Source organism: Heterodontus francisci, chromosome 49, assembly GCF_036365525.1.
Source record: "Heterodontus francisci isolate sHetFra1 chromosome 49, sHetFra1.hap1, whole genome shotgun sequence".
Classification (NCBI taxonomy): Eukaryota; Metazoa; Chordata; class Chondrichthyes; order Heterodontiformes; family Heterodontidae; genus Heterodontus; species Heterodontus francisci.
The window spans coordinates 3281362-3425540 of record NC_090419.1 but is presented as its reverse complement, the minus strand read 5'-3'; the positions used below and the strand labels follow the sequence as shown (position 1 = coordinate 3425540).

General features: G+C 46.0%; 2 protein-coding genes across 2 annotated transcripts; both read left to right on the top strand.

The window, feature by feature from the left end:
• Positions 1-55478: 55478 nt before the first annotated feature.
• Positions 55479-92898, top strand: LOC137358237 (probable G-protein coupled receptor 139). The gene is made up of 2 exons (XM_068024127.1): positions 55479-55737; positions 92006-92898. The coding sequence occupies exons 1-2, from the start codon at positions 55494-55496 to the stop codon at positions 92896-92898; spliced, it is 1137 nt and encodes a 378-aa protein (XP_067880228.1). The 5' UTR covers positions 55479-55493.
• A 34210-nt stretch (positions 92899-127108) lies between these two features.
• Positions 127109-128002, top strand: LOC137358338 (probable G-protein coupled receptor 139). The gene has a single exon (XM_068024281.1). The coding sequence runs from the start codon at positions 127109-127111 to the stop codon at positions 128000-128002; it is 894 nt and encodes a 297-aa protein (XP_067880382.1).
• The last annotated feature ends 16177 nt before the right edge of the window (positions 128003-144179 follow it).

The following is a 144179-nucleotide window of genomic DNA, read 5'->3' as shown; positions in this document are numbered from 1 at the left end:
GTGACAGAACCAGTAGGATCCGGCATCACTGAGAGTACTCTGGATGATGCTATGTCCCTGCTTAATTCCCCTTCTTAACTTCCACCTCCCTTCATCTTGCTGTCTGGGATGATGTATAAGATGCAGATAGTGGGACCATGCATCTCCTGCATTCCATCCCACCCGCAATCCCTGAATTCAACCTTTGCCTTCTGATTTTATACTTTCTAATGATAACCCAAATATGTAAGTTTCCCAGGCACAGCAGTTCCAGGAGACAGAGGGAGAGTGAGCAACAGCTCAGCATTGATGATGACGCCCCATCAATTGGTTTGACACTCGCAGTCACCTGCTCAAATTTAGCACTGCATGTACCTTAGAGGCTGGTAAAGAGTCGGAATGTTCACGTGTTCGTTTATTGTATTATAGATTCAGGATTGTTACAGTACAAAAGAAGGCCATGCAGCCTGTCGTGTCTGTACTGGGCACTGCAGAGCAAAGCAGCTAGACCGCTCCAGCCCCTCGATTTTCCCTAGCTATGTGTTTTTTTTCTGTTCAGATAATTTTTCAATTCCACTGTTAAACCCATGATTGAATCCAGCTCCACCAATGTTTAAGGCTTTGCATTCCAGATCCTAATCATTCGCTGCACCTTTGCTTTTTTGCCAATCACCTTAAATCAATGTCCTCTGATTCCCAACCTTTCGGCCAATGGGAACAGTTTCTCCCTATCTGCACTCTCCAGACCTTCATAATTTCAAACACTTCTATCAAATCTCCTCTCGACGTTCTGTTCGTTATGGAGAACAACCTCAGCTTCTCCAATCTATCCTTGCAACTAAAGTCCCTCATCCCTGAACGTTTCTGTAAATATTTTCTGCACCCTGTATACAGCTATCACATCTTTCCTAAAGTGGGGTGTCAGGATTAGACGCAATACTCCAGTTGAGGCTGAACCGCTGTTTTCGACAGGTTTGTCACAACTTCATAGAACTTGTACCATATGCCCCATCCATAAATCCCTGGATCCTGTATGCCGGATTAAAGACGTTCTCTACCTGCCCTGCAATCTTCAACGATATGTGTATCTATACCCGCAGGTCCATCAGCTCCTGCACCCCTTAGGAATTGTTTTCGTTATTTTATTCTGTACCCCCTCGTTCTTCCTACCAAAATGAATCACTTCACACTTCCCATTATTAAATTTCATCTGCTTTCTTCCCACGAATTCCACCAGCCTGTCGACATCCTCCTGAATCCTATCGCTATCCTCCTCACTATTCACAATACTTCCAAGTTTTGTTTCATCTATTAAAGTCATGCCCTACACATCCAATGCCAGGCCATTAAAATAGATCAAGAAAAGCAGTGGTCCTGACACAGACCCCCCGGGAACCACTGGCAACTTCTTCCAGCCCTCGGGAAAACAAAACAGCATTCACCAAGACACTCTGTTTGCTGTTACTCAGCCAATTTCGTATTGCTACAGCTACTGTCCTGTTTAGTCATGGGGTCTAACTTTGCTGACAAAGCTATTGTATGACACTTTATCAAATGCCTTTTTGGAGTCTATGCACAACATATCAACAGCATTACCCTTATCAGCCACTCAGCTCCTGACCTCATTACAGCCTTGGTTCAAACATGGGCAAAAGAGCTGAAATCAGCAGGTGATGTAAAAGTGACTGCCACTTGATATCAAGGCAGCATTTGACTGAGTATGGCATCAAGAAGCCCTAGCAAAATGGAAATCCATGAGAATCATGGAGAAAACACTCCACTGGTTACAGTCAAACCAAGCGCAACGGAAGATGGTTCTGATTGTTGGAGGTCAAGAATCTCAGCTCCAGAACGTCACTTCAGGAGTTCCTTTTGGTAGTGTCCCAGTCCCAACCATCTTCACCTGCTTCATCAAGGACCATGCTTCAATCATAAGGTCAAAAGTGAAGATGTCTATCTATGATCTTATCTTGTCTCTATTTTCCTGCAGTGACGTCCTGGGACTGAGATGATTGACCTCCAACAACCACAACCATCTTCCTTTGTGCTCGGTATGACTCCAACCAGTGGTGAGTTCTCCCCCGATTCCCACTGAGTTTTACTCGGGCTCCTCGATGCCACACTCGGTCAAACGCTGCCTTGATGTTAAGGTCAGTCTCTCTTCCCAGTAGCAGACAGGAGTGAATCATTCCCTTTGACCCGTTGTGTACTGAACACGCTCTGCTTCTTCACAGCCTGATACAGGACTGCACACGGCCGATTCATGTAGCCCATCAAACACTCCCAGAGCAGGTTCAGCACAGCTTAGGAACAGAGTACAGTTCCTTCAACATTCTCTCTCTGTCTTCCTCTCTCTGTCTCTCCCTCCTGCTATCTCTGACACTCGGAGAGAGACAGAGGGAGAGAGGGTTATATATAAAGGCAGAGAGAGGGCTGTAGAAAGGGGCACGGTTGGAGAGAGAGAGCTTGTTGGAGTGGATTGAAAGGGAGAATGTAAGATATATTAATTTGATGTAATCCTTCACTGCTGTGTCATATAAGAGATAGGTACGGAGAAAAAAAAAGCATCGGGAGAGGGAGAAATGTAGATGAAGTTGGGGCCCAGGTGGACAGTTTTGATGATGCAGAAGGAATAGCCTCCATTTTAAACAGCAGGCAAGCTATTCCACTGTGGGAGCCATCACATCCTCATGATATTGGTTGTGGAAATTTTATGCTGGCTTATTGGTTAATTTTTAAATCTGTGTTTGATAGATTCTTGTTAACAAAAGGTATTAAGAGATAAGGGGCAAAGGTGGGATATATGGTGTTAGTTAGATCACAGATCAGCCCTGGTCTCATTGAATGCTGGAACAGGTTAGAGGGGTTAAATTGCCTCCTCCTCTTCCTATGTCAGATGTTAAATATCCTTCTTTCACTCTCAGTTACCCTGTCAGTCTGTGTCTCTCTGTTTCTCTCTTTCTGTCTCTCTCTCTCTCTGTCCGTTTTGGACAGTGTTGAGCGAGATTCACTCTGTATCCACCCCATGATCTTCCTGCCCTGGGACTGTTTGATGGATCAGTGTAGAGGGAGCTTTACTCTGTATATTAATGACTTGACTTGGGTTTACGGGGAAGAATGTCAAAGTTTGTAGATGACACAAATCATTGGAAATGTAGCAGAGAGAGAAGAGAATAGTAGCAGACTTCAGGAGGCTGTTGGCAATCTGGTAATTTGGACAGACACATGGCAGGTTAACTTCAATGCTGAGAAATGTGAAGTGATGGATTTTGGAAGGAAGGCTGTGGGAGAGGCAATTTAAACTAAATGGTACAATGTTAAAATGGGTGAAGGAACAGAGAACCCTTCCACATACAGGAGCTGACAGTGTGTGTGTGTCTCTCTCCATTTCACTCTCTCTCTTTCTCTTTCAATACCGATCCTGACTTTTCTCGGAATCCTTCTTGGTTGAATAGTACCCTGAAATGTTTCAGTCTCACTGTTACAAGATAAGTCTTGGCAGGGCAGCTCGGCAGCATGGTGTACTCCTCCTGTGCAATGTGGGAAGTCAGGGACACTGGCAGTGTCCTGGATGAACACGTGTGCAGGAAGTGTCTCCAGCTGCAGCTACTCGAAATCCTCGTTTCGGATCTGGAGCAGAGGCTGGAGACCCTGTGGGGCATCCGCGAGGCTGAGATCATCGTGAATAGCATGTGCAGGAGGTCGTCACACCGCAGGTAAAGACTGCACAGAAAGAAAGGGAATGTGTGACCACAAGGGAGAGTAGAAGTTTTAGGCAGGTAGTGCAGGGGTCCTCTGGATCCATCTCCCTATATAACAGATTACCTGCTTTGGATGTAGCGAAAGACAGCTTCTCAGGGGAATGCAGCAAGAGCCAGGTATGTGGCACCACAGGTGGCTCAGCTGCACAAGAGGGGAGGAAAAATGGTGGGGGAGCTATTGTGATAGGGAGTTATATTGTAAGGGGTACACATAGGCATTTCTGTAGCCAAAAACGTGACTCCAGGATGGTATGTTGCCTACCTGGTGTTAGGTTCAAGGATGTCACGGAGCAGCTGCAGGACATTCTGAAGGGGGAGGGTGAACAGTCAGAGGTCGTGGTTCATATTGGCCGCAAAAACATAGTTAGAAAGAGGGATGAGGTCCTGTAGCAAGACTTTAGTGAGATAGGTAGCAGATTAAAAAGAAGGACCTCAAAGTTTGTAATCTCTGGATTATTCCCGGTGTCACATGCCAGTGAGTATAGCAATACGGGGATAGAGCAGATGAATGCGTGGCTGAAGGGATCGTGCGTGGATCACTGGATCTGTTTTTTGGCGAAGGTAGCATCTGTACAAGGTGGACGGATTGCACTGAACCAGAACAGGACCAAAATCCTTGCTGGGAGGTTTGCTAGTGCTGCTTGGGGGGAGTGGTGGTGGTGAGGGCCGACTAATTTGACATGGGAATGTGATACAGCGTGAAGCTACTGTAGGGGGTGATGCACAGTCAAAAATAGAAGAGAAACTAAGTCAATCTGGAAGGCAGAGCAAATATAGACCCGTCAAGGCACCTGCAAATAAGACAAGGCTCGATTGCATCTATTTTAATGCAACGGGTCTTACTAGTAAGGCCGATGAATTGATGGCATTGTTTAACACATGGAAATATGATATTTTTGCTATCACATGTTGAGTGAAGGGCAGAACTGGTAGCTCAATACTCCAGGGTATAGAATCTTCTGGTGTGACAGTGGATGGGGTAAAAGAGGAGGTGGTATTGCACTGCTGATCAAGGAGTCAATTACTGCAGTAAGGCGGGATGATATCTTAGAAGGTTCCTCAATGAAGCCATACAGGTAGAACTTAAAAACAAAAAGGGGTAATCAGTTGGCTGGGAGTGGACAACAGGCCACCAATTAGTCAGGGAGCGATAGAGGAGCAGATATGTAGGCAAATCTCAGAGAGGTGTAAAAAATAATAGAGTAATAATAGTCGGGGATTTCAACTGACCAATATCAACTGCGATAGTCTTAGTGCAAAGGGCATAAAGGGGACAGAATTCCTACAGTGCATACAGGACAGCTTTTGAGCCACCACGTAGAAAGTCCTACACGAGAAGGAGCAGTACTGGACCTAATCCTCGGGAATGAAGCCGGAAATTGGTAGAAGTGCCAGTGGGAGAGCCTTTCGGGGATAGTGCCCATATCTCTGCAAGATTTAAGTAGTTATGGAATAGGGCAAAGAGGGACCGGAAATAAAAGTATTGAATTGAGGAAGGCCAATTTCAATATGATAAAACAGGATGTGGCCAAAGTGGACCGGAACAACTACTTGTAGGAAAGTGTACATCAGACCATTGGGATTCATTCAAAGAGGAAATAGTGTGAGTGCAGGGCCAACATGTTCCGGGAAAGGTGAAGGTTAGGACCGGCAAGTCCTGGGAACCTAGGATGTCACGGGATATAGAGGATTGGGTAAGGGAAAAAAAGAGGTTTATGACAGAGTCAGAGCACTGAAAACAACAAACGCACTAGAGGAGTTTAGAAAGTGTAGGAGGTGCTTAAAAAAGTAATTAGGAGAGCAAAGAGTGGAAAAGAAAAAACACTGGTGGGCAAGATGAAGGAAAATCCCAAGGCGTGTTATAAATCTATTAAGGGCAAGAGGATAACCGGGCAAATAGTAAGGCCCATTAGGGACCAATGTGGCAATGTGTGTGTGTAGGCGGAGGGTAGAGGTGAGGTTTTAAATGATTACTTTTGATTTGAGTTTACTATGGAGAAGGGCGATAGTGGTGCAGTGATCAGGAAGGGGGATGGTGATACAGTTGAGAAAATTAGTATTGAAAGGGAGGAAGTATTAGCTGACTTAGTGGGCTTAAAAGTGGTTAAATCCACAGGCCCCAATGAGATGTGTGTGAGGCAAGTGAGGGGATATCAGGGGCTCTTACAAAAATTTTCAAATCCTCTCTGGACACAGCAGAGGTATCAGTGGAATGGTGGACAGCGAAGGTGGTGCCATTATTCACAAAGTGTAGCAGGGATAAACAAAGTAACTACAGGCCTGTGAGTCTAACATCAGTGGTAGGGGAAGTATTGGAAAAAATCTGAGGGACAGGATGAATATCTATTGGAGAGGCAGGAATCTGAGATAGTCAGCATGGCTTTGTCAGCGGAAAATCGTGTCTATTTAACTTGATTGAATTTTTCGAGGATGTGACTAAGTGTGTAGATGAGGATAAAGCAGTTGATGTAGTGTACATGAACTTCAGTAAGGTTTTTGATAAGATCCCACATGGGAGATTGGTTAAGGACGTAAGAGCCCATGGGTTGCAGGGCAATTTGGCAAATTGGATCCAAAATTGGCTTAGTGGTAGGAGGCAGAGCATTGTGGTCGAGGTTTGTTTTTTGCGATTGGAAGCCTAGTGCAGTGGTGTACAGCAGGGATCGGTGCCAGCACCCTTGCTGTTTGTAGTGTACATTAATGATTTAGACGTGAATAATGGAGGTATGATCAGTCAGTTCGCAGATGACATGAAATTCTGTGGTGTCATAAATAGTGAGGAGGAAAGCCTTCGTTTACAGGATGATATAGATGGGCTGGCAAGATGGACGGAGCAGTGGCAAATGGAATTTATCCTGAGAAGTGTGTGGTCATGCATTTTGGAAGGACGAACAAAGCAAGGGAATTTATAATGGATGGTAGGACCGTGGAGGTTACAGAGGGTCAGAGGGACCTTGGTGTACTTGTCCATTGATCACTGAAGGCAGCAGCACAGGTAGATAAGGTGGGCAGGAAAGCATGTGGGATACTTGCTTTTATTAGCCAAGGCATAGAATATAAGATCAGGGAGGTTATGATGGTCTGTATAAAACGCTAGTTAGGCCACAGCTGGAGTACTGTGTACAGTTCTGGGCACCACACTATCGGAAGAATGTGATTGCACTAGAGAGGGTGCAGAGGTGATTCACCAGAATGTTAGCTGTGAAGAAAGACTGGATAGGCTAGGGTTGTTTACCTTAGAACAGAGAAGGCTGAGGGGGGATCGGATTGAAGTATACAAAATTAGGAGGGGTATTGATAGGATATTGATTCCCTTAGCAGAGGAGTCAATGACCAGGGATTAGAGGTTTATGTAAGGTGCAGGAGGCTTAGAGGGGAGTTGAGTTTTTTTTTTCATTCAGGGGATGGTTAGAATCTGGAACACATTTCCTGAAGGGGTGGTAGAGACAGGAACCCTCACAACATTTCGGAAGTATTTAAATGAGCACTTGAAATGTCATAGCATCTAAGGCTACGGGCCAAGTGCTGGAAAATGGGATTAGGATAGATAGGTGCTTGATGGCCTTCACAGACACGATGGGCAGAAGGGCCTGTTTCTGTGCTGTATAAATGTACGACTCTATGACTTTATGATCAACATTCTGACCATCACCATTGACGAGAAGCTGAATTGGAACAGCCACTTAAGTGCTGTGGCTCCAAGAGCAGGTCCAATGCGAGGAATTCTACTGCGAGTAACTAACTTCCTGAAACCCCAAAGCGTGTCTACCATATACAAGCACGTCAGGAATATGATGGCAATTGCCTGGATGGGTGCAGCTCCAACCACACTCAAGAAACTACACCATCCAAGACCAGGTAAGCCACATGATTGTCACCCCATCCACCACCTTGACCATTCACTACCTTCACCATTGACGCACAGCGGCAGCAGTGTGTATAATCTATTGGATACACTACTGCAGCTCGCCAAGGCTCCTTCGACAGCACGTTCTAACCCCGCGATCTCTACCACTTAAAAGGACAAGATGCATGAGAACACCATCACCTGCAAGTTCCTCTCCAAGCCGCACACCATTCTGACTTGGAACTGTATCACTGTTCCTTCACTGTCGCTGGGTCAAAATCCTGGAACTCCCTTCCTTACAGTGCTGTGGGTCCATTTATCCGACATTGCCTGCAGTGGTTCAAGATGGCATCTCGCCACCACCTTCTGAAGGGAAGTTATGGATGGGCAATAAATGCTGGCCCACATGCCATAAACGAATTAAAAGAAACGATTACAGTGTTGAGTACCATGCACAAGTCCTCAGACACTGTAGCAGTCCATGAATGCAAGCCCAATACATGGGCAACATTCAGGTTTGTGCCGATAATGGGCATGTATTGTTCACACCAAACAAGCCAGGAGTGTGATGGAAAACTCTCCAATTACCTGGATGAGTGCAGCTCCAACAGCAATCAGGAAGCTCAAAACCATTCAAGACAAAGCCGTCCACTTGATCGGCATCCCATCCACCACCTTGTACATTCACTCCCATTCAAAACAAAAGGCAACCCCAAATGTTCCAACAGGGTATCCAAAAATCTTGTCCTTGCATGCAACTGTGAAGCAGGTAGCGGGAAGTGATGTAGAATGCATTAGCGACACGAAGGTTAATATATATACTTCGAATCATGTGGCAAGGCTAGAATACATAATGAGTAATTAAAGCAAAATTCAGCAGATGCTGGAAATCTGAAATAAAAACAAGAAATCCTTGAAATACTCAGAATTGATGAAGGGTCACAAATCTGCAACGTTAAATCTGCTTCTCTCTCCACAGATGCTACCATACCTGCTGAGTACTCCTAGCATCTCCTGTATATACTATGTAATGCATAATGAGTACTTTGTATCTGTGCTTATTAAGGAAGAGGAATCTGACAAAATATCGGTCGAAGCTCAGACAGTAGAGGAAATTGATAGGGTAATAATTGAGAAGGGGAGGTACTAGGATGGCTTGTTCTGCTTTGGGTAGATAAATAACCTTTTCAGATTGCTTGAAACCCTGGTTGTTGAAGGAAGGTGAGGTGGAGTCAATGGAAGGGCTTTCCACATTCATCCAATCTTCCCTAGATATGGGGGAGCTGCTAGATGATTGCTAAATATACATGACTTGGATTTTGGAATACTCAGTAGAATTTCAGTATTTGCTGATGATACCAAACTTGGACAGTGGCAGTGAGGAAGATATGCACCGCCTGCAGCAGAACATAAATAGGCTGGAAAAATGGGCAGACAAGCCACAGGTGGATTTTAATTCATATAAGTGTGAGGTGATGCATTTTGTCATAAGCAATAGGAAAGTAACATAGACTTCAAACCACAAACACAAGGGATGTGCAGGAACAGAGGGACCTGGGGATGCATGTGCATCGAACTTTGAAGGTGGTTAGTAAAGCATGGGGTATCTAGGGCTTCATAAATAGGGAAATAATTTTCAGAAGCAAGAAAGTTATAGAGTCGAACAGCATAGAAACAGGCCCTTCGGCCCACCGCATCCATGCCAACCATAATGCCTATCTACTAATCCCATCTGCCTGCATTAATTCCATATCCCTCTATGTCTTGCTCATTCAAGTACCTGTCCAGATGCCTCTTAAATGTTGCTAATGTTCCTGCCTCCACCACCTCCACTTGAAGCTCATTCCAGATACCCACTATACTTTGTGTGAAAAATGTACCCCTTTAAACCTCCTCCTTCTCACCTTACATCTATGCCCTCTAGTTTTAGTCACCCCTACCATGGGAAACAGACTCTGGCTATCTACCCTATCTATGCCTCTCATAATTTTATATACCTCTATCATGTCCCCTCTCAGCCTCCTTCTCTCCAGGGAAAACAGACCCAGCCTATCCAATCTCTCTTTATAACTCAAGTCCTCCAAACCAGGCAACATCCTTGTGAATCTTTTCTGCACGCTCTCTAGCTTAATCACATATTTTCTGTAGTTTTGCGACCAGACAGGACTGCACACAGTACTCCAAATGCGGCTGAACCAACGTATGTCCAACTGTAATATGATGTCCCAACTCTTGTACTCAATGCTTCAGCCGACGAAGGCATGCAAGCCATACACCTTCTTCGCCACCCTGTCTACCTATGTTACCACTTTCAGGAAACTATGTACTTGAACCCCAAGGTCTCTCTGCTCAACAACACTCCCCAGGGCCCTGTCATTCACTGTATATGTCCTGCCCTGGTTTAGCTTCCCAAAATGCATCACTTCGCACTTGTCTGCTTTAAATTCCAATTGCCAATCCCTTGCCCACTTTCCCAGTTGATATATATCCTGTTGTAACCTTAGACAACCTTCTTCACAGTCCACGATACCACCAAATTTGGTATCATCTGCAAGCTTACTAATCATGCCCCCTATATTCAGATCAAAGTCATTAATACATATGACAAACAACAGAGGGCCCAGCACCGATCCCCACATCACACCACTGGTCATCGGCCTCCAATCTGAAAAGCAACCCTCCACTACCAACCTCTGCCTCCTATCACCAAGCCAATTTTGTATCCAATTTGCTGGCTCACCCTGGATCCTATGTATTCGAACCTTTTGGACCAGCCTACCATGCGGGACCTTGTCAAAGGCCGTGCTAAAGTCCATGTAGACAACGTCCATCACCCTGCCCTCGTCAATCCTCTTGGTCACCTCCTCGAAAAGCTCAATTAAAGTCGTGAGATATGATTTCCCACGCACAAAGCCATGCTGACTATCCCTAATCAGACCATGCCTTTCCAGATGCATATAAATCCTGTCTCTCAGATTCCCTTCCAACAACTTTCCAACCACTGATGTAAGGCTCACCGGCCTGTAGTTCCCTCGCTTATCTCTGATGACCTTCTTAAATAAAGAAACAACATTAGCTATCCTCCAGTCTTCTGGTACCTCACCCGTGGCTAATGAGGATGCAAAAATCTCTGCCAGGGCCCCAGCAATCTCCTCTCTTGCTTCCCAGAGCATCTTGGGATACTCCTGGTCAGGCCCTGAGGAATTACCCACCTTAATGTGCTTCAAAACCTCCAATGCCTCCTCCTTTGTAATGCTGATATGCTCCAGGATATCGGTGTTCCCTCCCTTGAACTCGTTAACTTCCATGACCTTCTCCACGGTAAATGCAGACGAGACATATTCATTTAAGACCGCGCCCATTTCCCGTGGATCTACACACAGATTACCACACTGATCCTTAAGGGGACCTACTCTTCCTACCTACCCTTTTATGTTGAAGGTTTTGGCACTGGTCGCACCACAATTAAAATATTGCGTTCAATCTAGTCACCACATTTTAGGAAAGATATGAGGGTCCTGGAGAGAGTACAAAAGACATTTAGCAGAATGATTCGATGGATGGGGTATTTTAGTTACAAGATTTACATTAAAAACCTGAGGTTTGTCTACCTGCAGCAAAGGATATTGAGGGAGATTTGATAGAGAAGTGCAAGATTATGACAGGCATGCATAATTTAGACAAATAAAATCTGTTCCCATTAACTGATGGTACAAGGACAAGGGGAGACAGATTGAAAATCTTGGGCAAGAGATGCACGGGGAATGTGAAGAGGAAATGCTTACGTAGCGAGTGATAATGACTAAGAACTTGCTGCCCACGTGGATGCTGGAAGCGGAGGTGATCAATGACTTGCAAAGAAATTGCAAGGGCTCTTGAAGGGAAGAAAGTTCCGGGGTTAAATGGAATGAGAGTGAGAATGGGACTGACTGGATTTTTCTGTGAAGTGCGGGAATGGACTCGATGGGCCGAATGGCCACGCTCTGTATCTCGATGACCCTATGACTCTAGCACCAGCGCACAGTGTTGGCAGTGTTTGCCATAAACAAAATTAACTGCAGCAACTCAGCTCAACGTCTTCAACAGCATCGTCCAAACCCAGGACTCTACCATCTGGAAGGACAACAGCAACAAACACATGGAAAAAGCACCACCTGCAAGCTTCCTTTGAAGATAGACACCATCCTGACTTGGAAATATACCGCTTTTCCTTCATTGTCGCTGGATCAAAAGCCTGGAACTTCCTCCCTAACAGTTCTGCGGGTGGACTTGCACCAGATAGACTATAGCATTTCAAGAATGCTGCTCACCACTATCTTCTCGAGGGCAACAGAAATGGACAACAAATATTAGCTTTCCGTGCGATGCAGTCATCCCATGAAGGAATAAAACATGCTGCTGTGACTAAGGGAGCACTGCATAGGAGCAATAGACAGGTCTGTGTGCAAGGCGCCCAGGAAAAATCCTCCCTGTCTCAATCTTCCCCTCCTCCTGAGGTGGCCTCCGGGTTCCTGGTGGCAATGCCTGTGGCCTCATAATGGAGATAATATGAAGGGTGCAGTGCAACACCATGAACCTGTAAACCTGCTCCAGTGTGTACTGAAGGGATCCCCAGAGTGGTTCAGACATCAGAAGCATTGCTTCATCACACTGATGGCCTGCTCCACAAAGTTCTTAGTGGCTCCAGTGCTTACGATATGCACGTCTTAATTTCGCCTGCTTGGTTTGTGGCGGTCGTGAGGGGTGGTTGTTGTGAGCCATTTAAAGAGGGGTTATACTTTCTGACTGAGGAACACATTCTGGCTGTCTGTGGAGACGCGAAGACACTAGAAATGGCCTGAAATCTTCCAAAAGAAAGTAGTGTGGCTGCTGCCAGGATAGTGGACATCTCCCAACATGATGTACTTGGCATGATCAGACGCCAACTGTTCATTAATAGAGTGAGAATTCTTTCAGTTCCTGCACTTATCCCGTTGACATGGGGACCCCAGCAGAGCCAGGTACATTATCGGAAATCCTGCTATCCTGACAAAACCACGGGACGTCGCATACTCATTCCCCCTGCTGAGGGAGAACATGATGGCTTCACCTGACCCAGAATATATGTCCTCCATCACATAGCAGATACATCGAAGGGCAGCAAACTAAGAAATGATGGATATTTCGTCGGCTCCTGCGGGAATGAGCCACATGGCTTGAAGTTGAATGAAACTGTGACCTTAACAGCCACTGTCAGTTCTGTCCTCTTCTTGGTGTGAGTTCCGAGGTCGTGTTGCAGAAGGTGGAAAAGGTCTGCTACCAACTCATTATTGAATCAGAGTCGCCACACACTGTGCTTCTGCGTTAGGTGCAGGTAGGAAAAGTGCTCTTGGAAAACGTGGGGCGTGCAGGGCAGAGCCCATCCTCCTTCCTCTTTACAGAGATTTCCCTCTCTGCCGTCTCTGCTCATTTGTTGGTCATTTTTCAGACCCAGAGGCACTGTAACTATGGCTCCCTGATCTCGTTCAGTGCTCAGTCACCAGATCCTCTGGCCTCTCTGCACATCTGCAGCAGCTCACAGCACCACCTCCAGAAAAACATCCACAGATCCTCCAATAACTGTACAATAACACAGATAAGCCAACGGCCCTTCACATTCATTTTGGATGCCCTGACCATTTGAATAATGCTACAGCGGGCTCATTGTACGATCACGGCCCTTTGTTTTTCTCCTCTCAAATATTGAATGCTGACCTAAAGTCTCAAGGATTGTTTTCTCGACGGCATGTTTTACATGAGAAGAATGTTTCACAGTCCAGAGGAGGTTGCGCTGAGGTGGTCGCCCAGCCATTGGTGTATCCAGGAAATCACAACAAAGGCAGTCCATAGACACGGGGGCGGTATGCGCGTGGCTTTGTGGGCACAGGATCTCACTGACGAGATGTATTGATACTGCAAATCTAATCTTGGTTCAATGCACATCAAGGAACAAGCGTATGGGTGCTCACCTTTTTAAAAAGACTCGCAGTTGCCTGTAAGCACAACAGCAAAGCGCATTTAAATAGCATTGTTAGCATAGTGAAACATTAGAAGGCACATCACAGGATGTGCCTGGAGACCATGCTACCTATTGAAACATCTCAAGTTTACTGCTGAAGTCGTCATAACTCTCGAACTCCTGGGTTGTGAAGGTGGCAAGGACGTGCTCTGTGAAATCTAGGCTAGATGGGATTGAGGTTCACAAGGAGGACGTGTTAGCAATTTTGGAAAGTGGGAAAATAGACACGTCCCCTGGGCCAGATGGGATTTATCCTAGGATTCTCTGGGAAGCCAGGGAGGAGATTGCAGAGCCTTTTTCCTTGATCTTTATGTCGTCATTGTCGACAGGAATAGTGCCGGAAGAATGGAGGATAGCAAATGTTGTCCCCTTGTTCAAGAAGGGGAGTAGAGACAGCCCTGGTAATTATAGACCTGTGAGCCTTACTTCGGTTGTGGGTAAAATGTTGGAAAAGGTTATAAGAGATAGGATTTATAATCATCTTGAAAAGAATAAGTTCATTAGCGATAGTCAGCACGGTTTTGTGAAGGGTAGGTCGTGCCTCACAAACCTTGTTGAGTTTTTTGAGAAGGTGACCAAACAGGTGGATGAGGGTAAAGCCGTGGATGTGGTGTATATGGATTTCAGTAAGGCGTTTGATAAGGTTCCCCACGGTAGGCTATTGCAGAAAATACAGAAGTATGGGATTGAAGGTGATTTAGTGCTTTGGATCAGAAATTGGCTAGCTGAAAGAAGACAGAGGGTGGTGGTTGATGGCAAATGTTCATCCTGGAGTTTAGTTACGAGTGGTGTACCGCAAGGATCTGTTTTGGGGCCACTGCTGTTTGTCATTTTTATAAATGACCTGGATGAGGGTGTAGAAGGGTGGGTTAGTAAATTTGAAGATGACACGAAGGTCGGTGGAGTTGTGGATAGTGCCAAAGGATGTTGTAGTTTACAGAGGGACATAGATAGGCTGCAGAGCTGGGCTGAGAGATGGCAAATGGAGTTCAACGTGTGAGGTGATTCACTTTGGAAGGAGTAACAGGAATGCAGAGTACTGGGCTAATAGGAAGATTCTTGGTAGTGTAGATGAGCAGAGAGATATTGGTGTCCAGGTACATAAATCCCTGAAAGGTGCCACCCAGGTTAATAGGGCTGTTAAGAAGGCATATGGTGTGTTAGCTTTTATTAGTCGGGGGATCGAATTTCGGAGCCACGAGGTCATGCTGCAGCTGTACAAAACTCTGGTGCGGCCGCACCTGGAGTATTGTGTGCAGTTCTGGTCACCGCATTATAGGAAGGATGTGGAAGCTTTGGAAAGGGTGCAGAGGAGATTTACTAGGATGTTGCCTGGTATGGAGGGAAGGTCTTACGAGGAAAAGCTGAGGGACTTGAGGTTGTTTTCGTTAGAGAGAAGGAGGAGGAGAGGTGACTTAATAGAGACATATAAGATAATCAGAGGGTTAGATAGGGTGGATAGTGAGAGTCTTATTCCTCGGATGGTGATGGCAAACACGAGGGGACATAGCTTTAAGTTGAGGGGTGATAGATATAGGACGGATGTGAGAGGTAGTTTCTTTACTCAGAGAGTAGTAGGGGCGTGGAACGCCCTGCCTGCAACAGTAGTAGACTCATCAACTTTAAGGGCATTTAAGTGGTCATTGGATAGACATATGGATGAAAATGGAATAGTTTAGGTCAGATGGTTTCACAGGTCAGCGCAACATCGAGGGCCGAAGGTCCTGTACTGCGTTGTAATGTTCTCTGTTCTATGAAGTTCAGGAAGGCTATTAAGGGACCACACGGGAAATATGAGATGAGGTAAGAAATACAGCATGCACTCCATTAAAACGTTACAAAAACGAAAGTGACCGTTTAGATGTTAGGTTGCAGCACATGTACTGCCTGCACACAGCAACTCACAACAGGGACTGGAGCACATGCGATGCCCCAGACAATGGAAATGCTTTCAGAGCAGCTTACAACAGGGACTGGAGAACATGCTGTGCCCCAGACAATGGAAATGTTTTCAGAGCAGCTTACAACAGGGACTGGAGAACATGCAGTGCCCCAGACAATGGAACTGTTTTCAGAGCAGCTTACAACAGGGACTGGAGAACATGCGGTGCCCCAGACAATGGAACTGTTTTCAGAGCAGCTTGCAACAGGGACTGGAGAACATGCGGTGCCCCAGACAATGGAAATGTTTTCAAAGCAACTTACAAAGGCAGAGCAACTTACCTTGGAGCAATCTCCTGTGTCTAATAAAAATGAAGCAAGTCTCCAAAACGCCTAAATAATTCAGAGAAAATGCGAGAAAATGCCCGACGAACCCTCTCCTCCTTCCACTTTCAAAAAGTCGCGCTGAAGCTTTGACGCATGCGTGACTATCCGAAGATTGACGCATGCGCAGAGGCCACCCTGGCGCGTTGACCGAGCAAGACGACGGAACGTGATGTCGTCTCTGCGCATACGCAAGGCGTCCGTGGCAAGCCGGACCGCAGCGCATGCGCAGAGATCAGGAGACCGTGTGCGCATGTGCGTACCGCGTCATCTGCGTATGCGCAAAACGGTTCTGGCAAGCCGGACCGCAGCGCATGCGCAGAGGGCAGGAGACCGTCTGCGCATGTGCGCAGCGCGGCGCATCCTGATGACGTCGGCGCTGACGAAGCGTTGTCATGAATCACTAAGTTAATTTATACTGCCTGTCCTCATTCTTCCAGCCAAGTGTATCCTTCACACTTCGCATTAAAACTAATTGTGAGCTGCTTCATTTCACCAATGTGCCTATGTCCTTCTGAAGCCTACTACTATTCTTCTCGCTGTTTACATTTCCCAGACAAATGTCATCTCCAAATATTGAAATTGTGACATTGATTTTACCTCTATGTCATTAATACGTGACAAAAAGAAATAGTGTCTTAATACATATCCGGGGGAAAACTATTGTATACTACCATTCAGTCTGAACAACAACTGTTCACAACTCCTCTCTGCTTCCTGTTTCTTAGCCAATGTCATGTCCACACTATCACTGCCTCTTTAATTCATGGGGCACAGGTTTCCTAACAAGACAATTAGATGGCACTTGAACATGCAATTTGGATATCCATATAAATAACATCAACTGCACTGCCCTGATCAACCATCCTCAATACTTAATCAAAATATTTGATTAAGTTGATCAGGGATGATTTAGAATTAACATATCCAGGCAGCTTGTCATTTACAAACTCATGTTTAGCTCTTTCTTTCCCCAAGCCGCAAAAGATTTGTCCCAGATAATGGAATCCAAAAGTCTTCCCAACGTTTCGCCGACGTTAGAATGAATGACCTGTAATTACAGGGTTACCCATTTGTCCTTTTTCAGACAGGGTGTGACATTTGTAAACCCCAGTCCTCTGTCACCATTCCCATATCAAAGGAGGATTGAACAATTCTGGCCAGTGCTTCTGGTTTTTCCAGATGTCTTTCCACCAGCAACCCACAGATATCCCATCCTGATCGTGTAAAGCATATTCTTTATTGTCCTTCAAAAAGTATTAGATTGAACGGGGTTAACTGAGTCTGTTTTCTTTCAGTGCTTGGAATTGATGTTAGTCTCCATGGACAGTAGTTGTGAGGGTTTCCTCTGGAGGGGTTTCTTCTATTAATAGTGCATGCCTTTCAATATGCTAAGCTATTAACACCTAGTGTCAGCGGGTGTATCAGCCCCGGTACTAACAGGATCTGAGGCTCCAGAGAGGAGGAGATAATCGATCAGAAACTGAGAACAATGGATTGGAATGTTACAACAATGGATCAGAATCTGAGAACTGGGAATGGAATGTTACAAAAACGGGACAGAATTTGAGAACAATTGATTGAAATGTTATAACAATGGGGAAGAGTTTATCTTCTTAGCTTCAGGAGCTTATTGCAGATTATGATGGGATAACAGTAGCATGGCGAATTTTTTGCGCCCTTTATATGATTCAGTACTTTTACTATCCCATACTCGCTATTCTTGGTGTTCCTGGTAAGTCTGTCTGTTCAGCTATTAATTCTGTAAACCGTGCATTCTAACAGCATTATTGTACTGCCATTTATTCTGCCCTCTTTGCTGTTGCTGTTGTTGTTTATGCTGGTGAGTCTCTGTATCCAGCTATTAACTCTACAAGCTGATTTAATTTACTGTCGCTTATTTTGCTGCTGCTGGTGTCTGTGGCATGTCTCTCTATACAGCTATCACAATGCAGTTCTGCTCTTGTTATTTAAATATCGGTAAACTGGAAGTCATGATTTTCATTCCCCATCACAAACTATTTTCTGAATTCACCAACTCCCTCAACCCCACCAATATTTGAGACTGAACCTTACAGTTCACTACCTCACTGTTCTTTTTGACCCTGAGTTGATTTCAAACGTCAATCCTGTCAAGTGCCAATCCTGTCTACTATCGCCTGAATAATATCAGTTTGTGCTTTAGCCTATCTGCTGCTTAAAACACCATGCATGTGTCTAGCCTTGACTCTCCCAATGCCACCCTGACAAGACCCACTGTTATAAGTCTTCATATTACACAGCCTATTGAAAGTTTTGCTGCCCATATCCTAATTCACATCAAATACAGTTCAGCCATCACCTTCGTGCTCAGTGACATTCATTGTTCCCTGGTCTGATAGCAGTTCAATTGCAATAATCTTATTCTTGTGTACATATCCTTCTATAACCCATTCCTCTAATTCGTCCCATTTCCCTGTCTGTGGTCCATATTCCTGCCAATTATTTCCCTTACAGCATTTAACTAACTGACTGTTGAATGTGATATTTTCCCTCTGTGTCACTCCCTGGCTGGAATTCTGGGATCCGTAGTGCGACTGGTGCCAAGGCTATGAAGCCTAAAAATCTTAAACTGGTGGGGAATCACTGCTGGCCACTTGCAGCATCTCCACATGGTGTTCCATGATGGGCAGGGTGCTTCAGCACTTTTGACATAGGTCTTTGAAACTTGGTCTGTGTATGTCCACTGAATGTCTGTGTTAGTCTCTCTCAGCAGAACATGCATTCAGCAGCCCTGTTACCGCCGCTCAGGACAAAGCCCCAAATCAAAATATATTATTCGGTTCATGGTGGGAGCAACACACTGTCAGTTGGGTCCCAGCACTCCACAGTTCACACCATATTTCTTTACGCTTTCCAAATCGGGGCGAAAAAACAAATTGAAAACTCTAGTGTCCCCGAAACAAATGGATCACACCAGGCATTTTAAATATCAACAAAATCAAGTATTTATATTAAAAAACACGAAAATCTTAAACGCTATGACGATAAACCAATATCTGAAGACCTTATAACTTCTTGCTTAAAAATCTATCTCCTGCATTTGCATACATATACTCAAAATTAACAGTGGTGCAGCTTTTAAAAGAATGAATATTTTAAATGTTTTTTTTCTCAGAAATAAAATAAATAAACAAGTCTTTGTAAATTATGACCCTGACGAATGGACTTCCAATACAATACAGTCAAAGTTCATTTGCCATCTTCCAAGATCCGATGGGAAAAAGGGCCCCTCAAAGACAGGGTTCAACATTTCGGTTGTTGTAGTGTTAAACTGTTCATTTCTTCCAGCGAGGAACACAGAAGATATCAATAATTGGTTTGAAAGGAAAAGATATTTTCTTATATTTTATGGGATGTATTCGGCTTGAAGTTTTGTAGAATTTTGAGAGAAAATAATTCTGCTTATTTCCCCCTTCAGCTTAAATTGTCTCAGAGCTCTCAACTGACTGCTGCTCAGCCAATTCAAAAGTCAAAACTGCAACATTGAATCTCATGTACTCTCTCTCTCTCTCTCTCTCTCTCTCTTTCCCCCCTCCCTTTTCCCTTCTCCCTTTTCCCCCCTCCCTTTCCCCCCTCCCTATTCCCCCTTCCTTTCCCCCCTTTTCCCCCTCCCTTCCCCCTCCCTTACCCCCTCCCTCCCTCCCTTTACCCCCTCTATCCCTCCCTCTCTTTCTCCCCCTCCTCTTTCTGCCCCCTCCTTCTCTATCTCCCCCCTCCTTCTTTTTCTCCCCCTCCTTCCGTTTCTGCCCCCCCCCGACACCATCAACGCTGCTCTCCCCGGCCCCCGCGCTGCTCTCCACGGCCCCCGCCCTGCTCTCCCCGGCCCGGCCCCCGCGATGCTCTCTCACCCCGGCCATTGTATACTGCCACGTGTTCGTCAGGTTTCCTCTGTGTGATTCTTTGAGCAGCGCCATCTATAGTCCTGGCAGCTGCTGCAGTCGCAATCTGTGACTTTTCGTGGCATATGCTGTATTTACGCATGTGCCAAAACAGCGCCACCTACCGTTCGCGTTGTCAACAAATGCGGTCTTCATCTCTGTGATTCTTTGAGCAACGCCATCTTTAGTCCTGGCAGCTGCTGCAGTCGCAAGCTGTGACGTTTTCGTAACTATGCTGTATTTGCGCATGTGCCAAAACAGCGCCACCTACCGATCGCGTTGTCAACAATTGCGGTCTAAATTAAATGAGACAATGTTAACAGTGGTGCAGGCACAGATCCGGCACATGTCCAAAAGTCTTTGAATGTGGGAAGACACGTTGTTCAGCTTGTTAAAATGCAGATCGGATATTTGACTTTAAACATCGAGGCAGTGAATGAGAAAGCAAGAAAACTATGCGACAACTTGATGAAGTATTGATTAGGTCTCAGTTGAAAAGTTGTGACTTATTCTGGACATTAAATGTTGGAAAGGATGTCAAAGCCTTGCAGAGGGTGCAGGGGATATTTACTGGAATGATGCTATGGCTGGGTGATCTCAGTTATGTGGAATATTGAAGAAGCTGGAATTGTTCTCCTTAGAGCAAATACTATAAAGGGGACATTTAATAACCGTGTTCAAAATTACGTGGAGTTTTAACAGAGTAAGGATAAATTATTTCCACTGAGACCAGGGTCGGAAACAGGATTTCAAATACTTGGCAAAAGAACAAGAGAGGATAAAAAGATAACTCTGTTTCTATATACAGCGAGTTCTTACAATCTAGAATGCACTGTCCGAAGACATGAATGAATCAATTCACGAGTAAACTTCGAAGGGGAACTGGATGAATACTGGCGGAGGTGGAGAGATGATTTGCAGATGTATGGGAAAAGAATACGCAGGAGGGACAAAATATAAAGCTCTTTCAAAAATGGCAAAGGCACGATGGACTAAATGAATTGTTTCCATGCTGCGTGATTCTCCGATTCTGTAGTAAAACAAGCCATTGATGCATTATTTCATGGTTACAATTGGTGTCCAGCAGTTTTTAAGCCAGTAGTTCATTGTTACTTGCACTCTGATAAAGGTAACAGCAGAACAGCAAGCACAAAGGGCCGTTGATGCCAATTAAGTTGACGATATGTTTATCAGAGTGTTATCAGAATATGAGAGACTCATCAGTCGGATTGCGGCTGCCTGCAACGAATTTGACCTAAACATCAGCCTCAAGAAAACAAACATCATGGCACAGGACGTCAGAAATGCTCCATCCATCAATATCGGCGACCACGCTCTGGATGTGGTTCAAGAGTTCACCTACCTCGGTTCAGCTACCACCAGTAACCTTTCAATCGATGCAGAAATCAACAAGCGCTGCTATGCCCAGACGAGCCAAGAAAGAACGGCAAAATGGCGCACTGACACAGAGCACAAAAGTCCGTGTGCATCAAGACTGTGTCCTCAGTACCTTGTTCTATAGCAGCGAGGTCTGGGCAACGTATGTCACCCAAGAGTGACGTCTATATTCATTCCATCTTCCCTGCCTTGGAGAATCCTTGGCATCAGGTGACAGGACCGTATCACTAACGCAGAAGTCCTCATGGTGGCCAACAACCCCAGCATACACACCCTACTGAGCCAACGGCGTTTGAGATGGCTTGGCCATGTGAACCGCATGGAAGATGGCAGGATCCCCAAGGATGCATTGTACAGCGAGCTCGTCACTGGCATCAGACCCACCGGCCGCCCATATCTCCGCTTTAAAGACGTCTGCAAACATCACATGAAGTCCTTTGACATTGATCACAAGTTGTGGGAATCAGCTGCCAGTGATTGCCAGAGATGGCAGACAGCCATAAAGGCGGGGCTAAAGTGTGGCGATTCGAAGAGACTTAGCTGTTGGTAGGAAAAAAGACAGAAGCGCAAGGAGAAAGCCAACTGCTTAAGAGCCCCGACAACCAATTTTGTCTGCAGCACCTGTAGAAGCGCCTGTCGCTCCAGATTTGGCCTGTATAGCCACTCCAGGCGCTGTTCCACAAACCACAGACCACCTCCAGACACTTAGACATTGTCTCTCTAGACAAGGAGGCCAAAGAAAAAGAAGATATCCCGCTCTGATCACACCTCAAGCCTGGTTTCAATCAGTCAAATACAAACTCATTGATTTTATTTATATTCTATTCCTTATATATTTGTTCTCAGGATATGGGTGACACTGACAAGACTGGCATAACTTGTCCATCCCTGGTTACCATGATGAAACGTTGGGCCTTCAGCTTGAACCACTGTAGCCGTTTGGTGACGATGCTCCCACAATGCTATACAGATAGTATTTCAGACTTTGGACCCAGTGACCATGAAGGGACGGTGATATATTTCCACATCTAGATGGTGTGTGGCTTGGAAAATGGGAATGTATAGGTGATGGTGTTTTGCATTTGAGTCCAAGCTGATTTCTACATCCTCCCCTGTTTCTGTCCCCTTTGTATGGAAACAAACTGCCAAACTGGGGTTCAAAGTACTTTGCGTAAAATAATAAATATAAGAAGTTAACAATTGCCATTTTGGGGCGCAGTTTCGTCGCTGGAAAATGTTTAATGAGTTGGGCCTGAACACGAGAATAAGAATTTTAAAATTGAGGAATTACCAGACCAGAAGCCAATAGAGCTCAGCAGGAACAGGGCTGAAGGGTGAACGGGACTTACTGTGATGTAGGATATGAGCAGCAGAGTTTTAGATGAGCTGATGAGTATTGAGGGGAAAAGCTGGGAGGCAAACGATAAATAGGTTGTATTAGTCGAGTGTGGAGCTAACAATGGAATGAATGAGAGAATTAGCAGCAGAGGAGCTGAGGCAGAGACAGAGATGGACAACGATTCGGAGGGAGACAGTCTGGGTGATGGCGTTGGAAGATGAGCTCAGAGCCGAATAGGAAGCCGAGGTTGTGAACAGGCTGGTTCAGTCTCAGACACTGGCCAGAGAGTGGGATAGCGTCAGTGCATAGGGCCAGTTAAGGGAGGTCATGATGGTCACTGGTAGTGACTGCTCCCTTCATTATATGGAAACAAATAAGCACGGAAAAATGAAGGAAATGCCCAAGGAGAAAAGACCAAAGCAACAGACAGAAACAGAAAGCGATTTATGATAACAGAACTGGCCAAGACAAATCACTGTCACAGAGTTTAATGCCTAGAAATTCTACGCGTGGGGAATAGCAACCATCTTAATTTAATCTGTTCCCAGGGCAGTTACAGCACGGGTTCGGTACAGAGTAAACCCCCCTCTACACTGTTCCCATCAAACACTCCCAAGACAGGTGCAGCACGGGATTAGATGCAGAGTAAAGCTCCCTCTACACTGTCCTCATGAAACACTCCCAGGGAAGCTAAAGCACGGGGTTAGATACTGAGTAAAGCTCCCTCGACATTGTCCCAGGACAGGTACCTCACTGCGGTTGGCTGCTGACTAATTGGAGGTGCAGAGTGCATCAACGAGGTGAAGCTGACTATTGCTGTGTGCAGACGCTGGAGGCTGCATGCGCTGTGACTGTTGCAAGAGGGAGAGACTGAGATTGAAACAAAAGTTTTCCATCTGTCCTTATTCTGAAAGAAGAAAGCAGGAGGCTAGAAGAACTGACATCTCTTGTGAGTTTGGATTTTGAAGCCCTTTCATTGATTGTTGTGGGGAGGGGGAAAGGAAGAGACTGGAAGACCTTGGGTGGGTTGTTTGTTTGAAAAGGGAGCTCCTGTGTTTAACAGCATTGAATAGGAGCTCCCTCCCCACCCCAACGAGCCAGCCAGAATAGCTGGAGCTGCCCAGGTGAAGAGATATTCTCTGAACTGCTTTAAATCACACCAGAAGCAGAGTGTGTCTGGGCAGCTGCAGCTGTCCCAGGTGAAGACATCGTACCCCCTTCAACCACCAACTGGAAGACCAGAAAAAGGACTGGCTGAATTAACACCGGCAAAGAAACTGATTCCTCCTGACCCTCCTCTCGTTCAACCTCTCTCCGTAGCCATACCCTCCAGTCTGTGACGTTTGGGAAAATTTGTTGCTGTTATTGGTTATTCCTTTCTCTCGATACCTAATTGTATTATTTTTTTCTCTCAACGGTGGGTGTGACTCTGCTACCCCATGGCATCACAGTCCTGTCTGGTAGTGGGGCCTTCCGATGCTGCAGCTGCTCCTGTGGCCCCGTCACAATTTAAAATATTGACATCAAAGCATGGGGTGAAGAGTTACATGCACCCCAATATGTCTATGGAGGCCTTTGTAAATGCAATGGCCGAGGTTATCTGCCCCTCGGCCATTGTTGCAGCCTCCAAAATGTGCAGGAAGGCTGTGTTCTTCCTGAAGAGCGAGCCGGCCGTGTCCCTGGCCCTGAATAAATGGCTCACTGTGGGGCCACTGCGCAGCAGATAATGTTATCAAGTACCCCGTCCCTCATTCCCAGTGAGCTCCTCTTCCCCCACCTGCACCATCTGGGGGAGGTACGGTCTGGGATCATACCAACGCCACTTGGTCTTCAGGACCACAGCCTTCGACGTGTCTCCTTTTTCCGCTGCTGCCAGCTATTTGTGCAGCTGGTGCGGGAGGAGGTCCTGGAGGGCCGTTTCGATGTAGAGTTCCAGGGGACGGCCAACTGCGTCGTCTGTACCTCGGACGGGGTACCGTGCTACGTCTGCAAGGGGCTGGGGTATGTTCTAAGAACTGGTCCAACCTCCTGGCCGCCAATTCCACCTCGGCGGCCCAGTGTGGCGCCACTGCACCTCCTTCCACTCCCCCCACATATCCTACAGACACAACTCAGTTGATTCTGGAGGCTGTGGTTTTCACAACCTCCAGCATGGAGGAGAGTGCCCTTCCGAGTGAAAGGAAAGCACAGAGGAAAAATAAACACAAAGAGACTTGTGCCCTGTACACCGTGACACAACCTGAGCCTGAGCTCTGCCCAATGCCCGCTCCCAGGGAATCCACCTGAACCAGTGCTGGGCTTAGTACCAGAGGAACTAAAAAAAGGAGGGTGCAGAAGCCACTGCGCCCTAGCGGGAAAATGTGGAGATGGCACCCCTCCATGGAGGTAACTCAGGGCCCTGAGATGCAGGGCCCATCTGTTAGAAGGGAACTGTATGCTGGTTCAAGTCCCCACGTTCCCTCTGCCAACACCAACATCAAGGCATCAAAGCAAAAGCAAAATACTGCAGATGCTGAAAATCTGAAATAAAAACAAGAAATGTTTGAACCACCCAGCAGGTCTGGCAGCATCTGTGTTCCTAAGAAGGGTCACTGACCCGAAACGTTCACTCTGCTTCTCTTTCCACAGATGCTGCCAAATGTGCTCAGTGGTTCCAGCATTTCTTATTTTAATTTCAATGCAGCAAAGCCTGGGCAGGTGCTCCCTATTCCTCAGGATGGCGATGAGGGGGAGGCTCCTTCACATGCAGCCCCTGCTGTGGGAAGAAGTGGAGCCCTACTTGTGGTGCGGCAGCCTGGAAACGCTCCTGGAGAAAACTCCCATTCTTCCACTGCGTCGTGTGCCCTGGCTGGAGAGGAGAGCGAGGCCCTAAAGGGGCAGCACTCCCAGGCAGAATCCACTCCTAACGAGAAGACACCCGACCCAGTTATAATTGAAAATGCTGCCCCATCTGCTGGACCTGTTGGTGCTGGCAGCGCGGGAGATCGCCTTCTTTCTCCACCTCCGTTCTCGGCTCTGGCTGGATTTCCAGAGTCAGGAACTACCATCTCCCCTGGACCGCTCATTGGCCTGGGGACGGAGGTGGTGGGTAGTGCTGAACCGCTGGTACTCAAAGGCTCCAGTTCCATTCTCGAACCCAGAGAGGACTCCTCCGCCATTGATCCTGACGGTGGGATCGCGACGGAGGCGGGACCAGCTGTTGCGGCCAGGACGTCCGACCCACAGTGCGGTGGGTGTGTCGGCCGCTGGCAGTGCCGACCCGGAGGAGGATGGGGACTCATTCTGCAAAGGGAGGACAATCTTGATTCCATCACCAGTGAGGTGCAAAGGTCCCTCGTGCCTCCCGACGAGTCTCCTCTCATTCCCATGGCAGAACTCCGGGATTTCCTCATGGCTTGCAGGGGTTGCCACAATAAAGTTCAGCTGGCCCTCGGCCATTGGTCGAATCTGGCGCTGATCATCCAGTCCGTCCATGCTGCCCTCAAGAAAGCGGGCAAGGGCGTGTGGGTAAAACTGTATAAGAGGTGCCAATTTAATACTTTCCTCGATGGGTTGCTGGGGTAGGAGAAGGCCAGGTGCACTTCGGCTCCGTCCTCACAGTGAGGTGCTGGTGATGGTTTCTATGTACATTTGACATGAATATAACCATAGGCAGCCTCAACATCAACGGCAGCAGGGGATCTCACCGCAGATTTCACAGTCTCTCAGTCCTCAGAGAAGGGAGATACGCGGTGAGCTTTCTGCAGGAAACCCACAGCGTTCTGGGAGACGAAGCCATCTGGCTCCTGGAGTGGCAGGCTGCGGTCTACATGAGACACATCACCCCTATTTCTAGTGGGGTGGCTATCTTGTTGGCCCCTACTTTTCAGCCGGAGATCTTGGGGGTCAAGGAGCTCGTGCCGGGCCACTTGCTCCACATCGCCGTCCACCTGGGTAGCGTAACGTTACACCTTGTGAACGTTCATGCACCCAGGTCCAGCGTGTTGCGAGGGCGCTTCTTTAAATAAGTGTCCGCTCTCTTGAGCTCCATTGGTGATGGTGAGTGCATCTTCCTCGGGGGGGATTTTAACTGTACCCTCGAGGTGGGGATCACTGCGGTCCCCAGCTGAGCCAAGCAACTGTGCAGAAGTTGAGGGGACTGATCAGCTCCCTCAAATTGTTGGACGTCAGCTGGAATCTCCATCCCGACTCCAGCACCTTCACATGGAAGTCTGGAGGAGGAGGGTCCCAAATCGACCACCTCTACTTTTCACGGGCATACGCCACCCGCTTCTCGGCGGGCTCCATGTGGCTGGTGCCATTCTCGGACCACAACCTGGTGTGGGTGGAGTTCACTCCGCTCTGCACGTGGGCGGGCTCCGCGTATTGCCACTTTAACCACTGGCCGCTGGACGACGAGCGATTCCGGGACTCATTCCGTCTATTCTGGGCCAACTGGAGATGGAAGCAGGGGGCTTACCCACCTTGAGGCTATGGTGCGATGTGGCCACGTTTCATATCCGTGTATTCTGTCAGGAGTATGCGAAGGGGTCGACCAGGCGGCGGGAAGCCAAGATTGGGCGCCTAGAGAGGGAGTGGCTCGACTTGGAGTCTCGCCTCTGTCATGCCGTCGCAGACCCGGCCCTGTGGCAGGCGTACAAAGAGCGTACATGAGGTCGCGGATCCAGATCCTGGAGGATTTACACCACGCCTCACCCTTCTTCTACTCGCTGGAAAAATGGTGGGGGTTCTGCAAGCAGCTCACTGATCTGCTGGCTGATGACAGATCCTCCATCACAGAACCGGAGGGAATGGGCTTACTGGTCATGTTCTTATTGCAGTGCGTTGCTGTCTCCGGATCCATCCATCGAGGACGTGCGCAGGGATTCGTGGGACGACCTGCCACAGGTCATCCCGAAGGGTGCCGCAGAATTGGAGGCTCTGCACACGTTGGCAGAGCAGACAGGTGCCCTCTGCCAGCTCTCAAGGGGCAAATTTCCGGGATTGGACGGGTTGACCCTGGAGTTCCTCAGGGCATTCTGGACGTCCTGGTTGATGATTACGCACGGATCCTGAGGGAAAGCCTGGCGACAGGGGAGATGCCCCTCTTGTGGCACATGGTGATCATCATCCTGCTCCTGAAGAGGGATGATATCCGCCTGCTTAAAATTGGGCATCCGGTCTCCTTCCTCAGTACGGATTGTAAGATCTTACCCGGGCTATGACTACCCGCCTGGGCTCCCTGCTGGCCCACATGATCCACCCCAACCGGTCCGACATGGTCGCGGGCCGGTCCATCCAGGACCATATCCACCTGGTCCGGGACCTGATGCATCTTTCCCAGAGGACTTGTCTATCTGTCGCCTTTCTCTGTCTTGACCAGGAGAAGGCGTTCGTCAGGGTGGATCACAAATACCTTTTCTGGACTCTGCACGCTTTCAGACTCAGTCCGCATTTTGAGGCCTGGGTCCGACTTTTATCTGCCGTAGCAGTGTCTGGTCAAAGTTAATGGGTCCTTGACGGCGCTCTTCGCTTTTGGAGAGGATTGCGTTTGGGATGCCCATGTCCGGCCAATTGTATACCATCCTCGTGGAGCCGTTCCTGTGACTGCTTGGCAGGACGTTGGCGGGATTGGCTCTGCGCGAGCCGGTCATATGGGTCATCCTCTCGCCTTGTGCCAATGACGTGCTCCTCGATGACTTGCGGATGATGCGCATCTGCCAGCAGACCTTTTCTGCCGCGTCCTTCGTGAGGATCAATTGGGAGAAATGTTCTGATCTCCTGGTAGGTCAGTGGCGGGTGGACTCCCTGCCAGAGGAGTTGATGCCTTTTGCGTTGAACACCACGCACCTCCTCTATTCTGAGGGTGCACCTTAGTCCGACTGTGGAAACCTGGCTGGCAAACTTTGGGCAAAGGTCACAACTCGGCTGGGGCGTTGGCCAGGACTGCTCCAAGTGCTTTCAAACAGGGTCCGAGTGCTGGTCAAAAAACCAATTGGTGGCCTCGATGCTGTGGCACCGGTTGGTCTCTTTGGCCCTGACCCCTGCATCCGCCACCAAGATCCTGAAGAAACTCGCCGATTTCTTCTGGGGCAAGATAAAACACTGGGTCTCTGCCACGGTCCTGAGTCTCCTGATCGAGGAGGGCGGCCAGTCGTTCGCGTGTATCCGCACCCAAGCTGCGACTCTCCGCCTTCGGACCCTGCAGAGATACCTATACATCGAACGTCCTCCCAGATGCTGTGCGCTGGTGCCGCATTCTTTCCACCAGTGTCACTGCCTTCAAGACATTAGTGGAGACCATTAGCCATGCCTCTCTGAGGGAGTTGCCTGTCTTTTACCAGGCTCTATTCAGAGTCTGGAACATGGTCGCCTCCAGTCAGGGCCCTCCCCTGCAGACAGATGAGAGCGTCTTGGCTGTCCGGGCGACTGGCTCTGGGGATGGACCAGGAGGCGGAGAAGTAGCCGAAGCCCCCGGGTCACCCCTCACTGCGGGGGATGAGAGAACTTCAGAGTGCTCCTCACCCCCGGCTGAGCCAACCCCAGCTCGGCCGGAACTGCTCATCAGACCCATCCTCGAAACCGTCCTCAGAGCCAGTCCCGCACAACCCAAGCCGTCTCTCAGAAATGCTCTCTGTGTCATTCCAATCGGCGTGGAGGGGTTTCCTGTACGGGCTGCTCCTGCAGACTCTTTCCTGCCTCGCCTTCGTCAGTCAGCCGACACGCACTGGTCATCCGTCTTGACATCTGGCAGCGAGGGGAAACCCCGATGTAAGTGTCTCTATGCAGGAGATCTCCGCCTTTACATCAGGGACCTGGAGTGGAGGGTGTTGAACAGGGCTGTACCGCGCAAAAGACTTTTAAGCAGATTCACGAACTCCTAGGCCGTCTGTAAATTCTATGGCCTGGACGAGTCCATGTTCCACATATATATGGAGCGTGCAAGGTTGAAGCCCCTCTTTGAGTATTTGAAGGAGCTGCAGCTCAGGTTTTGGCTGCACTTCCATCCCACGCTCCTGATCTTTGGCCAGCCGGTGAGGAGGGGCTTGGGCTGGGAGGAGGATCTCCTCGTCTGTCTGCTCCTGGCCGTCGGGGGTGTTGCATCCTCCCTGATTGCCTGCCGCTCTTCCGTGGTTACGTTCGCACCCAGTGTCCCTGGAGGATGATTATGCGGTGTCCGCTGGTCTGCTTGAGGCCTTCTGTGACCGGTGGGCACCACAGGGACTGGAGTGCATCATCGACGCTGAGAATGGCATTTAATTTGGGTTTTTTGGTTCATCTGTTGTTAATAAAGTTACTTTAAAAATATGTATACAAAGGGGACGTGAGGAATAAAGGACCCCTCGACAAAATAAAACGCGGTTAGATACAGACTAAAGATCCCTCTGCACTGTCCAAATTAAACACTCCCAGGACAAGTAGAGCACTGGGGTTGGCTGCTGCCTAATTGGAGGTGCTGAGTGATTAACGAGGTTCAGATGAAAAAAACGGGGTTACATGCAGCATAAACCTCCATCCACACAGTCCCCAAAAGACATTCCAAGGATTGGTACGGCACGGATTAGATGAAGCATACACATTCCTCGACACTGTACCATCAAACACACCCAGCAAAAACGGGTTAGCTAACGACTAAATTTCCCTCCACATTGATCCCTTCAACACTTCCAGGGCGTAAAGCACAGCTGAGATACGGACTAAATCCCCCTCTACATTGTCCCTATCAAACACTCCAGGGCAACTAAAGCATGGATTAGACACAGTATAAAGCTCCCTCGACAATCGGGAAAAAAAGGTTAGATAGAGAGCAAAGTTCTCTCTACACTGTCCCAACAAACGCTTCCAGGACAGGTACAGCACTGGGGTTGGCAAGGCAGGAGTTCAGGAGCATTGTGAGGGCAATGGCTCTGCTTCATGCCCTCAGTATCTGGCTCGCAGGTCCTGTATAGAGTAGCTCTGTGCTGGGCTAGTTAACATTAACCTGACATGCAGATTGGTACACCTCCTTGCTATATCGTTTGTTCAGTGTGTGGGCCGTTCTCCATCCCTGTGCTGACGTGTGCAAATCCCAGTGAGTAACAGCAGGTGTTCCCGACTGAGACTGAAGAGCTCCTGTGGGAATGACTGTTCATACAGAGAGAGGATAGTTTGAAGCAAAGGTCTGTGGTACAATCATGGAGATTTGGCAGTTTCCATATTGCACCTGTTTTATGGCTCACATCCTGTATTTGGCAAAATGGAAGGCTGGGAAGCTTAAGAAATGTTCGCTCGGAGTCTAGGCAGATTTAACAAAGAGCCCTGGAGTAGTTGGGGAGGGCTGAAATTGGGTTCACTATCTGTCAAGCTGTAACACGTTCAAAATCTGAGAATCAGGGTTCTACAATTAAACAGTTTTGTCACAATGGTTTTTGATGAGAAACTGTGGCTGTTTTGTGAGAACCAGTGAATGTTTGAGAAAAGTAGCAAATAACATTGTCTTAACTTGTGTTTCCAGGCAGGTCGCCTGCTTTTACAAGAATAAACTCAACCCAACCATCAAAAAAAAACAACTGGGGTTGGCACTTTCACAATTGGGACCACTGACTTCCAGGTGCACAACGATTCTCAGCTGATTGCTGATTGTGCACAGTGTGCTGAGGCTGGAGGCTGGAGAATGGAAGCTGTGCAAGTGCAACTGCTGCAGGGAGACAGAGAATGAGACTGAAAGGAAGATTTTTTTCCACTTATTCCTTAAACAAAGGAAAGGAACAGGAAGATGAAGGAACTGAAAGCACTTCTATGAGTGTGTTTAGCATTGCAGTCTTTTCGTATTTGATTGTTGGAGGGGGGAACGAGAGGAAGGAAGAATAACTAAGGTGGGGCTGCTTTTTTATTCATTCATGAGATGTGGGCGTCGTTGGCATTTATTGTCCATCCCCAATTGCCCTTGTGAAGGTGCTGGTGAGGGGTGAGCTGTCTTCTTCAACCACTGCAGTCCAGGTGCGTTAGGTACACACACAGTGCTGTTAGGAATGGAACACCAAGATTTTGACCCACTGATGGTGAAATAAAGGCCGATAAAGTTCCAAGTCAGGATGGTGTGTGACTTGAAGGGTAACTTGTAGGTGGTGGTGTTCCCATGCATTTTATGCCCTTGTCCTTCTAGTTTGTAGAGTTCGTGGGATTGTAAGATGCTGTCTAAGGAGCATTGGTGCGTTGCTGTTGTGCATCTTGTGGATGGTACACACTGCTGCCATTCAAGTGGGCTCATGTACCCTGGATGGTGTCGAGTTTCTTGCGTGTTGTTGGAGCTGCACCCATCCAGGCAAGTGCAGAGTATTCCATCACATCCTGCCTTGTGCCTTGTAAGTGGTGGGCAGGCTTTGGGTAGTCAGGAGGTTATTTACCCGCCATAGCATTCCAAGCCTATGACCTGCTCTTGTAGCCATGGTATTTATATGGCTACTGCAGTTCAGTTTCTATTCAATGGTAACCCTTAGGATTTTGATAGTGGGGGATTCAGCGATGGTAATGCCATTGAATGTCAAGTGGAGATGGTTGGAGTCATAGAGTTATACAGCATAGAAACAGGCCTTTCAGCCCATAGTGTCTGTGCTGGTCATACAGCACCCAACTATTCTAAGCCCATATTTCTGCACTTGGCCCGTAGTCTGTATGCTGTGGCGTTTCAAGTGATCAACTAAATACTTCTTAAATGTTGTCAGAGTTTCTGCCTCCACCATCCCTTCAGGCAGTGCTTTCCAGATTCCATCCACTCTCTGGGTGAAAAAATGTGTCCTCAAATTTCCTCTAAAGCGTCTGCCCCTATGGCCTTGGTTCTTGACCCCTCTGCTAAAGAAAAAAAGTTTCTTCCTCTCTCACCTATCAGTGCCCCTCATAATCCTGTACACCTCAATCATGTCCCCCCTCAGCCTTCTCTGCTCCAAGTAAAACAACCCTAACCTAAGCAGTCTCTCTTCATCGCTGAAATGCTCCAGCCCAGGCAACATCCTGTTGAATCTCCTCTGCACCCTTTCCAGTGCAATCACATCCTTCCTATAGTGTGGTGACCAGAACTGCACACAGTACTCCAGTTGTGGCCTAACTAGCGCTTTATATAGCTTTATCCCTGGTCACAGGCTTCCAATCGCAAAAGCAGCCCTCGACCATTACCTTCTGTCTCCAGCCACTAAGCCAATTTTGGATCCAATTTGCCAAATTGCCCTGGATCCCATGAGCTCTTACAATGTTAACCAATCTCCCATGCGGGACCTTATCTAAAGCCTTACTGAGGTCCATATAGACTACCGCAACTGCTTTACCCTCATGTACACATCCAGTCACCTTCTCGAAAAATTAAATCAAGTTTGTTAGACACCATCTCCCCCGAACAAAACCATGCTAACTATTCCTGATTAATCCCTGTCTCTCCAACTGGAGATTAAGCCTGTCCCTTAGAATGTTTTCCAATATTTTACCAACCACTGATGTGAGACTCACCAGCCTGTAATTACCTCGTTTATCCCTTTTACCCTTCTTGAATAATGGTACCACATTCGCTATCTTGCAGTCCTCTGGTACCTCTCCTGTGGCCAGAGAGAATTTGAACATGTGTGTCAATGCCCCTGCCATCTCCTCCCTTGTCTCACACAACAGTCTGGGATACATCTCATCTGGGCCTGAGGATTTATCCACTTTTAAGCCCGCCAGAGCAGCTAATATTTCCTCCCATTTCAATGCTGATATGGCCAAGCATATCACAATCCCCCTCCCTGATCTCTACACCTACATTGTAATTCTGCATAGTGAACACAAATGAAAAATAATAATTTAAAACCTCACCTATGTCCTCCTGCTCCACAGAAAGATTGCCCCGTTGGTCCTTAATGGGCCCTACTCTTTCCCTGGTTATCCTCTTGCCATTAATATACTTATAAAATGCCTTGGGATTTTCCTTTATCTTGCCCACCAATGTTTTCTCATATCCCCTCTTCGCTCTCCTAATTACCTTTTTAACTGCCACTCTACACTTTCCATACTCAAGTATTGCCTCCGCTGTTTTCAGCGCTTGGGATCTGCAGTAAGCCTCCTTTTTTTTTACCTGATCCAATCCTCTATATCTCTTGACATCCAGGGTTCCCTGGACTTGTTGATCCCACCCTTCACCTTAACGGGTACATGTTGGCTCTGAAGTCTCACAATGTCCTCTTTGACTGACTCCCACTGATGTGAGTTCTACTTTCCTACAAGTAACTGCTCCCAGTCCACTTTGGCCAGATTTTATTTTATCATATTTAAATCGGCCTTCCTCCAGTTAAGAACCTTTATTTCCGGTCCGTATTTGTCCTTTTCCATAAGTCGCTCAAATCTTACAGAGTTATAGTCACTATCCCAGAAATGCTGCCCCACTGACACTTCTACCACTTGACAGGCTTCATTCCCTGTGATTAGGTCCAGTACTGCCCCTTCTCTTGTCGAACTTTCTGCATACTGACTCACATACAGCTCTCCTGTATGCATTTTAAGAATTCCACCCCTTTTAAGTCTTTTGCACGAAGACTATCCCAATTGATATTGGGGGAGTTGAAATCCCGTACTATTATTACCCTGTTATTTTAAGACTTCACAGAAATGTGCCTACATATCTGCTCCTCTATCTCTTCCTGACTGTTTGGAGGCCTATAGTAGACACACCGCCAAGTGATTGCCCCCTTTCTGTTTTTACATTTTACCCAAATGGCCTCATTTGAGGAACCTTCTAAGATGTTCTTCCTCCTTACTGCAGTAATTAATTCCTTGATCAACAGTGCATTGCTACCTCCTCTTTTTCCACTCCCCTGTCGCGCCTGATGATTCTATTCCCTGTAATATTGAACTGCCAGTTCTGTCCCTCCCTCAAGGATGTCTTTTTAATAGTAATATTATCACAATACCATGTGCAAATCAAAGCCCTCAATTCAGCTGCCTTACTAGTAAGACTCCTTGCATTGAAATAGATGCAATCCAAACTTGCATTTTTCCTTTGTGCCTTAAAAGGTCTATATTTGCTCTGCTTTCCAGGCAGACACACTTTCTGTTCCATATTACCCCATACCGTAACTCCACTCTGCATCCCATCCCCCTGCCAAATTAGTTTAAACTAAAACACCCGCCCCCCCACCCAACCCAATCCCAAACAGAACAACATATCTCTCAGCAAGGATGCTTGTCCCATTCTGGTTCAGGTGCAACCCGCCCAACATGTACATGTCCAACCTTTGCCAGAAACAAACCCAGTAATCCAGGAAGCTAATGACCTCCATCCTGAACCATCTCCTCAGACAAGCATTCATCTGTTCGATCCTGCTATTTCTAAACTAACGAGCACGTGGCACTCGGAGTAATCCAGAGATGACAACCTTTGCGGTCATGCTTTTTCATCTGCTACCTAACTCCCTAAATTCTGGTCGCAGGACCTCATCTCTCTTTCTACCTATGTCGTTGGTACAAGTGTGCACCACGACTTCTGGCTGCTCACCCTTCCCCTTCCACATGCCTTGCAGACACTCCGTGACATCCTTGACACTAGCACCAGGGAGGCAACATCCCATCCTGGAGTCACGTTTGCGGCCATAGAATCCCCTTTTGCTCTGGCTCTTCCACTACTTTTTCTCTCCTGCTGCCAGCAGAGCCATCCTTGGTGCCACGGAGCTGGCTGTTGCTGCTTTAACCTGGGAGCTCATCCCCCACATGCAACACGCCCCTCCCCAGCATCCAAAGCGATATATCTGTTTGAGAGGGGGATGGCCACAGGGAAGTCCTGTATTATCTGCCTGCACATATTACTTCGCCTTTTGGTCACCCATCCGTTTTCTGTCTGTGCTGCCATTACCTGCGGTGTGACCACCTCTCTTAACATGCTATTCACAACGTCCTCAGCATCATTGATGCTCCACAGTGAATCCACCCGCAGCTCTACCTCCGTAATGCTGGCCGTCAATAGCTGCAGTTGGATACACTTCCTGCACTCAAGATTTTCAGGGCCACTGGAAGCATCCCTGAATTCCCACATAGCACAGTTGGTGCATATCACGGGTGCGAGCTCTCCTGCCATGACTTATATTTAAATTACTTTAGTTACTCCCTTTAAAAAATGCTAATTACACTCGGGGTCTTTTTCGACACCAAGCACTACCGAGTGCAATCTAAATTCCTTAATAAATTACACTAATTTAAGTAGTACTACTCACCTTATCACTTGAGTTTCTTTTGTAAATTAAGCAATTCAGATGCACGAACAGTTGTTACTTACCCAACCAATCACCTTGCAGAATTCCCGTGATGTCACTGTAAGTTTTTTTTCCCCTCTTTTCGAGTCTCAGCGCGCACTGAGAGACACAGGAAGTCAGTAATTCCATCTACCGCTGGGTCGGATGTTACCTTCCACCCTGCCACTCCAGGAGCCTGGTAGCTTCATCTCTGAAATCGGTGTGGATTTCCTGCAGAAAGCACACTGCCTACCTCCCTTCCCTGAGGACTGAGAGATTGTAAATTTGCGGAGAGACACGCTGCTGCGGTTGATGTTGAAGCTGGCGATGTTGATGGTTATCTTCATTCCAAAAGTACACTGAAACCCGTCACCAACACCTTAATGTGAGCAGGGAATGGAAAAACACCTTGCATTCCACTTCTCCAGCAACCCAGAGAGGAATGCATTTGAAATGGTGCCTCACCACCGGTTTCACTTCTGCAAACTTGCCCCTCTTTTTGAGTGTGGCTCGGATGGATGAGATGACCAGCCTCAAATTCGACAACAGGTCATGGGCCAGCTGGCCTTTTTGCAGCAATCCCTGCAAGCTGCAAGGAGGTTCTGGAGTGCTGCAGTGGGGATGAGGGTTGACTCAGAAGGAGGCACGAGGGAGTCCACTGTCTGATTCAATGGATTCAATATCATCCTCCGTGACCCACACCGTGTTCCATCCCCCTCTGGATCATCACCATCAACAGCCGCCACACACATCACATACTATGGGGCAGGCGTCTCAGCTGCATCAGCTGATCCCACCTCCATCGCGACACCACCCACAGGATCGAATGCTGAGGAGTCCTCCCTAGGTTCCTGCAGGGAAACTGAGCCTATGAGTGCCAGCAGTTCAGGACATCGCACCACCTCCGTCCCCAGGCCAGTGAGAGGCCCAAAGGAGATGGTAGCACCTGACTCCAGAAATCCACCCAGAGCGAGGCCCAGAGGTAGGAAAGGACGGCATGTCCCGCCCCACCTGTGACCACAGGCCCAGCACTGTTCACCTTGCTTGAAATGCCTTTTGGATTGGATACATTCTAGGTGGCATTAAATGGCGGCAGACTGAATTGACCGTTTCTAGTCCAGCCTCCACCTCCACCCAGGACATCCGATCAAGCGGCAGAAAGAATTACTTCTCCTGGTGGGTCTGCAGGCGGCCCCACCACAAGTGAGTCTGTTTTGTCCTCCCAGGAGATACCGCAATTATGAGTGCTAACCCTCCCCTTCGTCATGAATGATCGGCGCATCTTGCTCAGGGCATGAGGCACTGACAGTGCCGCTGGTGGCGAGAGATTAGGGACCCACGGCAGGAGACAGACCATGTTTGTCGAGGACCTCATAAGAGGAGGGATGCCTCCTCTTAATCCGGGAGGATCTCAAGAGGACTAAAGGGCAGGACATTCTTTACCATGACTCATTGTTCAGTGACCCCCAGAGGTCCACTGGCAAGAATGCTCCGCCCACGGTAAGCCGCCCACTCAGGGCAAGGGACACCGCCTGCCCAATCTTCAGGAAGAAAAAAACACTGCTTCCCGTGCATCTTCAAAGTTGCAACAATGGCCGAGGGGCCGACTACCTTAACCATTGCCTTTATGCAGGCGTCTACAAACAACATAGGGTGGGGATAGCTCTCTATTCCATGGCTGGCAGTAAGTAATTTAAAAGGTGATGGAGTCACATGGACATCCACAGATGCTGCAGCCGCATAGATGTTCGAGTGCTCCGCCACTGATGCTGATGGGTTCTCCCTGGGCTTAAGAGCTAAACATCTGAAGTAGGTCTGCAGATTTCAAAAAACTGTCTATCAGAAAATAAATAAATATATAAATATGGCTAGTTATGGGACAGGCAGTGGAGAGAATGAAAAAGAGAAAGATAAGTTGTGAGCAATGACTTGCTTTTCGAAGGTGGTGCACACAGCACACTTAAAACAGTCTTTGCCAGCACTCCTGACCCCGTGGTCTTCTTGTTGGGGGAGGCATCTTCACCTGGGTCAGATGAAAGGTGGCGAGGCACTAGCTGTCTCTTTCTGTCTCTTTATTCAGGTAGCTTCAGCTGACCTAGGATGGGCAATTGAGTTTGATGGGGGCTTCATTGTGTGCTTATTGCTGCAGCACAGATCACTGCAGAATTGGCAGCTCCATTCCCTGTTGCTCTGGTCCCTTGTTTCTCCCTCAACAGTCCAAAAGCAAAGAAAAAGTGTTGGTGTTCAGCACCCACCTCCAAACAAGAACTTGTTTCAAATAGTCTCTTTTTTCACTGCGAAGGTTGTTGTTATACAAACCCTCCTTCTGCTTAGTTGTAGCTCATCTCCCTCTGCTCAGTGCAGCTCCTCTCTCCACCTCTGCATCCTCCAGCTACCACCAGCACTGTCAGCTGAGGCTCGTGGCTGAAATCAGCAATCAGCATCTCCAATCAAGCAGTAGCCAACCCCGTTTCTTCTTTCCATTTTTCTTCTTTTCCTCACACCGTTTTTCTTTTTTAGAGGGACCTTTACTCTGTATTTAACACTGTGGTGTACCTGATCTGGGAGTGTTTGTTGGGGACAGTGTAGAGGGCGCTTTACTCTGTACCTAACCTGGTGCTGTACTTGTCCTGGAAGTGTTTGATGGAACAATGAAGAGGAGCATTACTCTGTATCTAATCCCTTTTTTCTGATGGCAGCCCAGGCCTCTTTTACATATTATTTGTTGAGGAAGCCTTCATTCCTCAGGCCGCCTTTATATTCATTTTAAACAAATAACTTGGGTGGCGCAGTGGTTAGCACTGTAGCATCACAGCTCCAGCGACTGGGGGACGGCCTGTGCGGAGCTTGCAAGTTCTTCCTGTGAATTCCACCGTATGCTCCGGTTTCATCCCACAGCCAAAGACTTGCAGGCTGATAGATAAATTGGCCATTGTAAATTGCTATATTGTAAGTAGGTGGTAGGAGGGTGGGGGGATGTGGTAGGGAATATGGGATAAATGTCGGATTAGTATAAGTGGGTGGTTGTTGGTCGGAACAGACTCGGTGGGTTGAAGGGCCTGTTTCAGTACTGTATCTAAAAATAATATTACAAATAAACTTTGCAAGAAGATCAGTAAAGCAAAAAAAACTCCAATTAAAATGCCTTTTATGGCATTGATGGTGCACTCCAGCCCTGCGGAGCCAACTGGTCATGAAAGGACTCAAGCAAACAGGCGGACACTGTATGCTCCTTCTCCAGGGGCACCCAGGCACGATCGCAACCCAGGAGGTGGGGCTGGCAATCAGGGCAGGCGGACCGCCCGTCTGACCGCAGCCTGGATGTGTGAATTGCCACTTTGGCCAGGCCCTGGAGCAGACCAATGCGGAGATCCTCCTCCCCACCCACCCGCCTTTGCACTGGCGTCCCAAAGATCAGGAGTGTGGAACTGAAGTGCAAACGAAATGTGAAGAGCAGCCACTTTAAATACTCAAAGAGCAGCTGCAACCTCACACATTCCATATATACATGGAACACGGACTTGTCCAGGCCACGTAATTTACTTGCGGCCTGGGAGTCCATGCATCTGCTCAACAGTCGATTGCACAGGGATGCCCTGTGCAGCACCCTCCACCTCACATCCCCGATGTAAAAGACGAGGACTCCCGCATAGAGAGACCACCACCAGGGCCACCCCTCATCGCCAGATGGCAACGTGAACCGCCACATCATGTCCAGACGATAGATGCAAGCAAGGAGTGGAGATTGTGCAGGAGCAGCCCGTACAGAAAAACCCTCCGCGTGGTGTGCAATGGCAAGGAGGGATTTTCAGACAGTTGGCTTTGGTTGTGCGGGTCCTCCTCCCGAAGAGCGTCCCATGGTCAGGGTCAGGGTCAGATGAGCAGTTACAGCCGAGCGAAGGTCAGTTAGGCCAGGAGCGCAGAGTACTCCAAGGCCCCTTGTCACCCGCAGTGAGGGGCGTCCCTGGAGCTTCGGCTACTCCTCCAGCATCGATCCGACCCTGGGGTCAGCCGCAGGACAACCGAGACGCTCTCCTGTGATGATGCAGGAGGGCCCTGACTGAAGGCGACCATCTACCAGACATTGAATAGCTCCCGGAAAAAGACAGGCAACTCCCTGAGAGAGTCATATCTCATGTCCTCCATCAGGAGCTGCGTGCCGTCTTGAAGGCAGTGGCCCTGTTGGAGAAGATATGTCACCAGCGCACACCATCTCGGAGGATGCTTGATGTGCACATATCTCTGCAGGGTCCGAAGGTCGCAGTTGCAGCCTCGTTTTGGATGCACACCAGTGATTGGCCGCCCTCCTCAATTGGGAGACTCAGGACAAAAGCAGAGACCCAGTATTTCCTTTTGCCCCAGTCCAGCGCCCTAGCCGAGTGATGAGTTTCACCTTGGAACCCCAAGTGTACAGTTACATCCCACCTCTCACCCTCCCGAGGATGAGGCACTCAACGCTATCCATAGACCTCAAGAGAGCAGACAATTGTTTCAAAAAGCGAGCTTGCAACGCGCCAAGCCTGGACATGTACACATTCACAAAGTGGAGCTCATGCTACCTTGGCAAATGGCAAGGTGAAGCAAACGGTCCGATAGAAGCTCCTAAACCCTGAGGATCTGCAGCTGAAAAGTCGGGGCCAATAAGATAGCCACCCCACTAGAAATAGGGGTCAGATGACTCATGTAGACTCCACCGTGCCATTCCATGGGACAGGTGGCTCTGTCTCATGGTATGGTGTGGGTTTCCTGCAGAAAGCCAAATGCATATCTCCATTTTATGAGGACTGAGAGAGTGTGAGATTCCCTGCTGCCGTTGGTGTTGAGGCTGGCTATGGTTCTCTTCATGTGAAAAGTACTTAGAAACGGGTCACCAATACTTAATGGTGAGGAGGGAGCAGAAGAGCACGTTGCCTTCTACTCCCCAGCAGCCGATTGAGGAACACTTTAAATCGGTGCCTCTCAACAATTTCACACCCGTGCCCTTCCCTGACTTCTTGAGGGAGGTAAGGACGGAATGGATGATCAGCGCCAAACTCCACCACTGGCCGAGGGCCAGTTGAACTTTATTGTGGCAACCCCTGCAGGCCACAAGGAGGTCCCGGAGTTTCGCTGTTGGGATGAGAGGACACTCCATGGGAGGCACGAGGGAATCTACAACCTCACTAGCGATGGATTCAATGTTATCCTCTTTGCCCCACTCCGAGTCCCCATCCTGCTCCGGGTCGTCAACGTCAGCGGCGAACACACCCAGCACAGACTATGGGGCAGACATCCCAGCCACACTAGCTGGTCCCACCTCCGTCATGATCCCACCCCAGGAACGAAGCCGAAGGAGTACCTATTGGATTCAGTTATTGGGCTGGAGCCCTTGGTCGCCAGCGGTTCAGACCACCGCCCCACCCCCCCGCTCAACCTCCACTTCAGTCCCAGGCCCAGTGAGCGACCCTGGAGAGATGGAAGTTCCAGACTCTGGAAAACTAGCCACAGCCAGAACCAGAGGCAGAGAGAGGAGGCCTTCCCCGTTCTGCCAGAGCCTGCAGACCAAGCAGATGGGGGAATTATGGAAATTGGTCTCTGGGTCGGGCACATCCCGGGTGGCAGCATCAAGCTTCTGGGAGCATTGAACCTCACAGGTCTCGCGCCCACCCAGGACTCCTGACCCATCGGCCAAAGGAATTATTTCACTCATGGGATCCACAGGCTCCCCGACCGTGGGCGGGCCCCCTCCTCGAGAGTACCCACAGCTATAGGGGTATCTCCCCTCCCGCACTCCATTCCGAGGAGCGGAGGGTTTCTTCCCAGAGCTTTTAGCTCTCAAATTGATGGTGGCGGGGTGAGCTCGAGGACCCGAACCTGGAAATGCACCCTACAACTCATGTCCCTCTTCAGAGGCGGCAAGTCTCCTCTTCTAATTTCGGGAGGGGCGAGGACGCTCAGAGACCTTCATCCCACAGAAGCCTCTGCTTCTCCCTCCGTGCCCCACTTCCCAGATTTCCTTGGCCCAAGCTAAGCCGCAGGGCAGGTGAACTCCCCTATTTCAGCCTCAAGGTCAAGCACAGTCTCAGGTCTTTTCTCTGCACCAGGGGACGTGCCTTCAGGTGTTTTGGTGTGTGCAGCACCTTCCTTCCACTCGGATGGGTCTGTACAGCCTCTGAAACTGCTTGAGTGATCTAGGTGGAGCGACGTCACCCTGGGCCACCAAGATGGAGTTGGCAGCTGGGAGGTTGGGTCAGTTCTTATGAACGTGCACCACCCCTTTGCAGTCCCAGCACCGCGCCCCATATGAGGTCCAGAAGACGCGGAAGACCACCCCAGCACTCCACATTGAAGTGCCCCTCCAAGACCTGCTCGCGCTCCAGTTGCATAAATACATCTGGGTGGACGGTGCACACATGACGGAGGCTCTTCTCATGACGACCGAGCTGATCTGGTCTGATCCCCGACCTCATCTACCCCAGATCGCGCAGATGTGGAAGGAGGAACTCACTGGGAATGAAAGCCAGGACGTTTGCTGGCATGATCCGCTGCCCAGTGGCCCACAGAGGCTCCAGCGGTAGGAAGGTCCCCCCAACAGTTAGCCCCTCACTCAGGGACAGGGACACCGTCTGCTCGGTCTTCAGGAAAAAACGCTGCCTTCCCATACATTTTTGAGGCTGCAACAATGGGGAAGGAAGTCGAGAACTTCGGCCATTTCCTTGACGCATGTCATATTTGGGTGGGTGTAACTCTTCACCCCATGCTTTCTTATTAAAAGCTTGAAAGGCGATGGGATAACCGGAAGAGCTGCAGCAGCTTCTGCCGCAGCACAGGAAGGCACCGCCACAGGAGTTAACTGAGAAGCCTTGGGGTAGAAGAGTTACATCCACAGTGTGTTGAGAGAGCGAGGGGAAAAACAATTATCAAATATAGCAATAACTTGATCATGTAAGCAGTCAGAGGCAAAGGGGAAGAGGCTGAGGGAGAGGAAGGCCAGGAGAAAATAATGGTTGCAGCTGCAAAATTAGAGAGCAGTCATAACGCCTGTACTCTGGTTGGAGAGGGCTGATGTCTTCACCTGGAAGAGCTGAAGCTATCCAGGCACACACTTTTCCAGATATTATCAAGCAACAATGAAGAATCTTCACCTGGGAAGCTTCCACTGTCACAGGACACAGTGTGGGGAAGGAGCTCCAGATTCGATGGTAACAACTTAGAAGCCTCCTATTGAAACAGGCAACACCTGGACAATATCCAGGCTTGGGCTGTTAAGTGGCAAGTAACACTCGCGACATACATGTGCCAGACAATCAACTCCTCTGGCAGGGATTCCACCCGCCACTGACCCACCAGGAGATTAGAACATTTCTCCCAATTGATCCTCGTGGAGGACGCTGCAGAAAAAGTCTGCTGCAGTCGCGCATCCTCCGCAAGTCAACGAGGAACATCTCATCGGCATAAGCCAAGAGGATGACCCGCATGGCCGGCTCGCGCAGAGCTGATCCCGCCGTGTCCGAAAGCGCGCAGAGTCCCGAAAAGGTATTTGTGATCCACCCTGACGAACGCCTTCCCCTGATCGAGGGAGAGTAAGGCGACAGATAGACCAGCCCTCTGGGAAAGATGGATCAGGTTCCGGACAAGGTGGATGTTGTCCTGGATGGATCGGCACGCGACCATGTAGGACCGGTTGAGGTGGATCATGTGGGCCAGCAGGGAGCCAGGGCGGGTAGACATAGCCCAGGCAAAGATCTTACAATCCGTGCTGAGGAAGGAGACCGGACTCCAGTTTTCAAGCAGGCTGATATCACCCCTATTCGGCAGCAGGACGATGATCACCCTGTGCCACAAGAGGGGTATCTCCCCGGTCGCCAGTCTTTCCCCCAGGACAGGCGCATAATCATCACCCAGGACATCCGACGGAATGACAGAGGCGGGATTCCAAGCCGAGTTCCTCCCTCTCTAGGCGCCCAATCCTGGCTTCTCGCCGCTTGGTCGACCCCTTCGCGTACTGCTGACAGAATACACGGATGTGAGACGTGCCCACATTCCACCATAGCCTTAAGGAGGGGAAGCCCCCACTTCCTTCTCCAGTCGGCCGAGAATAGACAGAACGAGTCCCGGAACCGCTCGTCGTCCAGCAGCCAGTGGTTAAAGAGCCAATACGCGGACCCCGCCCACGTGCAGAGTGGAGTGAACTCCGCCCACACCAGGCGGTGGTCCGAGCATGGCACCATCCACATGGAGGCCGCCGAGACGCGGAAGAAGTACGCCTGTGAAAAGTAGAGGCGGTCGATTTGGGACCCTCCTCCTCCAGTCCTCCATGTGAAGGCGCTGGAGTCGGGATGGAGATTCCACCACACGTCCACCAAGTTGAGGGAGCTGATCAGTGCCTTCAACTTCTCCACAGTTGCTTGGCCACACTGGGGACCGAAGCAATACCCCACCTCGAGGGTACTGTTAAAATCCCCGCCGAAGTTGATGCACTCGCCGCTATCGATGGAGCTCAAGACAGCGGACACTTCTTCAAAGAAGCGTGCTTGCAAAACGCTGGACCTGGGTGTATATGCGTTCACAAGGTGGAACGGCACGATACCCAGGTGAACGGCAAGGTGGAGCAAGTGACCCGGCATTGGCTCCTTTCACCCCATGATCTCTCGCTGAAAAGTCGGGACCAACAAGATAGCCAGACCACTAGAAATAGGGGTGATGTGACTCATGTAGACGCCACTCTGCCACTCCAGGAGCCAGGTGGCTTTGTCTCCCAGAACGGTGTGGTTTTCCTGCAGAAAACTCACCGCATATCTCAAACCCCTGAGGACAGATAGATTGTGAAATCTGCGGTGAGATCCCCTGCTGCCATTGATGCTGAGGCTGGCTATGGTTATCTTCATGTCAAAGGTACTTAATAACCATCACCAACACCTCACTGTGAGGACGGAGCAGAAGTGCACCTGGCCTTCATCTACCCCAGCAACCCATCGAGGAACGCATTAAATTGGCGCCTCTCAACCAGTTTCATGCCCGAGCCCTTGCCCGCTTTCTTGAGGGAAGCATGGACGGACTGGATGATCAGCGCTAGATTCGAACAATGGCTGAGGGCCAGCTGAGGGCCAGCTCTGTTCAGTAAGAAAAGAGAAGATGGTAAAAGAGGAGGGGTGTGGCATTGTTAATCAAGGAGAGTATTACAGCGGCAGAAAGGACGTTTGAGGACTCGTCTACTGAGGTAGTATGGGCCGAGGTTAGAAACAGGAGAGGAGAGGTCACCCTGTTGGGAGTCTTCTATAGACCTCCGAATAGTTCCAGAGATGTAGAGGAAAGGATAGCGAAGATGATTCTCGACATGGGCGAGAGTAACAGGGAAGTTGTTATGGGGGACTTTAACTTTCCAAATATTGACTGGAAATACTATAGTTCGAGTACTTTAGATGGGTCAGTTTTTGTCCAGTGTGTGCAGGAGGGTTTTCTGACACAGTTTGTAGACAGGCCAACCAGGGGCGATGCCACATTGGATTTGGTACTGGGTAATGAACCCGGCCAGGTGTTAGATTTAGATGTATGTAAGCACTTTGGTGATCCTGATCACAATTCGGTTAGGTTTACCTTAGCGATGGGCAGGGACAGGTATATACCGCAAGGCAAGAATTATAGCTGGGGGAAAGGTAATGTTGATGCGATTAGGCAAGATTTAGGATGCGTAGGATGGGGAAGGAAACTGCAGGGGATGGGCACAATCGAAATGTGGAGCTTACTCAAGGAGCAGCTACTGCGTGTCCTTGATAAGTATGTACCTGTCAGGCAGGGAGGAAGTTGTCGAGCGAGGGAGCCGTGGTTTACTAAAGAAGTTGAAGCGCTTGTCAAAAGGAAGAAGAAGGCTTCTGTTAGGATGAGACGTGAAGGCTCAGTTAGGGCGCTTGAGAGTTACAAGCTAGCCAGGAAGGATCTAAAGGGAGAGCTAAGAAGAGCAAGGAGAGGACACGAGATGTCAATGACGGATAGGATCAAGGAAAACCCTAAGGCTTTCTATAGGTATATCAGGAATAAAAGAATGACTAGAGTTATATTAGGGCCAATCAAGGATAGTAGTGGGAAGTTGTGTGTGGAATCAGAGGAGATAGGGGAAGCGTTAAATGAATATTTTTCGTCAGTATTTACAGTAGAGAAAGAAAATGTTGTCGAGGAGAATACTGAGATTCAGGCTACTAGGCTAGATGGGATTGAGGTTCACAAGGAGGAGGTGTTAGCAATTTTGGAAAGTGTGAAAATAGATAAGTCCCCTGGGCCAGATGGGATTTATCCTAGGATTCTCTGGGAAGCCGGGGAGGAGATTGCAGAGCCTTTGTCCTTGATCTTTATGTTGTCATTGTCGACAGGAATAGTGCCGGAGGACTGGAGGATAGCAAATGTTGTCCCCTTGTTCAAGAAGGGGAGTAGAGACAGCCCTGGTAATTATAGACCTGCGAGCCTTACTTCGGTTGTGGGTAAAATGTTGGAAAAGGTTATAAGAGATAGGATTTATAATCAACTTGAAAAGAATAAGTTCATTAGCGATAGTCAGCACGGTTTTGTGAAGGGTAGGTCGTGCCTCACAAACCATATTGAGTTTTTCGAGAAGGTGACCAAACAGGTGGATGAGGGTACAGCAGTGGATGTGGTGTATATGGATTTCAGTAAGGCGTTTGATAAGGTTCCCCACGGTAGGCTATTGCAGAAAATACGGAAGTATGGGGTTGAAGGTGATTTAGAGCTTTGGATCAGAAATTGGCTAGCTGAAAGAAGACAGAGGGTGGTGGTTGATGACAAATGTTCATCCTGGAGTTTAGTTACTAGTGGTGTACCGCAAGGATCTGTTTTGGGGCCACTGCTGTTTGTCATTTTTATACATGACCTGGATGAGGGCGTAGAAGGGTGGGTTAGTAAATTTGCGGATGACACGAAGGTCGGTGGAGTTGTGGATAGTGCCCAAGGATGTTGTAGGGGACAGAGAGACATAGATAGGCTGCAGAGCTGGGCTGAGAGATGGCAAATGGAGTTTCATGCGGAAAAGTGTGAGGTGATTCACTTTGGAAGGAGGAACAGGAATGCAGAGTACTTTGCTAATTGGAAGATTCTTGGTAGTGCAGATGAACAGAGAGATTTTGGTGTCCAGGTACATAAATCCCTGAAAGTTGCTACCCAGGTTAATAGGGCTGTTAAGAAGGCATATGGTGTGTTAGTTTTTATTAGTAGGGGGATCGAGTTTCGGAGCCACGAGGTCATGCTGCATCTGTACAAAACTCTGGTGCAGCCACACCTGGAGTATTGCGTGCAGTTCTGGTCACTGCATTATAGGAAGGATGTGGAAGCTTTGGAAAGGGTGCAGAGGAGATTTCCTAGGATGTTGCCTGGTATGGAAGGAAGGTCTTACGAGGAAAGGCTGAGGGACTTGAGGTTGTTTTCGTTGGAGAGAAGGAGGAGGAGAGGTGACTTAATAGAGACATATAAGATAATCAGAGGGTTAGTTAGGGTGGATAGTGAGAGTCTTTTTCCTCGGATGGTGATGGCAAACACGAGGGGACATAGCTTTAAGTTGAGGGGTGATAGATATAGGACAGATGTTAAGGTAGTTTCTTTACTCAGAGAGTAGTAGGGGCGTGGAACGCCCTGCCTGCAAAAGTAGTAGACTCTCCAACTTTAAGGGCATTTAAGTGGTCATTGGATAGACATATGGATGAAAATGGAGTCGTGTAGGTCAGATGGTTTCACAGGTCGGCGCAACATCGAGGGCCGAAGGGCCTGTACTGCGCTGTAATGTTCTAATTCTAATTCTAATTCTAATTCTAAACCCTTGGTGTTTATTTTTCATCCATGCTTTCTTTCTTTTCGGAAGGGCACTCTGCTCCCTGCTGCAGGCTGTGAAAACCACTGCCTCCAGAACCGACTGAGTGGTGTCTGTAGGAAGTTTGGGGGGAGTGGAAGGAGGTGCAGTGGCGCCACACTGGGCCGGAGAGGTGGAGTTGGCTGACGGAAGGTTGGGCCAGCTCTTATGAACATGACCCAGCCCCTTGCAGACGTTGCACCGCACCCCGTCCGAGGTACAGAAGACGCAGCAGGGCGTCCCCTGGAACTCTGCATCGAAACGGCCCTCCAAGACCTCCTCCCGCACCAACTGCATAAATATCTGCCGACGGCGGATGGAGTAGACATGTCGAAGGCTGTGATCCCGAAGTGGCATTGGGGTGATCCCCGACCGTACCTCCCCCAGATGGTGCAGGTGGGGGAGGAGGAGCTCACTGGGAATGAGGGACGGGATATTTGATAACATTATCTACTGCGCAGTGGCCCCCAAAGGATCCACCGGCAGGAACATCCCACCCACAGTGCGACCTTTATTCAGATCCAGGGACACCGCTGGCTCGGACTTCAGGAAGAACACAGCATTCCCGCACATATTTGAGGCTGCCACAATGGCCAAGGGGCCGATAACATCGGCCATTGCATTTACACAGGCCTCTAAAGACATATTGAGGTGCGTTTAACTCTTCACCCCATGCTTTGATGTCACTATTTTAAATGGTGACGGGGCCACAGGAGCAGCTGCTGCAGCTGCTGCAGCATAGGAAGGCACCACCAGACAGGACTGTGAAGCCATGGGGTTGTAGAGTCGCACCCACCGTTGAGAGAAAAAAATAATAAAAATAGATATCGAGAGAAAGGAATAACAAGTAACAGCAACAAATTTTCCCAAAAGTCACAGACTGGAGGGTATGGCTAGGGAGAGAGGCTGAACGAGAGGAGGGTCATGAGGAATCAGTTTCTTTGCCAGTGTTAATTCAGGCTGTCCTTTTGCTGGTCTTCCAGTTGGTGGTGGGAGGGGGTACGATGTCTTCACCTGGGACAGCTGCAGTTGCCCAGGCACACTCTGCTTCTGGTGTGGTTTGAAGCAGTTCAGAGAAAGTCTCTTCACCTGGGCAGCTCCAGCTATTCAGGCTAACTCGTTGGGGTGGGGACGGAGCTCCTATTCAATGCTGTTAAACACAGGAGCTCCCTTTTCAAACAAACAACCCACCCAAGGTCTTCCAGTCTCTTCCTTTCCCCCTCCCCACAACAATCAATGAAAGGGCTTCAAAATCCAAATGCACAAGCGATGTCACTTCTTCGAGCCTCCTGCTTTCCTCTTTCAGAATAAAGACAGATGGAAAACCTTTGTTTCAATCTCAGTCTCTCCCTCTTGCAGCAGTCACAGCGTCTGCAGCCTCCAGCCTCTGCACACAACAACAGTCAGGTGCACCTCGTTGTTGCACGCAGCACCTCCAATTAGCCAGCAGCCAACCACTGTGCTGTACCTGTCCTGGGAGTTGAGTTTAGCTTAGTTTCGAGACACAGCACTGAAACAGGCCCTTCGGCCCACCGAGTCTGTGCCGACCATCAACCACCCATTTATACTAATCCGACACTAATTCCATATTCCTACCCACCCTATATTTCCCTAACACGTACCCATACCAGGGGCAATTTATAATGGCCAATTAACCTATCAACCTGCAAATCTTTGGCATGTGGGAGGAAACCGGATCACCCAGAGGAAACCCACGCAGACACAAGGAGAACTTGCAAACTCCACACAGGCAGTACCCAGAATTGAACCCGGGTCGCTGGAGCTGTGAGGCTGCGATGCTAACCACTGCGCCACCATGCCGCCCTGTTTGATGGGACATTGTCGGGTGAGCGTTGCTCAGTATCTAACACCGTGCTTCAGCTTTCCTGGGCGTGTTTCATGGGGACAGTGTAGAGGGTGGTTTACTCTGTACCAATCCCGTGCTGTAACTGCCCTGGGAACAAATTTAACTAAGATGGCTGCAATTCCCCATGCGTAGAATTTCTAGGCATTAAAATCTGTGACAGTGGTTTGTCTTGGCCAGTTCTGTTATTATAAAACACTTTCTGTTTCCGTCTGTCGCTTTGGTCTTTTTCCTTGGGTATTTTCTTCATTTTTCATTGCTTATTTGCTTCCATATAATGAAGGGAGCAGTCACTACCATTTGTCATCATGACCTCCCTTAACTGGCCCAATGCACTGACTCCATCCCACTCTCCGGCCAGTGTCTGAGAGTGAACCAGCCTGTTCAAAACCTAGGCTTCCTATTCGGCTCTGAGCTCATCTTCCAACGCCATCACCCAGACTGCCTCCCTCGGATTCTGTGTCGATCTCTGTCTCTGCCTCAGCTCCTCTGCTGCTTATTCTCTCATTCATTCCATTGTTAGCTCCACACACGACTAATACAACCTACTTATCTATTGCCTCCCAGCTTGTCCCCTCCATAATCATCAGCTCATCTAAAACTCTGCTGCTCACATCCTGCATCACAGTAAGTCCCGTTCACCCTTCAGCCCTGTTCCTCCTGAGCTTTTTTGGCTTCTGGTCTGGTAATTCCTCAATTTTAAAATTCTTATCCTCGTGTTCAGGCCCAACTCATTAAACATTTTCCAGTGACGAAACTGCGTCCCAAAATGGCAATTGTTAAGTTGTTTATGTTTATTATTTTACCCAAAGTACTTTTAACCCCAGCTTGGCAGTTTGTTTCCATACAAATGGCACAAAGGGAACATAAGACATAGTGGAGGAGGTAGAAATCAGCTTGGACTCTCATGCAAAACATCATCACCTATACATTCCCATTTTCCAAGTTACACACCATCGAGATGTGGAAATATATCACCGTTCCTTCATGGTGACTGGGTCAAAAGTCAGAAATACTATCTGTATAGTATTGTGGGAGCATCTTCACTAAACGACTGCAGTGGTTCAAGTTGAAGGCCCAACATTTCATCATGGAAACCAGGGATAGAACAGTTATGCCAGTCTTGTCAGTGTCACCCATATCCTGAGAACAAATATATATGGAGTACAATATAAATAAAATCAATGAGTTTGTATTTGACTGATTGTAACCAGGCTTGGACTGTGATAAGAGCGGGACATTTTTTTGGCCTCCTAGTCTCGAAAGACAATGGGTAGGCGCCTGGAGGCAGTCAGTGGTTTGTGGAACAGCGCCTGGAGTGGCTATGCAGGCCAATTCTGGAGTGACAGGCTCTTCCACAGGTGCTGCAGATAAAATTGGTTGACGGGGCTGTTAAGCAGTTCGCTCTCTCCTTGCGCTTCTGTCTTTTTTCCTGCCAACAGCTAAGTCTGTTCGACTCGCCACACTTTGGCCCCGCCTTTCTGATGAACACTGGCAACTGACTCCCACGACTTGTTATCAATGTCGCAGGACTTCATGTCACGTTTTCAGGCGTCTTTAAAGCGGAGGCATGGACGGCCGGTGGGTCGATAACAGTGACGAGCTCGCTGTACAATGTGTCCTTGAGGCTCCTGCCATCTTCCATCCAGCTCACATGGCCAAAACATCTCAAACGTCGTTGGCTCAGTAGGGTGTATATGCTGGGTTTGTTGGCCCCCTCGAGGACTTCTGCATTGGAGATACGGACCTGCCACCTGATGCCAAGGATTCTCCGAGGCAGCGAAGATGGAATGAATTGAGACCTCGCTCTTGGGTGACATACGTTCTCCAGACCTCGCTGTCATAGAGCGAGGTACTGAGGACACAGGCTTGATACACACGGACTTTTGTGTTCCATGTCAAAGTGCGCCATTTTCCCGTACTCTCTTGGCTTGTCTGGATGTAGCAGTGGACACCTTTTCCATGTGCATGTTGATTTCTGCATCAAGAGACAGGTTACTGGTGATAGTTGAGCCTATGTAGGTGAACTCTTGAACCACTTCCAGAGCGTGGTCGCCGATATTGATGGATGGAGCATTTCTGACGTCCTGTGTCATGATGTTTGTTTTCTTGAGGCTGATGATTAGGCCAAATTCGTTGCAGGCAGCCGCAATTCTGTCGACGAGTCTGTCATACTCCGACAACGTACTCTGATAAACATTCCGTCAACTTAGTTGGCCTCAATGGCCCTTTGTGTTTGATGTTCTGCTGTTACCTTTATTCGAGTGCAAGTAACAATGAGGCACTGGCTGAAAAACTGCCGGACACCAATTGTAAACATGAAATAATGAATCAATGGCTTGTTTTACTACAGAATCGGAGAATCACGCAGCATGGAAACAATTCATTTAGTCTATCTTGCCTTTTCCATTTTTTAAAGAGCTTTATCTTTTGTCCTTATTGCCTATTCTTTTCCCATACGTCTGCAAATCATCTCTCGACCTCCGCCAGTATTCATCAAGTTCCCTTTTGCAACTTACTAGTGAATTGATTCATTCATGTCTTCAGACGGTGCATTCCAGATTGTAATAACTCGCTGTATATAAAAAAAGTTATCTTTTTATTCCCTCTTTTCCTTTTGCCAAGTATTTGAAATCCTGTTTCCGACCCTGGTTCCAGTGGAAATAGTTTATCCTTACTCTCTTAACATTCCACATCATTTTGAACGCGGATATTAAATGTCCCCTTGACAGGATTTGCTCTAAGGAGTGCAATCCCAGCTTCTTCAATCTTCCACAAAGCTGAAATCACCCAGCCATACCATTATTCCAGTAAATTTCCCCTGTACCCTCTCCAAGGCTTTGACATCCTTTCTAACATGTAATGTCCAGAATAACTCAGAACTGTTCAGCTGAGACCTAATCAATACTTCATCAAGTTGTCGCGTAGTTTTCTTACGTTTTCATTCACTGCCTCTATGTATAAAACCAAATATCCTACATGCATTTTAACAAGCTTAGCAACGTGTCTTCTCACATTCAAAGACTTGTGTACATGTGCCTGCACCTCTGTTAACATTGTATCATTTAATTCTGTTGCCTCTCCTCATTCTTCCTGCCAAGTGTATCCTTCACACTTCTTCGCATTAAAAGTCATTGTGTGCCGCTTCATTTCACCAATGTGCCGATGTCCTTCTGAAGCCTTCTACTATTCTCCTCGCTGTTTACATTTCCCAGACAAATGTCATCTCCAAATATTGAAATTGTGACATTGATGTATACCTCTATGTCATTAATACGTGACAAAAAGAAATAGTACCTTAATACATATCCGGGGGGAAACCATTGTATACTACCATTCAGTCTGAACAACAACTGTTCACAACTTCTCTCTGCTTTCTGTTGCTTAGCCAATGTCATGTCCACACGATCACTGCCTCTTTAATTCATGTGGCACAGGTTTCCTAACAAGACAATTAGATGGCACTTGAACATGCAATTTGGATGTCCATATAAATAACATCAACTGCACTGCCCTCATCAACCATCCTGTGTTAGGATGAGACGTGAAGGCTCAGTTAGGGCGCTTGAGAGTTACAAGCTAGCCAGGAAGGATCTAAAGGGAGAGCTAAGAAGAGCGAGGAGAGGACATGAGAAGTCATTGGCAGATAGGATCAAGGAAAACCCTAAGGCTTTCTATAGGTATATCAGGAATAAAAGAATGACTAGAGTTAGATTAGGGCCAATCAAGGATAGTAGTGGGAAGTTGCGTGTGGAATCAGAGGAGATGGGGAAGCGTTAAATGAATATTTTCCGTCAGTATTTACAGTGGAGAAAGAAAATGCTGTCGAGGAGAATACTGAGATACAGACTACTAGGCTAGATGGGATTGAGGTTCACAAGGAGGAGGTGTTAGCAATTTTGGAAAGTGTGAAAATAGATAAGTCCCCTGAGCCAGATGGGATTTATCCTAGGATTCTCTGGGAAGCCAGGGAGGAGATTGCAGAGCCTTTGTCCTTGATCTTTATGTTTTCCTTGTCGACAGGAATAGTGCTGGAAGACTGGAGGATAGCAAATGTTGTCCCCTTGTTCAAGAAGGGGAGTAGAGACAGCCCTGGTAATTATAGACCTGTGAGCCTTACTTCGGTTGTGGGTAAAATGTTGGAAAAGGTTATTGGAGACAGGATTTATAATCATCTTGAAAAGAATAAGTTCATTAGCGATAGTCAGCACGGTTTTGTGAAGGGTAGGCCATGCCTCACAAACCTTATTGAGTTTTTTGAGAAGGTGACCAAACAGGTGGATGAGGGTAAAGCCGTGGATGTGGTGTATATGGATTTCAGTAAGGCGTTTGAAAAGGTTCCCCACGGTAGGCTATTGCAGAAAATACGGAAGTATGGGATTGAAGGTGAATTAGTGCTTTGGATCAGAAATTGGCTAGCTGAAAGAAGACAGAGGTTGATGGCAAATGTTCATCCTGGAGTTTAGTTACTAGTGGTGTACCGCAAGGATCTGTTTTGGGGCCACTGCTCTTTGTCATTTTTATAAAAGATCTGGATGAGGGTGTAGAAGGGTGAGTTATCAAATTTGCGGATGACACGAAGGTCGGTGGAGTTGTGGATAGTGCCGAAGGATGTTGTAGGTTACAGAGGGACATGGATAGGCTGCAAAGCTGAGCTGAGTGATGGCAAATGGAGTTTAATGCGGAAAAGTGTGAGGTGATTCACTTTGGAAGGAGTAACAGGAATGCAGAGTACTGGGCTAATGGGAAGATTCTTGGTAGTGTAGATGAGCAGAGGGATCTTGGTGTCCTTAAATCCCTGAAAGTTGCCACCCAGGTTAATAGGGCTGTTAAGAAGGCATATGGTGTGTTAGCTTTTATTAGTAGGGGGATCGAGTTTCGGAGCCACGAGGTCATGCTGCAGCTGTACAAAACTCTGGTGCAGCCGCATCTGGAGTATTGCGTGCAGTTCTGGTCACCGCATTATAGGAAAGATGTGGAAGCTTTGGAAAGGGTGCAGATGAGATTTACTAAGATGTTGCGTGGTATGGAGGGAAGGTCTTACGAGGAAAGGCTGAGGGACTTGAGGTTGTTTTCGTTAGAGAGAAGGAGGAGGAGAGTTGACTTAATAGAGACATATAAGATTATCAGAGGGTTAGATAGGGTGGATCGTGAGAGTCTTTTTCCTCGGATGGTGATGGCAAACACGAGGGGACATAGCTTTAAGTTGAGGGGTGATAGATATAGGACAGATGTCAGAGGTAGTTTCTTTACTCAGAGAGTAGTAGGGGCGTGGAACGCCCTGCCTGCAACAGTCATACACTCGCCAACTTTAAGGTAATTTAAGTGGTCATTGGATAGACATATGGATGAAAATGGAATAGTGTAGGTCAGATGATTTCACAGGTCGGCGCAACATCGAGGGCCGAAGGGCCTGTACTGCGCTGTAATGTTCTATGTTCTATGTTCTATGATCAGGGATGATTTAGAATTAACATATCCAGGCAGCTTGTCATTTCCAAACTCATGTTTTGCTTTTTTTCCCCCAAGCCACAAAAAATTTGTCCCAGATTATAGAATCGAAACATCGCTCGAACGTTTCACCGACGTTAGAATGAATGACCTGTAAATTACAGGGTTACCCATTTGTCCTTTTTCAGACAGGGTGTGACATTTGTAAACCCCAGTACACTGTCACCATTGCCGTATCAAAGTAGGATTGAACAATTCTGGCCAGTGCTTCTGATTTTTCAACATATCTTTCCACCAGCAACCCACAGACATCCCATCCTGATCGAGTAAAGCATATTCTTTATTGTCCTTCAAAAAGTGTTGGATCGAAATGGGTTAACTGAGCCTGTTTTCTTTCAGTGCTTGGAATTGGTGTTAGTCTCCATGGACTGTAGATGTGAGGGTTTCCTCTGGAGGGTTTTCTTCTTCTATTAATAGTGCACATCCTTCAAAATGCTAAGCTATTAACACCTAGTGTCAGCGGGAGTATCAGCCCCGGCACTAACAGGGATCTGCGGCTCCAGAGAGAAGGAGATGATCGATCAGAAACTGAGAACAATGGATTGGAATGTTACAACAATGGATCAGAATCTGAGAGCAATAGATTGGAATGTTACAAAAACGGGTCAGAATTTGAGAACAATTGATTGGGAGGTTGTAACAATGGGGAAGGGTTTATCTTCTTCGTTTCAGGCACTTATTGCAGATTATGATTTGATAACAGTAGCATGGCGAATTTATTGCGCTCTTTATGTGATTCAATACTTTTACTATCCAATACTCGCTATTCTTGGTGTTCCTGGTAAGTCTGGCTGTTCAGCGATTAATGCTGTAAACCGTGCATTCTAACAGCATTATTGTGCTGCCATTTATTCTGCCCTCTTTGCTGTTGCTATTGTTGTTTGTGCTGGTTAGTCTCTGTACCCAGCTATTAACTCTACAAACTGATTTGATTTACTTTCGCTTATTTTTGCTGCTGCTGGTGTCTGTGGTATGTATGCTGTCACATGTGCAGACCAAGATTCAATGCAGTACTGCTTTTGATGTTTAAAAATCGGCAAAATGGAAGCCATGATTTTCGTTCCCCATCACAACAAAGAACAAAGAACAAAGAAAATTACAGCACAGGAACAGGCCCTTCGGCCCTCCAAGCCAGCGCCGATCCAGATCCTCTACATAACCCTGTCGCCTATTTTCAAAGGGTCTGTATCTCTTTGCTTCCTGCCCATTCATGCATCTGTCTAGATACATCTTAAAAGATGCTATCATGCCCGCGTCTACCACCTCCGCTGGCAACGCGTTCCAGACACCCACCACCCTCTGTGTAAAGAACTTTCCACGCATATCCCCCCTAAACTTTTCCCCTCTCACTTTGAACTCGTGACCCCTTGTAATTGAATCCCCCACTCTGGGAAAAAGCTTCTTGCTATCCACCCTGTCTTTTCCTCTCATGATTTTGTACGCCTCAATCAGGTCCTCCCTCAACCTCCGTCTTTCTAATGACAATAATCAGAATCTACTCAACCTCTCTTCATAGCTAGCGCCCTCCATTCCAGGAAACATCCTGGTGAACCTCCTCTGCACCCTCTCCAAAGCATCTATATCCTTTTGGTAATGTGGCGACCAGAACTGCGCGCCGTATTCCAAATGTGGCCGAACCAAAGTATTATACAACTGTAACATGACCTGCCAACTCTTGTACTCAATACCCCGTCCGATGAAGGAAAATATGCCGTATGCCTTCTTGACCACTCTATTGACCTGCATTGCCACCTTCAGGGAACAATGGATCTGAACACCCAAATCTCTCTGTACATCAATTTTCCCAGGACTTTTCCATTTATTGTATAGTTCACTCTTGAATTGGATCTTCCAAAATGCATCACCTCGCACGTGCCCTGATTGAACTGCATCTGCCATTTCTCTGCCCAACTCTCCAATCTATCCATATTCTGCTGTATTCTCTGACAGTCCCCTTCACTATCTGCTACTCCACCAATCTTAGTGTCGTCTGCAAACTTGCTAATCAGCCCACCTATACTTTCCTCCAAATCATTTATGTATATCACAAACAACAGTGGTCCCAGCACGGATCCCTGTGGAACACCACTGGTCACACGTCTCCATTTTGAGAAACTCCCTTCCACTTCTACTCTCTGTCTCCTGTTGCCCAGCCAGTTCTTTATCCATCTAGCTAGTACACCCTGGACCCCATGCGTCTTCACTTTCTCCATCAACCTACCATGGGGATCCTTATCAAACGCCTTACTGAAGTCCATGTATATGACATCTACAGCCCTTCCCTCATCAATCAACTTTGTCACTTCCTCAAAGAATTCTATTAAGTTGGTAAGACATGACCTTCCCTGCACAAAACCATGTTGCCTATCACTGATAAGCCCATTTTCTTCCAAATGGGAATAGATCCTATCCCTCAGTATCTTCTCCAGCAGCTTCCCTACCACTGACATCAGGCTCACCGGTCTATAATTACCTGGATTATCCCAGCTACCCTTCTTAAACAAGGGGACAACATTAGCAATTCTCCAGTCCTCCGGGACCTCACCCATGTTTAAGGATGCTGCAAAGATATCTGTTAAGACCCCAGCTATTTCCTCTCTCGCTTCCCACAGTAACCTGGGATAGGTCCCATCCGGACCTGGGGACTTGTTCACCTTAATGCCTTTTAGAATATCCAACACTTCCTCCCTCCTTATGCCGACATGACCTAGAGTAATCAAACATCTATCCCTAACCTCAACATCCGTCATGTCCCTCTCCTCGGTGAATACCGATGCAAAGTACTCGTTTAGAATCTCACCCATTTTCTCTGACTCCACGCATAATTTTCCTCCTTTTTCCTTGAGTGGGCCAATCCTTTCTCTGGTTACCCTCTTGCTCCTTATATATGAATAAAAGGCTTTGGGAGTTTCCTTAAGCCTGTTTGCTAAAGATATTTCATGACCCATTTTAGACCTCTTAATTCCTCGATTCAGATTGGTCCTACATTCCCCATATTCTTCCAAAGCTTCGTCTTTCTTCAGCCGCCTAGACCTTATGTATGCTTCCTTTTTCCTCTTAGCTAATTTCAGAATTTCACCTGTCATTCATGGTTCCCTAATCTTGCCATGTCTGTCCCTCATTTTCACAGGAACATTTCTCTCCTGCACACTAATCAACCTCTCTTTAAAAGCCTCCCAATATCAAATGTGGATTTATCTTCAAACAGCTGCTCCCAATCTACATTCCCCAGCTCCTGCCGAATTTTGGTATAGTTGGCCTTCCCCCATTTAGCACTCTTCCTTTAGGACAAGTCACGTCTTTGTCCATGAGTATTCTAAAACTTATGGAATTGTGATCACTATTCCCAAATAGTCCCCTACTGAAACTTTAAACAAGATTCCCCCGAGATTAACAGTGAAATCTTGCAGAACTCCAGTCACTGGTGGGCTCTGGTAGTTGATATATGAGATGGTTGTGGTTGTTGGAGGTCAATCATCTGAGCTCCCGGACATCACTGCAGGAGTTCCTCAGGGTAGTGTCCTAGGCCCAAACATCTTCAGCTGCTTCATCAATGACCTTCCTTCAATCATGAGTTCAAAAGGTGGGATGTTCACTGAGGATTGAACAATGTTCTGCACCATTTGCAACTCCTCAGATACTGAAGCAGTCCATGCAGAAATGCAGCAAAACTTGGACAATATGCAGGCTTGGGCTGATAAGTGGCAAGTAACATTCGCGCCACACAATTGCCAGGCATTGACCATCTCCAACAAGAGAGAATCCAACCAACTCCCCTTGACATTCAATGGCATTTTGATTGCTTGAGTCCCCACTATCAGCATCCTGGGAGTTACCATTGACCAGAAACTGAACTGGAGTAGCCATATAAATGCCATGGCGACAAGGGCAGGTCAGAGGCTAGGAATCCTGAGCGAGTAACTCACCTCCTAACTCCCCAAAGCCTGTCCACCATCTACAAGGCACAAGTCAGGAGTGTGATGGAATACTCTCCGCTTGCCTGGATGGGTGCAGCTCCAACAACACTCAAGAAGCTCTACACCATCCAGGACAAAGCAGACCGCTTGATTGGCACCCCATCCACAAACATTCACCCCCTCCACCACAGACACACAGTGGCAGCAGTGTGTACCATCCACAAGATGCACTGCAGCAATGCACCAAGGCTCCTTAGTCAGCACTTTCCAAACCCGCCACCTCAACCAACTGGAAGGACAAGGGCAGCAAATGCATGGGAACACCATCACCTGCAAGTTCCCCTCCAAGTCACGCACAATCCTGACTTGGAACTATATCGCCGTTCATTCACTGTCGCTGGGTCAAAATCCTGGAACTCCCCTCCTAACAGCACTGTGGGTATACCTAACCCACATGGACTGGTTTTTTTCAGGTTTGCACTTGCTGATGTTCAATATTCAGTGTATTCACACCTAATCTGTACTAATGCTTTGTCTTTCAACACACCATTAACATATTGTTTGCCTTTGCTCCGTGACCTTTTGGTCAGCTATGATGCCTGGTCCAATGTGCACCTTCTCTTTTGTTATCTCTTGCCCCACCCCCACCTCACTTGCTTACAACCTGTGACTTTTCTAATATTTGTCAGTTCCGAAGAAGGGTCACTGACCCGAAACGTTAACTCTGCTTCTCTTTCCACAGATGCTGCCAGACCTGCTGAGTGACTCCAGCATTTCTTGTTTTTGTTCCACATGGACTGCAGCAGTTCATGAAGGCAGCTCACCACCACCGTCTCAACGGCAATTAGAAATGGGCAATAAATGCTGACCTAGCCAGCAACATCCCCATCACAGGAGTCAATAATAAAAAAACACAAACATACATACAGACACACTCTGAGACACAACCAGATACACACAAACACAGAAGTACACACACTCAAGACACAGAAACTGAGGCACAGATGCACCAAGATATACAAACAAACACAGTCACAGTCTCAGAGAACCACACACTGTGAGATACAAACAAACAGATACACATGGGCACATAGAAAGACACAGAGACATGGACACACACTCAGTGACACATACTCACAGAGACTGAGACACATAAACACACAAGCACAGAGGCACTCAGAGACACCGAAACTGATAATCAATCACACTGATACACAAAGACACAGAAACACACAAACTCATATATACATACACACTGCGATAAAACACACAGAAACACACCATGAGAGACAAGCAGGCAGGTATATATAACATATAAGTAAACAAACATGCACAGACACACACACACACATACACACACAAACAGACATAAACAAGCAGGTATACACTGACACATAGTGGAACACACACAAACACACACACTGAAACGCAAGGAGATACACAAAGACACGTACAAATAAGCAGACATACTTGGAGACACACACACTGAGACACAATCAAACAGAAAAACACATACACAAGCACGTTCAGGTCGAGGGTTTGGAAGGTGCTGTCTGAGGAGCCTTGGTGCGTTGCTGCAGTGCATCTTGCAGATGGTACACACTGCTGCCACTGTGCGTCACTGTGGAGGGAGGGAATGTTTGTGAATGGGGTGCCAATCAAGCAGGCTGCTTTGCCCTGGATGGTGTCCAGCTTCTTGGGTGTTGTTGGAGCTGCACCCATCCAGGCAAGTGGAGAGTATTCCATCACACACCTAACTTGTTCTTTGTAGATGGTGGACAGGCTTTGGGAAGTCACGTGGTGAGTTACTCGCTCAGGATTCCTAGCCTCTCACCTGCTCTTGTAGCCACGTTATTTATATGTCTGCCCCAGTTCAGTTTCTGGTCAATGGCCGCCCCTAGGATGTTGATAGTAGGGGATTCAGCGATGGTAATGTGATTGAATGTCAAGGGGAGATGGTTAGATTCTCTCTTGTTGGAGATGGTTATTGCCTGGCACTTGTGTGGCGCGAATGTTACTTGCCACTTATCAGCACAAGCCTGGATATTGTCCAGGTCTTGCTGCATATCTACACAGAGTTCTTCAGTGTCTGAAGAGTCATGAATGGTGCTGAACATTGTGCAATCATCAGCGAACATCCCCACTTCTGACCTTATGATTGAAGTAAGGTCATTGATGAAGCAGCTGAAGATGTTTGGGCCTAGGACACTACCCTGAGGAACTCCTGCAGTGATGTCCTGGAGCTCAGATGATTGACCTCCAGCAACCACAACCATCTTCCTTTGCGTCGGGTATGACTCCAGCCGATGGAGGGTTTTCCAATGATTCCCACTGACCTCAGTTTTGCTAGAGCTCCTTGATGCCATACTCGGTCAAATGCTGCCTTGATTTCAAGGGCAGTCACTCGAAGCTCACCTCTTGAGTTCAGCTCTTTTGTTCATTTTTGAATCAAGGCTGTGATGAGGTCAGGAGTTGAGTTGCCCTGGCATAACCCTAACTGAGCTTCTGAGCAGGCTATTGCTAAGCAAGTGCCGCGTGATCGCAGTGTTGATGACACCTTCCATCACTTTACTGATGATTGAGATGGGGCGGTAACTGGTCGGGTGGGACTTATCCTGCTTTTTGTGTACAGGACATACCTGGGCAATTTTCCACATTGCAGGGTAGATGCCACTGTTATACCTGCACTGAAACAGCTTAGCTTGGGGCGTGGCAAGTTCTGGACCACAGGTCTTCAGTACTATTGCCGGAATATTGTCAGGGCCCATAGCCTTTTCAGTATCCAGTGCCTTCAGTCGTTTCTTGATATCACGAGGAAAGAATCGAATTGGCTGAAGTCTGGCATCTGTGATGCAGAGGACTTTAGGAGGAGGCTGAGATGGATCATCAATTCGGCACTTCTGGCTGAAGATTGTTGCAAATGCTTCAGCCTTGTCTTTTGCACGAAAGTGCTTCGCTCCCACTTCATTGAGGATGGGGATATTTGTGGAGCCACCGCCTGCAGTTAATTGTTTAATTGTCCACCACAATTCACGGCTGGATGTGGCAGGACTGCAGAGCTTAGATACATACTCAGAGTTACTGCTTACAGACACAGGAACTGAGACACAAACAAACAGATACACTCAGACATACAAACACAAACGTACATACACACATATACCCAGCAACAGAGACACAAACAAACAGATACACACAGACACATAAACACAAACTCATACACACGCAGAGACACACACCCCGACACCCAAATAAGCAGATATATAAAGATGCATAAGGAACAAGGAACAAAGAACAGTACAGCACAGGAACAGGCCATTCGGCCCTCCAAGTCTATGCCGATTTTGATGCCTGCCTAAACTAACACCTTCTGCACTTCAGGGCCCATATCCCTCTATTCCCTTCCTATTCATGTATTTGTCAAGATGTCTCTTCAAGGTCGCTAACGTATCTGCTTCCACCACCTCCCCTGGCAGCAAGTTCCAGGCACTCACCACCCTCTGTGTAAAACACTTGCCTCGTACATCCCCTCTAAACTTTGCCCCTCTCACCTTAAACCTATGTCCCCTGGTAACTGACTCTTCCACCCTGGTAAAAAGCTTCTAGACTATCCACTCTGTCCATGCCGCTCATAACTTTGTAAACCTCTATCATGTCGCCACTCCACCTCCGTCATTCCAGTGAAACCAATCCGAGTTTTCCCACCCTCTCCTCATAGCTAATGCCCTCCAGACCAGGCAACATCCTGGTAAACCTCCTCTGTCCCCTATCCAAAGCCTCCACGTCCTTCTGGTAGTGTGGCGACCAGAATTGCACGCAATATTCTAAGTGTGGCCTAACTAAGGTTCTGTACAGCTGCAGCATGACTTACCTATTTTTATACTCTATGCCCCGACCGATGAAGGCAAGCATGCCGTATGCCTTCTTGACTACCTTATCCACCTGCGTTGCCACTTTCAGTGACCTGTGGACCTGTACGCCCAGATCTCTCTGCCTGTCAATACTCCTAAGGGTTCTGCCATTTACTGTAAAGCTCCCATCTGCATTAGACCTTCCAAAATGCATTACCTCACATTTGTCCAGATTAAACTCCATCTGCCATTTCTCTGCCCAAGTCTCCAACCGATCTATATCCTGCTGTATCCTCTGAAAATCCTTATCATTATCCGCAACTCCACCAACCTTTGTGTCGTCCACAAACTTACTAATCAGACCAGCTACATTTTCCTCCAAATCATTTATATATACTACAAACAGCACTCAGTTACACACTCAGAAAGAGCTACAAAAGAGCGTGAAAACACATGTGTTAGTTCATATGTGTTCTAAAACATGTGCACAGAACCAGACACAGTAACGCACATTGACACACAGAAAGCCCACACACACACACAGATGTACATACACACATATACTTCTCTAAATGTTGTGGTGAAGCAGAGATATGTACGAGTCCAAGTGCAGGAATCACTAAAACTTAGTAGGCAGATGCAAAACGTAATGAAGAATATTATTAGGATGTTGGCCTTTATCTGGAGGGCTGGATTACAAAGGGAAGTGAGTGGTGCTTCAGCTGTACAAAGCTCTGGTTAGACTCCATCTGGAGTATTGCTATCGGGTTTGGGTCATCCATCTCAGAAAGGATGTATTGTCCTTGAAGTGAGTGCAGCCCAGAACGATACCAGAATAATACTGGAGATAAAAGGGTTAAATTCTAAGGACAGGAAGCATAGACCAGATAAACATTCACTTCCGTAGAATACATTAAGAGGTGATATAATTATGGTGTTTAAGATCACAGAATCACAGAATATTACTGCACTGAGGGAGGCCATTCAGCCTTTCAAGGTTCTGCCAGCTGTTTCAAAGAGCAATTATGTTTGTTGGACTGTTCCAATCTTCCCCATCTCCCAGCAATATTTCCTCCTTCACAGATTTATACAATTCCCTTTTGAAATCTACATTTAAATCTTTTTCCACCACCAGACCATCAAGTAGTACATTGGAGATGCTAACAATTCATTCACTAAAACTTTTGTTCTCATGTTCCCACTGGGTATTCTGACAGTCACCTTAAACCTGTGTCATCTGCTCATTGATCCTCCAGTCATTGGAAACAGTTTCTTTTTAGTGAATCTGTCTGAATCTATTACTTCTGTCACAACTCTGTCATTACCTATGAATTGCTCTTGTTCATTCTTCAGTGACTCTGCTCCCATTCTGATATGCATGTTGTTATTTATCTCTCTGTAAAATACTTCACTATTTCTTTTCATATTACTTGACAATTTAAATTTGCAGCTCCTCTTTGACTTCATTTATTTTGGTTTCCTTCCTCATTTCTTTGATTTTACTTTCTCGCATCCTCACATTTATTGTCAATGGACTTTCATTTTAGTTTCAATTTGTGCTTCTTCATTTATTCATCCATGGTGTCTCATTATTGGGCAGTCTGTTCTTTTTTAGCAGAATAAATATCTTCTGAAGTCCATTCATCACTTTTTGAAATATTTCCCACTGCTGTTCTATTTGCTTGTTCATCAATATTCTGTTCCAATTTACTTTTCTACATTGCAGACTTACCATTCAAAATAAGCTTTTCTAATTTATTATTTTTGGCTTTTCTTCTTTAATTCTTTCTCAATCATTGCCTTAAAATTTGTTATGTTGTGATTGATATTGCCTCGATTGTCATCAAAGTTTTGATTTCACATCAGCTCTGGTTTATTTTCAATGACTGGATCCATCACCACTGCCTTGATGAATCTCCTATCTACTGGGTACGAATTCCATCCTAAACACATTGTAAATATTCCTTTCCCTTTGCCCCATTCCCTACCTCTTCTTTCCAGATTATTAGTTGTGGTTGAAATCTCCCATGATTAATACACGATGAATTTGATTCACTTCATATTTTCCTCTAATTCCCATCCACTATTAGCTGGCCTGTAGAATGGCCATTTTCATATGATTTAACTTGGCTACGATCCACATTCCTCTGAGACATTTGTATCCAATATGGAAAATACACTCAGCAGATCAGCAGCTATTGCTTGCCAATTATTCAAATGTTCAAGATGAATTTGAAAGTTGTCCAAACAGCTTCTGTGACAGAGATAGACTGTCAAAAATAAGGAAAAACAAGTCCCGGAAGACTTACAAAGTCTTACTTACAAAGCACATCTTCTTTGGCCTCCTTATCTCATGAGACAATGGATACGTGCCTGGAGGTGGTCAGTGGTTTGTGAAGCAGCGCCTGGAGTGGCTATAAAGGCCAATTCTAGAGTGACAGGCTCTTCCACAGGTGCTGCAGAAAACTTTGTTTGCCGGGGCTGTTGCACAGTTGGCTCTCCCCTTGCGCTTCTGTCTTTTTCCCTGGCAACTGCTAAGTTGCTTCGACTCACCACAGTTTAGCTCCACCTTTATGGCTGCTCGCCATAAACAAGTCCCAGAAGACTTACAAAGTAAAGCACATCACAGGCATAAGAACATAAGAAATAAGAAGAGGAGTAGATCATTCGGCCCTTTGGTTCTGCTCTGTCATTCGATATGATAATGTTTGATCTATTATCATAACTCCACCTTCCTACACTATCCCCATCTGCCTTATTATCCAAGAAATTATCAATGTCATTCCTGAATATATTCAACAGCTGAGCATTCACTATCCTCTTGGTAGAGAATTCCAAAGATTCATTCCCCTTTAAGTGAAGACATTTCCCCTCATCTTAGTCCTAAATGGCCAACCCTTATTCCTAGTCTGTGTTCTCTAGTTCTAGATTTCCCAACCAGCATGTAGACATAAGCCAGCAGATATTCCAAGTGAAATGAAATGTCAGAAAATGTGTTCAGGAATGTGGCTGGGTGAGATGGGGGCACAGATTTGCAGCAGAGGTCAAAACTAAAAGTAATCTTGCTTCCAGATTAACAGAAAAATCTTATAGAACTCGAAGTCACTGATGAAGCTTGACATATCCAGAGTAGCTCAATTGAAAACTGGGAGTGTGGAAGTTCAGTTCAGCTCATACATTGTGTTCAGTGGTATTGCTGGGCTGTGTGAAAGTGATTGTGTTGGGACATAAATTACACAGCAAATCTCTTGACTCAGATAGAAGGCACAGGGAGAGAGAGAGAGGCAGAGAAACAGCAGCAAAGAGGAAACATACAGAGGGAAATAAGTGAGACAGACTGAGAGAGAGACGTGGAGTGAGAGGTTTACAGTGCGTCGGGGAAAAGAGAGAATGAGGCAGAGAGTGTGAGTATAATTATGTCATGTTCAGTTACCTAGTTAAAAACTGAGGCTCAGTGATTTTCCATTATTTCTGCTAGTTTACTGCCATTACCTAACTTTACCTTATGCATCCCTTAGTGAGCCTGTCCCGATCCTGATTTTACTTTTGTTATTTGTGTCTGTAGAAAACTTTACTAATTTCTTTTTATTATTCCCTGAAAATTTCATTTCCTCGGTCCTCTTTGCCTTCTTTTTTCACTTTGTTCCTAACTTCTTCCAATTCATTTTTGTTGCCTTATTCTGTCTTGTAAATGGAATTAACGTTTACCTTTTACTTTCATTTCAATTTTGTCCTTATCAAATTATCCGCCTATGGTGTTTTATCATTGACTGGTTAGTTCTTGTTATTTAGCAGAATATATTTATCCTGAAATCTATTGATCATTTTTTGAAATATTTCACACTGCTCTTCTATCTCTTCGCATGTCAATATTTTTTCAGCATTCCTTTACTAGTTCCATTCTCATTCCCTAAAAATCAGCTTTTTCCCCAATCTATTAACATTGGCTTTCCCTTACTTACATATTTTTCAAACATTATCTTCAATCTTCTAATCTGATCACTATTTCCAAGATTTTCACCTAAGACTACCTTTCCTAACAGCTAGGCTTCATTTCTAACGTTAGATCCTATATAGGTCCTTTCTTCCTGGGCTTCCTCCGTACTGGGGAGGAAAGGAGATCTGATTGGCCATTAAATATTCCATTCCCTTTTCCCCTTCATCCATGTCGTCTTTCCAGTTTATGTGGAGGTAGTTAAAATTCCCCTGATTTTTATGCTATGCATTTATGGAATTTCAAAGATTTGTTTGCATGTTTTCCCTCAACTTCTCTTCCACCATTAGGTGGTCTATAGGAGAATCTTATTGGAATAATTTGAACCTGGCTGTGATCCCTGTTCTCCAGAGGCATCTGTGTCCTGGATGGATATAAGCTCAGCACAGCTGTGACAATTACTTGTCAATTATTCAAATGTTTCAGATGAATTTAGAAATTGACCAAATGTCTTCAGTTCCAGAGACAGACTAACAAAACAAATGAAAAACAGAAGCAGAATGAAGGCATAGAGAATGTACAGATAAAGAAGAGAGTAGATATGTCATTGGAAGATGAAATGTAATAAAATGAGTTGAAGAATGGGGCTGCGTGAGATGTGGAGTCAGAGATGAGATTAGAAACACAAACAGGATTCGCCCGAGATTATCAGTGAAATCTTGCAGGATTCCAGTCAGTGTTAGGGTCTGGTGGTGGTTGTGTAAGATGGTTGTGGTTGTTGGAGGTCAAACATCTGAGCTCCAGGACATCACTGCAGGAGTTCCTCAGGGTAGTGTCCTAGGCCCAAACATCTTCAGCTGCTTCATCAATGACCTTCCTTCAATCATGAGGTCAAAAGGTGGGATGTTCACTGAGGATTGAACAATGTTCAGCACCATTCACAACTCCTCAGATACTGAAGCAGTCCGTGCAGAAATGCAGCAAGACTTGGACAATATGCAGGCTTGTGCTGTTATGTGGCAAGTAACATTCGCGCCAGACAAGTGCCAGGCAATGACCATCTCCAACAAGAGAGAATCTAACCATCTTCCCTTAACATTCAATGGCATTCCTATCGCTGAATCCCCCACTATCAACATCCTATGTATGGGCTGCCATTGACCAGAAACTGAACTGGAGTAGCCATATAAATAACGTGGCTACAAGAGCAGGTTAGAGGCTAGGAATCCTGCGATGAGTAACTCACCTCCTGACTCCCCAAAGCCTCTCCACCATCTACAAGGCACAGGTCAGGGGTGTGATGGAATACTCTCCACTTGCCTGGATGGGTGCAGCTCCAACAACACTCAAGTTTGACACCATCCAGGCTAAAGCAGCCTGCTTGATTAGCACCACATCGAGGAACATTCCCTCCCTCCATCACCGATGCACGGTGGCAGCAGTGTGTACCATCTACTAGATGCACTGTATCAATGCACCAAGGCTCCTGAGACAGCACCTTCCAAACCCTCGACCTCTAACAACTGGAAGGATTGGAGGACAGCGAATGTGGTACTATTATTCAAGATGGGTAGCAGGGATAAACCAGGTAATTACAGGCTGGTTTTTCTAACATCAGTAGTAGAGAAACTATTGGAAAAAGTTCTGAGGGACAGGATTTATCTCCACTTGGAGAGGCAGGAATTAATCAGGGATAGTCAGCATGGCTTTGTCAAGGAGAGATCGTGTCTAACTAACATGATTGATTTTTTTTGTCGATGTGAATAGGTGTGTACATGAGGGTAAAGCAGTTGATGTAGTATACATGGACTTCAGTAAGGCTTTTGATAAGGTCCCACATGGGAGATTGGTTAAGAAGGTAAGAGCCAATGGGATCCAATGCAATTTGGCAAATTGGATCCAAAATTGGCTCAGTGGCAGGAGGCATAAGGTGATGGTTGAGGGTTGTTTTTGCAGGTGGAAGCCTCTCACCAGTGGTGTAACACAGGGTTCGGTCCTGGGACTCTTGCTGTTTGTCGTGTACATTAATGATTTAGACATGAATACAGGAGGTATGATCAGTAAATTCACAGATGGCATGAAAATCGGTGCTGTTGTAAATAGTGAGGAGGAAAACCTTAGATTGCAGGACGATAAACATGGGCTGATAAGATGGGTGGAGTTGTGTCAAATGGAATTTAATCCTGAGAAGTGTGAGGTGATGCATTTTGGGAGGACTAACAAGGCAAGGGAATATGCAATGGATGGTAGGACCCTAGGATGTACAAAAGGTCAGAGGGACCTTGGTGTACATGCCCATAGATCACTGAAGGCAGCAGCACAGCTAGATAAGGTGGTTAGGAAGGCATCTGAGATACTTGCCTTTATTAGCCAAGGCATAGAATATAAGAGCAGGGAGTTTATGATGGAGCTGGAAAAAACGCTATGATACAGGATGAGTAGAGCGCCCCATGTCTGTGTATCACATACTCAGGGGATGAGTAGACCGCCCCCTGTCTCTGTATCACAGACTCAGGGAATGAGCAGACTGCCCCTTGTCTCTGCATCACAAACTCAGGGGATGAGTAGACCGCCCCCTGTCTTTGTATCACAGACTCAGGGTATGTGTTGACTGACCCTGTCTCTGTATCACAGACTCAGAGGATGAGCTAACCGCCGTTGTCTCTGTATCTTATACTCAGGGGATGAGTAGACCGCACCCTGTCTCTGTATAACAGATTCAGGGGATGAGTAGACCGCTCCTGTCTCTGTATCACAGACTCAGGGGATGAGTAAACTGGCCCTGTCTCTGTATCACCGACTCAAGGGATGAGTAAACCGCCCTTGTCTCTGTATTTCATACACAGAGGATGAGTAGACCGCACGCTGCCTCTGTGTCTCATACTCAGGGGATGAGCAGACCACACCCTGTCTCTGTATCGCACACTCAGGGGATGATTAGACAACCCCCGGTCTGTGTATCACAGACTCAGGGGATGGGAACCGGACTTGTAATCCAGGGACCAGTGGGTCCACTCAGAAAGACAAAGAGTGTAGTGAGGTATTGGGGAAGGTAGCACTGTCACAGAGGACAGATGGGCACGGAGAAGGGTTAAAGTGCGTATACTTCAACGCAAGAAGCATCAGGAATAAGGTGAGTGAATTGAAGGCGTGGATGGGCACTTGGGACTACGATGTTGTGGCCATCACTGAAACGTGGATAGGTGAGGGGGAGGAATGGTTTTTGGAGGTACCTGGTTATAGATGTTTTCATAAGATTAGGAATGGTGGTAAAAGAGGTGGGGGGGTGGCATTGTTAGTTAGAAATAGTGTAACAACTGCTGAAAGAATTTTCGAGGAGGATCTGCCGACTGAGGCACTGTGGGTTGAGGTCAGGAACAGGAAAGGAGCAGTCACCTTGATGGGAGTTTTCTATAGGCCCCCCAATAGCAGCAGGGAGGTGGAAGAGCAGATTGGGAAACAGATTTTGGAAAGGAGCAGAAGTCACAGGGTAGTAATTATGGGGGATTTCAACTTCCCAAATATTGATTGGCAACTCTTTAGATCGAATAGTTTGGATGGGGTAGTGTTTGTGCAGTATGTCCAGGAAGCTTTTCTGACTCAGTATGTAGACTGCCCGACCAGAGGGGAGGCAATATTGGATTTGGTACTAGGTAATGAACCAGGGCAAGTGATAGAGCTGTTGGTGGGCGAGCACTTTGGAGATAGTGATCACAATTCTGTAGCATTCACTGTGGTAATGGAGAAGGATAGGTATGTGCAACAGGGCAAGGTTTACAATTGGGGGAAGGGTAGATATGATGCTGTCAGGCAGGAACTGAGGAGCATAAGTTGGGAGCATATGCTGGCAGGGAAGGGCACGGTCGAAATGTGGAACTTTTTCAAGGAGCAGATAGTAGGGGCCATTGATAAGCATGTCCCTGTCAGACAGGGAAGGGATGGTCATGTGAGGGAACCGTGGTTGACAAGAGAGGTTGAGAGTCTTGTTAGGAAGAAGAAGGAGGCGTATATAAAGTTGAGGAAAAAGGGCACAGGCATAGCTCTGGAGGGATACAAGATGGCCAGGAAGGATCTGAAGAAAGGGATTAGGAGAGCTAAGAGAGGGCATGAAAAATGCTTGGCGGGTAGGATAAAAGAAAACCCCAAGGCCTTTTACGCGTATGTCAGAAATATGAGGATGACTAGGGGGACCGTAGGTCCGGTCAAGGACAATAGCGGGAGACTGTGTGTTGAGCCGGAAGAGATAAGTGAGGTTTTGAATGAGTACTTCTCTTCGGTATTTACGAATGAGAAGGGGTGTATTACTGAAGAGGACGGTGTGAAACAGACTGGTAAGCTCGAGGAAGTGCTCGTTAGGAGGGAAGATGTGTTGGGGTTTTTGAATAACTTGAAGATAGACAAGTCTCCCGGGCCTGACGGGGTATATCCAAGGATGTTATGGGAAGCAAGGGATGAAATTGCAGAGCCGCTGGCAATGATCTTTTCATCTTCTCTGCTGACGGGGGTGGTACCAGGTGATTGGAGGGTGGCAAATGTTGTGCCCCTGTTCAAGAAAGGGAATAGGAACAACCCTGGGAATTACAGGCCAGTTAGTCTTACTTCGGTGGTAGGCAAGTTGATGGAAAAGGTGCTGAGGGATAGGATTTATGAGCATCTGGAAAGACACTGCTTGATTCGGGACAGTCAGCACGGTTTTGTGAGGGGTAGGTCTTGCCTCACAAGCCTGATTGAATTCTTTGAGCAGGTGACCAAGCAAGTGGATGAGGGTAAACCAGTGGATGTGGTGTACATGGATTTTAGTAAGGCATTTGATAAGGTCCCCCATGGTAGACTTATGGAGAAAGTCAGGAGGCATGGGATAGTGGGGAATGTGGCCAGTTGGATTAAGAATTGGCTAACTGATAGAAGGCAGAGAGTGGTCTTAGATGGTAAATACTCAGCCTGGAGCCCAGTTACCAGTGGCGTGCCACAGGGATCAGTTCTGGGTCCTCTCCTGTTTGTGATTTTTGTTAACGACTTGGATGAGGAAGTCGAAGGGTGGGTCAGTAAATTTGCAGATGATACAAAGGTTGGTGGAGTTGTGGATACCGAGGAGGGCTATTGTCGTCTGCAAAGGGACTTGGATAGGTTGCAGTGCTGGGCTGAAAAGTGGCAGATGGAGTTTAACCCTGAAAAGTGTGAGGTCGTCCATTTTGGAAGGACAAACATGAATGCAAAATACTGGGTTAACGGTAGGGTTCTTGGGCATGTGGAGGAGCAGAGAGACCTTGGGGTCTATGTGCATAGATCATTGAAAGTTGCAACTCAAGTGGATAGGGCTGTGAAGAAGGCATATGGGGTGTTAGCGTTCATTAGCAGAGGGATTGAATTTAAGAGCCGTGAGGTGATGATGCAGCTGTACAGGACCTTGGTAAGGCCTCATTTGGAGTACTGTGTGCAGTTCTGGTCGCCTCATTTTAGGAAGGATGTGGAAGCCTTGGAGAGGGTGCAGAGGAGATTTACCAGGATGTTGCCTGGAATGGAGAATAAGTCTTACGAGGAAAGGCTGAACATTCTAGGCCTCTTCTCATTAGAAAGGAGAAGGATGAGGGGCGACATGATAGAGGTTTATAAGATGATCAGGGGAATAGATAGGGTAGACAGTCAGAAACTTTTTCCCCGGGTGGAGCAAAGCGTTACAAGGGGTCATAAATTTAAGGTGAAGGGTGGGAGATATAAGGGGGATGTCAGGGGAAGGTTCTTTACCCAGAGAGTGGTCGAGGCATGGAATGCCTTGCCCGGGGAAGTTGTTGAGTCAGAAACTTTAGGGACTTTCAAAAGGCTTTTGGATAGGTATATGGATAAAGGAGAATGATGGGGTATAGATTAAATTGTCCTTGACAGAGGACAAAGGATCGGCACAACATTGTGGGCCGAAGGGCCTGTTCTGTGCTGTATGTTCTATGTTCTATGTTCTATGTAAATAAACCGCCCTTGTCTCTGTATCTCATACTCAGGGGATGAGTATATCGCCCCCTGTCTCTGTATCCCCGAATCAGGGGATGAGTATACCGCCCCAGGTCTGTGTATCACAGACTCAGGGGAAGAGTAGACCGCCCCCTCTCTCAGTATCACCGACTCAGGGGATGAGTAGACCGCCCCATGTCTCTGTATCAGTGACTCAGGGTATGAGAAGACCGCACCCTGCCTCTGTATCACCGACTCAGGGGATGAGTAGACCGCGCCATGTCTCTGTATCACCGACTCAGGGGATGAGTAGACCGCCCTCTGGCTCTGTCTTGCAGACTCAGGTGATGAGTAGACCACTCCCTGTGTCCGTATCGTACACTCTGGGGATGAGTAGACCGCCCCCTGTCTCTGTATCACATACTCGGGGGATGAGTAGACCACCAGGGGATGAGTCATATACTTATCGAGATACAGAGCATGGCCATTCGGCCCATCGAGTCCATTCCCGCTCTTCGCAGATAAACCCAGACAGTCCCATTCCGACTCTCAACCCATGGAGCCCCGAAACTTTCTTCCCTCGAAGAGCCCATGCAATTTCTTTGCAAGTCATTGATCACCTCTGCTTCCAACATCCACGTGGGCAGCAACTTCTAAGTCATTATCACTCGCTACGTAAGCATTTCTTCTTCACATTCCCATTGCACCTCTTGCCCAATATTTTCAATCAGTCTCCCCTTGTCCTTGTACCATCATTTAATGGGAACAGTTTTTATTTGTCTACATTATGCATGCCTGTCATAATCTTGCACATCTCCATCAAATCTTCCTCAATATTATTTGCTGCAGGGAGACAAACCCCAGGTTTTTAATGTAAATCTTGTAACTAAAATCCCCACCCTCGAATCATTCGGCTAAACGTCTTCTGCACCCTCTCCAGGACCCGCATATCTATTCTAAAATGTGGTGACTAGATTGGACGCAATATTTTCGTTGTGGCCCAACCAGTGCAAAAACCTTCATAAAAGGGTAGGTAGGGACAGTAGGTCCGTTTAAGGATCAGTGTGGTAATCTATGTGTGGAGCCACGGGAAATGGTTGTGGTCTGAAATGAACATGTCTGCCTGTATTTAACGTGGAGAAGGTCATGGAAGCTAGTGAGTTCAAGGGAGGGAACACCGATATCTGGCAGCATATCAGCATTACAAAGGAGGAGGAGGTGTTGAAGGTTTTGAAGTACATTAATGTGGGGAATTCCCCAGGGCCTGACCAGGTGTATCCTAGGATGCTCTGGGAAGCAAGAGAGGAGATTGCTGTGGCCCTTGCAGAGATTTTTGTATCATTGTTAGGCACGGGTGAGGTACCAGAAGACTGGAGGATAGCTAATGTTCTACCTTTATTTAAGAAGGGCAACAGAGATATGCCAGGGAACTATAGGCCAGTGAGCCTTACATCAGTGGTGGGAAAGTTATTGCAAGGGAATCTGAGAGACAGGATTTATATGCATTTGGAAAGGCATTGTCAGATTATGTATAGTCAGCGTGGCTCTGTGCGTGGGAACTCATGTCTCACGAATTTGATTGAGTTTTCGAGGAGGTGACCAAGAGGATTGACGAGGACAGGGCGATGGACCTTGTCTACATGAACTTTAGCAAGGCTATTGAAAAGGTCCCGCATGGTAGGCTGGTCCAGAAGGTTCGAACACATGAGATCCAGGGTGTGCAAGCAAATTGGATACAAAATTGGCTTGGTGATAGGAGGCAGAGGGTGGTAGTGGAGGGTTGCTTTTCAGATTGGAGGCCGGTGACCAGTGGTGTGCTGCAAGGATCGGTGCTTGGCCCTTTGTTGTTTGTCATATATATTAATGACTTTGATGTGAATATAGAGTCAATGATTAGCAAGTTTGCAGATGACATCAAAATTGGTGGTATAGTGGACGGAGAAGAAGGTTGTCTAACGTTACAACAGGATATAGATTAACTGGGAAAGTGGGCAAGGGATTAGCAAATGGAATTTAATACAGTCAAGTGTGAAGTAATGCATTTTGGGAAGCTAAACCAGGGCAGGACATATACAGAGAATGACAGGTCCTGTGGAGTGTTGTTGAGCAGACAGACTTTGGGGTGCAAGTACATAGTTCCCTGAAAGTGGCAACACGTTAGACAGGGTGGCAAAGAAGGCGTATGGCATGCTTGCCTTCATCGGCTGAGGCACTGAGTACAAGAGTTGCGACGTCATGTTACAGTTGTACATAACGTTGGTTCGGCCGCATTTGGAGTACTGTGTGCAGTTCTGGTCGCTGAACTACAGGAAATGTGTGATTAAACCAGAGAGGGTGCAGAAAAGATTCACAAGGATGTTGCCTGGTTTGGAGGGCTTGAGTTATAAAGAGAGATTGGACAGGCTGGGTCTGTTTTCCCTGGAGTGAAGGAGGCTGAGAGGGGGCATGATCGAGGTATATAAAATTATGAGAGGCATTGATAGGCCAGAGTCTGTTTCCCATGGTAGGGGTGACTAAAACTAGATGGCATAGATGTAAGGTGAGATGGAGGAGGTTTAAAGGGGATCAAAGGGGTAAATTTTTCACACAAATAATAGTGGGTACCTGAATGAGCTTCCAGAGGAGGTGGTGGAGGCAGGAACTGTAGCAACATTTCAGAGGCTTCTGAACAGGTACTTGAATGAGCAATGCATAGAGGGATATGGAATTAATGCAGGCAGGTAGGATTAGTATGGATAAGCATTCAGGTTGCCATTTATACGGTGGGCCGAAGGGACTGTTTCTATCCTGTATGACTCCATAACTTTCTTGCTTTTGAAAACTATTTCCCTATTTATGAAGCCCTATATGCCCCATGCTTTACTAACCACTCTATTTTTTAACGCCTTCAAAGTTCGATGCACGTGCATCCCCAGGTCCCTCTGTTCCTGCACATTCTTTAGAACTGTGCTTTGAAGTCTCTGTTAACTTCCTATCGTTTAAAACGGAATGCATCACCTCACACTTATCTGAATTAAAATTCACTGGTCGCTTGCCTGCCCATTTTGCCAACTTATCTATGTTCTGCGGCAGGTGGTGCATATCTTTCTCATTGTCACTGTCCAAGTTTGGTATCATCAGCAAATATTGAAATGCTACTGAGTAGGCCAACATCCAAGTCATTATATCCCGCAGAAGGAAAACAAAATACACAGTGGACCGAACACTGACCCTTGGCGAACATCACTGTCTACCAACGTGCATTCATTAAAGCCACCATTTACCGCCCTTAAGCCAATTTCAATCCAATTGGATAAATAACCCTCCGATTCCACGAGCCTGAATTATGTTAACCAGACTTTTACGTGGTATCTCAACAAATCATCAAATGCTTTCTTCGTGTCCATATGAACAACGTCCATCGCATTCCCTTCATCAACCTTCTCTGTTACTGCATGATCTGCCCTTTAAAAATCCATGAAGGTTATTGTTAATTCGCTCAAGCCTCAAGAAGTGCCTATTGATTGTTTCCCTGACTTGTTTCTAAAACCATACACTTCACGCATGTTAAACCAACTGCTCTCTAGTTTTTAGGACTATCCTTACACCCTTTCATAATTTGCCCCTCTCCAGTCATCCTGCAACTCCCCCATATCTAGGGAATATTGGATGATTGTGGAAAGCCCTTCCATTATCTCCACCTCACCTTCCTTTAACAACCTGGGTTTCAAGCAATCAGGAAAGTTTACTAATCTACCCTAAGCACAACCAGCCGAAATGGTACCTTCCCCTCTCATTTATTACCCTATCAATTGCCTCTATTCTCTCTGCTTCGACCGATACTTTGCCAGACTCCTCTTCCTTAATAAAGACAAATACAAAGTACTGATTCTGTATTACATCATATATACCAGAAATGTTGGACATACTCAGCAGGTCTGGTGGCATCTGTGGAGAGAGAAGCAGTGTTAATATTTCAGATCCGTGACCCTTCATCAGTTCTGAGTTTTTGCAGCATTTCTTGCTTTTTTTTCAGATTTCCAGGATCTCCATTATTTTGCTTTTATTACTCATTATGTATTCCAGCCTTGCCACATGCCTCCAAATATAATTCTTACCCTTCGTGTCGCTAATACGTTCTACATCACTTCCCACTACCTGCTTCATATTTGTATGCAGTACAAGATTGGTGGAATCCCTATTGGAATACTTTGGGTTACCTTTTGTTTTGAATGGGAGTGAATGTACAAGGTGGTGCCGATCAAGTGGGTGGCTTTGTCTTGAATGGTTTCGCGATTCCTGATTGCTGTTGGAGCTGTACTCAGGCAGGTAAGTGGAAAGTATTCCATCACACTCCTGACTTGTTTGGTGCGAAGAATACATGCCCATTATCAGCACAAGCCAGAATGCTGCCCATGTCTTGGGGCATGCGGTCATGGACTGCTACAGTGTCTGAGGATTTGCATATGGTACTGAACACTGTCATCGTTTCTGTTAATTCATGTATGGCATGTGGGCCAGCATTTATTTACCATCCCTAATTTCCTTGAGAAGTTGGTGGCAAGATGCCTTCTTGAACCACTGCAGGCAATGTCGTGTAAGTGGACCCACAGCGCTGTAAGAAAGGGAGTTCCAGCATTTTGACCCAGCGACAGTGAAAGAACAGTGATATAATTCCAATTCAGAATGGTGTGTGGCTTGGAGAGGAAATTGCAGGTGCTGGTGGTGTTCTCATGTATCTGCTGCCCTTGCCCTTTTAGGTGGTAGAGATCGCGGGTTTAGAACGTGCTGTCGAAGGAGCCTTGGCGAGCTGCTGCAGTGCATCCCGTAGAAGATACACACTGCTGCCACTGTGCGTCAGTGGTGAAGGTAGTGAAGGTTCATGGTGGTGGATGGGGTGACAATCCTGCGGCTTGCTTTGTCCTGGATGTTGTCGAGTTTCTTGAGTGTCGTCGGAGCTGCACCGGTCCAGGCAAGTGGAGTATATGACGTCACATTCCTGAAGTGTGCTTGTAGTTGGTGGACAGGCTTTGGGGTGTCAGGATGTTAGTTACTCGCAGTAGAATTCCTAGCACTGGACCTGCTCTTGGAGCCATAGCATTTAATTGGCTGTTCGAATTCAGATTCTGGTCAATAGTGATGCCCAGGATGCTGATCAAAGAGTCATAGAGCTATACAGCAGAGAAGCAAGCCCTTCAGCACATCGCTTCTGTGCCCACCATCAAGCATTGATCCATCCAAATCCCATTTTCCAGCACTTGGCCCTTAGCCTTGTATGCTATGGCATTTCAAATGTTCATCTAAATACTTCCTAAATGCTGTGAAGGTTCTTGCCTCAACCATCCCTTCAGGCAATGTGTTCCAGATTCTAACCATCCTCTGGGTGAAAAAAAACCTCAAATCCTCTCTAAGCCTCTTGCACCTGACCATAAACATATGATCCATGGTTATTGACTCCTCTCATGGAAAATGGTTCGTCCTATCAATGCCCCTCCTAATTTTGTAAACCTCAATCCGGTCCCCTCTCACCCTTCTCTGTTTTAACGAAAGCAACACTCGCCTATCCAGTCTCTCTTCACAGCTGAAATTCTCCAGTCCAGGCAACATCCTGGGGAATCTCCGCTGTACCCTCTCCAGTGCAATCACATCCTTACTATAGCGTGGAGAGCGGGACTGTACACACTACTCTAGCGAGGCCTAACTAGCATTTTATACAGCTCCATCATAATCTCCCTGCTCTTATATTCTATGCCTCCACCAATAAAGGCAAGTTTCCCAGATGCCTTCCTAACCACCTTATCTACCTGTGCTGCCGACTTCAGTGATCTATGGAAAAGTACAACAAGGACCCTCTGACCCTCTGTACTTCTTAGGGTCCTCCCATCCATTGTATATTCCCTTGCCTTGTTATTCCTCCCAAAATGCATCACCTCATACTTCTCAGGATTAAATTCCACTTGCCACAGCTCTGCCCATCTTACCAGCCCATCCATATCATCCTGTAATCTAAAGCTTTCTTCCTCACTATTTATGACACCACCAAATGTTGTGTCATCTGCGAACTTACTGATCATACCTCCATTATTCACGTATAAATCATGAATATACGCTACAAGCAGCAAGGGTGCCAGCACCGATCCCTGTGGTACTCCACTGGTCACAGGCTTCCAAACACAAAATACACTCTCGACAATCACACTCTGCCTCCTAGCACAGAGACAATTTTGGATCCAAATTGCCAAATTGCCCTGGAACCCGTGGGCTCTTACCTCCTTAACCAATCTCTCATGCGGGACCTTATCAAAAGTCTTATTGAAGTCCATCTCGACTAAATCAACTGCTTTACCTTCATATACACAACTAGTTACATCCTCGAAAAATTCAATCAAGTTAATTAGACACGATCTCCCTCTGACAGAGCCATGCTGACTATCCCTGATGAATTCCTGCCTCTCCGATGGACATTAATCCTTCCCCTCAGAATTTTTTCCAATGGTTTCCCTACCACTGATGTTAGACTCACTGGCCTGCAATTACCTTGTTTATCCCTGCAACCCTTTTTGAATACTGGTACCACATTCGCTGTCTTCCATTCACTCTGGTACCTCTGCTGTGGGCAGAGAGGATTTGAAAATTGTTGTTAGAGCCCTTGCTATCCCCTCCCTTGCCTCACATGACAGCCTGGGATACATCTGATCTGGGCCTGTGGATTTATCCACTTTTAAGCCCGCTAAGACAGCTAATGATTCCTCTCTTTCAATGATAATTTGTTCAACTGTATCACCATCCCCTTCCCTTGTCTCTACAACTACAACGCCCTTCTCCATCGTGAACTCAAATGAAAAGCAATCATTTAATACCTCAGCTATGCCCTCCGGCTCCACACACATTTCCATTTTGGTCCCTAATAGGCCTTACTGTTTCCCTGGTTACCTTCTTGCCCTTAATAGACTTATAACACGCCTTGGGATTTTCCTGTATTTTGGCCGCCAGAGATTTTTCAAGTCACCTCGTTGCTTTCCTAATTACTTTTTTAAGTACCCCCTTACACTTTCTAAAATCCTCTAGTGCCTCCGCTGTTTTCAGTGCTCTGAATCTGCCATAAACCTCTTTTTTCCCCTTATCCAATCCTCTATATCCCTTGACATCCTGGGTTCCATGGACTCATTGGTCCTACCCTTCACCTTTACCAGAACATGTTTGCCCTGAACTCTCACTATTTCCTTTTTGAATGAATCCCTCTGGCCTGATGTAGACTTCACTACAAGTAGCTGCTCCCAGTCCACCTTGACCAGATCCTGTTTTATCACATTGAAATCGACCTTCCTCAATTCAATACGTTTATTTCCGGTCCCTCTTTGTTCTATTCCACAACTATTTAAATCTTGCAGAAATATGGGTACTATCACCGAAATGTTCCCCCACTGGCACTACTACCAATTGTCCAGTTCATTCCCTAGGATTAGGTCCAGTACTGCCCCTTCTCATGTAGGACTACAGCTGTCCTGTATGCACTGTAGGAATTCTGCCCCCTTTATTTTTTTTGCACTAAGACTATCGCAGTTGATATTGGTAAGTTGAAATCCCCAACTATTATTGGCGGATTGTTTTTTACACCTCTCTGAGATTTGCCATCACATCTGCTCCCCGATCTCTCCCTGACTATTTGGAGGCCTGTTGTATACTACCAGCCAACTGATTAACCCCTTTTTGGTTTTATGTTCTGGACATATGGCCTTTTTTGAGGAATCTTCATCCCTCCTTACTGTCGTAATTGACTCCTTGATCAACAGTGCAATGCCACCTCCTCTTTTACTCCCTCCCCTGCCATACCTGAAGATTCTATACCCTGGAATATTGAGCTGCCAGTCCTGCCCTTCGCTCAACCATGTCTCTGTGACAGCAATAATATATTTACATGTGTTTATCAATGCCATCAATTCATCTGCCTTACTAGTAAGACCACTTGCGTTAAAATAGATACAATCCAGCCTTGTATTATTTGCTTGTGCCTTAAAAGGTCTATATTTTCTCTGCCTTCCAGATTGACTTAGTGTATCTCCTAATTTTGACTGTGCATCACCCGGCACAGTAGCTACACGCTGCATCCCATTTCCCTGTCAAATTAGTTTCACCCCTCCACCCCACACCCCCGCCCCCCACGCGACCGCGCCCCTGAACAGCACGAGCAAACTTCCCAGCAAGGATGTCGGTCCTGTTCCAGTTCAGTGCAATCCGTCCAACTTGTACAGATCCCACCTTCGCCAAAAACAGACCCAGTGGTCCAGGAACCCAAAGCCCTCCCTCCTGCACCATCTCTTCAGCCACGCATTCATCTGCTCTATCCCTGCATTCCTCTACTCACTAGCACGTGACACTGGGAATAATCCAGAGATTACAAACTTTGAGGTCCTGCTTTTTAATCTGCTTCCTCGCTCCATAAATTCCTGTTGTAGGACCTCATCCCTCTTTCTACCTATGATTTTGGTGCCAATGTGAACCATGACTTCTGACTGTTCACCCTCCCCTTCAGAATGGCCTGCAGCTGCTCCGTGACATCCTGGACCTAGTACCAGGGAAGTCACTTACCATCCTGGACTCACGTTTGCGGCCACAGAAACGCCTATCTGTAACCATTACGATATAATCCCCTATCACTATAGCTCTCCCACGATTGTTCCTCCCCTCCTGTGCAGCTGAGCCACCCGTGGTGCCACAGACCTGGCTCTTGGCACATTCCCCTGAGAAGCTATATTCCACACTTGTATCCAAAGTGGAAAATCTGTTAGATCGGGAAATGGGCCCAGGGGTTTCATGCACTACCTGCCTTGTACTTCTACTCTGCCTTGCAGTCACCCATTACTTTTCTGCTTGAGCAGTCTTTCCCTCCGGTGTGGCCACCTCCATGAGGATCTCAGCCTTGCGGATGCTCCAATGTTTCCAGCCGCTGCTCCAGATCTGAAACGCGGATTTTAAGTAGCTGCAGCTGGAGACACTTCCTGTACAAGTGTTACCCTGGACTCTGGAAGAGTCCCTGACTTTCCACATTGCACAGGAGGAGTACTCCATGCTGCCAAGCTGCCCTGCCATGACTTATCCATAATTTACTCACTTAAATTACCCAACAAATTGATTATATACACGAGGGACCTTGATTCCCTAAATATCAAACTCCTCAATACTGAAGTAGTCCGTGTAGAAATGCAGCAAGACTTGGATAGTATCCAGGCTTGGTCTGATAAGTGGCAAGTAACATTCGCGCCACACAAGTGTCAGGCAATGACCATCTCCAACAGAGAGAATCTAGCCATCTGCCCTTGACATTCAATGGCATTACCATCGTTGAATCCCCTACTTTCAACATCCTAGGGGCTACCATTGACCAGAAACTTAACTGGAGTAGCCCATATAAACACCGTGGCTACAGGAACAGGTGAGAGGCTCGGAGTCCTGCGGCGAGTAACTCACCTCCTGACTCCCCTAAGAATGTCCACCATCGACAAGGCACAAGTCAGGAATGTGATGGAATACTCTGCACTTGCCTGGATGGTTGCAGCCCCAACAACACACAAGAAGCTTGACACCATCCAGGACAAAGCAACATGCTTTATTGGCACCCCATCTACAAACATTCACTCCCTCCACCACCGATGCACATTGGCAGATACGTGTACCATCAACAAGATGCACTGCAGCAACGCACCAAGGCTCCTTAGACAGTAACTTCCAAACCCGCAAACTCTGCCAAATAGAAGGACAAGGGCAGCAAATTCATGGGAACACCACCACCTGCAAGTTACCCTCCAAGTCACACACCATCCTGAGGTGGAACGACATCGCCGTTCCTTCACTGTCACTGGGCCAAAACCCTGTAACCCCCTTCCTAACAGCACTGTGGGTGTACCTACCCCACAAGACTGCAGCAGTTCAAGAAGGCACCTCACCAGCAACTTCTCAAGGGCAATTTGGGATGGGCAATAAATGCTGGCCAGGCCAGCGACGCCCACCTCCGATGCATGCATAAAAATACTATACTAAAAAACTGTAGCTCTTTCACTTAATTTGTTTACTTACGCAGCTATTTCAAGTTATTCCCTAACAGCAGTTACTCACCAACTAACCAACTTGCAGCTTCCCTGTGATGTCACTTTTGACTTTTTTTCAAAACTCAGGTGCGCATGGACTGCTGTCCTCTCCCAGAAGGTAAGTGAATGCCCGCAGCCTCGTGCTGAATTTATCTACTCTCGTTCTCGGCTTTCCCAAACAGGTCCGATTGCTCTCCACCCCTGAAGTTATGTCTCCTTTACTGAAGGTCAGATGATATGTAGACATCTTCTCTTTTGACCTTATGATTGAAGCATGGTGCTTGATGAAGCAAGTGTAGATAGTTGCGTCTCGGACACTACCACAAGGAACTCCTGAAGTGATGTCCTGCAGCTGAGATTGTTGACCTCCAACAATCACAACCATCTTCCTTTGCGTTAGGTATGACTCCAACCAGCAGAGAGTTTTCCGCTCACCTGTAGAGTTCAGCTCTTTTGCCCATGTTTGAACCAAGGCTATAATGAGGTCAGGAGCTGAGTGGCTGATAAGGGTAATGATGTTGAAGTGGTGTACATAGACTCCCAAAAGGCATTTGATAAAGTGTCACACAACAGGTTTGTCAGCAAAGGGAGAGCCCATGAATAAACAGGACAGTTGCTGTATCAATTGGAAATTGGCTGAGCAACAACACAGTGTAGTGGTGAATGTTTTTTTGTTTTCCCTAGGGCTGGAGGAAGTAGCCAGTGGGTTCCCCGGGTGTTGGTATCAGCACCAGTGCTTTTCTTGATCTATATGAATGGCCTGGCCTTGGATGTGTAGGGCATGATTTTGATCGACGACACAAAAGGTGGAAGTATTGTGAATTATGAGGATAGCGATTAGCTTCAGGCGGACGTCGACAGGCTGGGAGAATGGGTGGTAAGAAAGCAGCTGCAATTTAATAATGGGAAGTGTGAAGTGATTCATTTTGGTAGGAAGAACGAGGAGGTACAGTATAAAATACTGAATACAATTCTACAGGGGTGCAGGAGCTGAGGGACCTGCGGGTATATGTGCTCATTTTGTTGATAGTTGCAGGGCAGAGAAAGCCTTTAATAAGGCCTACACGATCCAAGGATTTATGAAGAGGGTCATATAGTACAAGATCTATGAAGCTGTGACAAACCTGTATAAAATATGGTTCCGTCTCAACTGGAGTATTGCGTCTAATCCTGGCACCACAATTTAGGAAAGATGTGAAAGCTGTAGACAGGGTGCAGAAAATATTTTCAGACACGTTGCAGGATGAGGGACTTCAGTTGACTGGGTCGATTGGAGAAGCTGAGGTTGTTCTCCATACAGACGAGAACGTCGAGAGGAGATTTGATAGAAGTGTTTAAAATTATGAAGGGTCTGGAGAGTGTAGCTCGGGATAAGCTGTTCCCATTGGCCGACAGTTCCATAAGCAAAGGACATTGACTTAAGGTGATTGGCAAAGAAGCAAAGGTGCAGCGAATGGTTAGGATTTGGAATGCAAAGCCTTAGACATTGGTGGAGGCGGATTCAACCGTGTGATTTACAGTGGAATTGGAAAATTATCTGAACAGAAAAAAAACACATAGCTAGGGAAAGTCCAGGGGCTGGAGGGGACTAGCCGAATTGCTCTGCAGTGTCCAGAACAGACACGACAGGCTGCATGGCCTTCTTTTGTACTGTAACAATCCTGGCTCTATGATACTATAAACGAACATGTGAACATTCCGACTCTTTACCAGCCTCTAAGGTACATGCAGTGCAAGCTTTGAGCAGATGACTGCGCCTGTCAGACCAAGTGATGGTGCGACATTATCAATGCTGTGCTGTTGCTCTCTCTCTCTCTCTGTCTATCTGCTGGAGCTGCCGTGCCTGGGAAGCTGACAGTTTTGGATTATCATTGGAAAGTATGAAATCAGAAGGCGAGGGTTGAATTCAGGGATTGTTGCTGGGATGGAAAGCAGGAGATCCATGGTCCCACCACCGGTAGCTTGCACATCATCCCAGACAGCACTGATGAGGGGGAGGTGGAAGTTAAGAAGGGGCATAAGGCAGACACATAGCATCATCCTGAATGCTCTCGGTGATGCCGGATGCTACGGGTTCAGTCATAGCTGGTGTCATGATGTGGAGAACCGTCTCCTCCATCAGTCTCTGGGGATGAAGGTATGCCTGGCCCCCATCAGTTTAGTGCTGCTCCCTGAGATTATAGGCAACATATCCTGCAATAGCGCGGTCATAATCTCAGTGATTGTATTTCACTGTGTTTGGGTGATGTTCCTGCCATACCTGAATAGCTGGTGGTATGTGGAGGCAGCGAGAGATAGTTATGAGACGGCTATCAGTGATGAGGTGGAGCATGTGAATGTTAGGTGTGGGTCCTGATTGTTTGAGATTGCTGATGGGTGAGTAATGGGGGTGTAGTGAACATTGAGCAGTGTGATAAGTTGGTAATGATGGGGGTAGGAGATGCCATATGGAGATGAATTCACTGATATTGACATGGAGAAGGACGATGTAGGTGTCGAGGTCAGGGAGGGGGTTTGTGATATAACTGAGTATATTAACATTGAAAGAGAGGAAGCATTAGCTGGTTTACCGGGTTTTAAAGCGGATAAATCCCCAGGCCCAGATGAATGTACCCAGGCTGTTATGTGAGGCATGGGAGGAGATAGCAGGGGCTTTGACACAAATGTTCAAATACTCCCTGGCCACAGGAGAGGTACCAGAGGACTGGAGGACAGCGAATGTGGTAGCAATATTTAAGAAGGATAGCAGGGATAAGCCATTTAATTACAGGCTGGTGAGTTTAACATCAGTGGTAGGAAAAATTTTGGGACAAATTCTGAGGGACAGGATTAATCTCCACTTGGAGAGAAACGGATAAATCAGGGATAGTCAATACGGCTTTGGATTTTTTGAGGCGGTGACGAAATGTGTAGATGAGGGTAAAGCAGCGAATGTAGTCTTTCTGGACTTCAGTAAAACCTTTGAAAAGATCCCGCATGGGAGAATGGTTAAGAAGGTAAGAGCCCGTGGGATTCAGGGCCATTTGACAGATTGGATCCAACATTGGCTTTGTGGTAGGAGGCAGAGGATAACGGTCGAGTGTTGTATTTGCGAGTGGAAGCCTGTGACCAGTGGTGTAACGGAGGGATCGGTGCTGGGACCCCTGCTGTTTGTAGTGTACATTAATGATTTGGATGTGAATATCGTAGGTATGATCAGTAAGTTCGCGGATGACACGAAAATTGGTGGCATTGTAAAAAGTGAGGAGGAAAGCCTGAGATTACAGAACGATATAGATGGGCTGGTAAGGTGGGCGGAGCTGTGGCAAATGGAGTTTCATCCTGAGAAGTGTGAGGTGATGCATTTCTGCAGGGCTAACACAGCAAGGGAACATACAATGTTTGGCAGGACCCTAGGAAGTACAGAGGGTCAGACAGTCCTTCGTGTACTTGTACATAGATCACTGAAGACAGTAGCACAGATAGATAAGGTGGTTAGGAAGACATATTGGGATACTTGCCTTTATTATTCAAGGCATAGAATATGAGAGCAGGGAGGTTATGATGGAGCTGGATAAAACACTAGTTAGGCCACAGTTGGAGAGCTGTGTACAGTTCTGGGCACCACATTATAGGAAGGATGTGATTGCTCTGGAGAGGATGCAGACATGATTCACCAGGATGTTGCCTGGGTTGAAGCATTTCAGCCATGAAGAGAGACTGAAAAGGCTTGGGCTGTTTTCCTTAGAGCAGAGAAGGCTGAGGGGAGATATGATTGAGGTGCACAAAATTATGAGGGGCATTGATAGACTAGATAGGAAGAAACTTTCTTTCCCCTTAGCAGAGGGGTCAATAACAAGGGGGCATAGATTTAAGGTAATGTGCAGAATGCTTATAGGGGATTTGAGGGAAAATGTTTTCACCCAGAGGGTGGTTGGAAATGGAGCACGCTGCCTGAAGAGGTGGTAGAGGCAGGAAACCACACAATATTTAAGAAGTATTTAGATGAGCACTTGAGATGCCATAGCATGCAAGACTAATGCCCAAGTGCTGGAAAATGGGATGAGAATAGTTAGGTGCTTGATGACCAGCACAGGCACGATGGACCAAATGGCCTGTTTCTGTGCTGTATAACTCTATTTCCCTATGACCCGTGTGAGCTCATTTAATTTCTTCTGGCACTGCTGCCATGTCCTCGGATCCAGGCATCCTGCATTGACCTCCCTCGTCCCCAGCTCCCATTCCTTTCAGTGGTTTTTTTCTTGAGGTTCTGCACTCCCTCTCGACGGAAACATGGCCTCTGTCCTCCTCCTGGCCTCCATGATAAAGGCTTCAGCACCAACTCCATGTGCCCTAGCATTAGGTGATTAAAATTCAGATTTTCCATGTATGATCTGCTGGGACGTGCCCTACCTTTTAATGTAGGTTTAGCATACATTTCCCACTTTTATTCTCTGTATATACATTTAAAAAGCATAGGATCTCATTATTTCCTGCTTTGTTAACCTGTTTGGAGACCTTCAAATATTTAAGCACAAATAAGCCCCTTGTCTCTGTCCTTGTACTCGCTTTAAAGTTGTATCTGTTAGCTTGTATTATCCCTCCACATATAGCCTTCTAAAATGCATTACCTCACACAAATGCTGTGTCAGTTAACAATTCTGAAGATTGAAGCTGTTGTTTTCAGTTCCAGCACCAAAGTCCATTTACTGTCTACTGATTCCAACCCTCTCCCTTTCAACTGTGTGAGACTAAACCAGACAGTTCACAGCTTTGGTGTCATATTTGAACCTGAGAAGAGATTCCAACCACATATAAGCACCTTCATTAATAAAGCATATGTTCACCTCTGTAACATGATTCGACTTCGACCCTTTCTCAGCTCCTCTGCTCAAAACCTTCATAACAGCCTTCTTAACCTCTAGACTTGACTATTCCAATGCCTGTCTGATGATATCCCACATTCTACTCACTGCAAACCTTAGATTAGATTTTTTAGATTAGAGATACAGCACTGAAACAGGCCCTTCGGCCCACCGAGTCTGTGCCGAACATCAACCACCCATTTATACTAATCCTACACTAATCCCATATTCCTACCAAACATCCCCACCTGTCCCTATATTTCCCTACCACCTACCTACACTAGTGACAATTTATAATGGCCAATTTACCTATCAACCTGCAAGTCGTTTGGCTTGTGGGAGGAAACCGGAGCACCCGGAGAAAACCCACGCAGACACAGGGAGAACTTGCAAACTCCACACAGGCAGTACCCGGAATCGAACCCGGGTCCCTGGAGCTGTGAGGCTGCGGTGCTAACCACTGCGCCACTGTGCCGCCCTAGGTCGTTCAAAACTCTGCTGCTGATGTGTCAACTCACAGGAACTCCCGTTCACGTATAACTCTTGTGCTCGCATGACCATCATTGTCTTTCGATTAACAAGGCTCTTGATTTTAAAGCTTTCTTTCTTGTTTTCAAATTCCTTCATGGTCTCTTCTGCTGATCTGGATTTTATGTGCACCCCTGAGTCATGGTCGGAAGGGAGGGGAGGGGGAGGTGCAAATAGAATCATGTTGAGTGATGGGGCAGCTGGCCCATCACCAACCCACCACAAAACAATGTTGCCTGGGGCAGGATCGGGCGATTGAGGCCCTAAAGTGGCCCATTCGCGGTCGTTTAAGCGCTTCTTCCCACCACTGCTGGGATCTAACCAGCAGCAGGGGTACCTATGCGATTTGAGGAGGATGCCTTGTATAATGGGGCGCCCTTTCGGTGGGCTTGGGCTCCCTCCTCTGTGGGCAATCTATGGCCCATGGAGTGCCCTGTCCAGGAAACAATGAAACTCCCAGGAATCCCTCCCCCCTGGGCTTCACGACCAATCTCCAATTGCCCTCACTGGGGCCGTCCAGATTGCCTCTGACGACATCCCTTCATCATAAAACCAAGAAGTGCTGGGAACACTCATTAGGTCTGGCAGCATCTATGGAATGAGCAGCAAAGTTAATGTTTCAGGTTAGTGACTTTTCATCAGAACTGGCAAAGGTTAGAAGTTTATTTATTTATTTAGAGATACAGCACCGAGTCTGTGCCGACCATTAACCACCCATTTATACTAATCCTACACTGATCCCATATTTCTACCACATCCTCACCTGTCCCTACATTCTCCGACCACCTACCTATACTAAGGGCAATTTATAATGGCCAATTTACCTATCAAGTCTTTTGTTGGTGGAAGGAAACCGGAGCACTCGGCGAAAACCCATGCTGATTTGCAAACTCCACACAGGCAGTACCCAGAATTGAACCCGTGTCGCTGGAGCTGTGAGGCTGCGGTGCTAACCACTGCGCCACTGTCCCGCCCTAATGTAATAGGTTTTAAGCAAATCAAGTGGAGGTGGGGCAAAAGAGAACAAATCAGAAGGTATTGATCGCACAAAGGGTCACAGAGAATAACTAACATGGAAGTCATTGGGCAAAAGCAAATACAAAGAGTGTGTTAATGGTGTGGTGAAAGACAAAGCGTTAGTACAGAGAGGGTGTTAAATGGCAGAATAATGAAAGCTCTAGCCACATGCAAGAATATGAGGGAAAAAAAGTGGGCAGGCACATGGCAATAAAATATTGTAATGATGGAACAAACTAAAATAAAATGAAATAAAAAAAATTCAAAGTAATACTAAAATAGAAAGGGTTCTATGCATGCTCTGAAAGTATTGAACTGAACGTTCAGTCTGGCATGCTGTCGTGTGCCTAATCAGTCAATGAGGTGCTGTTCCTTCAGGTTGTGTTGATGTTCACTGGAACACTTCAGCAATCCCAGGGCACAGATGTGAGCATGAGAGCAGGGAGGTGGTGTGTTGAAATGGCAATCAACAGGAAGCTCGGGGTCGTGATTTCGGACTGAGTAGAGGTGCTCCGCAAAGTAGTTGCCCAATCTGTGTTTGCTCTCTCCAATGCAGAGGAGACCACATTGTGAGCAGCGAATACAGTACCCTAACATCTTCTGGGATACAGGATCAGAGGCGAAGGGACCCAATCGCATTGTGCCTAATGCGACCTTCCTCCCCAAAGTGAAGAGAGCCCCCTTTAGGTGGAATTACACGAGCAGTTAGTGGGAGCCCCGCCACTTGTGCAGGCCATCCAGTGAAACAAGGTCGTCTCTTGCAGGCTTGGGGCCTCCTCCACGGGTAATCTGTGCCCCCTCAGCAGCAAAGGCAGCACCTCTGGTAAACATCCTGCACTCAACACGCAGCCTCGTCCATCTGCTGGGAACTACTGGACTGCCACCGGTGACCCTGCAACACCTACATGGGGTCTGGGACTCTAAAGCTGCTCCTGCTCCCAGGCCTCGTGCGATAGCAGCAGTGCCCCCCGCTTCCTTATTTGCCCAGGCGAAGCTGCTATACTTACTTTGGCTATGAGTCTCTAGTTGTGGCCCTGGTACCCGGACAACTGAGGTACTGACAATGGTCCCCAGACGCTGACTGATCATTCATACCCAAACACATTTAATTGGGCTCCAACCTCCTGTAATGGTCCGTGCCCAAGGACTGGTTTATTACCATCAGTGCCCTTCTAGTCCCTCACAGATCCCAGAGGACACCACCCCACACTTACCTGGAATCTGGAGCTCCTGCAATGCTTACAGGCCTAGTTAGTATCGGCATTAACCCGTGCTCTGTGGCAGGCCCCAGCGAACCTGCCACATTTAACTGGGATGTGGGGCTCCAGCAATGCATCTGGTCCCAGACTTGGTGTAGTACCAACAGTGGCTCCTCCTCCCTGAATGGCCCCGTGATCCCCCAAACTTACCTTGGGTCTAGGACTCCAGTGATGGCCCTGGTTCCAGGAATGAAGTTCTTCCGGGAGAGGCTCCACTCCCAAGCAGGCCCCAGTGACTAGAAAAATCTTATCTGGTGTTCAGGGTATCCAAGAATGGGCCTGAACCCAGTGCTGGTGTAGTACTGGGGGTGGCCTCCACTGCCTCAATGACCCTCATGAAAGGTCACAGACCTGAAACGTTCACTCTGCTTCTCTCCACACAGATGCTTCCTGAGCTGTTGAGTAATTCCAGGGTTTACTATTTTTTTAATCTTTATATTTGGCTTCCAATTGAGGGAGGAGTGAGGAGATAGTCCTTATTTCTCATTATTGTATATATTGTTTTCGAAACCTGATAATAACAATCAGTTCCCCACATTTTTTTTTCAAATTAAAACAAAATGCCGTTTGCTTCGGACATTGTAAGGCTTGTAGTTTAAGAGAACATTTTTACTTTATTTTTCGTTGTATGTCAGCATTTGGTGGTTTTAGCTGTATTGTTGCCATGCCAATCTGATATAAAACAGGCTGGCTGATGCCCATGAACCACCCCATCACCAAGATAAACAAAATAAATGGCTTTCCCATTACCCCACCAAAAAAAACCGTACATTTAATATGTGACCTCCCCTACAGCTGCACAACGTGCAGAGGTCACACATTCCCCTCCCCACAATACACATGTAGAGTTAACTCGCCACCCCCCAACCCGCCCCCGCACTATAATAAAAATACTAAATTGCCCCCTCACTACCTCGATGGTGCCAGCTTTCCCTGGACGGGAAACAGAAGGCGTATCAGTGCCAGCCGCCACGCGCAAGGTCACAGACAGTTGGCAAGTTCGCAGTGAAAGGAACATTCATTTATTCATATCCTTTATTGCAATATTTAAAGTTGGGACCCACCGCTGAGTGGGGTTTGGATCGGCCATGGAGCCTCACTGCCACCAAGAAGATTGAGACTAGCAATGCTGGCATTGAACTCATCAATATTCTGCCCAGTGTTTCAGCCCACTGACCCTTGGTCTGAAATGTGAGAGATGAAAGTTTGAACAGATTTAAAGGAGTTGGGGGCATTATGATCAGCATTGACCTTAACAATTTCACAATCAGACTTTTGACATTTAAACTCTCCTGGCTTCTACCATATCACAGATCTTCCTGTTTGTTCTTTCAGGTCTAATTATTTCACTGCATCACTGAATACAGCAACATATTTGTCATTCTCAATAAGTCCTCAAAGTAACAGGGGTGTGGGGCTCCAGCAATGCATATGGTCCCAGGCGTACCTGGGAGTGGAGCCTCTCCTGGAAGTACTCCATCCCTGGAACCAGGGCCATCACTGGAGTCCTGGACACAAGGTAAGTTTTGGGGGTCAGCGGGCCAGTCAGGGAGGCGGAGCCACTGCTGGTACTACACTGAGTCTGGGACCAGATGTATTGCTGGAGCCCCACACCCAGTTAAGTTGAGTCCTTGTAACTTTGCTCCAAGCCTGATGTCTGACTTCCCTGTTTATTTCCCTTCCTCACAGCTAACTTGCTGACGATTGGGATCCTGTGTCGAAGAAAGTGTGGCCTCTCCAAATGTGTCACTCGCTACCTGGTGGCCATGGCAGTGGCGGATCTACTGGTCATTATCCTTGACCTGATATTGAGGCACATTCCCATTCGTTATCGGGCACAATTTCTGTTCCTGTTGTCCGTCCCCATATGTAATATCCATGCTGTTCTACTTTACGCAGCCACAGACTGTTCTGTCTGGTTCACTGTCACTTTCACCTTTGATCGATTTGTGGCCATTTGTTGCCAGAAGCTGAAAAGTAAATATTGCACCGAGAAAACGGCGGTTGTGGTTCTGGGAACAGTGACTGCGCTGAGCTGTCTGAAGAACATCTTTTGGTTTTTTATGTTAACAACTCGCTATCAGCTGTTCAACCAATCTACGTTTTGTTACATAACAATGGCTGGTCTGACCAAGTGGTTCTGGGGAGCAATCGAGTTCCTCAATCATAGTCTAACGGTGCTTGTTCCCTTTGTGGTGATTCTGTTGCTCAATGCAATGACCGTCAGGCACATTTTAGTGAGCAACAGAGGTCGCAGGAGACTCCGGGTTCAGAGCAATGGGGAGAATCACAGAGACCCAGAGATGGAGAGCCGAAGGAAATCCATCATTTTACTGTTAGTTATCTCAGCCAATTTCATCCTGTTATGGACAACGTTGATGGTGTATTGGCTGTGGAACCGGATGTTTTGGTTGGGGTATCGGTCTGTCCCTGGTCTTGTGCGGGAAGCGGGCTTTATGCTGCAGCTCCTGGGTTGCTGCACAAACACTGCGATTTATGCTGTTACCCAGACTCAGTTTCGGGAGCAGGTGAAGAATGTGCTGAAATATCCATTTACTCGAATTGTTAAATTAATTCAATGATGTGAGGGATTGAATCATTGACCCATCCCAACGCTCTTGGGGGCGGGATCTGTCGCTCTGGTGGCACAGCAGGGTCTGAGCCTGTCGCTATGTTGACGGGGGAGTTGGGCGAGGGCTAAATGGGGTTGAGGTCTGTCACTATGTTGACAGAGCGGGGGCGTTGCCTGTTGCTATTGTTTTGGAGTGGGAGCTGGGCCTGTATGGATGGTGACAGGGCGAGGCCAGACCTGATCACCACGGTCACGTAGAGTGGTGGCGAGGACTGTTCCATATTTTGACGTGAGAGTTGGGGCATACAGACATGCAAACATCCGGACATACGAATTCGGAGAAGGAGTAGGTGACTCCACCCTTCGAGCCTGCTCCTCCATTCAATAGGTTCATGACTGAACTGATTACTCCACATTTCTGCCTAACCCCGATAACCTTCCACACCTGGGGCGGGGCCTAATTTACATGGGGAGGGGCTGACGGGGCGTGGCCTGTTCCTCATGGTGATGGCCAGGAGTGGGGAGTTCAGGCCTGATCCACATGGTGATGGGCAGTGTGGACAAGGCCTGTCGCCTTGAAGCAAGGAGTTGGCTGTTCCAAAGGTGACGCTGCAATGACAGGTTGCAGTGCCTGACGTCCACCGGCCCCGCTCACTGCTTCGCCGATTGGAAGATAGAGGGCTCGAGAGGAAAGCATCACCAGTGGCCCCGCTCTCCGGCGCTCTCTGTGGCAACCAGGGCAACAAGTACCGGAAGAGAAAAATGGTGTGAAGCTTCAGCCTGAATATTTCAAAATAATGTGTGACCCTGTTGAACCCTGTATGATCCTTAATAATCCTTTTCACACATTAAATGCTTTTAGATCATTTGTAATACATTATAACTCTTCCAAATCATCTATAATTATTTGGAACCCTTTATAGTTCTTAGCAATATTTTATAACCCTGTATAATGTTTTATAATCTCTCATAAACCTTCATAAAACTTCCTAATATTTCGAACATTTATAATAATCTATAAGTCTCTATAATTCTTCATAATGCTTAATAATCCTTTCTACTTCTTTATAATGGTTTCCAATTCATTATAATTATTTATGATACTTTATAACCCTCTATAATGCTTTGCAATTCTTTATAAACCTTCATGATCCTTAAAAACCTTCATAACACATTATAACCGGTTATAATACTTCCAAATCCTACAAGGCACGTTATATCTCTTTTCAATCTTTATATCCCTTTATGAGCCTTATAATCAGTTATTATCCTTTATAGCACTTTAAAATGAACAGTAAGACTTGATAATCCTTTTAACTGCTTTATAATACTTTCTAATCTCTTGTGAACTCACAGGACAACGTTCTTGCTTGCAGTGTGTCCTTGCTGAACTGCACTTGTGATGCTGCCTGCAGTGTCAGCATTATGGTAGAGGTCACATGACCAGGAGGCACAGTAGTACAATATTGCATTTCTATCCCAAACAGTCCAGTTTTCATACAGAAATAACAACAGTGAATTGCACAAATTATTATTTACACTGTGAGTTGCCCACTTCACCCATTACGCACACAACCGCTCCAATGCATTAACAGATCCTTATTCCCGTGACACTCTGCACATGCATCGCTCGCAGAGGGCTGAATTGCATATTCCTGCTGCCAAAACCGGCGGCGGGCAAAAACAGGCGGCGCATCGCTGAGCCGCCATGATCCTAATTCCGATGGTTCATTTAAATAGCTGGGACGGGTTGCCCCCACCCCACAGCCCGACAACGTGGAGGGGGCCGGCTGTCCATCCCTGGCAATGGTATCAGCAGCTTGTGTGCAGGAGCTGACGTTATTTTTAATGGGCTTTGAGCCCTGCTGTCTCATTTCAAGTTCTAAAGGTGCAGTTATTAAAACAAAAATGCATTTATTTAGCCCCTCTCTCAGCCCCAATAACCATAAACTTAATTTGTCAGTCACTCCTGTTAATACTTCTGGCTTCTGTCGTATGTTTGCTATTGGAAGCGTAGTTTGGCTGCAGCATGATCTTTGTACCGGACTACTTTCCATGCCTTCAGTAGGTGTGTTTCTCCACTCAAGTATTGGCTGGTAAACATCTATGCCGGGTTTGCTCGCTTTCCTTATGATTCCTTTGGCGATTTTCATGGTTGCCTCAGCCTCTTCATTTGATGGGGGATAGTGAAGGGATGATATATGGTGTTGAATTTTCCAATCCTTTATGAAGCAGTGGAATTATTCACTCGTGAACTGAGAGCCATTGTCATTCATCACAATGTCTGGAACGCCAGAGCAACTGAAGTCTGCTTTCAGGCAGTCAACAATCTCACCGACAGTCTTTGAAGTCAGCTGGTTTATCCTCCCAGTAGTCAGAATAGTTGTCAATGGTGACAATATATTCAGTACCTGTGGGAGTAAAGAGGCCTACTCCCATCTACACCCATAGTCCGTCTGGGATGACATGTGTCATCAGCGGTTCTTTGGCTTGCTTAGCTTGGTACACGTTACATGCACTGCACAGGCTGATGTGTTTCTTGTTTTCATTTCTCATGTTTGACCAGTCGAGCACTTCTATTGCCTTCCTCACACTTGACAAAATTCCTTGCTGGTTTGCATGGATGCGCTTTAGCTGCTCTCCTCTCAACTCCTGAGGAATAATGAATTTATTTCCTTTGTAAAAGATGCCATCTTAGCCTGTCAAGTCATCTCTCTGTCTGCCCAATAAGCTGTTGTAACCACAGGAGTGTCTTTGATCCTTTCAGGCCATCTTTTCCTCACTACTTCTTTCAAAGCATGGACAGCTGCATCTTGTTGGGTTGTTCATTTGATTTGAGTAAGGAGCTTGTCAACCAGATTCAATGTCTCTGCTCTTGCAGAGCATGTAACGCTGAAGCTTCACGTTGGATCTGGAAGATTTCACACTCTGTTGTAGCATCCTCTACTTTCTTCATTGGGAGTGCTGCTCTCGGCAGCATGTCAGTGATGTGCATTTGCTTCCCTTGCTTGTATTTCACGTCCAGATGATATCTCTGTAACCGAATAACATACTTTGAAGATGCTTTGGAGCAGATAGTAGTGGCTTAAGGAAAACACGTTGAAGTGGCTTGTGGTCAAAATCGACTGTTACTGTATCTCTTCAAAGTAGGTATTGATAAATTTTTCACAAGCAAAGACAATGGCCAAGCAGTGCTTCTCGATCTGAGCACAGCGTCGTTCCTTCTTCGTTTATGCCCTGGATGCAAATGCAACCAATTGTTCTGACAGCGTTAAGTTTGCCCCAAGTCCTATCTCGCTGGTATCAGAATGCAGGGTTAATTCATCACCTACATCATAGTATTTCAACAGTGGCATTCCCATCACTAGTTTCCTGATTTTAGTGAATGTTGCTTCTTGCCCTGTGACCCAATATGTGGGCAAAGATGTTGTGTTTGCCCTCACAGGAGAAGACTCAAGTTCCATACCATAAATCGACCTTAACCGAGGGACAAAAGAGGGTGAGGAAATTAAGGAAATTGATAGCTGCTGAGAAAAAGTATTGGAGAAACCTGGGGGACAAAATCTGACAAGTCCCCAAGACCGGATGCCCTACACACTACAGTTCTAAAGAAATAGTAGATGTCTTGTCTATGGTTTTCCAGAATCCCTTAGACTCAGGACTGGATCCGTCATATTGGAAATTGGCAAATGTTATAACGCGTGTTAAGAAAAGAAGTACAGAGAAAACAGGGAACCACATGCCAGTTAGCCAAACATCAGTCATTGGGAAGATGCTGGAAACTATTCTTAAACAAATATTAACATTTCATTTGGAAAAACAAAGAATGTTGAGAACAAGTCAGCTTGCTTTTACTAACGGGAGATCCAGTTTGGCACATTTATTAGAATTTTTTGAGGATGTAAATAGTATGCCACAGGGCCGGGTCCACGATGGCCTGTCTGAGATGGGACTCCAGGTCGAGCATCCAATCTCGGCTTCCTGCCTATTGGTCGATCCCGTTGCATACTCCTGACAGAAGACACGGATGTGAATATAAAGAACAAAGAACAGTACAGCACAGGAACAGGCCATTCGGCCCTCCAAGCCTGCGCCGATCTTGATGCCTGCCTAAACTAACACCTTCTGCACTTCAGGGGCCCATATCCCTCTATTCCCTTCCGATTCATGTATTTGTCAAGGTGTCTCTTCAACGTCGCTATCGTATCTGCTTCTACCACCTCCCCCGGCCGCAAGTTCCAGGCACTCACCACCCTCTGTGTAAAGAAATTGCCTCGCACATCCCCTCTAAACATTGCCCCTCGCACCTTAAACCTATGTCCCCTAGTAACTGACTCTTCCACCCTCGGAGAAAGCTTCTGACAATCCACTCTGTCCATGCCGCTCATAACTTTGTAAACCTCTATCATGTCGCCCCTCCATCTCCGTCGTTCCGGTGTAAACAATCCGAGTTTTTCCAACCTCTCCTCATAGCTAATGCCCTCCAGACCAGGCAACATCCTGGTAAACCTCCTCTTTACCCTCTCCATAGCCTCCACGTCCTTCTGGTAGTGTGGCGACCAGAATTTCACGCAATATTCCAAGTGTGGCCTAACTAAGGTTCTGTACAGCTGCAACATGATTTGCCAATTTTTATACTCTATGCCTCGGCCGATGAAGGCAAGCATGCCGTATGCTTTCTTGACTACCTTATCCACCGGCGTTGCCACTTTCAGTGACCTGTGGACCTGTATGCCCAGATTTCTCTGCCTGTCAATACTCCTGAGGGTTCTGCCATTTACTGTATACCTCCCACCTGCATTAGACCTTCCAAAGTGAATTACATCACATTTGTCCAGATTAAACTCCTTCTGCCATTTCTCCGCCCAAGTCTCCACCGATCTATATCCTGTTGTATCCTCTGACAATCCTCATCATTATCCACAACTCCACCAACCTTTGTGTTATCCGCAAACTTACTAATCACAGAAGCTACATTTTCCTGCAAATCATTTATATATACTACAAACAGCAAAGGTCCCAGCACTGATCCCTGCAGAACACCACTAGTCACATCCCTCCATTCAGAAAAGTACCCTAACACTACTGACCTCTGTCTTCTTTGACCAATTTCATCCCTAATTTCCCCCCAACAGTGAACCCCTTATTCAGGGCCAGGGACACCTTCCTCTCGGTCTTGAGGAAAAACACTGCCTTCCCACACATTTTTGAGGGTGGAACAATGGGGATGGTAGCTGACAACCTCGGCCAGTGCCTTTACGCATGTCATATTTGGGTGGGTGTCAATCTTCACCCTATGCTGTCTTGTTAAAAGCTTAAAAGGCGCTAGATTAACAGGAACGGCTGCAGCAGCTGCTGCAGCATAGGAAGGCCCCGCCACGGAGGGAACTGAGAAGCCTTGGAGTAGAAGAGTTACACCCACCATGTGTTGAGAGTGAGAGAGGAAAAGCAATTATCAAATATAGCAATAACTTGATAGGATAAGCAGTCAGAGGCTGAGGCGAAGAGGCTGAGGGAGAGGAAGGCAAGGAGGAAATAGTATTTTACAGCTGCAAAATTACAGAGCAGTCTTCATGCCTGTCCTCTGGTTGGAGGGGGCTGATGTCTTCACCTGGAAGAGCTGAAGTTCCCCAGGCACACACTTTTCCAGATATCATGAAGCAACAATGAAGACTCTTCCCCTGGGCAGCTTCCACTGTCACACACCACAGGGTGGGGAAGGAGCTCCCGATTCGATGCTAACAACTCAGAAGCCCCATATTGAAACAGGCAAGAGCTGGATAATATCCAGGCTTAGGCTGATAAGTGGCAAGTAACATTCGCGCCATACAAGTGCCAGACAATGACCATCTCCAACAAGAAAGAATCCACTTGACATTAAATGGCATTACCATCGCCGAATCCCATACTATTAACACCGTAGGGGCTACCATTGACCAGAAACTGAACTGGAGTAGCCTTATAAATATACTGGCTGCAAGAGCAAGTCATAGGCTTGGAATGCTGTGGCGAGTAACTCACCTCCTCACTCCCCAAAGTTAGCCCAACATCTACAATGCACAAGTCGGGATGTGAAAGAATACTCTACTCTTGCCTGGATGGGTGCCACTCCAACAACACTCAAGAAGCTCGACACGATCCAGGATAAAGGAGCCCACTTGATTGGCACCCCAGCCACAAACATTCACTTCCTCCACCACCGTCGCACAGGGGCAGCAGTGTGCACCATCTACAAAATGCACAGCAGCAACGCACCAATCCTCCTTAGTCAGCAACTTCCAATCCTGCGATCTCCACCAACTAGAAGGACAAGGGCAGCAAATGCATGGGAACATCACCACCTGCAAGTTCCCTTTCAAGTCACACACCATCCTGACTGGGACCCATATCGGCCACTCCTTCACTGTCGCAGGGTCAAAATGCTGGCGTTCCTTCTTAACAGCACTGTGGGTGTACCTAACTCACATGGACTGCAGCGTTAAAGAAGGCAGCTGACCACCACCTTGTCAAGGGTACATAGTGTTGGGCAATAAATGCTGGCCTACTAGCGACGCCCACATCCCATGAATGAATAAAAAAACAGCCCGACGTTAGTTATTCTTCCTTTTTCTCGTTCCCCCCTCCAACAATTAAATACGAAAGGACTGCAATGCTGAAACAAACTCATGGAAGAGCTTTCAGTTCCTTCATCTTCCTGCTCCTTTTCCTTGTTTACAGAATAAATGGAAAACATCTTCCTTTCAGTCTCGTTCTCTCTCCCCCTGCAGCAGTTGTACTTGCACAACCTCCAGTCTCCCGCCTCAGCACACTGTCCACAATCAGAAATCAGCCGAAAATCCTTGTGCACCCGGAAGTCAGTGGTCCAAATTGGGCAAGAGCCAACACCAGTGCTTTACCTGTCCTGGGAGCGTTTGATGCAACAGTGTAGACGGAACTTTACTCCGTATCTAACCTTTTTTTTCTCTTTCGAGGAAGTGTTGCACTGTGTTTAATCCATGCTCTAGTGGCCCTGGAGAGTTTGATAGGGACTGTGTCGAGGGTGATTTAGTCCGGATCGAAGCAGTGCTTTACGTCCTGTAAGTGTTGACGGAATCAATTTGGAGGCAGATTTAGTCGTTATCTAACCGTTTTTACTGGGTGTGTTTGATGGTACAATGTAGAGGGAGGTTGACGCTGTATCTAACCCGTGCTGTACCTGCATGGGAACGTTTTATGGGGACTCTGCAGAAGGAGGTTTATGCTGTGTCTATCCCGGTGCTGAAACTGCCCGAGGACTCTTTGATGGGGACAGTGTAGAGGGACGTTTACTCTGTATCTAGCCCGTGATTTACTTGTCCTGGGAGTGTTTGATGGGGACAGTGCAGAGGGAGGTTTACTCTGTACCTAACCCGTGCTGTAGCTGCCCTGGGAGCATATTAAACGAAGCTGATTGCTATTCCCCAAGCGTGAATTTCTAGGCATTAAACTCTGAGACAGTGTTTGTGTTGGTCAGTTCTGCTTTCATAAAATCCGTTCTGTTTCTGTCTGTCGCTTTGGTCCTTTTTCCATGAGTATTTCCTTCATTTTTCAGTGCTTATTTTTTCCATTTAATGAAGGGAGCAGTCACTACCAGTTGCCATCATGATCTCCCTTAACTGGCCCTTGCACTGACTCCATCCCACTCCCTGGCTGATATCTGGACTGAACCAGCCTGTTTACAACCTAGGCTTCCTATTCGGCTCTGAGCTCAGCTTCCAACGCCATCACCCAGACTTCCTCCCTCCGAATCTTTGTCCATCTCTGCCTCTGCCTCAGCTCCTCTGCTGCTAATTCTTTCATTCATTCCATTGTTAGCTCCACACTCGACTAATACAACCTACTTATCTTTTGCCTCCCAGCTGGTCCCCTCCATAATCTTCAGCTCATCTAAAACTCTGCTGCTCACGTCTTACATCACAGGAAGTCCTGTTCACACATCAACCCTGTTCCTGCTGACCTATATTGGCTTCTGGTCTGGTAATGCCTCAAATTCAAAACTCGTATTCTCGTGTTCAGGCCCAACTCATTAAACATTTTCCAGTAGCGAAACTGCATCTTAAAAATGGCAATTGTTAACATGTTTATGTTTATTATTTTGCCCTAAGAAACTTTAACCCCCAGTGTGGCAGTTTGTTTGCATACAAATTCACAAAGGGGACAGAAGAGACAGGGGAGGAGGTAGAAATCTGCTTGGACTGTAATGCAAAACACTATCACCTCTACATTCCCATTTTCCAAGTTACACACTATCTAGATATGGAAATAGATCACCATTCCTGCATCGTCACTGGGTCAAAAGTCTGAGATCCAAACTGTACAGTATTGTGGTAGCATCTTCACCACACGACTGCAGTGGTTCACGATGAAGACCCAACATTTCATCATGGTAACCAGGGATGGACAAGTAATGCCAGTCTTGTCAGTGTCACTCATATCCTGAGAACAAGGAGCAGACAATCCAGGTTCCACAAATTGTGGTTGATGAACTGGGCTGCAACCATTCCATTTTCTGTCTTTTGGGGATTTTGCGCTGGTTAAGATAATTGAAACTGGCCTGAGGCAAAGCACAAACCGACAGACGAGAATCAGAGTGAAAGCGAGGGAGAGAGAGAGAATTGGCCATTAGAAGGAAATCCATCAATGGCAGATCAAATCACAAAAATGATGCTATCGGATCATACCCATTAGGAATGGGGTGCACCGGCGGGCACAGTCCTAGAGCCATTTACGGCATAGAAGGAAGACATTCGGCCCATCGAGTCTATGCCAGCTCTCCATGGAGCAATCCAGTCAGTCCCACTCCCCTGGTTAATAACTGCAGCACTCCAAGTCTCTTTCGTTTAAGCGCCCATCCAATTTCTTTAGAAAACTTCGATTGTGTCCACTTCTACCACGCTCAAGTGCAGCGAGTTCCAGGTTATTATCACTCACTGGGTAAAAAAAAGTTATTCTCACATCCTCTGCATTTTTTGCTCAAAGCCTTCACTTTGCGTTTGCTAGGTCTTATACCATTAGTTAATAGGAACAGCTTTTCCTTGTCTAACGTATCGAAGAATATCATAACCTTGTACACCTCTATCAATTCTCCCTCAATCTCCTTTGCTCCAAGGAGAACAAAGAAAAGTTTTCCAACCTAACCTTGCAGCTAGCAATCCCCTCATCTGGAACCATTCTGGTAAATCTCCTCCGCACCCTCTCAGGGATCTTCATATCCTTCCGAAAGTGTGATGACCAGAAATGCATACACTAATCCAATTGGGGCATAACCAGATTGTTATAAAGTTTCAACATAACTTCCCTGACTGTTGCACAATGCATCTATTTACGAAGTCAACAATGCCATATGTTTGGCTACCACTCCCTCAGTATGTCCTTCAACTTTCAAAGTTCGATGTACAAGCATCCCCAGGTCTCTCTGTTTGTGCACACGTTTTGGAACCGTGCCATTCGGTCTATATTGCCTCTCCCTATTCCTTCTGCCAAAATGCATGACCGCTTACTTGTATTAAATTCCATCTGCCACCTGACTTTCCATTTTTCTAGCACATCTATGTCCTGTTGTAGGCTGTTCATATCATCCTCACTGTTTGCCACACCACCAAGGTTTGTGCCATCGACACATTTCGAGATTCTGTACTCCAAGATGTAAGACTTATATATGGCAAAAAAATTGCTCCTCGCACTGACCCTTGGTGAAAACTATTATCTACCATCCACCAGACTGCAGAAAAAAACAACCATTTAGCATGGCTCGCTGTTTTCTGTCTTTTATATATTTTTTATCCAATTGGACTATAATTCCGGTGGGCATAGTCCGAGAGCCATTTACGGCATAGAATGTAGACATTCAGCCCATCGAGTCTCTGCCAGCTCTCCATGGAGCAATCCAGTCCGTCCACTCCCCTGGTTGATAACCGTAGCCTGCAAGTCTATTTTGTTCAAGTGCCCATCCAATTTCCTTAGAAATCTTTATTTGTTTCCATTTCTTCCACACTCATGTGCAGCGAGTTCCAGGTTATTATCACTCACTGGGTAAAAAAAAAAGTTCTTTCTCACATCCCCCTGCATTTCTTGCTCGAAGCTTTCACTTTGCACTCGCTCGCTCTTCTACATTTACTTAATAGGAACAGCTTTTCCTTGTCGAATTTATCTAAGAATATCATAACCTTGTACACCTCTATCAATTCTCCCCTCAATCTCCTTTGCTCCAAGGAGAACAAAGAAAAGTTTTCCAACCTAACCTTGCAGCTGGGAGCCCCCTTCTCTGGAACCATTCTGGTAAATCTCCTTTGCACCGTCTCAGGGACCATCATATCCTTCCGAATGTGTGATGACCAGAAATGCATGCAATAATCCAATTGGGGCATAAACAGATTGTTCGACAGTTTCAGCATATCTTCCCTGACTCTTTGCTCAATACATCTATTTACGAAGCTGACAATGCCATATGTTTTGCTACCACTCTCTCAATATGTCCTGCAGTTTTCAAAGTTCGATGTACAAGCATCCCCAGGTCTCTCTGTTCCTGCACACGTTTTGGAACCGTGCCATTCGGTCTATATTGCCTCTCCCTATTCCTTCTGTCAAAATGCATGACCTCACACTTGTATTAATTCCCATCTGCCACTTGTCATTCCATTATGCTAACCCATCTATGTCCTGTTGTAGGCTGTTCATATCATCCTCACTGTTTGCCACACCTCCAAGGTTTGTGCCATTGATAAATTTCGAGATTCTGCATTCCAAGATGTAAGACTTAAATATAGCAAAAAAAAAAAATGCTCCGAGCACTGACCCTGGGAGAAAATTACTATCTACCATCCGCCAGTCTGCAAAAAAAAACCAACCATTTAGCATGGCTCGCTGTTTTCTGTCCTTTAGATAATTTTGTGTCCCGTTGAACATTGGTTCTCCTATTCTATGAGCCTCAATTTTGTTAAGCAGCTTATTATGTGTTACATTATCAAACTCATTCTTAAAGTCCATGTCAATAACATTCATTGCATTTCCTTCCTCAACCTTACCTGTTAAACATCACACAATTCAATCAAATTTGTCAAGCATGATCTGCCTTTTACAAATCCGTGCTGGCTATCACAAATTAACTGAAACCTCTCCAAGTGCTAGTTGATTTTTCCCTGAGTCTTATTTCTAAACTTTTATCCACCACTGATGTTAGGCCACCTGCCTACAGTTGCCAGAAATGTCCTTGCACCCGTTTTTGAATAAGGGATTCACTTTGCCACTCTCTAATCCTCTGTCACTTCCCTCATATCTGGGAAGATTGCACGATTATGACACGCCCTTCTGCAATGTCTACCCCCACTTCGTTTAGTAACCTGTCATGCAGTCCATCTGGATCAGGTGACTTATCTACCCCTATCACAGCCAGCCTTTTCAGCACCTGCCTCTCTCAAATTTTACCATATGCATTGGCTCAACTCTCCGCTTCTATTGATATTTTGTTAGATTCATCTTCCTTAGTAAACACTGATACAATATACTCATTATCTATTCTAGCCTTTATGTTACTGGAAACGCTACTTTCATCCTCCAATTCTGCTGAACACAAAGTATCCTTCAAGTGTGTCACCTGGAATTCTGCGCTTTCCAGTCGCTGCCCTGCATGCTTCGTGATGAACCCAGAGCACTCTCTCAATCTGAGTAATACACCTAAATTCACAATCATAAAGCACAGGAGGTCATTCAGACCGTTGTCCTTGTGCTGGCTCTTTAAGAGTGATCCACTTAGTCTCACACTCCACCGATCTTCCTCCATAGCTCTGTACATTCATTCCATTCAAGTATTTATCCAATTCTCCTTTAAAAGTTACTCTTGAATTTTCTTCCAGCACCTTTTCAGGCAGTGCATTCCAGATCACAACAACTCACTATGTAAAAACATTTCTCATTGCCCCCTCTGGTGCCATAGTCAATTATAATAAACCTTTGTCAATTGGTTACAGACCCTCCTGCCACTGGAAACATTTATGCATATTGACTCTATCAAAAAATTGTGTGACTTTGAAAGACTTGATTAAATATACTCTTCAGCTTCTGTGCTCTAAGGAAAACAATCCCAACTTCTCTTGTTTCTCCAAATTAACAGAACTCCCTCATACCTGTGGCTATTCTGAGAAATAACCTCTTGCACCCTGTCTAATACCTTGACATCTTTCTGAAACTGCGGTGCCCAGAACTGGAGAAAATATTCCATTTGGGATCTAATCAGCATTTTATAAAGGTTTAGTGCAATGTCCATGTATTGTCGGCTGTGCCTCTCTGTATAGATCCCAGGATCCAGTATATGTTTTAATCAGCCCTCTCAAATTGCCCCGCCAGAATGTCTTGTGAACAAGCATCCCCTGTTTCGGATTTATTGGCAGTACCAGCATTGAGGGAGTGCTTCACAGTGGGATGGGCAGCTCTGAGGGAGGGCGAGACTGTCAGAGGAGCAGTACTGATGGAGCACTGCAATGTCGGATGATCAGCACTGAGGGAGGGCTGTAACAGTCGGAGGAGCAGCATTGAGGGAGCACTGCACTGTCCGAGGATCTGTACTGAGGGAGTGCTGAGACAATCAGAGGAGCAGCACTGAGGGAGTGCTACGGTGCTAATGGGGCAGTACTAAGGGAGCACTGCAATGTCGAAAGGTCAATACTAAGGTAATGCGGCACAATCGGATGGGCAGTACTGAGGCAGTGCTCCACTGTTGGAGGAGCATTACTGAGGGAATGCTGTCCTGTCTAAGAGGCGCTTTGAGGATGCACTGCAATGTTGGACGTGCTGATTGTTTGGATGACAGGTTATGCCTAGGTCCCGTTTGCCCACTTAGGTGGAGATAAATTCTTCCAGGACCCCGTCTCCTGCTGAGAGAGCCTCTGCTACGTTAAAACAATCAGCTATTGCCCAGTTACCACCTTCCCCACCACAACTGCCATCTAATGGCGGAAAGGCCCGAGGATGCCAAATGGACTCCTCCTGTTCCTGCATAACAGGCTCGAGGAGCTGAATGACCTCCTCCTGTCCCTGTGTAACATCCTCTCGTGGGATTAATGGCCTCCTGCTGTTCCTGTTCATCAGATTCAAGAGGGTTTAATGGCCTCTTCCTTTTCCTGCGTTTTCTCTGATTGGTCAGTCATGGCGATGGACAGTGAATCTCTCTGTCTGATTAAAACTGTCCTTGTATGTTGTCTCGTCCTCACTCTCCCATCCCCAGGAATAGTTGAAGACTCTCGCCAATAAGACAGTGAATGACTCCTCAGAGTTTCATCGCTTGCCATTCCAATTCTCCATTCATCGCAGTGAGATCCTGCAGCTCAAGGCCCAGATGGATGATGGACACAAACTGCTCTTCCCCTTCTGAACCACAATGGAGTGAAGGACCTCGCTAAAACAAAATGAGAGCGAGGGATGGCTCTAAGGGTGTTGGAAAGAACACCCTCATTGCTGGGAGAATGCAGCTTCGAATTTTCATTAGTTGATAAAACCTCTGTTTGTAACTTGACAGGCTCTCTGAATTATGTAGTTATGGCATTTTGTAGAATTTCATGTAATGTTGAATTGGAGCTCAGTGACAGTAACTCTCCGAGTAAGATTTTTAGTGGGAATATCAGTTAGTGCAAAATCATACTGAGTGTGGATCGCTAACCAGAATGGAACACCTGACTGCAGTGACCATGTATTCCTGACAGTATCTGGCTCTGTAGTATTGTATTGAGTTAAGTTCACTAACGATAGTGGGACACAAGATCCCAGTGGTCATGTATTATTTGGAGTATCTGTCACTGTTAAGCTGAACTGAGAGTGGGTCACTAGCCGGAGTGGAACACCTGATCCCAGTTATCATGTTCCACTGGGAGTATCTGTCTCCGTGGAGTTGTGTGGATATAATGGTAGAACATGGTTCTATTTCGAAATCATTTATTCAGGTAAACTAAAAGCAACATACTACGGAAATCTGAAATAAAAACAGCTGGAAATACGCAGCATGTCTGGCAACATCTGGGGAGAGAGAAACAGATTGACCTTTCAGGTCTCTGACGTTTCGTCAGAACTGGAAATGGTTAGAAATGTAGTTGTGTTTGTGCGAGTGAAGGTGGAGGGGGAAGAAAAACAAAAGGGAAGGTGTGTGATAGGGTGGACGGAAGGAGAGATTAAATGACGAATATGTCATGGGATGAAAGGCAAATGGATTAGGAATAGACATACTAAAAGGCAAAGCATTTGTCCAGAGAATGGTAACGGTAGAATTTGCAGATGCATTACATGGTCTAAAACAAATAAACTTTCCTCTAAGACACAAAAGCCAAACAGGAAAGATAAATTAACCGTGGCTAGTAAAAGTTAAAGGTTGCCTCGATCAAGATACGTGGCTTATCAGGCTGTCAGAAAAATGGGTAAACCCGAGGATAGTGAGCAATTTAGAATCCATCAAATGATGACCAAGAAATTGATAAGAAAAGGGAAAATATAATATGAATGCAACATAGCAAGAAACATAAAGGTGGATGGTAAAAGTATATTTCGGTATGTGAAAAGGAAAAGATGAGCAAGGACAGACCTATTGCAGGTGGAGACAGGAGAATTGTTAGTGGAGAATAGGGAATGGGCAGGCAAAATAAACAATTACTTTGTATCTGTCTTCATGGAGGAAGAAACAGAAAATGTCCCAGAATACTAGGAAACCAAGGGACTTTCAAAAATGAGGAACTGAAAGAAATTAGTATTAATGAAGAGTTAGCACTCGAAGGGTTAACCGGAGTGAAGGTTGAGAAATCTACGGGATCAGATGAGCCACACCCCAGAGTGTTGATGGAGGTGGCGAAAAGAGAGGGAATGCATTGGCGGTTATCTTTCAATATTCTATCGATTCTGGAAAGGTCCCTTCGGACTGTAAAGTAGCAAATATAACCGCACTATTGAAGAAAGGAGGCAGAGAGAAAACGGGTAACGACAGACCTGTGAGTTTGACGTTGGTAGTATGGAAAATGGTAGAATCTATTCTAAAGCATCTGACAACTGGACACTTAATAAATCATGATATGATTTTAAAGAGTCAAAATGAATTTATGGAGGGAGATCATGTTTGAGAAAGCTGTTGGAGTTTTTTAGGATTTTACTTGCAGCATAGATAAAGGAGAACCAGTGGATGTGGTGTATTTGAATTTTCAGAAGGTATTTGATACTGTCCCACACAGGAGGTTAGTAAACAAAATTAGAACACATGGGATTAGGGTCAATATACTGCAACGAATGTGGAATTGGTTAAAATACAGAATAAACTGGCCGTTCTCAGGGTGGCAGCTTGTTGCTAATGGGATACCACAGGAATCAGTGCTGGGGCCGCAGCCATTCACAATCTATGTAAATGATTTGGATATGGCAACCGAATGTAATATTTCCAAATTTGCTGATCGCACAAAACTAGGTGGGAATTTGAGTTGTGAGGAGGATGCAAGGAGGCTTCAAGGGACTTTCATAGACAAAGGGAATGGGCAAGAACATGGCAGATCGAATGTAATGTGAATAAATGTGATGTTATTTTCTTTGGTAGAAAAACACAGAAAAAAACAGACTATTTCTTAAATGATTAGAGATTGGGAAATGTTGATGTCCAAGGCGACCTGGGTGTCCTTTTTCATAAATCACTAAAACCTTGCATGCAGCTGCAGCAAACAATTAGGAAGGCAAATAGTATGTTCAGCTTAATCAAAGGGGGTTTTAGGTAGAGAAGTAAACAAGGCTTGCTGCAATTGTATAGAGCCTTTGTGAGACCACTTCTGGTGTATTGTGTCGTTTTTATCTCCTCATCTGAGGAACAATATACTTGCCATGGAGGGAACTGAGCCTGTATTCTCTCGAGTTTCGAAGAATGAGATGTGATCTCATTGAAACTTAAAAAAATCTTAAACGGCGTGCCAAAAGTAGATGCAGATTCGATATTTCGCCTGGCTGGTGGGTGTAGACCAAGGGGGCATAGTCTCAGAATAAGGAGTAAGCCATTTAAGACTGAGGAGGAAGTTCGTCACTCAGCGGTTGGTGAATCTTTGGAATTCTCTACCCTAGAGGACTGTGGAAGCTCAATCATTGAGGATGCTCAAGACAGAAATCTACAGATATCCAGATGCAAATGACATCCAGGGATGTGGGGATAGCACGGGAAAGTAGAATATCAGCCAAATTTAATCGAATGGCGAAGCAGGCTCCAAGGGCTGAATGGCCTACTCTTGCTTCTATGTTCCCATTTTCCTATGTTCATATCATGAACAGTTCTGTCTGAAAGCACAACCATGAAAAAACGGAGTTTGAGACACCCATTAAACTGCACCGAAAGAAACGGATGTTAGTTAATTCCTGACATTACATAGCATTGTCACAGCATTCTAATTCCCTGTCGAATGAATTTCGTGCTCTGAGTACAGTTACTGTAAACACTACATTTACTTTACTGCTGAGTATCGCCTTCCCCCCAGATGGGTCATAAAAATCTGTGTGTCAGGAGTGATGAATTTTTTTGTCTTGCTATTACAGAGGAAGAAACTTGGACTGTGTTTATTGAAACAACCTATTCTCGAACTGCTTAAGATTTGATGGATATATTGTTACATATGATTCAGAGTCTCTACACGTGTAACCTGTACCACTGACTGTTCTGAGCTCAGTGAGGAGTGTCCCTGTGAGAAGAGTCACAGAGAACTGAGGAGTATACATATCTAGTTTTCATAATGCGAAGATCAGACAGAGGGAAATAAATGATAGCATTAATAAATGGTGAACAATGAAATAAATAGTGCACTTCTCTCAGTTCTGGAATCATTCTGGTTAAAATAAGTGCATATTCTCCAGTACATCAATATCGTTTTTGCAACATGGAGACCAGAACTCTACATAGTACGCTAAGTGTTGTGTAACCAAGGTTCTGTATTAGTTTAATATCAGCTCTGCTTTTTCAATTCCATTTCATTCGAAGAGAAATCCAGTTCAATAAACAGAAAGTCCTGGAAATACTCAATAAGTCTGGCAGCATCTGTGGAGTGAGAAAAAGAGTTAACTTTTTAGGTCTGTGACCTTTCACGTTTGCTCTTTTAAATTTTAATTTGAACTCTTTATCTCTGATTACCTGTTCTTCTCTACCCTATTCAGGCACTTATGTTCTAAGGTGCATTTCAGAACCTGATTCTTCTGACCAAAAGTCCTCACATATAATTATATTGAAATTAATTTGCTGTCTAATTGTCCATTCTGAACGTTTATAAACAACCTTTTTCAATTAATTCGCTACTTTGTTGCATTCTTCCTCTTTATTAACTATATTCTCAGTGTGGATTTGTCAGCAAAGTTGCAAATTATGCTTCATTTTTTATGTAACTGGTGAACGATACTGTTCCCAGCGTTGGTCAATGTGGAACACCACTTGCAGCCTTCCACCAGTATGACATAACACCTTTTACCTCATACACACTGTTTTATGTGTCTGCAGCTGGCTTGCTGTCCATTCTTCAGCTTCTCTCCTCCAGTCCACCAGTCCTCTGCTGCCTCCTACAGCCAAGGACAATTGACATTTTCTGTCTGGTGACTCAGCTGTTTCCACCATTCCTTCACTGAGCAACTGTCATGCATCCCATGTGGATTGGGTAAATATTTTACTTTATTGAGTGACAAAAGGCAAGGCAAGGGACGAGATTTCAGGGGCTCTGACAGAAATTTTCAGATCCTCTCTGTTCACTGGAGTGGTACAAGAGGTTTGATAAGGTTCCCCATGGTAGGCACATTCAGAAAGTAAGGAGGCATGGGATTCAGGGAAAGTTGGCTGTCTGGATACAAAATTGGCTGGCCCATAGAAGTCAGAGGGTGGTAGTAGATGGAAAGTATTCAGCATGGAGCTCGGTGACCAGTGGTGTTCCACAAGGATCTGTTCTGGGACCTCTGCTCTTTGTGATTTTTATAAATGACTTCGATGAGGAAGTGGAAGGCTGGGTTAGCAAGTTTGCCGATGACACGAAGATTGCTGGAGTTGTGGATAGTGTGGAAGGCTGTTGTAGGTTGCAACGGGACATTGACAGGATGCAGAGCTGGGCTGAGAAGTGGCAGATGGAGTTCAACCTGGAAAAGTGTGAAGTGATTCATTTTGGAAGGTCGAATTTGAATGCAGAATACAGGCTTAAAGACAGGATTCTTTGTACTGTGAAGGAACAGAGGGGTCCATGTCCATAGATCGCTCAAAGTTGCCACCCAAGTTGATAGGGCTGTTAAGAAGGCGTATGGTGTGTTGGCTTTCATTAACAGGGGGATTGAGTATAAGAGCCACGAGGTTATGCTGCAGCTCTATAAGGCCCTGGTTCGACCACACTTGGAATATTGTGTTCCGTTCTGGTCGCCTCATTGTAGGAAGGATGTGGAAGCTTTAGAGATGGTGCAGAGGAATTTACCAGGATGCTGCCTGGACTGGAGGGCATGTCTTATGAAGAAAGATTGAGGGAGCTAGGGCTTTTCTCATTGGAGCAAAGAAGGATGAGAGGTGACTTGCTGGAGGGGTCCAAGATGATGAGAGGCATAGATAGAGTGGATAGCCAGAGACTTTTTCCCAGGTTGGAAAGGGTTATCACCAGGGGGCATAATTTTAAGGTGATTGGAGGAAGATTTCGGGGGGATGTCAGAGGTAGGTTCTTTACACAGAGAGTGTTGGGTGTGTGGAATGCGCTTCCAGCGGTGGTAGTAGAAGCAGATACATTAGGGGCATTTATGCTACTCTTGGATAGGTATATGGATGATGGTAGAATGAAGGGTAGGTAGTTAGTTTGATCTTAGAGTAGGTTAAAGGTTCGGTACAACATCGTGGGATAAATCAGGTAATTAAAGACCGGTGAGTCTAACATCAGTGGTTGGGAAACTACTGGAAAAAGCTCTGAGGGACAGAATTAATCTCCACTTGGACAGGGAAGGATTAATCAGGGATAGTCAGCATGGATTTGTCAGGGGATATCTTGTCTAACTAACTTGATTGAATTTTTAGAGGACGTGACGAGATGTGTAGGTGAGGGCAAAGCAGTTGCTGTAGTCGAAATGGACTTCAGTAAGGCGTTTGATAAGGTCTCACATGGGAGATTGGTTAAGAAGATAAGAGCTCATGGTATCCAGAGCAACTTGGTAAATTCGATCTAAAATAGGTTTAGTGGCAGAAAGCAGAGGGTTATTGTCGAGGGTTGTCTTTACGAGTGGAAGACTGTGGCCAGTGGTGCACCATAGGGATCGGTGCTGGATCCCTTGCTGTTTGTAGTGTACATTAATGATTTATGCTTGAACACAGGTGGTATAATCAATATGTTCACAGATGACAAGAAAATTGGTGGTGCTGTAAATAGTGAGGAGGAAAGCCTTAGATGCAACACGATATAGATTGGCTGGTAAAATGGGTGGAGCAGTGGCAAATAGAATATAATCCTGAGAAGTGTGAGGTGATGCAGTGTGGGAGGACTACCATGTCAAGAGAATATGCAATGGGTAATAGGACCCTAGGAAGTACAGAGGGTCAGTGGGACCTTGGTATTCTTGTCCTTAGATCAATGAAGGCAGCAGCACAGGTAGATAAGGTGATTAGGAAAGCATATGGTATACGTGCCTCTATTAGCCCAGGCATAGAATATATGAGCAGGGAGGTTATGAGGGAGTTGTATAAAACGCTAGTTAGGCCACAGCTGGGGTACTTTGTTCATTTCTTGGCCCCACACCATAGGAAAGATGTGATTGCACTGGAGAGGGTGCAGATGAGATTCTCCAGGATGTTGCCTGGGCTGGAGAATTTCAGCTATGTAGAGAGACTGAAAAGGCTCGGGTTGTTTTCCTTGAAGCACAGTAGGCTGAGGGGAGATATGATATAATTTAAGTAGCTATATGCTTGATGGCCAGCACTGACACGATGGGTTGACCAGCCTCTTTCTGTGCTGTATATCTCTACAACTCAATGAAAATGTGTTGCATTGAAAGAGATTAACTGAACTTGTTTGTTCAGTGACTGTAATTAATATCTGTCTCCATTGTCACTAATTGTGTCACTGGGGGGATTCCATGTTCCATTAATAAAGGACTCTTTGCAATGTGTTATCCCATTGTGTCAACGTTAGCATCATCCCCGGTGATAACAGGGTTCAGTGGCTACAGAGAGAGGGAGAGGATAGGTCAGGATCTGAGAAGAATATATTGGATTATTGCGACAATGGGCCAGGATCTGGGAACAATGGACTGGAATGCGACAACAATGGACCCGAATCTGGGAGCAGAAGTCTGGAAAGTTACAACAGTTGATCAGAATCTGAGAATGGAAGATTGGAATGCGGCAGCAATGAGCAGAAGTATAACCAATTGGTTTTATTTTCTTTCTGCACATTATCATTGGCTAACATTAGAATTCCAGATCAAATATGCACTTGTGATTATTCAACACATTTACTATCTCATCCTTGCTATGATTGGTGTCCCTGGTAAGTCTCTCAGTCCAGTTATTATATCTATAAACCATGATTCATTCTGTTACAAATCTTTGTTGTTTCAATATTGAGGAAATGGAAGCCATTTCTTTGATTCCTGGTACAAAGTCAACATGCTAACCAAAGACTCAATCCCCCTCACTTGACAATATCTGAGGCTGGAGCAGCTGTTTGCAACCTGGGCAATCATTTTGATCCTAAGCTGACTTGAAATCACATATTATCGCCACTATCAATACTGACTCCTACCACCTGCAAAATATCGCAATCTACCTCAGCCCATCCGTTGTATAAACCCTTATCATTGCTTTTCTTAAATCCAGATTCGCCTATTCCAAAACTATACTGGTGAGACTCACAGGTACAACCTCTCTTACACTACAGGAGATTCAAATCACTAATAGTAAATCACACCAAACAACATGCACCCATCCACATGTTCTCAGCGAAATGCATTGGTTCCTGGTCTAGCAGCACCTCAGTTTTCCTATTCCCATCCTTGTGTTTGAACCCCTCCATGTCCTCGCCCCTCCTATTACTCCTAAAACCTCTGTCCATTTCCCATATCCCTGTGAGTTGTTCCTTTTCAGTATTTATCGCAAATCTCTTTTGAAAGATTACTTCTTTTCATCTGTATCTCTCCATGGCCATGATTCTGGGCTTCACAGAAGGATGAATCTATTTTGCTGGTGCTGCAAATATTATAAAACACAATATGGTGCAGGACAAGCTGCCAGCCACACCTGGCATATCCCGTGTGGTTATCCATGTTGGGCAGGGTGCTCTCACAACCTTGACGCACTTCTTTGAAATTTAGTCTGTCTCTGCATGTTCCAGGCATCCAGCTTATAAGAATTAGAATTAGAACATTAAAGCACAGTACAGGCCCTTCAGCCCTCGATGTTGCACCGACCTGTGAAACCATCTGTCCTACACTATTCCATTTTCATCCATATGTCTATCCAATGACCACTTAAATGCCCTTATAGGTGAGGAGCTATTGACTTTCCTCTGCTAATGCCAAGTTATTTAAGGTGCTGCAGATTTTTTTCTGGAGGTTGAGTTTGTGAGCTGCTGCATACATTTAGGGAGGGCTGAGGAAGTGTTGACCCAACTCTGGATGAAATAGGGAGACTGCATTAACAGCGCATATTGATCTACAAGAAATGGAGCGGAAGCTGCAGAAAAGGAAAGCTCTGTGAAGATGAAGGTGTTGGCGGAATCTGCGCTGGACAACCCGAGATTTTCAAGAGCACGTTTCCTACCAACACCTAACACAACATTTGGACGCGTGGTAACTCCGATTCAACAAGGAGGTGGTCACAGAGATGTGCAGCCTCCATCAACATAGTCTGGAGTCTCACACCAAAGCCAAGACAGAGCTGTCAGTGGCCATTAAGACCATTCTCTGCATAGACATCTTTCCAGGCGGTGGGGGAGCAACATGTCCAACACCTCCCAATGTGTGTACATTGATGCATTCGGGAGATGACAGAGGGCATCCAGGCCAGGTGAGTAGAAAACATCGTTTTATCCCTCACAGAGAATACAGGATCAGAAATCCCATGGTTTTGCCAAAGCAGTGGAGTTCCAGATGGTTCATGTGGCTCTGCGGAATCCAATGTCAAAGAGGAGTGGTAAAGGAAATGAACAACTCTTTTCGATTAATGTGCACTTGATTTGTGACTGTGCAAACGTTGCTGAAAGTTGCTGAATGTTCACTATCCTGGCAGTAGCTACAGCAGCTTCAATCTGAGGCAGTCAGCCATTCTCACCATCTTTGCACCTCCAGTTGCTTATCGAGGGAGAATGCTATGCTGTCATTGAGTGATAGTATATTTTACTGCACAAAAGCAGACTTGTCAGCCCATCGACTCCATGCCGGCTCTCCACGGAGCTAATCAGTCTGTCCCCACTGCCCCATTCAATTCCTATAGCCCTGCAGGTCTATTTACTTCAAGTGGCCAACCAATTTCCTTTTGAAGTCATTAATTGTTTTATTGTTTTGGCAGCAATACGTTACTAGACAAGCTTGAGTTCAATGGTAAATAAATTGTGGATGTTTTATTGTGAAGTAGCTCTAAGGACAACAACTCTGGAATAATAACAGAAAATGCTGAAACGACTCGACAGGGCTGGCAGCATCTGTGGAGAAAGAAACAGGAAAATGTGTTTTAGATCAGTGAAATTCGCTGGAACTTGGACTGTTTTTAAACTCGGCATGGGAAAGGAGGGATTGCAGGATTTTGATCAATACTGAGTTCAGCAATTTCAGTTCAGCATAACCCCTTTCCAATTTAATCTCTTCCGCCTTCCAGCCAGTAAGAACCATTCAGTTTTTTTTTACGTATACCCATTTAAATGCACCATTGGGCACAGGAACACATCTGTAACTCTCAATATGTATTCAGTCAAAAATGTTAACTTTGCTCCCAGCCTGATGTATAATTTCTCGGTTTGTTTCACTTCCTCACAGTTAACTTGATGACGATTGTGATCCTGTCTCGGGGAAAGTGCGGGCTCTCCAAATGTGTCACTCGCTACTTAGTGGCCATGGCAGTGGCGGATCTACTTGTCATTATCATCGACCTTATATTGAGGCACATTCCCATTGTTTATCCAAGACAGTTTCAATTCCTGTTGGCCGTACGCATGTGTAATATCCATGCTGTCCTGCTTCATGCAGCTACAGACTGTTCTGTTTGGTTTACGGTCACCTTCACCTTTGATCGATTTGTGGCCATTTGCTGCCAGAAGCTGAAAAGTAAATATTGCACCGAGAAAACGGCGGCTGTGGTTCTGGGAACTGTGAATGTGCTGAGCTGCTTAAAGAACATTTTCTGGTATTTTATGTTGACAGGTTGGTACTCGAAGGCGAACAGACCCTGGTTTTATTATGCAAATATGTATGTTTATTTCTCTCATGTCTGGGCAGCAATCGATTTCCTCCATCACATTCTAACCCCTTGTGTCCCATTTGTGGTGATTCTGCTGCTCAATGCTTTCACCATCCGACACATTTTTGTGAGCAGCAGAGGTCGCAGGAGGCTCCGAGCCCACAGCAGAAGGGAGTGTCGCAGAGACCCAGAGCTGGAGAATCGAAGGAAATCCATAATTTTGCTGCTCGTTATCTCGGCCAATTTCATACTCTTATGGGCTGTGTTAATGGTGAATACGATGTGGCAAAGAATACAGGATTTGGAGCCGGTGGCTCCATCAGTATCCGTTTATCTGATACAATTGAGCTTCATGCTGCAGCTCCTGAGTTGCTGCACAAACACAGCGATTTATGCACTGACCCAGACTCAGTTCAGAGAGCAGTTGAAGAATGTGCTGACATATCCCTTTTCTCAAATTGTTCTATTAATTAAATAAATAAATGACTGGTTATTTCCAGCAGCTTATCATTTTCTTTCACACTTCCACCAACCATTGCCAGAGTCTGCTGCCATGGTGCCAGATCGAGGGTGGAGGCTACCGCTGTAGTGCCAGAGCTAGGGGCGGGGCACGTTACTTTGGTGACAGAGCAGGGTCATGTTCTTCCACCAAGGTGATGGAGCAGTTGCGGTTTGTGTCACTATGATGAGAGTGCTGGGAGTGCCCTGTTCACCTTGTTGAAGAAGCAGTTTGGCCTGTCCCCCATGGTGACGTCTCAGGGTGGGCAGGGCCTGTTCCCTAGTGTGACGGATAATTCGGAGCTGTGGGAAGTCGCTATAGTGATGAGGGACTTGTCGCAGGGCCCATTCTCCATGGATACAGCCGGGGGAGGGCGGGGTTGGGGGCGGTGAGGCCTGCTCGGCATGGTTATGATGGAGTGGCGGCAGAGCCTGTTCTATTAGTGAGTGGGGTGTGGTGGTAGGGCTTCTTTCCCATGGTGGAAATTGAGTGGGGAGGGGACCTGTTACCCATGGTGGCCGGGGGAATGAAGCTTTGCGGAGTTCCCCGTGGTGACTGGGATTTACCGAGGCCTGTTGCCCTGCTCAATGAAGAGAGAGTCAGTGCCTGGTCCCCATGTTGACTGGAGATTATGGGCGGTGCCTGTTTCACATCACAGCGGATGTGTGGGAGCAGGGTCTCTTCATCATTGTGACTGGGATTGGGCGGGGTCTGTTCCCCATGGTGACTGTGAAGTGGTAGCAGAGGCTGTTCCACATGGCAATGGCACAATGGACGGTGGCAGCGCCTGAGGTTCTCCAGCCTCGCCCACCATGCACAGCCAATGATGCAGTGGAAAGCATAAGGGAAAAGCACCACCAGCAGCCCTGTCCATTGGTGGTCTCCATCGCGACCAGGATAGCAACATAAAGAACAACAAAACCAAGAAGACCAAAGATGGTGTGAAGACTGAGCCTGAATTCTTTGTACTCCTTTATAACCATTTTTTCACATTGATTATAGTTTTTAATAGAATGTTATAATATTTATGATGATCGGTAACCTTTCAACATCCTTTATAACACCTTATAATCCTTTGAAACTTCATCAACTTTATCATCCTTCATAATAATATAAACACCTTTATAACAAGATATGACACTTCGTAATCTTTCATGAACTTTTGTATTGTTTTTATAATCGACTGCAAACATTGTACTCTTTATCATCTTTTATAACACTTAATGAAATTCATAGCTCTTTAAAACCCTACTCAATAGCTTCTTTTATTCATCCGTGACCCGTGAGTGGCCTTTTTGGCCTGCTGAAGTGCTGATGTTTAGGTACACGTGTTAGGAAGGGCGTTCCAGGAATTTCACCCAGCGGCAGTGAATGAACAGCGATATTGTTCCAAGTCAGAATGGTGTGTGGCTTGAAGGGAAACATGTTCTGCCCTTGCCCTTTTAGGTGGAAGCTGTTGCCTAAGGAGCCTTGATGAGTTTATGCAATGCTTCTTTTCGATGGTACAGACTGTTGCCACTGTATGTCAGTAGTGAACAGAGTGAATGTTGCAGGTGGTAAGTGGGCTTCCAGTCAAAAGGGCTGCTTTGTCCTGGGTGGTGCCGAGTTTCTTGTGTGTTGTTGGATCCGCTCTCATCCAGGCTCGTGCAGTATATTCCATCACACTCCTGATTTGTGCCTTGTAGATGATGGACAGGCATTGAGGAATCATGAGTTGAGTTATTCACTGCAAGATTCCCCACCTCTGACCTGCTTTGGTATTTATGTGGTTCGTCAGGTCAGTTTCTGATTAATGGTAAGACCAGGATGTTGATAGTGTGGAATTCAGTGATGGTGACGCCAGTGAACTTCAAGGGGTTAGATTCCCTCTTGTTTGAGATGGTCATTTTCTGGCAATTGTGTGGCACGAATCCACCCAAGCCTGGATGTTGTCCAATTCTTGTTGCATCTGGACATGGGCTGCTTTCGTATCTGAGGAGTTGTGAATGGTATGGAAAACTGAAATCATCAGTCAACATCACTAATTCTGTTCTTATGATGGAGGGATGGTCATTCCCGGGGGGGGGTGGGGTGGTATTCAGTTGGGAGTCTGCTCCCGGGGGGTTATTTCGATGGGAGTCTGTTCCTGAGGAGGTATTTAGATGGGAGTCTGTTCCTGGGTGATATTCAGAATGCCTCATTTTTCCTTTTGACTAGGCTCACAATATCCCGCGTTATCCAAGGTTCCTGAAACTTGTCAAATGTATCCTTCTTCCTCACAGGAATGTGCTGGTCCTGGATTCTATACATCTGATGGTTGAAAGACTCCCACATGTCAGATGTTGATTTACCCTCAAACAGCCGCCCCCAATCTGAATTCCTCAGTTCCTGCCTAATATTATTATAAGTAGCCTTCCCCCAATTTAGCACCTTCACCCAAGGACTACTCTTATCCTTATCCACAGGTACCTTAAAACGTATGGAATTATGGTCACTGTTCACGAAATGCTCCCCTATTGAAAGTCGGCCGCCTGGCCGGGCTCATTCCCCAATACCAGGTCTAGTACGGCCCCATCCCTCGTTGGATTATCTACATATTGTTTCAAGAAGCCCTCCTGGATGCTCCATAGAGATCCTGCCCCATCCAAGCCCCCAGCACTAAGTGAGTCCCAGTCAATATAGGGGAAGTTAAAATTACCCACCTTTTCATCTTTCCAAATTCTGTTCACGTATCTGTCGACCTCCCGCTGGCTGTTGGGAGGATTGTAGAAAACACATCGTGACTGCACCCTGCCTATTCCTGAGCTCCACCCATATTGCCTCGCTGCACGACGCCTCCGAGGTGTCCACCCTCAGTACAGCTGTGATACTCTCCTTAACATGTAATGCAACTCCCCCACTCCTATTACATCCCCCTGTATCCCGCCTGATGATTCTAAATCCTTGAATATTTAGCTGCCAATCCTGTCCTTCTCGCAACCGTGTCTCTGAAATAGAAACAACATCATAGTTCCAGCACTGATCCCAGCTCTAAGTTCATCTGCCTTACCTGTTATGCTTCTCGCATTGAAACAAATTCACTTCAGGCCACCAGCCCGCAACATCCCCATGCCTGCTTTTCCTTTTAGTCTTACTGGCCTTATTTACCTGCTCTGGTTCACACCCTCCTGCCACACTAGTTTAAACCCTCCCGAGTGACGCGAGTGAACCTCGCAGCCAGGATATTTGTGCCCCTGCAGTTTAGATGCAACCCGTCCTTCTTGTACAGGTCCCATCTGTCCCTGACGCGATCCCAATGCTCCAGATATCTGAAATCCTCCCTTCTAGAATTTTATAAGTTGCTATGAGATCCCCTCTCACTCTTCTGAGCTCCAGCGAATATAATCCTAACCGACTCAATATCTCCTCATACGTCACTCCCGCCATCCCAGAAATCAGTCTGGTAAAACTTTGCTGCACTCCCTCTATAGCAAGAACATCATTCCTCAGATAAGGATACGCAAACTGCCCACAATATTCCAGATGTGGCCTTAGCAAGGCGCTGTGTAGCTGCAGCAAGTGATCCCGGCTCCTGTACTTGAATCATCTCGCTATGAAGGCCAGCATACTATTTGCCTTTTTTACCACCTGTTGCACCTGCATGCTTACCTTCAGCGACTGTGTATGATAACACCCAGATCTCGTTGCGTATTCCCCTCTCTCAGTTTATAGCCGTTCAGATAATAATCTGCCTTCTTGTTTTTGCTACCAAAGTGGATAGCCTCACATTTACCCACATTATACTGCATCTACCACGCATTAGACCACTCACTCAACTTGTACAAATCACCCTGAAGCCTCTCTGCATCCTCCTCACAACTCACCCTCCCACTCAGTTTTGTGTCATCTGCAAATTTGGAGATATTACATTTAGTTCCTGGATCTAAATCATTTTTGTATATTGTGAATAGCTAGGGTCCCAGCACCGATCCTTGTGGTACCCCACCAGTCACTGCATGCCATTCAGAAAAAGACACATTTATCCTTGTTATGGGGTTTACCTAATACAGTTTTTTTTCTAAAAAGGGTTTAACATTGGTAAATCACTGCCTTCTGGCACCTCTTCCATTGCCAAAAGGTGATTGAAAGATTATCACAGTGTCACTGCAATTTCCACCATTCTTTCCCTCAGCAACCTTCATACATCCCAACCATATTGCATAAAAGTTCGACTTAATAAAATTAAAGAAAATGTTTTGAATTGAAAGGGGTTAACTAAACCTGTTTGTTCAGTGACTGGAATTAATGTCAATCTCCGCGGGCAAGTCATTGTGTCACTGGAGGATTTCCCACTTCTATTAGTAAGGGACTTATTTCAATGTGTCAGCGTGAACATCACCTCGAGCACGAACGGGGATTGCGGCTCCAGAGAGAGGGAGAGGATAGACTGGAATTTCAAAACAATGGATTGGAATGTTACAATGATGGATCAGAAGCTGAGAACCATAGATTGGAATGGTGCAACAGTCGTCAGGAATATATTGGTTTGGTTTCACCTATTTACTGAAGATGATGATCGGCGATCATTAGATCGACGGATCTATTTCGGACTGAAAATGATTCAGTACAGTTACTATCCCATCCTTGCTATCATCGGTGTCCCTAGTAAGTCTTTCAATTCAAATATTAATTCTATAAACAAGGTTTAACCATGTTACTGCTTTTGTCACTAATTCTCTCACTTTGTTGCAGTTGGTATTTTTGGTAAGACCTTGTATGCAGCTATTAGAGCAATAAATCATTTCTAACTTTATTACTGCAGAGGTAATTTGCTCTTTCATTTTTGCTGTTTCTGGGGTCCCTGGTAATTCGCTATATCCAGCTATTAAATCGATACATCTTATATCACTATACTAGTGCTCTTGTCATGTCAACATTGGAAAAAATGAAATTAACTTCAGTTCCCAAAACCAACGCTGCACCGTGTCTACCGAATCTATTCCCCACTCAGGCTGTTGTCTGAGGCTGACCCTGACTGTTCACAAACTCACGGACTCTTTCACCCTGAGCTGAGCTCTAATTCAACATTCTCTCCCTCACCCATCATGCTGACGACCACCTCCATAATATTGCCCTCTGCCTCCACCCATCTGCAATATAAACCCTCATTTGTGCCTCTGTCAAATCCAGACTCGGTTGCCCTAATGTTCCACCCTTCATTTGCAACATTTAATAGACCAAAACTCATCCAAAGCTGCTGCCCATATCCTAACTAGCGCCAAATCCCATTCAAAACCCCATGCTCACTGAACTACATAGGTTTCCACTCTGGAAATCCCTTAATTCTAATATTTTCACCCGCTTCAATGGCCTCAACCCTTCAGTTACTCCCATTCCCATATTCCTGCAGCTTGTTTCCTTTCACTCGTTATCTAATTCATTTTGTAAAGAACATTTCGATTCATCTGTATCTCAGCCTGGCCGCAATTTGTGGCTATGGAGATCCACTGGTGTCAGTGCTATAAAGCTGGAAACACATCTAATGGTGCAGGGCATGCTGCTGTTCACTTCCAGCGTGCCCCAGGTGGTCCTCCATACTAGGAAAGGCGATTCAGCAGCTTTTGAGGTACATTTTGGATCAGCTGAGCATAGGCTCAACAACAATGTCCTGTGCCACATTGGAGTTAGACACCTCCATGCTCCTGTTTAGCTACAGCAGATGTTTTTTTTCTCACCTGAGTCCCATGTATTAAAATTCGCTTGTGATATCGTCCCCTGATGAAGTGGCCCACGAGCTATACATTCCTTCCGGCCTGTCTGCACACCACTTGTGCTCTGTCCCACACCACGTGAAGATTCAAACTCTATACTAGCCTCTAAGGAACATGCAATTTGAGTTGATGGCTGAGAGCATCAGACAAATTGACGGGGCTTCATCATCAGTGTTGTGTTATTGCTCTCTCTCTCTCTCTCCCTCTGTCTCTCTCTGTCACTTCGTCTCTCTCAATCTATCTATCTCTCTGTCTTTCGGACTCCTGGAGCTCATGCAGCTAGGAACATGACAGTTTTGGATTGTCAATGAAAATAATAAATTCAGAAGGGAAGGGCTGGTGTGAGGAACTGGGGATAGGAAGCAAAATATTCATGCTTCTACTATCGGCAACTTGCACATCATTCAAGATATCAGAATGAAGGTGAGCTGGGGCTTTAGAAGTGCATAATGCAGGAACATGGCGTCATCCTGAATGCTCTCGGTGATGCTGAGTGTTACGTGCTCTATTACAGCTGGCCTCAGAATGCAGAGAACCATCTCCTCCCTCAGGCTAGGGGATGAAGTTATGCTTGACCCCCATTGGTTCATTATGGCTGCCTGCTATTATAGGCCACTTTGCCCTGTAGGAGAGAGGGAATAATATCAGTGTTTGTTTTGCACAGTTTTGGTGACTAACTGGAGGCATGTGGAACTAGTGAGAGGTAGGTGTCCGGCTGGCATAGTTAGAATGTGTGTGAAAGTGTAGTGCATCGAGCAGCACGAAATATTGGTGGTGTGGAGGTTAGCAGATGCCATGTTTTCTTAATTCATTCATGGGATTTGGGCGTCGCTGGCCATTTATTGCCCATCCCTAATTGCCCTTGAGAGGTGGTGATGAGCTGCCTGGTTGAGCTGCTGCTGTACATTTGGGGAAGGTACACCCACAGTGCTGTTAGGAAGGGAGTTCCAGAATTTTGACTCAGCGACAGTGAATGAACGGTGATATAGTTCTAAGTCAGGCTGGTGTGTCACTTGGAGGTGAACGTGCATGTGGTGATGTTCCCATGCATTTGCTGCCCTTGTCCTTCCAGTTGGTTGAGGTCGCGGGTTTGGAAAGTGCTGACTAAGGAGCCTTGGTGCATTGCTGCAGTGCATCTTGTAGATGGTACACACAGCTGGCGCTGTGCGCCGGTGGTGGAGGGAGTGAATACTTGTAGATGGGGTGCCAATAAAGCGGTATGCTTTGTCCTGGAAGGTGTCGAGCTTTTTGAGTGTTGTTGGAGCTCCAACCATCCAGGCAAATGGAGAGTATTCCGTCACATTCCTGACTTGTGTACCATCCTTCATTCTGAGCAGAAACGTTTTACTACAACTCGCTTTTCTTCTGTTCTTGAGTCACATTTGTACCCAACATGATCGTGAGCCTCCTATTCCAACAACCTTAATTTTGTGAACCAGTCTTTCAGATGGCACCATCTCAAAAGCTTCCTCAAAATACATAGAAACAACATCAACCACATTCCCTTCATCAATCTTCTCTCATATTTCAACAGAAATTAATTTAGGTCAGTCAAGCATCATCTGTCTTTTACAAATCCTTGCTGACTATCATTTCCAAGTGTCTGTTGATTCTTCCCTTATAATTGTTTCCAATAACTTACTTACCACCAGCATAGAACATAGAACATAGAACATAGAACAGTACAGCACAGTACAGGCCCTTCGGCCCACGATGTTATGCCGAATCTTTAACCTACTCAAGATCTAAGTAACTAACGTTAAACCTAACTGACCTGTAGTTGCTGCGACTGTCGCGACACCTTTTCTGGAATAAGATAGTCACATTTTCCAATCTCCAATCATCAGGTACCTCCTCCACATCCAGGAAGATTGGATGGTAATGGCAAGCCTTTCTGCTCTCTGCATCCCCACTTCCTTTATTAACCTTGGATGCAAGCCATCCAGACAAGGTGACACATCTACCATATGCATAGACTGCTGTTTTCGTCCTCCCACCTCTTAATTTTGACCCAATCCAACGCCTCTACCCTCTCTACTTCGACAGATGTTTTGTCAGATGCCACTTCCTCAGTGAAAACTGATACAAAGTACTCATTATATAAATTAGCCTGTCGCTGCGCCTCCAGGCAGATATTAGTCTCCCTGTCCTTAAGCACTCCAATCCACCTCTTACTACCAACTCTCCATTTACACGCCGGTAGAAGATTGTTCTGATTTTCTATTCTCATATTCTCTGTTTGACAGTCTGACCTTCCTCGTCATCTTCCCTCTCAATAATTGTATTTGGCCTGCTTCTCACTTGATGAGTTTAACTGACATATATCATACAACCACTCATTATTTCATCATAATCTCTATCACCCTCGTCATCTAAGGAGCCTTGTTGCTGGTCTCCTAACGTCTTGGCCTTATTTGAATGTGACTAGATTGTAGCTGAAGGCACTCTTCCTTGAAGACGACACTTTGTCTGCCTGTTAGTTTTTGGTTCCATTTGAGCTTGGCTGGATCCCTTTCATCTCACTGAACGTTATCCTCTTCCATTCCAGACGTTCTACCTTAATTCGTTCACGGCGCTTCTGCATTAATGGTCAAAATCCTTGCATGTGATGATCACTCTCACCCAAGTTCTCCCCCAAAGACACTTGGTCCACTTGTCCCACTCATTATGCAGCACCAGATCTAACACTGCCTCCTTTCTAGTTGGGTGGAGAACATACTAATCGAGGGACTTCTCCTGAACGCATTTCAGGAATTCCTCCGCCTCCTTACCCTTCACTCTCGAATTATGCTAATAGATATTTGATTCCCCCATATCACCATCTATAATTTTTGCACATTTTGTGATTTTCCTGCAAATTTAATCCTATCTCAATCTCACTATTTGGACGCCTATAAAGTATCATTATTTGTGTGTTCATACACTTGTTGCTTCTTAATTCTAACCAAATAAAGCCTGTCCTTTCTCCCTCAAGTACAACCTCCTTTTCCAAAACTGCAATGTCTCCCCTAATCACTACTGCCATCCCACCTCTCTTTCACTCCTTCCCTAACTTTTCTGAACACTTTATATCCTTGCATATTAAGCGCCTGCTCCTCACAATTTCTAAATTATGTTTCCATTTTTGCCACACCATCATTATCCCGAACTGCTTTTTGTGCTTGTAATTGACCAACCTTATATACCACACGTCTGGCGTTTACAAACTTACATTGTAATCCTGGATTCACATTCCTCATAGTCCTTCTTAGACCAATCCCATCGAAGACGGAAGCATTTCCTTCTATATTACTGTTCAACAGTCTCACAATATGCACCCTATTCCTCCTTTCTACGTCTATGTGTCAGTGCCCATCCCCTGCCAATTTAGTCTAAACAGTCCCCAATCACATTAATGAATCTCCTCACGAGGATGTTGGTCCACTCCAGTTGAGGTGCAACCTGTCCCTTGTGATTAGGTGCCTCCTTTTTTTTTTAAAGAGATACAGCACTGAAGCAGGCCCTTCGGCCCACCGAGTCTGTGCCGACCATCAACAACCCATTTATACTAATCCTACACAAATTCCATATTCGTACCACATCCCCACCTGTCCCTATATTTCCCTACCACCTACCTATACTAGGGACAATTTAAACTGGCCAATTTATCTATCAACCTGCAAATCATTGGCATGTGGGAGGAAACCGGAGCACCCGGAGGAAACCCACGCAGACACAGGGAGAACTTGCAAACTCCACACAAGCAGTACCCAGAATTGAACCCGGGTCGCTGGAGCTGTGAGGCTGCAGTGCTAACCACTGCACCACCCCTGCCTCATTACTGGTCCTAATTACCTCAGAGTTTGAAGCCTTCCCTCCTACATCATCGTCAAGCTACGCATTGATACACCTAAACTTCTACTTCTACTCTCACTAATATGTGGGACTGGGAGTAAGCCAGTGATGTTTGCCTTCGAGGTCCTCCTCTTTAACTTCCAAACTAGTTCCTGACCTAGGACTTCAATACCTACTCTCTCTGTGTCATTGGCACCAAAGTGTATCATTACATCTGCCTCATTCCCTTCCTCTTGCAGAAAGTACTGCATGCTTTCTGTGCATCCTTTATCCAGGCACCAGGCGTGCAAAATACTCTTTTGAAACCATGCTGACTGTCACGGGTCAGAGAATCTCTCTGTCAGTCTTTTTATACGAGAGCAAAGTGCTGTGTTATCTGCAAATCTGAAATAATACCAGAAAATGCAGGAAACAATCAGCAGGTCCAGCCGCATCTGTGGAGATACAAATAGGGTTAATGTTTCTGGTTGATGACCCTGCGTTAGAACTGGGAGTACATGGAGATGTCACAATTTGTAGGACACGCAGCCAAAGGTGGACGGGAGGATTATGATCAACAGTAAGTTCAACAATTTCAGGCTCATTCGTTTGCCATTTAACTTCTCCTGCCGTCCACCAGATCCCTGACCTTCCCCTGTGTTCTTACAGGTATAATCATTTCAATACATCAATGGGTAGAATAAAACATTTGCCTAAAGCTGGTTCCCAGCCTGACGTATAACTTCTCTTTTTATTTCCCATCCTCACAGCTAACTTGATGACGATTGTGATCCTGTATCGAGGAAAGTGTGGTCTTTCCAAATGTGTCACTCGCTACCTGGTGACCATGGCAGTGATGGATTTACTGGTTGTTTTCCTCGACCTGATATTAAGGCACATTCCAATTGTTTATCGGGAACATTTTCGTTTCATGAATTGCATCCGTGTGTGTAATATCCACGCCGTCTTGCTTTATGCCATTACTGACTGTTCTGTCTGGGCCACTGTCACTTTCACCTTTGATCGTTTTGTAGCCATTTCTTGCCAGAAACTGAAGAGAAAATATTGTACTGAGAGAATAGTGGCTGTGGTTCTGGGAACAGTGATTGTACTGTGTTGTTTAAGCAACATTTTCTGGTATTTTGTGTTCAAAAATTACTATCCATTTATCAATTTCCCCTGGTTTTGTTTTATGCCAATTGTTGTTATGAGATCTTTCTTCTGGTTAATAGTGATATCCATTCATCATCTTCTAAACCCCGCTCTCCCATTTATTTTGATTCTGCTGCTCAATGTTTTCACTGTCAGGAACATTTTAGTGAGTAGCAGAGCTCGCAGGAGACTCCGGGGGAAAAGCATTGGGGACCGTCCCAAAGACCCAGAGATGGAGAGTCGAAGGAAATCCATTATTTTATTGTTTGTTATCTCGTGGAATTTCATATTGTTATGGGCAGTGTTTGCATTGCATTCAATATGGTACCAAATGTTTGTTTTTGGCTATGATGAAATATGGCCACCTGATACATTAAACCAACTAGGGTCCATGCTACAACAGCTGAGTTGCTGCACAAATACTTTTATTGATGCCGTGATGCAAACTAAGATCAGGGAGCAGATGAAGGATGTGGTCAAGTATCCCTTTAAACTAATTGTTAAAGTCATTAAAATGTGAGAAGAATTGAAAATCGTTCAACATCAGAACTCATTCCGACATTATATTCTGAGAAAGAGTCCTTTCCTGTGGGCCCATTGATTTACATTAATATTGATACACATACTAACACACCAGTCAAAGATCCAGAATACTCAATGCCCTGGGTCACTGACCCTGAACCTGAATACCCTGAGAATTTAGCCTCGAAACCAGAATGTCCTGTGGCATTAAACCTCAACGCTCACTTCCCTGATCAATGACCCTGCACCAACAAGGCTCTGGGTCAGTGACCTAGCACCTGTAACGTCTGAGTCAGTGACGCTGAATCTGTAAAGCCCTGGGTCAATGACCCTGCGCCAACAAGGCCCTGGGTCAATGACCCTGAACCTATAATGCCTGGAGCAGTGAGGCTGAACTTGTAATGCATGAGTCAGTGACTCTCCGCCAACAATGCCTCGGTCAGTGATCCTGAAACTAAGCCCTAGGTCAGTGACTCTGACGCGATAATGTCTAGCTCAGTGTCCTTGAACCCCCGATGGCCTGGGTCAATGATTCTGACGGTACAGTGGCCTGGGTCAGTGATTATGAAGGGACAGTGTCCTGGGTCAGTGACCCTGAGGCCACACTATCCCGTGTCAGTTACAATGAGCTTCAATGCTCTGGATCATTGACCCTGAACCACAATATGTGTAACACTCGATGCCCTTGGCTAGTGACCCTAAACATCTAAGCCCTGAGCCAATGACCCGGATTCCATAATGCCTGGCTCAGTGTTTTGCCTCTTCGATGTTATTACAGCTGTGTACTCAAAGCCGGTGGGTTGTTGATCACCTCAAAACTCCATGCACTCATCTTACGGATTTGGGAGGACAATAACTCCCTACAACTTCAGGAATGTGATACTGCAACTGTCTTCAAGAAGGGATAGAAATCATGCAGTGGAAAGTTTGCAGTATTTCCCTCTTGTGCACAGCAGGGGAAATCCTGACACTCATTCGCCTGAATCATCTACTTCCTGTGACGGAGGAAATCTTCCCAGAGCCAAAATGTTACACTCGACTTTCCAGAGGAACCTCCAACATGGTCTTTGTTGCCAGGCAAATCCAAGGACTGGGTTCCAACGATGTACTGTGATAGTCCCCATACTATTTGCAATCTTCTTGACTGTGGCTATTCACCTCAACAAAGATCAGCTGCCCTCTAGTGTGAGTAGTAAATACCACCTAGATGGCAAACTCTTTAACCTCACTCACCTCCGTGCTTAAACTAAAAGTTGACCACCATAGGCATGCAGATCTACAGTTTGTGGATGACTGCAGTGTCGTTTCCCACATTGCACCAGATTTTCAAGCTGCGTTTGATCTCTTCAATTCTGTATGCAGGAGGTTTGGCCTATCCTTGAAATTTACCAAAACAAACCTGACTTTTTTTTACCGACACCTGGTCGGCCAAATAATCCAACTCCCATCTAACTTGACGGAGAGACTTTGGAAAATGTTGAGCACTTCCCATAACTTGGCAATCATCTTTCTCAAAAGGCCACCATTGATGAGGAGATCAAACACCGGATCAGCTGTGCCAGCTCAGCCTTCTAGAAACTATGGCCGGGGGTGTTTGACAGCAAAGGCCTTTGCAAGTCAAATAAAGTCCTAGTGTACAGAGCAATTGTCAGCACACTCGTGTACTGCAGTGAGACTTGGACAATACAGAAGAAAAACAGAAGAGTGTTGGAGCAATTCCAGCTGAAATGTCTCTGTCAGACACTCTGGATTCAATGGGAGGACAGTTGGACAAACTCTAGTGTACTTCTTGAAGCCAGATCCATAAGCATTCAGGCAAAATTCCTGAAAAACCAACTTCGAAGTGCTGGACACTGTAAAGATGACTGAACGGCGTCTCCCCAGCCAGGTCCTGTTTTGTCAACTCTCAAATGGCTCGGTTCCATGGAAGGACAAAAAGAACCCTTCAAGGAAAATCTGAAGCTCTCTTTGAAGTGCGGCAGCATTGACATTGATGGCTTGGAGGAACTTGCAAAGACTGGTTCAATATGGCGACAGCCTGTCCATCAAACTGCGTTATTCTTTGTGTCCAAACGCTTTAGTGATGAGACAGAGAAGCGGCAGAGAAGGAAAGAAAAGGAAGCAAATCCTACATCTAGTCAGCCATTCTTTTTTTCCAATTCAGTAAATGACTGGATGTGCAAATATCTACACTCCTGAAGGTTCACTTCCTATGTCACATGCCCTCAGATCCTGCTTATTTGGAACATAGTTTTAAAATTAAAAACAACTTTCTTATCATTCCTGACCGGCTCGTCAGTTGTTGGATGTCGGGGTGCGAGAGTCAATTACCCTTCATTTATTCTTTTGCACTATTGTTCCAAATTCTGAAGTGACTCGAATATAACAGTGGTTATATTCTATTCACTACAATTATGACTTCACACATGCAATGAACAGCAATATCAAATAACAACAGTTATACCATTAAACACTGCGTAGAAGAGTGATCTCCTTGTAATACTCGCTGGCACTGCCCCAGGTACATTATGTCATTCAATGTGACACAATATCGCTACCATGCCAGGGCACACGAAAATTCCTTATATTTTCTTTACACAATTAATGCTATGGAGACCGATTTACCCCAATCGCTTTCTCAAACCTATTACTTTTCTATCATTTAACAGCTCTGATGATAGATCACAGACCTGAAACGTTAACTCTGTTTATCTCTGCACAACTGATGGCAGAACTGCTGAGTATTTCCATCATTCTGTGTTTTTAATTCAGCATTCCAGAATTTGCAGCATTTTGCTTTTATCTTCAACAATCATTATCTCGTAATTACTTGAATGGCTCAATTACAAACAAACAAAAAAAATTGAACCATCTGTCATCCCGGGTCAGGTCAAACGCTTACGGTTTCCCACGCAATGACCCAACTCGTAATTAATCCAATGTTAAGACTCAGGCAACGTAAGGAAAGCATGGCAGAATAGGCACCCAGGATTAGGACGACTGCTCATGTGGAGGATAACCATCAGTAATCCCTCAGAAAATCAGAACAGACCAGCGAGACTCAGAAAAGGAAACTTGTGTTGAATTTGTGAGCCTCGCCTTCTGGAATGTTTCAGTATTTGGTGAGAATGTTGAGCCAGTGTAATTTTGCCCAAGTGGGATGAATAGATACTAAATGACTTTATTACAACAGTAAGGTCCAGTGTGTACTCTAAATATGGACTGAAATCACAATGTAACTGATCAATTTTCAGCTGAATACTATGACTACAGTTATACCTGCTATCCTGTGAGAATATACATAAGACACGATGTGATGAAGTCAAAGTGGACACTGTTGAATTTGCTAGCTTGATCTTTGTGGGAACACAAGGGTTAAGTAAGTTAAAAATATTAAATGGTCAATTCACTTGTTCAAGTAAACACTCAACAGAAATGGGTCTGGAATGTTCTATGTGCTGCATTCCAAAGACAAGATATGGACAGTAAATGACCAAAGACCTGGAAATTACAAGAAGGCAGGATATGGAGAATAAAATGGAGTCTTTTAATGACAAGAAATTAGTTATGGGTGAGGCTTGGAATGTAGAAACAAATGCAATGTGTGTGTGGGGTGGTCCAGGCAGTATAGGAAAAGATATTGATCACACACAGTGATTGATCATGCAGGGAAAGACCCTAACATTGAGCCCAGTGACATGGTGCACGAGGGGAGAGTGAAGGTCAGTCCTGGATATAAGGGGGTCCCTTTCCTTTATCTGACACTGCAGTCCAGATAGCTGGGCCAGCGATTGGAAGAAGATCCCTCCTGAACGACTGATCATCGAACAGTGGGAACTTGGTGAGATTAAAGACACAGACTAGGTGAGAGTCTGTGGGGATCATTTGCAGCATTGATTTTTCCGGGAATATTCACTGGGATTTTAGTGCTATTTTACTGGAATTATATGTAACCTAACCTACGTGTAATCTTTAATCTTGTAGTGCACGTGTAATGTTTAATTTCTGAAAGCCATACAGAGTAAAGTTTAAGGTACTGCAACAAACTCAAGAGTGTTGGCATTTATTACCTCATCGGGTCGAATCTGTAGTTCAGTTGGACTAGACTTGTGAATAATCCTTTTTAAGTTGTTTTTCCGGCAGTATGATTGTAAATCGATTTGCAGCATCCCATCATATAATGTACACTCCTGTCTATATTGTCTGAATACAGACATAAAATGGCCACAAATGTTGCTATTTATACCGGGGCAGACAGGTGAAGTGTTTATTTTGTCTGTGATTTAACTCGACCCCTAATGATAACCAACATGGTGGGAGAGAGTGATAGACAGAGAGTGAGGGACAGAGGTAGAGTAACAGAGAGACAGGGAGAGATAGAAACGGAGAGAGAACAGAGAGATGGTGAGGGATAGAGACAGAAGCAGAGAGATAGAAAGTTCCAGGAGACCCTGAGACACTTTAGAAGCAGGGGGACGGGGAGACAGGCTGTGTGGATACCCTGGGGTAACGTTATGGGACCAGAGACAGAGACACACACACTCTTCCCCTCTATTAATAAAATGGTGGGAGGAAGAGAGAGAGAGAGAGAGAGAGAGAGGTGGGGTGAGGGAGAAGGAGGAGGAATAAGAAGTCCAAAAGGTGTTACACAGGGTGCATTTTAAAACAAAATCTGATGCCAAACCCACATCAGGAGAGATTAAGGATGATGACCAAATGGTTGGTCAAAGAGGTTGGTTTTAAGGAACGTCTTTAAGCAGGAATGAGAGATTGAGATGGAGAGGTTTAGGGAAGGAATTCCCCAGTGTTAACAGGCAGTGACATTAATTCCTGATTGTCGGCAGAGATTTGTTAGGAAAGGGTATTAATGTTTATGGAGCCGAGACAGCTCAATGTGGAGAAGGAGCAAATCAGCCATGACCTGAGTGAATCGGCAGGATAGTCTCGAGGGGCCGAATAGCCTCCTCCTATCTTCCTCAGGGATTTATTAATATCACTGCCAATGTACTGATTGTTTCCTGTTTGAAAAAATCTGACCAGGTCAGGGTTCTCTCTGGTCTCCCCTAAACCTTCCCGCCAGCCTTGGAACGACTCACAGATTCATGTCTAATGGAACTGGTCAATGGAGAGAATGTCTCTCTTCGCTGATGGGTTAATAAAGCAGATGGGATCCTGAGCTTTATAAACAGAGATCGAGAGTGTAAAAGTCAGGAAGTGATGCTAAACCTTTATAAAATAATAGTTTGTCCTCGGCTGGAGTATTGTGTCCAATTCTGGGACCACACTTTAGGAAGAACATGGAGACTTTGGTGAATGTATAGAAGAGATTTACTGGAACCGTTCCTGGATGAGATTATTACAGTTGCACTGATAGACTGGAGAAGCTGGGCTTGTGCTCCTTAGAACAGAGAAGATTAAAAGGAGATTTCCCTTTCGTGAAACCATGTTGACTTTGTTTGATGACACGATGACATATTTCCCAAGAGTGTGCAGGTACAGAGGGAGCTGGAGGTTCACGAGCAGTGATCTTTGAAGGCAGCAGGAGATAGTAAGAGAGTAATTAGCAAAACATATGCGATCTTGGTCTTCAGAGAGACAGAGAGAGAGAGAGGGAGGGAGAGATGGGCAGAAAGAGGGAGGGAGAGATGGGCAGAAAGAGTGAGGGAGAGACAGGCAGATGGTAGGAGAACATTTACATCTAGCTGCGATAATATCACAAATTGAAAGCAACAGTGCACTGAAAAAGCTGGCCACTGACAACAACTAAAGTCACACACCATCCTGACTTGGAACGATATTGCACTGGGTCACAATCCTAACAGCACTGTGGGTCTACCTAACCCACATGGACTGCAGTGGTTCAAGAACATGGTTCACCCACCTTCTCAAGGGAAATTAGGGATGGACAATAAATACTGGCCTTGACAGTGACACGCACGTCACTCGAATCAATTTTTAAAAATAAAAATTCAGCACCGAGCCACTTAAAGAGATATTAGACTAGACGACCAAAAACTTGGTCAGAGGTTGTTTTGAGGGAGTGTCTTTGAATAGGAAAGAGAGTTAGTTAGACGGAGAGGTTTTGGAAAGGAATTCCAGAGTTAGGGCCTTGGCAGCTTGAAGGCACGGCCACCAATGGTGGAACGATTCAAATTGGGGATGTTCAAGAGGCCAGAATTAGAGGATCACAGATATTGGTGGATTGTGGAACTGGAGGAGATTGCAGAGATAGGGAAGGGTCATTTGTGGAAGACAATTCCAAAATTCCACCACCCTTTGTGTGTAGAAGTGATAATAAATTTCACCCTGGGAAGTGTTTTCGACTAATGTTTGATTTTTCGACTGTGCCCCTCGTCCAAGACTCCCACAACTAGTGAGAAGATTTTCTCCTTATCTACCCAATCAGTTTCCTTTATTATCTTGTAAACTTTGATCAAATCACCCCTTAACCTTCTAAATTCCAGGGATACAGAGTAAAGCTCTGTCTCGACTTTCCCATCAAATGCTGCCAAGCCAAGTTATCTACAGAGTAAATCTCTGTCTTCTCTGTTCTCTCAAACAATCCCAGGGCAGGTACGGTGTGGGGTTAGATACAGAGTAAAGCTGCCTCGATATTTGCCTCTCTTTCTCCTCCTCCATCCAGATGGAGAGAGTAACAGTGAGAAAGACAGGGATAGATATAGAGAGAGAATAACAGAGAGAGGGAAGGATAGCAATGGGGAGAGAGTACCAGAGAGAAAGAGGAAGAGATTGGGATGGAGAGTGTCGGTCAGTGTTCCTGCAAAGCTGTGTGCAGCAGCCTGGAAGGTCCCATGCAGGTCCTGTTCCATGATAAATAACACACGTCTACAAAGATTCTTAAAAATTTAAAAGGACAGGGCACGGAAAAAATAACTGGCCGTGCACAACAACTAAATTTTCTGGGAACATTGGAGCCAGATGTAGCTCAGTGGGTAATAATCCTGCCTCTGAGTTATACGTTTGTGGGTTCAGGTCTGAACATAAAATCTCGGCTGATGCCACCCAACAGAAAATCAGAACAGACCAGCGAGACTCAGAAAAGGAAACTTGTGTTGAATTTGTGAGCCTCGCTTTCTGGAATGTTTTAGTGTTTTGGTCAGAATGTTGACCCAGTAGAATTTTGCCCCTGTGGGATGAGAGTTATCTGAATAGAGAATATAATATCTTATTGCAACATGAAGGTACTGTGCGTACTGAGTATATCAACATTTGCAGCGTCCCATCATGTAAAATACTTTACTGGGTGTGGGATCAGGGTTTGATATTTCCAAAGCACTGAGGTAAACTCCAACTTTTAATCAGCCTTGGTGATGACGAATTGAAGGAAATTAGTATTAGTAAGAAGGTTGTATTGGATAAATTAATGGGACTGAAGTTCCCAGGACCTGATATTCTACATCCCAGAGTGTTGAAAGAGGTCGCTATGGAGATAGTCGATGCATTGGTGAGCATCATTCAAAGACATAAAGGGATATGAGGATGGTCTGGGGAAAAGGCATTGAAGTGGATGATCAGCCATGATAGTATTGAATGGTGGAGCAGGCTCAATGGGCTCAATGGCCTACTCCTGTTCCTATGTTCCCAAGCTGCTGAAATAGTTTCTCCCAAACGACCCCATCAGTTCCCCTTAATATCTCAACAACTTTGATCAAATCACCTTGATCCTCCTAAATTCCAGGGGAAAAATCCCTAGTTTGTGTAATATCACATCGTAATTTAACCCTTGGAGTCCAGTTATCATTCTGGGAAATCTAAACTGCACCCAAATGGACATGGACCCCCCCCCCCACCCCCCCCCCCCCCCCCCGCCACCCCCAAGTCTCTTTGGACCTCCAGTGTTTCCAGTTTTTCACCATTTATAAAGTACTCTGTTCTAGTCTTTTTTACTGACATTGAAATCAATCTACCACAGTTTTGCCCATTCACTTCAGATATTAATATGTCTTTGTAATTTGATACTTCCAGCTACACTGCTTACAATGCTGCCTATTTTTGTGTCATTGGTAAACTTCCAGAGATATGTTTTTTCTTTTTGGAAAAAACAGAATTCAAATTCACAACAGCCTAGTGTGGGATTTGAACTCTTGCTTTTTCAATCATCAGCTCAGGCCTTCAAATTAAAACCCATAAAAAGAGATTCATTTCCCTACTGCTGTTGTCTGACTGTCTCAGGTTTTATATATTGTTCCCTTCTCCTCTTCTTCCATGTGTCTGAAGTCTTTGAAGTTTATCAGACATTGGTAAACTACTTCATGTGGTGTTCTGTAAATACCTTCAATTCTGTGGATATGCAAGGGACACTATTCACAATCTCACCTTATTGCATCAACCAAAAGCTGCAGATCCATTCAAACACCCCTATTTCCTGTCTCTGCAGAGATAGCCCACACTTCCACAATGCAGGAATGTCTGAATGGAAACAGCTTTTGACACATTTCCCAACATGTTTGCTAACACTTTTCAGGATGAAGCTAAATTCAACTGAGAGATTGCAAGCCCCAAATTGAATCTTTTAGATGTAAAAAATGACACAAATGAAATCCCAGATCTCTCTGTCCCTGCACCCATTTTAACATTGCACCATTTAGTTTATATCACTTCTCCTCAGCCATCCTTCCAAAATGCATCATTTGACATTTCTCAGCATTGAAGTTAACCTGCCCTGTGTCTGACCATTTCACCAGTCTGCCTCTATCCTCCTGAAGTCTACTACTATTCCCTTCCCTGTTTATTACATTGCAGTTGGCACAATGTTGAAGTTATGCCCTGTAAACCCAAGTCCAAGTCAATAATATATATCAAAAAGATCAGTGGTCCTAATCCAAACCCCTGGGGAATACCCCTGTACCACAATGTACACTGTATACAGTCAGTACAAAAGCACGGAGGTTATGCTGAACATTTATAAAGCTCTGGTTCGGCCCCAACTGGAGAATTGTGTCCAGTTCTGGTCACCACACTTTCGGAAGGAGGTGAGGGTCCTTGAGAGGGTGCAGAGGAGATTTACCAGAATGGTTCCAGGGTTCAAGGATTTTAGCTACATAGGTAGGTTGGAAAAGCTGGGTTTGGTCTCCTTAGAACAAAGGAGATTGAGGGGAGATTTAATAGAAGTCTATAAGATTATGTCAGGCATAGATACCGTCCCCCAGTCTGAACCAACCATTCACCACTACTCTCTGTGTTCTGTCCCTTAGCCAATGTCGTATCGACTCTGTCCCTGTCCCGTTCATTCCATGAGTATTCATTTTGCTAACTAGTCAATTATGGGGCACCAGTATGACGTCCCCATGAGGAAATTGGTCCCAGAGCACAGAAAAAACACACACACAGAAAAACACACTGACAGGCAATGAGCATCTGCAACAAGAGAGAATCCAGCCACCTCCCCTTGGCATTCAAAGCATTATTCCATCGCTGAATCCCCCAGAATCAACATCCTGGGGAAACATTCACCAGAAACTGACCTGAAGAAATCACATCAATACTGTGGCTACAAGTGACTCACCCCTGACTCCCCAAAGCCTTTCAACCGCCTACAAGATGCAAGTCAGGTGTGTGATGGTATCTCTCCACTTGCCTGGATGAGTGCAGCACCTGCAACACTACAGAAGATCGACACCATCTAGGACAAAGCAGCCCACTTGATTGGCACCCCATCCACCACTTTAAACTTCGATCAGATCACCCCTTAACCTTCTAAATTCCAAGGATACAGAGGAAAGCTCACTGATGTTCACTGATTCCTGGGGCTGACAGGACAGGTGGATATGCTGGTTAGGAAGGGATAAGGGAGAATTTCATTTCTTAACCAGCGGAAATAATCTCTCAGTGTCGACCCTATCCAGTCCCTTTAGAATCTGATATGTTTCAATGAGATCACCTTTCATTCTTCTAAACTCCAGAGAATACAGATCCAATTTACTCAGCCTCTCATCATCGGACAATGGCAGAGAAACTAAACAAACACTTTGTGTCTGTTTACATGTTCTCTATCATGCTCTGTAATCTTCCTTGAATCATGTAACACTGCAGTTTATGGATCATTTCACTAATCGCTGTTGAGCTGATGAATTTGTTTGATTGGCAGTGATAATATTTTTGGATCATTGTATTGAGTCCAATGGGTTACAACCTGGATTACTGGGTGATTTCTCTCTGCAACTTTTATCTGGGTTATCTGGGCATTAACCTGCAATCTGTTTTTATATGTCTGACTCCACTCATTCGCCCGGGGATAAAGTTACTTTTGTCTGGTTGTGCACCCAATTAAATGAGTGCGTGACACCGCAAGACATTTTTTTACTGTGAACGTGTGCTGATCTCTCTCTCTCACACACAGACACGCACACCCAGTCAGACACACAGACAGACACTCACACACACACACACACACACACAGACACACACACACAGACACACACACAGCCGCAGACACACACATACGCAGACACGCACACACAGACACGCACACACAGACACACACACAGATGCAGACACAGACGCAGACACACTCACACTCACAGATGCAGACGCACAGACACATACGCAGACACACACACACTATCTGCCTCTCTCTCTGCCCACGTCTGTCCCGGACATTCCCTCTCTCTCTGACGGGCACTGTATCTCTCATTCATTTTTCACTCTTTCTGTACACCCTGTGTCTGCTCTTTTCCTCTAATTTCTCATTTACCTTCCCACTCTCTCTCCATCTCTCTCTCTCTCTCTCTTTCATTTTTTTACTCTCTCCTCACCTTTCTCTCTCCATTTATCTGTTTCCTCACTCTCAAACTCTACCTCTCCCTCACTCCCCACCTTCCTTTCTCTTTGATCTCTCTTCACATCTCTCTATCACTCTCTCTCCATCTCTGTCCAATTGAGGAAATTCTCCCTCCCTTTCTCACCATCTCTTGCTCTATCACTCTCTCCTTATCACCTATTTACTCTCAGTCTCTCCATCCCTCTATTATTCTTTCAATCTCATTTCTCTCTCTCTCCATCACTCTCTTTTATTTCCCTCCAACTCTCTTGCTCTGTCTGTCCATGTTGGGTCCCTTTAAGAGTTTGGGACAGTTCTGGCGGTGCAGGGTCCCTTTAAGAATCTGGTGCTGGCCCCTCCCCCACCCCAGGAGGGGTCACAGGTCGCTTAAACTGCGGCTGCGCGGAGGCTGGAGCGCCAGTTGACCCCTTTGACCTCCAAACACGTGGAGAAGCGCAGCCAATCAGAGCTCAGGACACAGTGGTTGGGACGGGGCGTCATCAGTCGCCATGTTTGCGTTACGTCGCCCGTCGACCGTTTGTTTCCGCAAAAAGCAGGTTAAAGGAAAAGCCGAAGCGGCTTCAGTCGTCAATCTCAATGAAGGAAACTTGAAAGTCTGAGCCGCGGGAGAATAAAAAAAAGCGGCGGTTAACGCGCTTGTGGAGATGCGCATGTGTGGAAGCTCCTCCCAGAGTGCAACGCGGCCTTTACCACAGATAGGGGCCTTTCCCTGTCGCGGGGCATTGTGGGAGCCGCATGAGGCCATTGCCCCCTCATTAACTCAGTCAATATCAACTCATTCCCTCTCAGCTTTGCTCTCTCCTTTCGATTTTTCAGGCTGAAACGGGCTTTGTTGCTTACAATTACACCATCCCGGGTGTGATCAGATACTCTGGCCCTTCGGAAACCATTTCCTGTCCCTCAACAGCTTGTGCTTATCGGTGTGAATTTTTCCCCCTTCTGATGTTGTTGAATTTGTTGATGTTTCTCCACTGTTGAGGTTGTTGTTGGATTTGTTGGTGTTTTTCTCCTGTTGAGGTTATTGTGGCCACAGTGTGGCACTCCTTCAGTACTGACACTCCGAGAGTGCAGCGCTCCCTCACTACTGCCCCTCCCAAATGCAACACTCTCTCAGTACTGACCCTCTGACAGTGCGGCACTCCCTCAATACTGACCCTCTGGCATTGCGGCAATCCCTCAGTACTGACCCTCTGGCAGTGCGGCAATCCCTCAGTGCTGACCCTCTGACAGTGCGATAATCCCTCAGTATTGACCCTCTGACAGTGCGGCAATCCCTCAGTACTGACCCTCTGACAGTGCGGCAATCCCTCAGTACTGACCCTGTGACAGTGCGGCAATCCCTCAGTATTGACCCTCTGACAGTGCGGCAATCCCTCAGTATTGACCCTCTGACAGTGCAGCAATCCCACACTACTGATTTTCCGACAGTGCAGCACACCTTCAGGACTGACGCTTTGACAGAGAATCGCTGCCTCTGTACTAACTGGAGTTTTACTGAGTTTCTGAGAGAGGAGAGAGAAACAGGCATAGATACACACACAGACAAACACACAGACAGACAGACACACACACACACACACACACACACACACAGACACACACACAGAAACAGACTGCCCAAGGGACAGAGAGTGACAGAAGAATATTTCAATTTCCAAAAGCCATTCGAGAAGGTCAATGTTAGATTTAAAAATGAACAATTGATTTAGCATCAATGGTCGTTTACAGAAGACAGTACCAAACTAATACCACCTTTAGTCTGTAGTTGCGTTTCCTAACTTCACTCCTGAAAGGTCTGCCTCTAATTTTGAGACTATGCTCACTAGTCCCAGAGACCCCAAACATAAAAACTGACTGTCGAAATTTCTATAGGTACGTAAAAAGGAAACGTTTGGCTAAGACAAATGTGGGTCCATTGCAGGCAGAGTCAGGTGAATTTATAATGCGGAATAGAGAAATGGCAGTGAAGCTAAATGATGACTTTGTGTCTGTCTTCACTGAGGAAGATACAAGAAATCTCCCAGAATTAGAGATACAAGGGGTTCGGGGGAATGAGGAATTGAAGGAAATTAGTATTAGTAAGAAGGTTGTATTGGAGAAATTAATGGGGCTGAAGATTGATAAGTCCCCAGGACCTGATATTCTACATCCCAGAATGTTGAAAGAGGTAGCTATGGAGATAGTGGATGCATTGGTGATCATCTTCCAAAATTCTATAGCTTCTGGAACGGGTCCTGCAGATTAGAAGGTAGTAAATGCCATCCCACTATTTAAGAACGGAGGGAGAGAGAAAACAGGGAATTACCGACCAGTTAGATTGACATCAGTCATTGGGAAAAGGCTAGAATCTATTCTAAAGGATGTGATAAATGGACACTTGGATAATAATGATCTGATTGGGCAGAGTCAACATGGATTTATTCATGTTAGATGAACCTTTTGGAGTTTTTTGAGGATGAAGGGGAGTCGGTGGACATGGTATACTTGGGATTTTCAGAAAGCTTTTGACAAAGTCTCCCGCAGGAGATTGGTTAACAAAATTAAAGCAGATGGGATACGAGGTAATATACTGGCATGGATTCAGGATTGGTTAACAGGCAGAAAACAAAGAGTAGGAATAAATGGGTAATTTCATTACTCAGAGAGTTGTGAATCTTTGGAATTCTCGACCCCAGAATGCTGTGGAAGCTCTTTCATTGAATATGTTTAAAGCAGAGATTGACAGATTTCTAAATACCAATGACATAAAGGGATATGAGGATAGTCCGGGAAAAGACTTTGAGGTGGATGATCAACCATGATCATATTGAATGGTGGAGCAGGCTCGATGGGCTGAATGGCCTACTCCTGTTCCTATGTTCCCAAGCTGCTGAAATAGTTTCTCCCAAACTACCCCATCAGTTCCCCTTAATATCTCAATAATTTTGATCAAATCACCTTGCTCCTTCTAAATTCTATAGTTTCTGGAACGGGTCCTGCAGATTGGAAGGTAGTAAATGCCATCCCACGATTTAAGAAGGGAGGGAGAGAGAAAACAGGGAATTACAGGCGGAGGCGACGGAAGAAGAGCTCAACGTCATGCCCAGCGCGAAATTCATTGAGGTGGGGGCATAACGGGTAAAAACTCAGACCTTTGCTGAGGACAGAACGTTCAGCATCAGAGAGGGGGAGGTCAGAGGGTAAAGTGAATACACGGCAAGGGGTCAGATCAGAAGGGGTGGGGCCAGAGGGAAGTGAAGCGGAAGGAGGATCTGGAGGAGCATTCGTCCCCATCAGCTGCTGGAGCTTGCATTCCTTGACACCTGAAAGGAAGAAAAAAATGTTTTTTGTGAATGCGGCAGAGGAGACGAAAGATGAAATGAAACTGTGGAGTAGAACAGCTTTGAGATAAGGTGAGATGGTGCTGCTGGAGAGAGAGGTCCAGTGTGTGCATGTGGCGGCGCATAGCACTGAGTGTGGATCTCAGGATGTGGCGAGAACAGCAGTCCGAGGAACGTTGTATTTCTCGGAGATACCTGTGATCCTGGGTAGATTCAAAGCATGATGGGTGAAACTGCAGTTGGAATCCACGTGGAATAACTCGGAGCCGGAGACAGTCACTGAGGAAGGAGATGTGGCTGTGAAAACGAGTTTTGGTAGAAACTTTATCAAACACCAGGAGGGAAATAGAAAGCAATGAAGGTGAATAAGGTAAAAGAGACAAACGAAAATCCCATCAGAGAGAAGAGCAGAACTTCTTCAAGGTAGGCATTCCTGGAAGAGAAGTGGCAGTGAATTAAACACTAAAATAAAAGCAAAATACTGCGGATGCTGTAAATCTGAAATAAAAACAAGAAATGCTGGAACCACTCAGCAGATCTGGCAGCATTGGTGGAAAGAGAAGCAGAGTTAATGTTTTGGGTCAGTGACCCTTCTTCGGAACTGACAAATATTAAAAAGGTCACAGGTTACAAGCAAGTGAGGTGGGGGTGGGGCAAGAGATAACAAAGGAGAAGGTGCAGATTGGACAAGGCCACATAGCTGACCAAAAGGTCATGGAGCAAAGGCAAACAATATGTTAATGGTGTGTGAAAAGACAAAGCATTAGTACACAAAAGGTGTTAACGGACTGAATATTGAACAGCAGCAAGTGCAAACATGAAAAAAAACAGTGGGTAAGCAAACTGAACAAACTAAGATGAAATGAAATAAATGCAAAAAAAAGGTTGTAAAAAATGTAAAAAAGAAAAAAACAACTAACAATGAAAGTAAAATGGGGGGCTATCATGCTCTGAAATTATTGAACTCAATGTTCAGTCCGGCAGGCTGTAGCGTGCTTAATCGCTAGATGAGATGCTGTTCCTCGAGCTTAATTGACCAGTGTGTGAGATGTGAGTATGGAGATCTTTGCAGGGTGTGCTATTGTCGTTTCCAGTGCCAAGGTTGATGATGGGTGGTCTGCCCAGTTTCATTCCTTGTTTTACACCTTGTGGCGACTTGATACAACTGCGTGGCTCCGACAAAGTGAATTTAAGAGTCAACCACCTTGCGGTCAGTCTGAGGTCACATGTAGACCAGACCAGGTGTGGACTGCAGATTTACTTGGCTAAAGCACATTAGTGATCCAGACGGGTTTTTTACAAGAAGCGACAATGGTTTCTTGTTCACCATTAGATGAGCTTTTAATTCCAGATTTATTTATTGAATTCAAATTTCACAATCGACCTTGTTGGGAGTCAACCCATGTCCCCGGAGCCTTAGCCTTGGCCTCTTGAATGCAAGTCTACTGACATTAGCACTCCACCAGAGCCTCCCTCAAATACACCGTTATAATTGGAGATAACACTTTATATGCTTTAAAATCTTTGACAACCCTTCAAAATTGATTATAATATTCGTAAACTTTGTCATGCTCTATAAAACTTTCTAAGCATTTCGAACACTTTATAATACTTTAGAAAGATTTATAATCATCTATAACCCATTCTAATTATTAGAACCCTACATAATCATGAAAAAAACTTTACAATCTTTTATAACATTTATATTTTTTGTTAAACCTTTATAATCTGCTAAAACACTTTTAAAACATGGGTATTTCTTTACGACCCTTTATAACTCTTTGTAAAACTTCATACTAACTTATAATCCTTTAGAACCGTTCATCAATCTTGACAAATATTTAGAAACCATCAGAACACTGCTACAATCAAACAGATATCGTGACACTGCTCCTTTAAATCAGATACCGAGACGCTGCTCCTTTAAATCTGACACCAAGAGGCTGCTCCTTTAAATCTGATAGCGAGACGCTGCTCCTTTAAATCTGATACCAAGAGGTTGCTCCTTTAAATCTGATAGCGAGACGCTGCTCCTTTAAATCTGATACCAAGAG

Bases quoted from the DNA above. Each gene is read 5' to 3' on its own strand.
- LOC137358237 (XM_068024127.1), top strand. From the start codon at position 55,494: ATGGATTGGAATGTTACAACAATGGATCAGAATCTGAGAGCAATAGAT. The intron at 55,738-92,005 runs GTAAGTCTGGCT...CCTTCCTCACAG, and splicing joins CGCTATTCTTGGTGTTCCTG to CTAACTTGCTGACGATTGGG.
- LOC137358338 (XM_068024281.1), top strand. From the start codon at position 127,109: ATGACGATTGTGATCCTGTATCGAGGAAAGTGTGGTCTTTCCAAATGT.